At 43.7% G+C, this 113,248-nt stretch overlaps 6 protein-coding genes and 2 long non-coding RNA genes across 8 annotated transcripts; 6 read left to right on the plus strand and 2 right to left on the minus strand.

Moving 5' to 3' along the window:
* The first annotated feature begins 14,507 nt into the window (after nucleotides 1-14,507).
* LOC128468694 (uncharacterized) lies at nucleotides 14,508-16,030 on the plus strand. Its single transcript, XM_053450456.1, has 3 exons — nucleotides 14,508-14,933; nucleotides 15,102-15,155; nucleotides 15,899-16,030. Exons 1-2 carry the CDS (start codon nucleotides 14,549-14,551, stop codon nucleotides 15,152-15,154), a joined length of 438 nt encoding a protein of 145 aa, XP_053306431.1. The 5' UTR covers nucleotides 14,508-14,548; the 3' UTR covers nucleotide 15,155; nucleotides 15,899-16,030.
* Nucleotides 16,031-24,301: 8,271 nt separating this feature from the next.
* Nucleotides 24,302-25,364, plus strand: LOC128468696 (keratin-associated protein 5-4-like). Its single transcript, XM_053450457.1, has 3 exons — nucleotides 24,302-24,485; nucleotides 24,654-24,707; nucleotides 25,164-25,364. Exons 1-3 carry the CDS (start codon nucleotides 24,362-24,364, stop codon nucleotides 25,217-25,219), a joined length of 234 nt encoding a protein of 77 aa, XP_053306432.1. The 5' UTR covers nucleotides 24,302-24,361; the 3' UTR covers nucleotides 25,220-25,364.
* Nucleotides 25,365-27,382: 2,018 nt separating this feature from the next.
* LOC128468559 (uncharacterized) lies at nucleotides 27,383-28,602 on the plus strand. Its single transcript, XM_053450312.1, has 3 exons — nucleotides 27,383-27,549; nucleotides 28,080-28,127; nucleotides 28,326-28,602. Exons 1-3 carry the CDS (start codon nucleotides 27,453-27,455, stop codon nucleotides 28,484-28,486), a joined length of 306 nt encoding a protein of 101 aa, XP_053306287.1. The 5' UTR covers nucleotides 27,383-27,452; the 3' UTR covers nucleotides 28,487-28,602.
* A 15,794-nt stretch (nucleotides 28,603-44,396) lies between these two features.
* Nucleotides 44,397-45,836, minus strand: LOC128469310 (leucine-rich repeat-containing protein 1-like). Its single transcript, XM_053451129.1, has one exon. The coding sequence runs from the start codon at nucleotides 45,834-45,836 to the stop codon at nucleotides 44,397-44,399; it is 1,440 nt and encodes a 479-aa protein (XP_053307104.1).
* A 7,566-nt stretch (nucleotides 45,837-53,402) lies between these two features.
* LOC128468386 (uncharacterized) lies at nucleotides 53,403-57,397 on the plus strand. Its single transcript, XR_008345826.1, has 3 exons — nucleotides 53,403-53,589; nucleotides 55,469-55,543; nucleotides 57,155-57,397. It is a non-coding gene; the product is annotated as an uncharacterized LOC128468386 (long non-coding RNA).
* A 6,571-nt stretch (nucleotides 57,398-63,968) lies between these two features.
* On the plus strand, nucleotides 63,969-65,589 carry LOC128469311 (leucine-rich repeat-containing protein 1-like). Its single transcript, XM_053451130.1, has 2 exons — nucleotides 63,969-64,032; nucleotides 64,280-65,589. Exons 1-2 carry the CDS (start codon nucleotides 63,969-63,971, stop codon nucleotides 65,587-65,589), a joined length of 1,374 nt encoding a protein of 457 aa, XP_053307105.1.
* A 2,910-nt stretch (nucleotides 65,590-68,499) lies between these two features.
* On the plus strand, nucleotides 68,500-72,868 carry LOC128468551 (uncharacterized). Its single transcript, XR_008345862.1, has 3 exons — nucleotides 68,500-68,657; nucleotides 72,380-72,442; nucleotides 72,695-72,868. It is a non-coding gene; the product is annotated as an uncharacterized LOC128468551 (long non-coding RNA).
* Nucleotides 72,869-76,523: 3,655 nt separating this feature from the next.
* Nucleotides 76,524-85,290, minus strand: LOC128468523 (glutamate dehydrogenase, mitochondrial). Its single transcript, XM_053450276.1, has 14 exons — nucleotides 84,785-85,290; nucleotides 82,223-82,303; nucleotides 81,579-81,634; nucleotides 80,477-80,540; nucleotides 80,191-80,285; nucleotides 79,632-79,811; nucleotides 79,255-79,392; nucleotides 78,951-79,088; nucleotides 78,792-78,872; nucleotides 78,406-78,529; nucleotides 78,236-78,327; nucleotides 77,668-77,730; nucleotides 76,822-77,566; nucleotides 76,524-76,787 (listed from the first exon to the last, which is right to left on the minus strand). Exons 1-13 carry the CDS (start codon nucleotides 85,173-85,175, stop codon nucleotides 77,447-77,449), a joined length of 1,623 nt encoding a protein of 540 aa, XP_053306251.1. The 5' UTR covers nucleotides 85,176-85,290; the 3' UTR covers nucleotides 76,524-76,787; nucleotides 76,822-77,446.
* Between the last annotated feature and the right edge of the window lie 27,958 nt (nucleotides 85,291-113,248).

The following is a 113,248-nucleotide window of genomic DNA, read 5'->3' on the forward strand; positions in this document are numbered from 1 at the left end:
ATCCCGGTGTCTACAAAGGCATGGTGGTTCTCAAGGAATACTTTACCTTAAAAATGTAAATAAAAACTAAGCTCAATGACTCACGTAAATCTTTGACATTGACTCTTTCGTAAGCCAGTAAATCAAGATTTTTGATGTTTAAGTGATGAGATGCTTACTTAGAAACACCCAGGTTTTAATACATGATGAAGGGCCTCATTCGTATGCTAAAAATATATATACACCTATTTATTATCTGATGAACTAAAACAAAATCACATATGAGGTGTCTCATGGTCAATGTCCTCAAAGTTCTAGATTTCTAGTGGAACATCTGATGCCTCCATCCACTAATGGAGGAGCTGCCAAATGTTCAGGGGGAAACAATATATACAGCCATGATCTGTCAGGATTTCATATAGAATTCTAGAAATTAGAGTTGGTTCCAGGTCAGCGTCTTTGATCTCCGGGCAGGTTTTCGATCATGTCCACTCCCCACCTGGTTTCCATCCACTCCAACACATTCCAATCCCCACTTCCTGGCTGCATTAAGTCATGTTATTTGGGTCCTTCTCCAAGAGAAGCTTAGATGTGGTGTACGTGGTTGTTTCTGCCCACTTTCTCCCGTTTCAATGCCTCCTTGGCAGTTACAGGAAAAAAAAAGATTGAAAAGCCAGTTTTTTATACTTCTAGAACCAGATGGTTCCAGATGGTTCCATGGTTCCAGATGGTTCCATGGGGAAAATTGGGCACATAGAGAAATGGCTTATAGAATCAGATAACGAATACGTTGTTGTTCCAAATGCACACATTTATATGACACCAGAACTTCTTTTGGACACTTTTGGAATGTGGCGATGTGGAAATCTTCAAGCATTTATACCTTACAGAGAAGGAGAGATCCAAAATGGAGTAGACCAGAGTAAATCCACACTATATATGTATTGAAAATTAAGATTAATATCAACATTCTTGGTACCGATATAAGGGCTTGAGAAAAAAAAAAGGCAGAAAGATTTAACAAAAGACAGTCATCTGGCTACATACACAAAAGATCAAACAGAAAGGAAATCGGGGGTTAAAACTCAAAATTATTTATTTCTAATGAACCAAGATGTTTACACAACTACACATTTTATTTAAGGCTTCATTACATCCAAAGCTTACTTTGAAAACCAATCATTCACTGTTTATGAGCTTCATCAGACCATGATAAAATGCATGCAAGTGTCATGGGCTGGTGATTAATAAATGACTTCTTTGAAGGTAATAGTTCAGAAAAGTTCCTACCTGTTAATGGTCTTGTTAAAAATATATTGCGCACTCAATGTATAAACTGTCAGACGGAAATAAGCCAATGAAATAATCCCCTCTCAGATTACATCTCTGCTGTATAAAAGGAGACCCATCAACTAGAGCAAACATACAGAACTTTCAGATTTCAGATACAGATCCCTTTCAGAAGAGAGTTCATCAATCCAAAAGGCATCATGTCTGGAGTTAAAGGAGGACATGGCCATCAGAGCCAGCAAAGCCAACAAGGACAGCAGGGTCACCATGGAGGACATGGACAGGATGGTCACAATGGCGGCCACGGCCAACAGAGCCAGCAAAGCCAACAGGGACAGCAGGGCCACCATGGAGGACATGGTCAGGATGGTCACAATGGCGGTCACGGCCAACAGAGCCAGCAAAGCCAACAGGGACAGCAGGGCCACCATGGAGGACATGGTCAGGATGGTCACCATGGAGGTGATGGCCAGCAGAGCCAGCAAAGCCAACAGGGACAGCAAGGCCACCATGGAGGACGTGGTCAGGATGGTCACAATGGCGGTCACGGCCAACAGAGCCAGCAAAGCCAACAGGGACAGCAGGGCCACCATGGTGGTCATGGTCTTCAGAGCCTGACTCAGTGTAATGATCCCTGCCAACAGCAACAAGGTGGACACCATGGATGTAAGTACTGGGCTCAACTACCAAGTTACCGAATGCACCAAAGCTTAAGCAGTACAAAATGGTGGTCTTGGGAACAGCTCTACATAGGAGTCAGTAGCTAGTTAGGGCTTAGCCGAAAACCCTCAATGTTTCAAAACTAGTGATGTTAAAAAGGCTTTCCTGTTTGAAAATATTTTTCATAATTTATATTCTGTACTAAGAAAACATTGGGATGGTTTAACTGTAGAAGGTTTGTAAGGTTTTAGCTTTTGCTCAAATCACTGTGGGTGGCCTTCATGTCCGGGCCCTTCTTAGATGGGACAGGATCAGGAGAGTAAAGAGTGAGTAAAAGGTACCGTGCATCTCTGCAATCCCGAAAAGTCACAAGGAAACATTATGTCTTGACTTTATGTCTCAGGTCAACTAAACAACTATAAAATTACATCATACATTTAATATATTCTCCATATTCACTCAATATATATCATCTTTTATTCCAGCATTGAGCTCTGGACAGCAGTGCCAGGATCAAGGAGCCCACGGTCAGAAATAAGGTAATACGGGTTATATATATCATTGGTGGCCATTTATTTTAAACAGTGGGACAGAGTTGGAGACCCAAATTCACTATGTGGGGTGAAGGACCAACCTCAGTGTATATTTCAGTTAGTAGGGTAGTATTGAAGAAGCCTCATTGATTTGAAATGACATATTTTGTTTGGGGTCGCCCCTTAATGCTGCGCTGTCTTCCTTTCTGATGAGCACTAGGATATGACATCATATTATTATGACATTATTATTATGACATCGGATATGACATCATATTATGGTACTCAGCTTCTTATGGACTTGCGGCTCGGATACAGCATGTCATGGAGACAGGGCCGGCTAGGCACGGACCTCGATAGTGTTATCGGGCAGTTAAAAAGGAGGCCTTGACCCAATTGACCCATTTAGTATACAATATTATTTACTCTTGCACAAGACAAGAGTATTGGTGACTGTCTATTCTAGTCTCGTCATTCCCTATGACGTTATGTATTATAAGAAGCGCTCCGCAAATTATAGAAGCTATATAAATAAAATATAATAATTAAAAATAATAATAATAATAATAAAAATAATAATAAGAAGAAAATAATAATAAGTGGAATTTAAGAATGCAGATTTTAAGTACAGACGGGAGGCAAAATATATATATATTTTTTTTAGTGACCTTACAATTCGTTGTAGTTGTGTATTATTACCTGTGCCTTCTACCATAAACATTTCCCTTTTTTTTCCAGGTGTTTCCCGGTACCTGCAAGGTGTTTGCCAGTAAGAAGACATCCAATCAAGGCTTAAGAACACTTTCCAACATTGGATAATATTAGTGAAATATTCATTTTAAATGTTATGAAAAAAATAAATTATCGTGGCAAATTAAAATCGTGTCATCTGTATATTTTACAAACACCAAACTCTACAGTAAAAAAAAAAAGACTAAATTATTCCGAGGTGTAATCTCGATCTCTGAAGAATATTGATTTGCACACTGGTCAGTATTACTAATTTGCAGTTGAGCTTCCTATATATATGTTGATATATACATGTTGCATGACCACTTGTCAGTGGTTCTGTGGGGTCATAATTGTTAGTCGATGTCTGGACCCATAGAGACAAGAACACAACTAAGGTAGACCAAAGGAAAAGGTCTGTCTGAGGACACACGGGGCGCTTCTCCCCAGCAGCACGAGTCTGCCCCTTTTGAGATGGGGCTTTTGATTTGACCCTAGGTTTAGCCCGAGACAGGAACAACAAATGAATGGGCATTATCAGTGTTCACCCAGGAGTGGAGGAAACAATCATTCATAATATTAGGATCCACAAATTCCTCTTGATCCTTAACAGCAGGGCAGAGTGGAAGAATGATTATGAGTGTCCAAACTCAAGCTTGTAGACAGTTTTGTGGAAGAAGCAGTACATTAAAAGTGAGTGACAATACAATAGATGTTTGAGGTCTGTAAAGATACTTATGGTCATTCTTGACCCCTCCAGAAGGTGATGCCTTCTAGGGCAAGATCACAACCAATAATTCTCTATTACAGAATAATTCCTCACAAAGAAGAAGAAAGGAGACGGAGGGGCGCTGGGTTCAGTGAAATCTTCACAGTTTATTTCGAGCCATCGTGCCTCTTTTTCAATGTGCTAGTGCTCCCCTCACTGAAAACATGATGGCCCATTTAAATAAAGATCTTAATAATCCCAGGTTGTCTTGACCTCATCAGAAGAGACCCCATATCAATAAAGAAAAGCACATTGCTATATGTGTAGAACGTCTCAATGGAATCTGCAAATATAACGAAGTAATGGATAACACAACCCTCACTGTCTCATTCACATAGTAGTATTTCATTCACAGAAGCACATTTCATTCATAAAAAAAGGGATGGAAGGTCCATCAATAGTAGCGTGGAGGCGTCATCTAGTGGCCAACAACAGCAAAACATTACTACGCATCTAGAGAAACCAGTGCCATTCTAGCGTCTCGAAGCCCGTATAGAGTAACTGTATCAAGCAGGTACAGCCACCTTTTTTTTTCCCTATACCTCGTCGACTCAGGGGATGACGGGCTTGATATCTTAATTAAGATCCGACATGGCCGCCTCAGACATTTCTTGGAGAAACCTTTTGTCTAAATGTATCTGCCATGCCGTCCTTTCTGATGCTAACATGGCTGAGAGGATGAAAACCTTGAGCATGCAGAAGACTATTGACATAAATGGGTTTCACATACAGATCAGTGCCAAGTACATTGCCATCCCTATATACTTCCATGTCCAAAAAAACCGACCCAATTCTTTCAGTACTTGTGGATTTTATTTCCGGATGGCGCTGGTTAAAATAATCAGCAAACCTCAACAAATCATCCAATGAGCCATCCCGTCGATAAATCTGAGCCACATCATCAAGGAGTCAACTCCATCTCTAGATTCTCTCACAAGTCTTTCAACAGACTTATAATTATTTAGAATAGACATGTTGATGACCATTGTTCGAGCTCCACCTAAGGACCTTCTGCGGATATTATGTACATATAGGTCTCTTTAATTAGCATTTTGAATCTTTACGTAAAGTTTATTTTTACACAAATGTTGTAAAACTCGCTTTAACCTGTACTGTACATCATGTTTTATGAGGGACTTAGAGAAGATTAAGATATAGTCCAGGTGTATCATGATAAATTAAGGTAACACGTCATAAAACATCTCATTGACAAATCTGGTGTTGGCGGAGTCTTCCGTTTCTCTCTTTTCCTAATCCAGTTGAAATCATGGCACCCTCTCAGATTTTATTGGGTAAAGATCAAGGCTCCCCTACGCCTGCCATATAGCACATTCATGAAGAGGAGAGGTTACTTCTTGTTTACTGGTCTATAGTCTACACTATAGTCTTATCTATAGTCTACAAAGAAAAATCCTCCTCCTGAGGAACTTCAAGGATGAATCAGACAGGGATGAATGGTCCCAAAAAGTTGACCTATGGGAACCATCACCTTCCCTATGAGGAAGTATAGATTTTATTTATTTTTTGGAAATATGCCTAGGTAGAGCCAGTATTTTCTTGGCACCGAACCATTAGAATCAATGACTAGATTCTACAAGAGAAATCCACCCATGGGTGCACACTTTTCCCAGGCAAAGACCCAGCAGCTGGCGAGTTGTCCAGGTTTATGAGTATGGTTGTATGGCTTCATTGGCATGGGGGAAACTAATAAAGCTGTGGCCAACACCCTTACCCACATCAATGTCTTCTGTCGTCAACTTAATGTGGATAAATGGGTTGAAGGTATGGAGGCTCCAGGCCTAAGCTGTTGAGGATCATCAAAGAGAAATGCCTACCTGCTTACATGAAGAGTCATAGTCTATTTAAAATAAAAACATTCACTACACAAAGATGTTTACACGTTTTAAAATACACTACTTTAGGTTTAATTACACACAAAGCTTCCTTCATGCGCTACATCAGAACATTACAGAATGTATAAAAGTGTCAACATTTGGTGATTAACAAATGACCTCTTTGAAGGTGATAATCATCCAAAAAAATACCTTCATATTAGTGGGCTTGTTAAAATTGTATAGCTGATACACTCACAAGAACAAAAATGTGACTCAGAGTGAAACGAGCCAATGAGATATTCTCCCAATCCCACAAATTGCATCTCCGCTGTATAAAAGGAGACCCATCAACTAGAACAGACATCCAGAGCATCTTCCAATCTCTTTCAGACAGATTTCACCAATTCAAGAAGCACCATGTCTGGAGTTAAAGGAGGTCATGGCCAACAGAGCAAGCAATGCCAACAAGAACAGCAAGGCCACCATGGAGGACATGGTCAAGATGGTAACCATGGCGGTCAAACCCAGCAGACTCAGCAATGCCAACAAGGACAGCAAGGTCACCATGGAGGACACGGTCAGGATGGTCACCATGGAGGTCACGGCCAGCAGAGCCAGCAATGCCAACAAGGACAGCAGGGACAGCAGCAAGGTGGACACCATGGATGTAAGTATTGGGCTCAACAACCAGGTTACCTAATGCCGTTCAAAATGGCGGGCTTAGGGCAGCTCTACATGAGACTCGGCAACTACTTTTTGAGTTTAAAACTATTAACAGTTTGAAAAGGTGTTTGAAAAAGCTATATATAGCAGTATATAGTGTAACATTACAAATTCCATGTCTTTAGTCCCTTAATGATGAGAAAAGTGAAAAGACTATTCAATATATATCCTAAACAGTTTAAACATTGCTTAAACATGGCAGAATCAATGTTGTTGGTTCATCTTTGGGAAGAATTGCCTACATTACCGATTATTTGGTAGTATATCGCATGTTTTTCCATACTTACTCAATATATAAACTTTTATTGCAGCATCCAGCTCTGGACAGCAGTGCCAGGATCAGGGAGCCCACGGTCAGAAATAAGGTGAAGTAGGCTACACGACATTTTTGGCGGGCAGTTATTTGCAACAGAGGGACAGTAATCAAGGTTCATGTGCCTCTTAAGGACTCATGGGACGGACACAGCATGCCATGGGTGCTGTTTTGGCGAGGCGCGGACTTCTATGGTGTTATTGTGATCGCCCCAATCAGCCCATTAAGTACAATATTTTCCTGCAGGGGGTGCTGGCACCTTCTCATAAGTCACATACTTACTGGCACACATATTTACACAAACTTACACACTTACGCTAACACACACACATACACACTTATGCTAAGTGCCTCTCACACACTTACACATACACACTCATTCGCACTTACACATACACATTCATGCTAAAAACGAAACATACATTAATGCTAACACACAAGCACTTAGACATACATATGCATGCTAACACACACACATATACATTTATTTTAATACACACTTACACATTCATGCCCACACAAACTTACACATTCATGCTCACACACACACACTTACACATTCATGCTCACACACACACACTTACACATTCATGCTCACACACACACACTTACACATTCATGCCCACACACACACTTACACATTCATGCTCACACACACACTTACACATTCATGCTCACATACACTTATACATACACTCTCACATACACACAAACTTGGACAGGCCTGGAGGGGCAATTGTCCCCCTTTGTACTGGGGAGACTGAGTACCCAATAAGACAATCTGCCCCTGGGTATGTGACAGAGGGCTACCATAGGGCTGCCCCAAAACCTAGGCCAACATATGCCATTGCTGATTTGCTTACGCACTCTGCATTTATTATTTATTCTTGTTCAAGAAGTTCACTAGGACTGACCCTTCAAAATGGATAATTAAATCTGTTACAGGAAACTAGTTGTTACAAACCAACAATACCACGTTGTGGGCAAATTTAGAAATGTGGATTTTAGCTCATGAAGGGAGAGAAAAGTATATATTCCTATTTGACCTTTTTGCTGTAGTTGTGTATTATCCTCTGTGTCTTCTACCATAAGCATTTCATTTTTTCCCTTTCTTTTTTTTTTCAGGTGTTTACCAGTAAGAAGACATCTAATACACATTAAAGAACAGTTTCCGGCATTAGATTAGTATGCAAATATTCATTTTAAACGCTATGAAATAAATAAATTATTATGGCAATTTCAAATGTTGTGATTCTTGCACGTCATCATGAACGTCAATATTATTATATTATTATATATAGATGGGAACTAATAGAAAAGGTTATTAATATATATATGCATATACATTTTCCAATAGTATTGTAGGCCTGAAAGGTAATAAATAGCTGGTCAAGAAGAATATGGGACAGAACAATAAAGAATACAATTAAGATGAAAAACAAAATAGCATCAATAAAGGGGGAACAATGATTCAATGAAAGTGAAGGTGAATTCAAACATTTAAAAAAATTCAGTCTACTACTAGAATCACATCCAATAAAATGGCGGTTCTACAATGGAGTCCATGGAGTATGGGCCACAGATCCTTGATATCTGGGCCTAGATGTTTTACTCTTACATCAAACTTCACAGACAAGAATAAGCTTCTGGACATCTTTAGATAGGTTAGACCACCAGAAGGTGCTCGTGAAAGTGTTTTTATGGCCAGCCATCGCCCATCCATGTCCCCATTGAGAGATTGCCCTATGGAAGCACAGAGGTAAATACAACTTACCAGAATATGGACCGATAGGTTTCTTTTTTTTCCCAAGAAGTAAGCCTATATGAAATAATAGTAAGAAAATAATGGGAATGAATTATCTAGGAGATAAGTGAAGTGAGGTCATCACAATTCCACCATGGTTTCGTTTTCTTATGTATATTTAGAAAATCCCCTAAAACATGGCGGTCTGCCATTTCTTTGCTGTTCAAAGGGTGTTTAATTCTCAAGTATGAGACTGTCTCTTTGCGAGGCAAATCAAAAAGGATTTTGTATTTGGGAAAAATACATGAAGAATTATTCAGCTTCTTAAATGTTCTTCTAAAAAAAGATATCATGAATTGAGATTATAGTAGCCTCTCGGATCTAATTGGGTAAAGACCAGGGCTCCATTTAACCTCATCATTCATAAATGGGAGAGGATACGTATAGTTTGTTGCTGAATAGTTGGGTTCCCTATAGCCTATACAGGGATATAAGGGATCGTCTTTCTTAACCACAAGGGGAAATATTTCTCCCCCTAAACAACTGGAAGGATGACCTCGGTCTAAATTTTCTTTGATGTATTACGCCTGACCTTTCTTCTTCGGACCAGATAAGGGGTACACTATTCCACAGGGATGAATGGTCCCCCAAAGTTGATCTAGGGGACAATCACCTTCCTTTGAGGAAGTAGAGGTTCTATTTTTAGCACCAAATTAGAATTAATGACTTTCCTACAAGAGGAAACTTCTCACTTTACCAGGTTTAATATGGTTATGGTTATGGCACGGCCACCAAGGGAGATCTAAAATCATATCAGATCTGGGAAAATGTTTTATATATGATTTATTCCTCGTGAAGGATCTCTAAAGTCACCCCCCCCCAAAAAAAATGTCTAGAGTCACCAAAGCAGAACCAAGTGGATCACCATTGATGGTGAGAAAGGAGTGGAAATTCTGAGGTCAAACACTCCTACTGTGTCACTATCAATGAAGGGATGGGTAGCCATTGTGTGCCCGCCCCAACAAAGTGATCTTAGGATCATCCCCTGCCTTATACCCCAGTCTTGTCCGTGCCTCCTGCCCTTATACCACTAGTCCTCATCCTACCTATTACAAAGTGGCAAAATTCATTAAAAGTTTGTATGGATCCAGATACAGAAGTCCACTAGACTAGTAAGTTCATAGGAGAGAGAAGAACAAACACATAGAGAGACTCCTCTGTTATCCTCTAAATATGAGTTTCACAGATTCTCTGTCTTTCCTATACAGTTCCTGGCATGATGACCTCTTTTGCCCATGGCCAGACTAGGGGTAATGGGGCAACCCATGTGTATGACAGGTTGCATGTGGCTGGACATATTCAGCCAACGGGTGACTGCTGCAGCAGATCACTTGAGTCTGGTCAGCGGAGGTAACCTCTAACTTGATCGACTGCTTATATTCCTAACTAAAAGACCCAGTAGACTAAGTCTTTGAACAATACTATTATAGGGTAAGGTAGGCAGGTAGCTCGGGTAAATTGAGGGTGTGTTAAGGACAAACAAGAGGAGCTGAAGAAGGTCACGAGGAGGTAAAGCTGCAGAACATCCACCCATCTCATAATTTTTAGTATTAAAGCTCATGTTTAATTACAGACAAAGCTTACATTGAAAATCAGTCATTCGGAGTTTATGAGCTACACCAGAACATTATATAATGTATAAAAGTGTCATCATTTCGTGATTAATGAATGACCTCTTTGAAGGTGATAATCACAAGAAATGTATTTCGTATTAGCGAGCTTGTTAATTGTATTGCTCATGCACTCCCAAGAACAAAAATGTGACTCTGTCAGTGTGAAATTAACCAATAGGAAAACGTCCCAATGTCATAAATTACATCTCCGATGTATAAAAGGAGACCCATCAACTATAGAAGACATACAGAACATCTCTTTCAGACAAACCTCACCAATCCAAAGAGCAACATGTCTGGAGTCAAAGGAGGTCATGGCCATCAGAGCCAGCAATGCCAACAAGGACACCAGGGCCACCATGGAGGACATGGACAGGATGGTCACCATGGAGGTCACGGCCAGCAGAGTCAGCAGTGCCAACAAGGACAGCAGGGTCACCATGGAGGACACGGTCAGGGTGGTCACCATGGCGGTCACGGACAGCAAAGCCTGACTCAGTGTCATGATCCCTGCCAACAACAGCAAGGTGGACACCATGGCTGTAAGTATTTGGCTCAACAAACAAGTTACGTAATGCAGCAAAGCTGATGCAGTTCAAAATGGTGGTCTTAAGAAGAGTTCTACATGGGATTGGTAACTAGTTAGGGCTTAGCAATGAACTTCAATTGTTTACAACTCTTAACAGGGCTCTCCTGCTTTAAACAATACAACGAAAACATATTTATTATTTAGTCTCTTAATCATCCAAACAGATTCTATGTCCATTCAAGACTATTCATCTAGATTATTTAATTTATATCCTCAAGAGTACTTATCAGTGTTTTAATTGTCTCAGAATCCATATTTTTACTTCATCTTTGGGAACACGTGCCCATATTAGTTATTATGGCCCAAAATCTACATGTCTAGACCCTAGTTAGATAGGACCAGCTATGGTCTTGGCACATCAGAAAGTTCTCAGCCAGGAACCACCAAAATCATATTTTTTTTTATTATTTGGTAGTATTTCACATGTTTTCCATACTCACTCGATATATAATCTTTCCTTAAAGCATGGAGCTCTGGACAGCAGTGCCAGGACCAAGGAGCCCACGGTCAGAAATAAGGTAATACGGGTTACACTATATTATCGAGGGCCATTTATTTGAAGCACTGGGACGGTAATCGAGGTTCATGAGAAATCAGACGCTCTAACGATTAACTAGTACAATAACCATTAGTATTAACTTAGAAATGTGGTTTTAGCTCCTGAAGGGAGAGAAGAATATATATATTGTTCTCCTGAGACCTTAGAATTTGCTGTAGTTGTGGATTATCTTCTGTGTCTTCTACAATCATCATTTCATTTTTTTCTCTTTCTTTTTTTTTCCAGGTGTTTGCCAGGAAGAAGATTCATTAAGATTTAAGAAGAGTTTCCGGCATTCGATTTGCAGCCAAATATTAATCGTAAATGCTATGGAATAAATAAATAAATAAATACATTATTATGGCAAACTGAAATCTTGTGATTCTTCTATAAACACCAAATTCTAGAGTTAAAAGATGTAAATTGTGCTGAGGAGTAATCTTGATCTCTGAAGAACATTGGCTTGAATATTGGTCAATATTGATTGTAGGAGAGCGTTCTTTTTATGATAATGAAAACTTCATAAAGAGTCCCCTGCCTCCTCAAAACAGGAAGCGTCCCACCGGCTTTAAATTGAACCTTAATAAGGTGGGTCGGGTACACCCCAACTTAATCAGCCACAATTCTGGCGCAACAACCCCATATTTAACAGAGATCTAACTGAAAGAACCTCCTCAGAGCCAGGTTGCCATTGGTTGCCATTGGTTGCCATGGTAGCATTCCAGGCGTGGCAACCTGCTCCTCATCAGTCTTCCCAAAGACTTCCAATCGGCATAAATCAACCCCCATACTAAGGAAAGAAATGGAAGAGATGCCCACAGACATCGGTGGGCAGTCCCACCAGGGTCGCGGGAATGGGGAAGTGGGCAGAGAGTGGGGCTGCTCCCATGACCCGGAGTTTCCCATTAATGACCCAGAAAAGCGGAGATCATGTAACGACAAAAGTGACACCGTGCCAAGTATTCATTTTAAAAGCTCTGAAATAAATAAATTATTATGGCAAATTAAAATGTTGTGATTCTTGCACGTCGTCATGAAGATCTTACAAACTATAGAAAAAAAAATCTGAGTAGTAGCCTTTATTTCTGGAAAATATTAACTTGAACACTGGCCAATATTATCATATTATTATATATAGAAGGGATATAACGGAAATGGTTATTAAAAAATATATACGGAAATCTAATTGCAATAATGGGCAAATCAGTATATTTTCTGTTATTATTGTTTACTGATTTATACACATTTCTGTATGATACAGAATAAAGATGAGAATTCTGACACAATTTATAAAATGCCGTACAATTATATTCAAATGATCTAAATGAGGTTTGAAAAGGTTAAAGATTTTTTGGTGGATAACCAAACTCTGCCTGTGGTCAAAAGCAGAGCCCAAACGCCAAAATGTAGACAATTTCATGGAGGAGACAGAGTTTATAAGTTTCCCAATGTTATTGTAGGCCTGAAAGGGATGAATATTAGACTTGTGCATTCGCAATTCGGGAGAAGATGAAAACATGGCGCTGGCAAAACGTAGACGAAGACACACAACAAAAAGAATCTTCGTCTTCGTTTACTAATTTCCCTGGTCCCTTCCCCATCTAGCCTACCTTATCTACTCAGCATCGCAGGGGTTAACGGGAGCAGAAATCCGTAGGTTCGCCATCAGGCGTTAAAGTACCGTGCAAGCGAATCTATTGCTGCAGGCGACCAATAGACTCGCTTGCACGGTCCTTTAATTCCTGACAGCGGAACTTGGCCTGGGCCAGCTCCAAGAGTTAAAGGTCCATACGAGTGACTCTATTGGTCGTTCGTACAGACCTTTAACTCTTGGAGCGGGGACACCAGTGGTCTCCCCCGGCCAAGTTGCAGCACCAGGATTTTAAAAGTCTGAACGAGCGACTCTATTGGTCGCCAGCAAGGGGCTCGTCTGCCATCAACCAATGAAGTGCAGGTACACTTCATTGGTTGATGGCAGAGGAGGCCCCTGCCGGCGACCGATAGAGTTGCTCGTACGGACCTTTAAAATCCTGGCACCAAAGCTGCTGCGTAGTGTGTACCACGTTAACCCCGTATTAACCCCTTCTACAAAAACGAAGAAATAAAACGAACACAAAGAATGTACACAAATATTCGCCCAAACCGAACACAGGAATGGGCTAATATTCATGGAATATGGTCTTTTTCCCCACGAAGAGTTGGCCGGCGCCAAGTCTAATGAATAAATAGCTGTTCAAAAAGAATATGTGACAGAACAAAAAAATAATAAAATTAAGTTTATAAAAATAGCATCAATAAAGGGGGACAATGAATGGATAAAAGTGAAGGTGAATTCAAGAGTTCAGTCTACTACTAGAATCACATCCAAGAATTATGGGGGTTCTACAACGAAGTCCATGGAGTATGGGCCACAGATTTGGACCGAGATGTTTTATTCTTACATCAAACTTCACAGGCTAGAATAAGCTTCTGGACATCTTTAGATAGGTTAGACCACCAGAAGGTGCACGTGAAAGCGCCTTTATGGCCAGCCATCATCCATCCATGTCCCCATTGAGAGATTGCCCTATGGAAGCACAGAGGTTAATTCAATTTACCTACAATCTAGGATTTTTTTAGAATATGGACCCTATATGAAACAAAAAGAGCTAATGAGTAAGAAAACAACGAGAATAAATTATCTAGGAGATGACATCATTCAAGTTTATGAGGTCATCACAATTTCACAAAATGCGGAAACACCTGCTTACATAAACAATCAGATTCTGCTTAAAATAAAAATAGTCACCGTAACGAGAGGTTTACGCAAATTAAAATAGACTAGTTCATGCTTAATTACAGACAAAGCTTATGTTGGAAATCAGTCATTCGGAGTTTATGAGCTACACCAGAACATCATATAATGAATAAAAGTGTCATCATTTCCTGATTAATAAATGACCTCTTTGAAGGTGATAATCACAAAAAATGTATTTCGTATTAGCGAGCTTGTTAATTGTATTGCTCATGCACTCCCAAGAACAAAAATGTGACTCCGTCAGTGTGAAATTAACCAATGGGATAACGTCCCAATGTCATAAAATACATCTCCAATGTATAAAAGGAGGCCCATCAACTATAGAAGACATACGGAACATCTCTTTCAGACAAACCTCACCAATCCAAAGAGCAACATGTCTGGAGTCAAAGGAGGTCATGGCCATCAGAGCCAGCAATGCCAACAAGGACACCAGGGCCACCATGGAGGACATGGACAGGATGGTCACCATGGAGGTCACGGCCAGCAGAGTCAGCAATCCCAACAAGGACACCAGGGCCACCATGGAGGACACGGTCAGGGTGGTCACCATGGCGGTCACGGACAGCAGAGTCAGCAGTGCGAACAAGGACACCAGGGCCACCATGGAGGACACGGTCAGGATGGTCATCATGGAGGTCACGGCCAGCAGAGTCAGCAGTGCCAACAAGGTCAGCAGGGTCACCATGGTGGTCATGGTCTTCAGAGCCTGACTCAGTGTCATGATCCCTGCCAACAACAGCAAGGTGGACACCATGGCTGTAAGTATTTGGCTCAACAAACAAGTTACCTAATGCAGCAAAGCTGATGCAGTTCAAAATGGTGGTCTTAGGAAAGGTTCTACATGAGACTTGGCAACTAGTTTTGAATTATTCGGTAGTATATCACATGTTTTCCATACTCACTCGATATATAATCTTTTATTAAAGCATGGAGCTCTGGACAGCAGTGCCAGGACCAAGGAGCCCACGGTCAGAAATAAGGTAATACGGGTTACACTATATTATCGATGGCCATTTATTTGAAACACTGGGACGGTCATCAAGGTTCATGGGAAATCAGACGCTCTAACAATTAACTAGCACAGTAACCATTAGTATTAACTTAACCATTAGTATGATGTTACATCGAAGAAATGTCATTGATTTGCAGTGGTATAATGTGTTTTGGGGGGCTGCCTTAGGCCGGACCCAGAGTGATGAACCATATGATGTAGGATATGACATCATAGCCTGGAATCCCTGCCGCGGCAGCATGGAGGCTGTTTTGGTTAGGCATAGACCTCCATAGGGTTATTGGGCCAGTTGCAAGGGAGATCAGAGATCTGCCCCATCTGCAAGTGGGCAAAAGATGCACTGGGGAGAATGGAGGACAATCTGCCCCTAGGTTTGAGGGCTACCACAGGACTGCCCCCTCTAGGCCAAAATATGCTATTGCTGTCTTGATTATGGGGTCTACAGGAACCAGACTATTTTTTGCATGCACAGGGTGCTCACCAGGGCTGACCCTTCATAATGGATAATTAAATCTGTTAGATGAAAACGATTGCTAGAAACCAACAATACCATTTTGTGGGCAAATTTAGAAATGTGGATTTTAGCTCCTGAAGGGAGAGAAGAATATATATATTGTTCTTCTGTGACCATAGAATTTGCTGTAGTTGTGGATTATCTTCTGTTTCTTCTAAAATCATCATTTCAGTTTTTTCTCTTTCTTTTTTTTCCAGGTGTTTGCCAGGAAGAAGATTCATTAAGATTTAAGAAGAGTTTGCGGCGTTCGATTTGCAGCCAAATATTAATCGTAAATGCTATGGAATAAATAAATAAATAAATAAATACATTATTACGGCAAATTGAAATCTTGTGATTCTTCTATAAACACCAAATTCTAGTTAAGAAATGTAAATTGTGCTGAGGAGTAATCTTGATCTCTGAAGAACATTGGCTTGAATATTGGTCAATATTGATTGTAGTAGAGCGTTCTTTTTATGATAATGAAAACTTCATAAAGAGTCCCCTGCCTCCTCAAGGAAGCGTCCCACCAGGTACCACCGGCTTTAAATCGAACCTCAACAAGGTGGGTCGGGTACACCCCAACTTAATCAGCCACAATTCTGGCTCAACAACCCCCTATTTAACAGAGATGTAACTGAAAGAACCTCCTCAGAGCCAAGTTGCCCCATTCCAGGCACGGTAACCTGCTCCTCATCAGTCTTCCCAAAGACTTCCAATCGGCATAAATCAAACCCCATACTAAGGGAGGGAGGGCAGCGAGGTTTTCTGCTTTGTGCTGCAGACCAAAATGAAGCCTCCCCAATCATTCCTGGGAGCCTTATGGCTCCAGCTGCCCAGAGCCTCCTTTGCACGATGTCAGTAGGTGGTCCTGCAGATATCGGTGGGCAGCGTCACGGGAATCTGGAAGTGGGCAGGGAGTGGGGCGAGCCACACAAAACTATATTGCCTCCCCAAAAGCCCTGTATCAACTGTCGGGGCAAATCAGTCCCCATCGTTCCCCTCATATTGTTTTCAACTATGGCGAGGTCATGTACCTCTTCTGTCTGTAGCTCCAGGGACTAATTGAGGTTGACTCAAACAAATGTTGTGGACTTAAAAGTGTTGACATGTTGCTTGTGAAGTCGCGAGCCCTGGGGCATTTTTCGCACCATGCCCTGTGGTCCCGAGCTCAACCTCCAACCAGTAGACAGTCACATGAAGAGGTAGCGTGTAAAAGCCTTACAACTTCCCAATAGACACCTGCCAGGTAAGACTTAATGTCTGGAGAAACAAAATATGGACCGGTACAACGAGGAATAAAAAATGTTCATGTAGGCCATGTAATCAAATATCGCTTCTCACCATGGAGGTCACGTTAGAGTTGTTAAAAGCTCTGTAGGTCAAATGAATCTTGGACGTGGAGCAGCTGGTTTTATAGCCAAGTCTAGCTAGCTGAGTTAACCTCTAACTTGACTGACCACACTCAACGTATTAATGAACTGATTCAATAAGCTAAGGTGTGAAACAAGACTGCTCATTGAGACACCAACTGACCTGACGTAAGTCTAGTAACCTAGCTTCAGTTGTCTCCTTATGCCCAGTCCAAGAGATCTAATTTTGATTCATTAGGGGAGACACAAAAATCAAAGTGCCGCCTTTAATGAATGATCAGTAAAACGCAAAAGGAACTGATTGAGTATTTAGTATGGAATTCAATTCCTTGGATAACATTGTGGGTGACGACTTAGGTCTAGCTTGTCTTCAAGAACACAAGAGGAGAAGACAAGCTAGACCTAAGTCGTCCCCCACAATAGCAGCTTTTACCCAGAGGTTGAACCCCTGGGTCCTCTGTGCCCATGGAACTTGGAAGTTAGGACATCTAGTGAAGAGATCAAGGTCTCTAAATCACAACAGGCTCTTTCCCCCATAGGAGTGCTCTGCGGGTGCTGGGACTTGCAGTTAAAGCAAGGTGGTGTACGTCCTCTGAGTCTACAAAATGCCACGGTCTGCCACACAGAGCCACAATGTAGACCATATGAAGATGACCTGAGCATAGAACCACAATATATATATATACATTATACGAAATAACCAGTAATCTGTATCAGGTAAAGGCGATTTAAACACCTGACCATCAAACCTAGATGAGCTTGTTGGACATTCCGTTCCATCATTCCATCCCATGTGTGTCTGTAGGATTGGCCCATTCAGCCAACATAACATTTGTGAGGTCGGGCACTGATGTTGGATGGGAAAGCTTGGCTCGCAATTGAGGTCGAGGTCGTGGCTCTGTGTAGGACGCTTGAGTTCCTCCACATCCAACCATGTCTTTATGGACCTTGCACAGGGGCACAGCCATGATGGAATAGGAAAGGACCTTCCCCAAACTTCAGAATGTCGCAAGGAGGAAACATGGGATCTGCAATGGAGGTCTGTGCTGCAGCTCCCTGGGCAGGTCAGAGGAGATCAGAGGATCTTCTCGACAGGTCCATGACCCTCACTCTCCACAAAAGACAGTAGTAGTGCCAATAAGCAAAAATCAGGAACACTATTATATGTTGTGTGTATGAATGGCAAGGTATTAGTAAACTTGAAGCATTTTATTATAATTGGTAGGGGAGACACTTCAGTTAAATATTTGTAAAAGCACATTATCCAAACAATGGAACCTGAAGATCATCGTAAATCTTTCATAAGTTAAAAGGCATTTGTTGTATTGGAAACGCCCCATTATTGAGATGGGAGGCATTTCTGTTCCTGCAGATTTATAGACCTATAAATGTATATTGTTCATGTCGCGGCTCACTAGAACACACGTATGTCACCAAGTGTGCCGCACTTTTTAAGCAAAGTAAATACTGATATTGGGGTATTTGGCCTCGGCTCTTCTTTCCTCTTTCCCTTGATCCTGGTCTCCCTTGTCTTCAGTACCAACTCTCCTTGTCTACAGGATCCTTCCCAACCGCTTTTCAACTTTAGTCTTGAAAAAAGACCATTTCCTCTAAAACAAGCTTCTAGAACATCTTGTAATGTTCCTGATTCTCCAATATGGATTCTGCTCTCATCACTCTACTGGGAGCACTGAAGTCACCAACAAATCCAAGGCTTCTTCGCTCCCCACCTCCTTCTACTGTAAGCTTGGTTGACCAGGTTCCTTCTCACGTTTTGTTTCTGTCCAAGTTGTTTTGTGATGTGCGACATATGACATCGTGTTGGCCCACTGTACAGAGTTGCAGAATATCATGGTTCCATATAAATCAAGAGATAATAATGGAGGACAAAATACCCCAATATCAGTATTTACTAGGCTAGGAGGCAGTGCCAATTGGGAGAGCGATTGAGATAAATCCAATAATGCCTACAAGACTCAATAGAAAAAAAGTGAAGAGGAAGAGACTGCAGAGATCTCATGTCAGGCTGTAAGGTTAATGGAAGGGGTGGCCATGGGTGGGCATTGTAGGGAATTAAACGTGCCTAAGAGGTGGTTTGGTTGGTCTAAGTAATGCGAGCAAAGCCCAAATATATAGCACAGAAAGTCCCACTGACATCAAGACTTCTCCCGGCTCCGTTCGAAGGTTTGCAGGCATTACTGGATTTATCTCAATCGCTCTCCCAATTGGCACTGCCTCCTAGCCTGTCATCCGGACTCATCAAAAACAACCCTCTAACCCTTGGCTACATTTGCTTAAAACATTCCTTCACCCATGAAGCCCTTCAGCCATCTTGACGAGGAACCTACGGATTTCTGCTCCTGTTAACCCCTGCAATGCTGTGGAGATAACGGGAGCGGAAATCCGTAGGTCCACAGTCAGGGGTTAACTTGGCCGGCAGAGACCACTGATCTCCCTGCTATAACAGTTAAAGGTCTGTACAAGCGGCTTTAGTGGTCGTTCGTATGGACTTTTAACTGTTGTAGCAGGGAGACCAGTGGTCTCTGCCGGCCAAGTTGCTAGGAAAGAATTTTAACCCCTTAATGACATAGCATGTACGGGCTCAAAATGCATTGTTTTCAGTGGGTTTAGGGACCGCCCATTGTCCTTAAGGGGTTAAGTCTTTACGAGCAACCCTATTGGTCGCCAGCAGGGGCTCGTCTGCCATGAACCAATGAAGTACCGGTGTACTTCATTGGTTGATGGCAGAGGAGGCCCCTGCAGGCGACCAATAGAGTTGCTCATACAGACATTTAAACTCCTGGTGCCAAAGCTGCTGCGTAGTCCATACCGTGTTAACCCCGTATTGACCCCTTCTAAAAAAACGGAAAAAACAAAGAAAAAAATTAACATGAAGAACGCACGCAAATATTCGCCCGAAGAGAAGATAGAAACGGGCGAATATTCGCAGAATACGAAGATTTTTTCCACCACGAAGACGAACACGAGCCGGCGCCCAAATCTAGATTTGTAATTATATAAGGGATGTTTTCGGCTAGTTTGGGAACGTTACTGCGAGACATTTTGCTTGTTAATGCCAATTTATCATTTTTAAAACCTGTAATCTGCTTACTTCCTAGATTTTATTCTTCATAGTATTATCCGGATAAGTTACGTTCCCAGCCTTTTTATGATCTTATAAAATCGGGAAGCTCGTATCATAGCCATCGGAAGAATGTGCCCCAGTTCCAAGCCTGTCCAAACCAACTGCACTTCACATCCCGGTGAGTGTACACTCAGAGAAATCTCAGAGCGATTCTAAAGGAACCGACATCGGTCATGTCTGGACTCAAAGGAGGACACGGCCACCACGGCCACTGCAAGGATCCCTGCAAAGACCCATGCCAAAAGCCACATGTCTGCCACGATCCCGGCCAAAAACAAGACTATCGCAGAGATCGTAAGTATTATCTTGACCCTTGCTTCGTTTTATTCACTTATTTATTTCAGCGGGAGCAACAATTAACCCTTAAAACGTTCAAAAATACGTTAAATCGTAAAGTCATGTATCGCGTGATATCTGAATATCCATAGATGACTTAAGGTTTAGGTTCAGCTGGGAACATCTCCAGCATTCCGGAGCAAGATGAGGACTCAAAATGGAAACACATAAGAAATGAAAGTTTAAGTTATCTTTTATTATTTTTTATTGCTTTGTATAGCGCCATCATTTTCCATAGCGCTGTACAATGGGTAGACAGGTCATAACAAGTGGTGTATCACATGACAATTTGACTTACAGAGACAACAGGTCAGGAGGACCCTGCTCAACCGAGCTTCCAATCTTGAGGGACCAATAGATTATTGACTAAAGTTCTTCTAGGTGACTAAACCACAGGGAGATGGGATGGTGTATTTAGGCTGGAGGTTGACACTACCCGTTCTTATCTCTGCACCTTTGTTGAGTGTCGCCATATGATGTCGTATCCAAGAGCTTCACCCCTTAAGGATGGATGCCAAGGGTATTCCATGGCATAAATAAACAAGTTATTATGGATATTGACTGACTAAGTAAGCAGGACATCACCATGGCCATTGGCTGGAGATCTTAGCATCTGGTCATCTCTACATTATCAACGGTGGATGCCGGTTGGTCAACCTTGAGTTGGACGCCAGTCACGTATCACGACCTATGGATGCTGTACCTCTAAAGCACAATCGGCTGGAAACCAAGGAGATCTTTAATTTATAAATATGAATCAATTGATTTATTAACACAATGAAATTCAAATAAAATATATGGGTAATCTAGCTAAATTACGGAATATTAAAATTATTTATTTCTGCTTCATTCCACCTCCAGCCTGCAAGTACGGACAACGTAACCAAGGACACGGCCACGGCTCGTGTGATCGTCAAAGAGGTAAATCTATGAATTTACTAACGAGTAACCATGACCAGACATGATCACCCTTTTCATTGTGTTTATGATGTTTAAATGGTCATTAAAGGCACTGTTCCACCAACTCTGCTAAATGTAACACCTTTAACCCCGTAATGACAAAGCTCAAAATGCATCGTTTTCAATGGGTTTTGGGACCGCCCATTGTCTTTAAGGGGTTAAAACTAAACGTAGCAGTATTCCCAGTACTACTGAATGCCCAAACCCTTCCCAGAAAGAATTATTTGCTCATTTCAAAGAATGAAAGGTGGAAGAATGTTGCCTTGTTTATAATTTCAGAAAAGTAGATGGAACAGCACCTTTAAGGAGTTTGTTGTTATGATTTCCCTATTTTTTCTTTTTTATTTTTTTATTTATTTTATTTTTTTATATCCCAGACTAGCGTGACCTTTTCCATTTATTTTACTCACAGACCATTGCAGCCCCTGCTATTCCGGCCGCTGCCAGGGGAGGCAGTGTTGCTGCAACAAGTAAAAGAAGGCTACTGAATCAGGAGCATTGGCCACCGAATATAATTCTTCACTGTCTTCCTCTTCTTCCATAATATTTATTCTTTAGATGTGACCAATATGAAAATGGGACTCACTGCTATATATTAAATACCGTATTTGCTCGATTATAAGACGACCCTGATTATAAGACGACCCCCCAAAATCTGAATATTAACTTAGGAAAAAAAGAAAAAGCCTGAATATAAGACGACCCTAAAGGAAAAAAGTTTTACCAGTAAATGTTAATTCATGTAAACTATTTTTTTTAATAAAAGCTATGATTGAGAAAAATATTTTTTTTGTTTTTATTTCCTTGTATTTTCCAACCTGCCCCCAGTTACGCACATCTGCCCCCAGGCTTGCCACACCAATATGGCACTGTGGCCCATGATATGCCTTTTAACCCTCTATATGCCACTGTGCCCCATGGTATGCCTTTTGACCCCCTATGTGCCACTCTGCCTCCAGAAATGCCTTATACCCCTATATCCCATTCTGGCATTTAGGGGGTTAAAATGCATATTATGGGGCAGAGTGGCATATAGGGAGGTATAAGGCATTCCAGGAGGCAGAGTGGCATTAAGGGAGTTAAAAGGCATTATATAGAGCACTCTGCCTCCAGAAATGCCTTATACCCCTATATGCCACTCTGGCATTTAGGGGGTTAAAAGGCATATTATGGGGCAGAGTGGCATATAGGGAGGTATAAGGGATTTCAGGAGGCAGAGTGCTCTATTAAATGCCCCCTTAACGCCACTCTGCCTCCTGAAATGCCTTATACCTCCCTATATGCCACTCTGCCCCATAATATGCCTTTTAACCCCCTAAGTGCCAGAGTGGCATATAGGGGTGTAAGGCATTCCAGAAATGCCCTACACACACACACACACACACACACACACACACACACACACACACACTCTTACTTACCGGTGCTTCCAATTTCCTGCTGTATTGCCGGGGCAGCGGGTTGACGTCTCATTCCGCGGCAGCCGGAAGGAGGTGGAGTTGGCAGCGGGGGTTTGTATGCGTCCGTCGCAAATACCTTCCCCGGCTGTCAGAGATCAGGAACTCTGGAACTCTGATCTCTGACAGTCGGGGAAGGTATTTGCGACGGACGCATACAAACCCCCGCTGCCAACTTCACCTCCGGAAGCACCGGTAAGTGTGTGTGTGGGGGGGGGGGGCGACGACAGGAGGATCCAGGTCCCCTGCAGCGGTGCGGGGGATCTGGATCTTAGTCTCCTAATCAGACCTCTATTTGAGGTCTGATTAGAAGACGACCCCGATTATAAGACGAGGGGTATTTTTCAGAGCATTTGCTCTGAAAAAAACCTCGTCTTATAATCGAGCAAATACGGTAATTTCCTTCAGCCTATTGGTTGGTTCTTTTCTGCCGTCACCATCCATGTATCCATTGTACGGCGCTGCGGGATAAGATGGTGCTATATTAAACACGAAATAATAATCTATGAAAAACCTACAAGGAACACAGCTCAATATCAGGGATTCAATACCCGATGGGCGGCTGGCCAACAGTGCCCCATACTCACCTGATCTTACGCGGGCTTAGGCCCTCTCAGGCGGCCAACAGCCTTAAAATACTGGTCATCACCTTGGACATTTCCTACATTGTATGAAATAGACCTCATTTTTAGAAGTCCCCATCTTTGGGATCCAGCCAGTAAACGTAGACAGAAAACGCTGTCTCACAATGGACTTCATGTGACCCAAAAATGCTGATGACATGGAACGTCCTTAAAAGTTGAGATAGGGTTAATTTTTGTAGCTCCTTCCTGACGTGAGTAAATAACACGTGGGTGGGATATACTACATAGCATCAAAGAGTTTACAGTAACTCTTCATCTAAGTCTGCTTTGATCTACTATTTACTTTGCTTTTGACTTCAAAGCTTGATCGACCCTCATATCTACCCAAATTTAAAGGTTCCTCAGGTAGACCTCTCTAAAACGAGAAACGTGCCCGTAGTTCCGAACACAGCCTTGAAGCCTCCTTCATAAAGGAATATTATCCTCATTTTAAGCAGTTATCATCAAAAGAAGTGCTGAGCGTTGAGCGTCTTCAATCAAAAGCCTTTGTGAATGTCGGACAATGTAATCATCGCACTTTAAGACATGATGGGCACGTTGACATGCTGCTAAGAGGGTAACACCTAACTTTAGAATTGTCCATACTACAGAGAAAAGGCTTATATTCAGATATAACTCATCAATATAAAATTACTCTAAGTATGGCCAACCGGTGTAGGAATGTCTTCCGGTTGTGGCTCTGGTATATAAGGCCAGGTTCTCCACACCAGTCTTCCACGTCTTCTGGAATCATTGGAAGAACCTTCAAAGCCCCATAGCAGTCATGTCAGGAGTCAAAGGAGGACACAGCCAGCAAAGGTCTCAATGCCAGGACCCCTGCAAGGACCCTTGTCAGAAGCAGGCAGCGTGCCAAGAACCTTGCCAAAAGCAGAGCGCCTGCCAAGACCGTAAGTAACCTACAAGACATGGTATCAACTCTCCAATATTCGGAAAGGACATTATTTATCAATTCTGGATCAAAATCCTAATATATTTATGCTAAATACCGAGTTTCAGTAATATCAGAAACAGAAGAAGCATACTTGTATACTCATGGTTGTGTCTGTTTATTACAGCATGCAAGGCGTCGCAGCAGTGTGATGGTCAAAGCACTCATGGTCACCAAAAAGGTATGTGACCACCAACATTCTTTATAAAAACCTATTAATTTGTATGAGGACATTGACCGCCCAGATGTTCCAGTACATACAATGTCTCTACGCATGCCCTGAAGACATTGTGCTCTTCACCCATACTCTATCAACGTTATCCCGAGTTCCACCCTTGAGTGGAAGAAATTCACATCAACAGCTATATAGGACTAGATGGTCAGAATGGTTCTTATTTGCTAAATATACCTTCAAGAAATTATAGGGAGAATAGTTTCAGGGACACAGAGGAACCACGTTCCACCAACGGAACCCAAGACCAAAACCACCAGTCACCAAGGGCAACAAGAACCTCGGAGATGCCTTGGTCATCTCATCTGCAATCTCTAGCATCCCAACCCATGTTGCTGGAAGGGATAGAAGTCCTTTTATTTTCTACTGACTCATGTTTGTCATGTTTTTTTTTTCTTTTGGTAGACCCTTGCAAGCCGTGCCCACCCGACCCCTGCCAAACCCAAGGGAAACACCACTGACAGCCGGAGAGACAGGTCTTCCCACAGCACATCCCCATAACTGCTTTCCTGGACTTTAATTCCATCGCCTGCCTTCAGTCTGAGTTTCCTTTTGCTTATTTTATGATGGATGCGCTGCTGTGGAAATAAATATTTAATGCACGGACATTTGTTACCGTCTTTTGAATAATGACGAGTCGATGTTTTCATGGTGACTTGGTATTTATACCTGGGAAGCACTGATTCTGTGGAGTAACTAAGAGGAAACTCCTGGTCGCTGTCCAGGTGCCCCGAGCCACCCTGTCATCACTAGTCGGACACTTTAGACAACCAATCCAATACCCCGATCAAAATGTCTGTAGGCCACCGTACTCATAGGACTGCACTTATACAGCAAGCTGTAAAGCAAACAATTCATTTAAGAAGCGTTTTTCAGTCACATGACAATTGAGAGTTCATGGGAAAAACATGACGAATAAAGGAATAGTGTACATGATTATAAAATGATTTCTAGGAATTGGACATTTTATAGTACTAGGACCGATGCGTCGAATGCGGCAGAGAAGGAGGAACAGTACAGGCGCCATTAAAAAAATAGCAAAGCATAGAGTGACATCTAGTGGCCGATGCATAGAACAACAAGTAGAGGTGTGTTACCTGTCACCAGTTGGTAATGTTTTACAAACCATTCACGCATAGTTATTATTTATTCATTTATATAGTTATTATTTCATTCATTTATATAGTTATTATTCATTCATTTATATAGTTATTATTTAATTCATTTATATAGTTATTATTTCATTCATTTATATAGTTATTATTTCATTCATTTATATAGTTATTATTTCATTCATTTATATAGTTATTATTTCATTCATTTATATAGTTATTACATGTTATAGCATAAAATTAAATTAAAGCGACATTCTGGGGTACAAGCTGCTGGATTCAGCCCACAAACTGGCAAGAGCTGTCAATACCAGAAAGCCAAGTCTAAATTGGGGCAGTTCGAAAAGTGCCCCTATGTGCCACTCTGCCTCCAGAAATGCCATTTAACCCCCTGTATGCCACTATGTCCCATGATATGCCCCTGGCATTTAGGGGTATAAGGCATTTCTGGAGGCAGAGTGATATATAGGGGGTTAAAAGGTATTTCTGGAGGCAAAGTGGTATATAGGGGGTTAAAGGGTATTTCTGGAGACAGAGTGGCATAAAGGGAGTTAAAAGGCATATCATGGGGCACAGTGGCATAGAGGGGGTTAAAAGGCATATCATGGGGCAGAGTGGCATACAGGGGGTTAAAAGGCAGTTCTGGGAGGCAGAGTGGCATATAGGAGGGTATAAGGCATTTCTGGGGGCAGAGTGGCAAATAAAAAGAAATAAAAACCAAAAATATATATTTTTCTCAACCACAGCTTTTATTAAATTTGAAAAAATAGTTTAATTAATAAAAAAATAAAATATCGTGAAGAATAATGCGATCTCTGTTTTGTTCGGGTATGTATACGGGGTGCGTGTGGGTATAAGAGCGCGACCGCGACATAAACTATACGGGGCCGCGCGCGCGCTCTCCAAATGTTTCCAGGGCTGCTTTTCAGTCCCAGTCCGGCCCTGACTCAGAGTGCCAAATTGGGTGATTAAGACTGAGCCATTCTATAATTTCCCACAGGCGGTATGATAAGGAGTCGGGGGGGGGGTTGTCTAGTAGATTGGGGCTCAGATAACAGAACTAGAACTTTTTTAGTGCAAAAATGTATTTTTTATGTGATATTAGGAATAAAAGATTGTTAGGATTTTCCTTTTGAATGACGAAGAAAATGCAGACACCGCCTCGCCGTGATTTAGTAAAACAGGTTTGCTTTACATTGTTACGTATAGCAGACCCAACCTCGTTATTGATTAGGGACATTGTGACTTAGTCCGCCCCGGATGACATCATGCATGTTAAGCTCATGTCACAATGAACAATGTATGGGGGGGGGGACAAAGCTCTAGTGAATCATGCAGTTTCCATGAACGGGGGTTCAGGGTGGAACCTCCTATCAATAAGAGACAATTTACCCGCCTGCCTAAAATATCTACATTCCTGCGGAAAATGTCACGTTTGTCACGTCCAACCCCACCGATGACACGACCGTTGGCCCTCGCCCCGTGGGGGCCATGGCGCGTATAAAAGAGGCTCGTTCTCGGAGAGCCGACAAACGTCTGAGGCTTCTCTTCTGTCTGAGAGCAGGTAGGACCAAACCCAACCATGTCTGGAGTCAAAGGAGGAAGCGGCCAACAGAAGGACCAGAAGAAGGAGGTTCCTCACCCGGGTCCTGCTCAGAAGAAGGAGGAAAAACCAGAACGTATGTCATTTTCTACATTAACTTATCCATATGGGCCTGGGATACTGAGCTTTTTTGCAAATACATACATTTTCTGCAGAATTCACCCCCATAAGCAATTGCCCTCCCCCCCTCCAGCTATTTGCCCTACTTAACCACCCGTCAGCTCCGGCGCTGGCTCAGTGAGCGTTAGGGGTCTAACAAGACCCCCTCTTACACCCGAAGCTCCCACAGCACTTTCATTTGGCTGCTTCAAGCCGGAAGAACCGTGGAGGGAGCACTCTGCTGCAGCGCTGGAGTTGCAGCTTCTACTAGCGGAAAGTAGTTTATTTTTGTTCGAGCAGATGAACTGGAGAGTTCCTTTTAAGTAACAATCTTTCTTAAATGTTTCAAAATGTGCTACAATTGGTTAATTTGATACACAATCAATGTTTTTGTTTATTGTTTTTATTGTACTGTGATTTTTTTTATGTAGATTTTGTATTTTATAAGTTTGTAAAGTATCGGGGCTCCCAACAAGTGTGCTTACGGTCGGACCTTTTATTTTACAGCCGCCAAGGTTGTGAAGGAGGATAAGAAGCCGCCATGTGCTAAACCAGGTATAATATATTTAAAATATGCTTACGTATGCTTTTGGGACCTCAGCGGTCTCTTCTTCGGATCTTTACATTCATTTGAAGAAGTGACTTCTGAGGTTCCCAAAGCGTTCGTGCCTCTAAATCTCTTTCTATGCTGGTCCAAAAAAAAGGTATCCATCTTTTCTTCTGCTAAATCCAACTTTATTCTTTCATTGATAGAACCAGCCGCACCGGCTCCATCCCAACCAGCCGCGCAAGCTCAGTCCCAACCAGCCGCACCGGCTCCGTCCCAACCAGCCGCACCGGCTCCGTCCCAACCAGCCGCACCGGCTCCATCGCAACCGGCCCTCCCCAAAGGCAAGCAAGGATGCAAGAAATAAGGACCTTAAATCCAGAGTAGTCTTCGCATGGACTCGAAATGCAGTCGTGTATTATTTTGGCTGCTTGCATTCTAAATCAAAAAACAGCTGATCACCAATAAAATGTATTGATTATGCATCATTTGCCGGTTGTCTGTCTATGAACGTGCGTGTAACGCAATACATTTAATTTAATATGGGTAATAATGCAAAAAAAATGAAATAAATAAAAATGAATAAATAAATCATTGTGGACTATGTGTCATTACAGCGAATGTACACTAGATGGCGATACGCTAAAAAAAATTTGTGTAGCAATAAATTGGGAAGTTTTGTTACACTTGAAGGGGGTTATAAAAAGAAAGGAATAGTGTTTTTTTGTGCTGTGTTATTTTTCATGTATAGAACTTGGGAATGAATGAAATGTCAGGTAAATATACAGGTTTACTTTATGAAAAAATAATAAAAAAATGAAAGATCTGAGCCTTCAGAGCCTCACAAGCTGACCATGTGCGAGCTAGAGGTCTGTGCCCCATAGCAGGACTGCCTCAGAAGAACCGTGACACTTGGGAGATTTGCTATGCATTCAGACGTGTTATGATTGTAGTATACTATATATATAGAATCAGCCTACCACCCACTAGGAAGTCATCCACTGCGTCCACTATACTTTTTTTATTATAAATTATTTATTATATTATTATTATAAATTATTATTTAATCATGTAAATGCGGTCATGATCTAAAACTAAAAGGTAATTTATAGAAGTTTTATTTTTACCAAGAGAGCGGTGGATACACGGAACAGCCTCTGAGAAGAAATGGTAGAGTGAAGGAATTTAAATAAGGAATAAGTAAGGATTAATAGTTTACGTTTGTTCATTTTTCCTGCTGGAAACACTCAGTTGTTGGTCCTGTTGTAGGTTCAGTAGCCATGCGTGTTTAAATTCCCTTTACTGTATTAACCACTACCACTTCTGCTGGGAGGCTCTTCCACGCCACCCCTTGCAGTAACGTAAAACAATTACTAGCAGTAAATTTATTTAAGAGGGGGGTAAGATGGAAGAAAATGGGAAATTAGATGTTTTTATCAACCATAAGTAACCTACCGACATAACTCCGGACTGTTATCCGTCGCTGGACTTTTAACACACATATATATATATACATACTGTGTGTATATATACCGTATATCTATATATATATATATACATACTGTGTGTGTATATACCGTATATATATATATATATATATATATACATACTGTGTGTGTATATACCGTATATCTATATATATATATATACACATACTGTGTGTGTATATACCGTATATATATATATATATACATACTGTGTGTGTATATACCGTATATATATATATATATATATACATACTGTGTGTGTATATACCGTATATATATATATATATATATATATATATATATATATATATATATATACATACTGTGTGTGTATATACCGTATATATATATATATATACACATACTGTGTGTGTATATACCGTATATATATATATATATACATACTGTGTGTGTATATACCGTATATATATATATAAATATATATACATACTGTGTGTGTATATACCGTATATATATATATATATATATGTATACATACTGTGTGTGTATATACCGTATATATATATATACATACTGTGTGTGTATATACCGTATATATATATATATAAATATATATACATACTGTGTGTGTATATACCGTATATATATATATATGTATACATACTGTGTGTGTATATACCGTATATATATATATACATACTGTGTGTGTATATACCGTATATATATATATACATACTGTGTGTGTATATACCGTATATATATATATATATATACATACTGTGTGTGTATATACCGTATATATATATATATATATATATATATACATACTGTGTGTGTATATACCGTATATATATATATATACATACTGTGTGTGTATATACCGTATATATATATATATATATATATATATGTATACATACTGTGTGTGTATATACCGTATATATATATATACATACTGTGTGTGTATATACCGTATATATATATACATACTGTGTGTGTATATACCGTATATATATATATATATATATATACATACTGTGTGTGTATATACCGTATATATATATGTATACATACTGTGTGTGTATATACCGTATATATATATATATATATATATATATACATACTGTGTGTGTATATACCGTATATATATATATATATATATATATATATATACATACTGTGTGTGTATATACCGTATATATATATATATATATGTATACATACTGTGTGTGTATGTACCGTATATATATATATACATACTGTGTGTGTATATACCGTATATATATATATATATATACATACTGTGTGTGTATATACCGTATATATATATATATATATATATATATATATATATACTGTGTGTGTATATACCGTATATCTATATATATATATATATACATACTGTGTGTGTATATACCGTATATATATATATATATACATACTGTGTGTGTATATACCGTATATATATATATATATATATATATATATATATACATACTGTGTGTGTATATACCGTATATATATATATATATATATATATACTGTGTGTGTATATACCGTATATATATATATATATATATATATATATATATATATACATACTGTGTGTGTATATACCGTATATATATATATATATATATATATACATACTGTGTGTGTATATACCGTATATATATATATATATGTATACATACTGTGTGTGTATATACCGTATATATATATATATACATACTGTGTGTGTATATACCGTATATATATATATATATATATACATACTGTGTGTGTATATACCGTATATATATATATACATACTGTGTGTGTATATACCGTATATATATATATATATATATACATACTGTGTGTGTATATACCGTATATATATATATACATACTGTGTGTGTATATACCGTATATATATATATATATATACATACTGTGTGTGTATATACCGTATATATATATATACATACTGTGTGTGTATATACCGTATATATATATATATACATACTGTGTGTGTATATACCGTATATATATATATATATATATATACATACTGTGTGTGTATATACCGTATATATATATATATATATATATGTATACATACTGTGTGTGTATATACCGTATATATATATATACATACTGTGTGTGTATATACCGTATATATATATATATATATATATATATATATATACATACTGTGTGTGTATATACCGTATATACCGTATTGGCTCGGATATAGGCCGCCCCCGTATATAGGCCGCACCCTAAAAGTTTGGTGCTTTTTTAAAGAAAAAGTTTTTTTTCTTTAAAAAAGCACCAAAAAAAACATGCTGCCACTCTGTCCCCCCCCCCGAGATACGCTGCCACTGTCCTCCCTCCCCGAGATATGCTGCCACTGTCCTCCCTCCCCGCGATACGCTGCCGCTGTCCTCCCTCCCCGAGATACACTGCCGCTGTCCTCCCTCCCCGAGATACGCTGCCGCTGTCCTCCCTCCCCGAGATACGCTGCCGCTGTCCTCCCTCCCCGAGATACGCTGCCGCTGTCCTCCCTCCCCGCGATACGCTGCCGCTGTCCTCCCTCCCTCCCCGCGATACGCTGCCGCTGTCCTCCCTCCCCGAGATACGCTGCCGCTGTCCTCCTCTGCCCCCCCCCCTCCTCGACTTACCGGAGCAGACTCCCGGGTGTCTTGCGGGGCCGGCGAGGTACATCTACGCAATACGCGTATGCAACTTCCGGTACCGGTACCGGAAGTTGCATGCGCGTATTGCGTAGATGTCTCCCGCCGGCCCCGCAAGACACCCGGGAGTCTGCTCCGGTAAGTCGGGGGTGGGCAGAGGTAAAACGCTTAGATAACCTCCCGTGCCGGCACCCCCCCCCCCCCCGTGGGAAGTGCTGGCAGGGGAGGCTGTCTGAGCGTATCGGGGAGAAGTATGCAGGTCCCCTGCACCGCTGCGGGGGATCTGTATCCTAACCCCGCTGCCTGCCCGGCGCCCGGGACTACATGTCCCGGGCGTCGGGCGCTAGACCCCGAATATAGGCCGCACCCCCACTTTAAAAACTTAAAGTGGGGGAAAAAAGTGCGGCCTATATTCGAGCCAATACGGTATATATATATATGTATACATACTGTGTGTGTATGTACCGTATATATATATATACATACTGTGTGTGTATATACCGTATATATATATATATATACATACTGTGTGTGTATATACCGTATATATATACATACTGTGTGTGTATATACCGTATATATATATATATATATATATATATATACATACTGTGTGTGTATATACCGTATATATATATATATATATATATATACATACTGTGTGTGTATATACCGTATATATATATATATATATATACATACTGTGTGTGTATATACCGTATATATATATATATATACATACTGTGTGTATATATACATACTGTGTATATATATATATATATATATATATATATATGTGTGTAAATACAGCCAAGTCAGCACTACACATGGATTATCCGCTTGTAAAGCTAGGATTTCTAAGCTGTTCCGGGTGTGTCTGCGAAGATGAACAAAATGCCCAAACTTGCTTGTTTTACTAGATTTTGTTATTTTATGAAGTCATGAAGTGCATTTTCTCGCCAGGCTGGTTAGCGGCAACCAATAAAAAAAAAAATCCCGGAGCAGCTGAGCCTTTACGCCAGTCAGCCGAAGAGCCCTAAACATTCTCTGCCCGTATACAGTGCACTTAACTTATAGACAGACAGACAGGCAGATAGATAGACAGACAGATACAGAGGGTTGACTGGGAGGAGCTTCACTTGCACCTCCCCCAACACATTAATAAGGTTTTGGTAGCCGTATAAACTGCTCTGTGTGCCGCTATGTAGGAGCTGCGAGTGGGTCGTGAGCCTTCATGATGCTTTGGCCAATTCATAGACCCAAAACCTCTCGTTTCTGTCGGGTTTATAGATTTGTTGCCAACTTTATTAGTGTGAGACGCGCAGACAGTTTGCTCTGTATATGCAGCGCGCTCACACGGCTTGGTAGGCCTCATTTTACACATCTGTATTATTTGAGCCTGGGGCTAGCTTAGCGCACGACAAGTTTCTTTTCCCAGATAGACAGACAGATGGACAGACAATAAACAGATAGATGGATAGATAGATGGATAGATAGACAGATAGACAGATAGATAGATAGATAGATAGATAGATAGAGATAAATAGACAGACTGGTAAATACTATAGCTGGATAGATAGATAATATTAATTAATTAAATAAATACACCAGTTAAAAAAGACATTACGATGTCCTTGACAGCCTCACCAAAAATTTGTATTGACCATAATATGCATTCTTAAAAAAAAAATAGCCCCCAAGCTACAGCCGCCCCCCTCCGTGGTCCGAAGCAGTCGATCAGTAACCGGAAATGCTCTTCCCGCATGCCCCCGGTGGCAAGTAGATCACATATTTACGATAAAACGCACACAGCGTCCAGTCAGGTCCAACATAAATTCACCACAAGGGGGTCGCATTGAATAGGGGTCAGAATAGGAACACAGCAAGGATCCACAAATGGTGTAAACGCCGAAGAACATCCTTGGGCTAAATGCACCAAGGTCTTTTTACGGAGAACAGCTGGGGGCCGAGGAAGAGGGAATCGCATATGGAGGGACGCCAGGCAAATTTACTAAAGTGCATATGATGGCTGGAGTGTCCCTTTAATATTACAGAGGTGCAAAGAATGGGTTCCGTGAGTGCTTCAGACAATGGGGTGCATCGGAGAGAGAAAGAGTTGGCAGAAGAGTTAATATTCATTAAGAGGGGCCAACATTGGCAAGTTTCCCTGGGATGAAGGTCTGAACTGACCCTGTATAATGTCTAACTCAATGGGTGAGTAGGCTTTGAAAGAATCTCATTGCTTCAGCCATGCATTATACAGGGCCAACCAAGTTAGTCTTGAAGCAGAAGCTTACTGGAGTTGGACCTTCATCATGTATGGTGGAATCAAGGAGCTCTACTGCAAAGCACTCCCTTTAGTGAATACATGCTTCCTAGCAGTAATGACCATAACGTGGCCACCAAAAATCGAGTCCAGCGGGCTACACGATCCAACAGCTGTCCCTTCACCGCAGAAGACAGAACCTGGGGCTGAAGGTCTGCAAAGTCCCTCCAAACAGGAACGAAATGGTATTAAGTAGCCAAAATTAGCCAGTGTACAGGGAGACCCGGAGGCCTGACGCGTCTCGCACCGGACTGGCGCTTACTCATAAGCTTCTCTTTTCAACCTAAATTACTATGTCATTACGTTACTACATTAAGGGTGGTTAACACATTTTTTCGAACGATTATAACTCGTCGAAAACGCATTTGTTCTCCCGCACAATGCGTTCTTAATTAAAAAAAGTTTTGTTTTTTTTAATGTCTGTAATAAACTTGTGTTTTGTAACAATGATGGTTTTATAATGACTGCTAACGAGGCGATCAGACACGATTCTGTGATGTAAGGATGACTAACGTCTTACCGTTTTGTCGATCGTTTAAAGGTAACACCTAATCGCAAAGTAATTTGTTTAACAGCCCGACAATTAATGAGAACAGAGTTCCAAATTAAGACCGGTTGTTAGTTGATTCACCTACCCTAGGGCAACGAAGACTCAAACAGTGATGTCTCCTCTGATGTAATCGTCTCCGTTCTCACTGGTGGTAGATCAATGACCTTTAAATGTCCTGTTGCCAACCAATTTCCATCTCTAAAAACAGTCTGGAATCCTAGAAGTGCCTTTGTTGTTCCATGAAATGGAATATTTATTGTGCCTTTTTGAGATATTCTTATTGAACGTTTTGTTGAGTTTGATCAACCAGATCTAGACAGGCTTCCTAATGGAGCCATTTTTATGACTTTGATGAGATTTGTCTCCTGATCTTCTGTCCTTCAACTCATCAGGCTGAAAGACCATCCAGCACCTGCTAGATCTCCATGGTGCCTCCTTTGGGCTTCTCCTATTAGTACAGAGTCTACCCCTCCTTTACTATCCTTGAGATTCTGATATTTGGGGCAGGGTGACCATACAATATTATGAAGGGCCATCCCTGGTGAACGTCTCCTGCAAGAAGGGCTGATGGACCTAATGGAGGCCAGTAGATCAAAAAACTCTCACTCCTTACCATTTCTGGAGGGTACAGGGAGCCAACGGAATGGCTGGTACAGGGCAGCAGATGAAGAGCGGTGGGAAAGCATCCTGGCAGTAGTGTTCAGGACGGATTGGAGTTGTGAAAGGCAGAAGACGGGCACGCTCAATTAAACACAAATAATGTGACATCAGGATATTACTCTGACTTACTGAAGGTCTTCGTCAGGGCAAGAAGGTCAAGTAGAGGGTCTCACTTGGGTTTGCCTGATGGAGTTATCCACCCCTGAGGCTAACTATCCACCCCTGAGGCTAACTATTCTGGATAATATGACTTAGAACAAACCAGTGAATAGACTGGAGGCTTGAACCTGGTGAGATGCTATTACCGACTGGAGGGAGGCTTGAAACGTCATGCATGGTGGTGATGAAGACGCAGTATGTCTTGACTTAGGTGGATCATAACAAAAAAAGGTGCCAAGACATCAAAAATTAGACACAGTGATGGGCTCCAGGTCATAAATAATGGAATGGAGTGAAACCGCCACACGCAATACTCCTGGACCCATCACGCAATGTAGATATTACAATGTATGTGACGTTTACGTCAATGAAAATGAAGGGGTTTCCCTGGGGCAGAATATGCCACTTTCCGCCATTTTTTTTTTGCACGATTTTTGACAAACGACCATAACTGTAGGACCGGACATAAGATAATGGTCCATGCGTCATCGGTAGTTTTCCCTTGAAAAAAAAGGGTCTTGACCCTTATCCGTGACCTCTTATCCTAACATTCTCTCCTCGTTTGAAGAATCACAGTTGGAACGCTCAAGAATATTCATTGTCAAGTGGATGTTAATTGGACCTAATACAGGTAATGCCAACAACTCCTCAAATCCTAGAGCTGCCACGTGTTTTTTGTTTATGAGTCACTTGAGACAAGAGTAGGATTTAGGTATACAGGTGTGGAATGATACGCTACACAGGGAACACCCTTTCTTTATAGGAAAACATGAAATATGTATCCTCATAAAATTCAAAATAGAAGGTTTGGGATGATCCAAACTGGTTTTTCAGGAGATTTTCTCTTCACGACCAGGAAACTAAATTTTGTATAAAAGCCGAAGCTTTAAAGACATTTTTTAAACAGCTTGGAGACTATTCCTTGATTTATCGGCGAACCAGATCACATTTTTTTGGTTCTTCTACAAAATGTCTGGAGTCAAAGGTGGACACGGCCATCAAAGCCAACAGCACTGCCAGGACCCGTGCAAGGACCCATGTCAAAAGCAGGATCCATGCAAAGACCGTGAGTGACGTTTTATTTTGTATTTCACATAATTACGATCCAAATACTTTTCTGGTCCCTGGTCTTCTGTATCTCAAAGACGGGGGGAAAAAAACTATTAAAAATAAACACCTTGAAGATGTGGATCCACCCATAAAATAACATTTTTCCATGTTCTTCATAAATCGTTCTTCATAAATCGTTTTGTAGCTTAATGTATAATATATAATAAATATAATATAATATTATATAATAATAAAAAATATAAACAATATATATATATATTTAAATTATATTATATATATATATTAAATTATATTATATATATATATATATATATATTAAAATATATTATATTATATATTATATGTAATAATTATAGGTTATTAGAAATATGATCTTCCCACGGGACTGTCACTGGGATATCAAAAACTTTAATTTCAAAACAATTAACAAAATTAATTAATTTAGCAATTTACTATTCCAATGTCTTTTCACCTTACAAAACATTCTAAATTAAGCAATGGAATTTTTTTTCTGACAGCTGGTAGATATTTGGTATATAAAAAAAATCTTGGCTTTAAATATTGTGATTTAAAAATTTAAAAAATAAAAAGACATGTCCAGGTTCATGGCCGCCATCTGGCCAATTATCACATCAAGAAGCCGTCCTGTTATATTATATCTGAACGATGTATAGATGACGAGATCTTCTTTTTTACTTTCAGCTTGCAAACCCGTTCAGCAGTGCCAGGACCAGAACCCCAAATGCCATAAGCCCGGTAAGATAATCCTGAAGCAATTACCCATTATCGCGAATGCCAGTCCTGGTAGCTTAATTATTAATGGTGATAAAATTCAATTGACTAATAGAATGATCTGGAATACAAAAAAAAATACCTAGCTCATCACTGTTATTGATTTATGTGCAGCCATCATATTCTGCAGCGCTGTACAAGAGGTAAATAATTTATAGGAGCTGGTATAGCCTCTTTTCTCCCTGCTTAGATCTTCATTTCTGGTCCAATGTTCAACTCATGCATGTTTCTCCTAAAAGTTGGTCAAGAACTAATTTATTTGAGCTTCATTAATTTTTTTTCCCATAAAATGACCATCGTCTATGACTAGGTCCTCTACAAGACTTCTAGCAACAGTAACTACCCCAGTCTAGCTGGGTAGGTAGCTGGAGGCTTCGTGGTGGACCTTGACATGGACAATGTTGCTTGCCTTGCTCTTAGTCTGATATATCAAATGCTTTCTGGAGAGAATGCCTGAAAATCTGGACTGTCCTTCAGAAAACAGGGTGGTTGGGAGATATCACACACTAACGTTCTTCTTGCCCTGTTTCTGCAGATCCATGCAACCCATGCCCTCCTGATCCCTGCCAGACCCAGCATCAATATGGATGCAAGAAGTGAGACCCCGCGCGCGTCTCGTTGGTACGGCTCGTCACAAGATCAGCGCTGACCTATAGCCGTTTCTTGCTATAAAGATATAATCATACTTTGTTTCTTTATCATTAACTAAACTTTGGTAATTTGTGTAATCGTCACAATTCCAACTTCTGAAAGCATTCATTAAATAAATGAATTAAAAAAAATAAAAAATCTGGATTCTTCTTTCTTCAAACTGTATTAACTCTACCACTTATCTGCCATCATCAGCGAAGTAAATCTTCTTTACATTTCATCGTATAGCAGATGAAACAGAATGACTCTTTCCCACATATGGTAGAGCAGAACTAGAAACCACAGGGCCCTGGTGCAAAAATTGCCCTGGGGCCCCCCAATTTTAACAAGCAACTTGCCACCTATGTCCCAAACAGCTTGAGTGCCTTTGACCTCAAACAGCTTATCAGTGCCATCCTAACCCCAAACGGCCTGTCTGTGTCATCGTTGCCCCCTGCTTGTCAGTACCCCAAATTGCTTACCTGTGCTATCTTTGCTCCAAACAGCTGGTTGGTGCCATTATTGCCTTCAGACACTTTGTATGTGCCATCATTACCCTCAAACAACTTGTCTCTGCCTTATTTGCCCCTTCCAACATACACTGTGGCAAACATTCTGGACTGGATCGGTCCAGTTTGGAAGGGCTCATTTTAAACAATTTTGAACCGGTACAAGGAGGCACGGGCCCCGTCGCACTTGTATTTTTAAAGAAATAATCCTTAAATAAAATTAGCTTTGCTTGTCATTTTTTTGACGGGAACACTTTATAGTCACATGACACAAAAGATGTTAGTAGTTCACCCCCTCAGCACTCCAGGATGTGCAACACTTTACATGTAAACATACCCCTCTACATTTAAGGTGTCTAAATCTGGCACAGACCTCCACCGACTTTACAGCTGCCTGGGCCAGTCAGGGAACGATTAGAGCAGGTCTATAAATTAGGACTGTCCTTGCGAAACCAGGACACTTGGGAGGCATGCGTCAACATTCAGGGCTGGCATTTGGAGGGGTCTTTATGCCAATGACTCACCGGTCCATATCGGCAATGCCGAGTCCAGAAAAGGAGGACAGAGGTAGAGCTCAGCGTGATAACTTGGGGCAGTAAAATGTTAAAATATTAACTGAGGCTTCATTGCAGAGCTCTGATGCCCTCTGTTGCTTTCCCATCTTGTTATTCTTGTTGATTCAATGAGTGGACTCTAGCATCAAGTCATAACAAGTCACATAACAATTACAATTACCTTACAAAAGATAAGAGGGTCAAAATAGAAGGTAATCTCTTTGTATTCAAGTATTTTTTTTTCTGTGTTTAATGTGAAACCACTTTTATTTATTAAACCCATATAAAGTATGTACTTCTTATTTACAATGCAACAGGTTTCTGTTAGATATCATACTAACATATTATTCAGAGTAATAGAGTATGGAGATAACTGTTGCTTTCCCATCTTGTTATTCTTGTTGATTCAATGAGTGGACTCTATCGCCCTCTGCTGGTGCTTTTCAGTCACTGCACCCAAATATACCTTTAATTTGTTTATTTTTCCCTTTGCTGTTTTATTATAATTATTATTATTATATATTGCTGTATATAACACCATCATATTCCACTACAGCTAAACAAGTCATAACAAGTCACATAACAATTACAATTACCTTACAAAAGATAAGAGGGTCAAAATAGCTCACAATCCAGAAGGTAATCTCTTTGTATTCAAGTATTTTTTCTGTGTTTAATAATAAATCCCTTTTAGGGGGGCATGGTACAGGCTGGCTGTAAGTGATGTGCAGACCCCATACTGCTGGCAGCATCAATACACAAGGAGGGCAGCTGGCCAGGTTTCAGCATGTACTGTCTGACTTGGCATGATAGGCGTGAGATTGCTAAAAGCAATCAGAGTCCCATCATGCCTAGGTTCCAGCATTTACTGGTTGCCTGGGTATGATATGAGTGTGATTGCTGTTAGCAATCACTCTCCTATCATGCCAAGTCATATTGTTGATTTCTTTGTCCAATTGTGGTGTGTCACTTACTTTTAATAAAAGTGTGGTTAACACACCAAAATGGGACAAAAAAATACAATAACAATATTAATTTATATACGATTGTTGACAGCAATCACACTCCTGTCATGCCCAGCCAACCAGTACATGCTGGAATCTGGGTCATTTTCGGTTTCGGCTTTGGCTAAGTGAACCCTGAATTTTCGGTTTTGGTCTAGAATTTTCATTTCGGTGCGTCCCTAGAATAAATAGAACTATTTAATTATTACTTATCCAGAATCCTGAATTTGTAGTCACTTCAGAGGACAAAACTTTCTAGGCCCAGAAATCAGTGAGAGGAAAAGTAAAGGTTTTGTGTCATTTACTTTATTTTAATCTGCATATCTTATTAAAGGCCATATTTTCTCAGTGAAAAATGAGTGCGGCCCTCGCATGCATACAATTCTGATGAAGTGGCCCACTGCAGAAAAAAACTTGGACACCCTTGTCCTATGTACTTCAATTGTCAAGTATCTGTACTTCCCACTGAGAAGAGCCAGTGTGTATCAGGTAATCATTAAAGGTGCTGCTCCTTCTACTCAACACCTCGGTAACTACCGTATTTGCTCGATTATAAGACAAGGTTTTTTCCAGAGAGAATGCTCTGAAAAATACCCCTCGTCTTATAATCGGGGTCGTCTTATAATCAGACCTCAACTAGGTCTTACTATGAGACTAAGATCCAGATTGGTGCCAATTTTTTGTAAATTCGGGGTGGGGTTTAGGGGGTAGTTATTTAAGGGGTTGGGACATTTTTGTAGTCACCTTACCCTGAGTTGTTTATCTGTTGTGGTCCCTTGTGTTTGGTGGCTTGCTCTTTCTTCTTGTTTTTTTTTCTGTGCCCACTTTCTTTCCTCTTTCTTCTTTTGCAGGTTCCATGGACCAGGATGTGGAGCAGTTGGAGGAGGTCAGCACGGCGGCCCTGCAGAGAGGAGCAACATGACTTCATGGGCAACATGGTCTGCTACTCGACCAGGCCGGAGGAATAAAGAGGCCTGTGAAGAAGACCCAAATCATTTTAGAGAGTGTAGCCCACAAGAAGAGTATTGGACACCCAGTGTACTCTGTCACTATCTTCACTGACTTTACTGAAGCATTTAACTAAGTCACATATGTTCTCTAGTCTTTCTTTTGTGTTATCTTTGATCTAAACCCAGATGAATCAATTTGTGTGGTTACTATGTCTTCATTGTACGTGGTGGCTTCATTGCAGAGCTCTGATGCCCTCTGTTGCGTTCCTATGTTGTTATTCTTGTTGATTCCATGAGTGGACTCTAGCATCAAGTCATAACAAGTCACATAACAATTACAATTACCTTACAAAAGATAAGAGGGTCAAAATAGAAGGTAATCTCTTTGTATTCAAGTATTTTTTTTTCTGTGTTTAATGTGAAACCACTTTTATTTATGAAACCCATATAAAGTATGTACTTCTTATTTACAATGCAACAGGTTTCTGTTAGATATCATACTAACATATTATTCAGAGTATGGAGATAACTGGAGAGCAATAATCACCAACATATAATATACAATTGTCTATAGTATATATTTCTATATATAAATAATAAAGAAAATGTGATCAGAAGGAGGCCTTTGCACTTTAAATCCAGTGGTCCCCGGTCACATAGGTGCGGCCGATGGCTGGCTATGCATGGCCACAGGCTATGTTCTTATACTCACGTAGTGTGCGACCGGGCATATCCAGGCCCTGGCTGCAGAACCTGCCATTGGAGCAGCTGACCGGTTGAGTATCGGGTTCCGGTGGCCAGCAGCCCACCGGCTATTTGTCTGGTGTGTCAGACAAATATGGTGCCAAAAGCAGCAGAAAAATCCAGCAGAACTAGCAAAGGGTAGCGACCAGGGCCGGCCCAAGGCAAAATACCGCCTGGGGCGAATTTTAAAATGCCGCCCCCCCCTTATCTACCCTTCCTCTCCCTCCATTCCTGCTGCTCCCCCCCCATTATCTACCCTTCCTCTCCCCCCCTCTCATCTACCCTTCCTCTCCCTCCGTCCCTGCGGCACCCCCCATTATCTACCCTCCCCCCCCTTGTACTTACCTTTCAGCAGTCCTGCGGCGAGTCTCCCTGTTCGGTCTCCGTGCCGGCTTGTAATGCTGAGCGCCGGAAATTAGGTAATCTTCTGGCACTCAGCATTACAAGCCGGCACCGAGATCGAACAGGGAGACTCGCCGCAGAGGAGAGAGAGAGGGGCGCCGAGCGGGTACTGACAGCTTGGTAAACCACTCGGTGCCCCTTTCTCTCTCTTTCGCTTTAAAAAAAAAAAAAAGGGCTTGGGGTGGCAAAGTGCCGCCCCTTCAAAAGTGCCGCCTGGAGCGGTTGCCCCACTCGGCTCCATTGCCGGGCCGGCCCTGGTAGCGACCCTTGGATTTGGCATTGAGAAAATCATTGGTCTCTTGGTCGAGAAGCTAATTACAAGTCAAGGCGTTCAACTCCATCATCGTGGTTTTAATGGAGTCTTGATACAAAGGGGTTCAAGGGAAAGTTTAATGTCACTGACAGCCCCAATATAGTTAAAATAAATACCGTATTTGCTCTATTATAAGATGACCCCCCACATTTGCATATTAATTTAGGAAAAAAAGAAAAATGATTTTTTTTGTTTTTATTTCCTTTTATTTGCCAACCTGCCCCCAGTTATGCCCATCTGCTCCCCTGATATGCCTTATACCCCTAATATATCACTCTTCCCCCAGAAATGCCTTATTCCCCCCTATATGCCACTCTGCCCCCAGATATGGAGGAGGATTTAGGTCCCCTGCAGCGCTGCAGGGGACCTGGATCTTAGTCTTGTACTCAGACCTCTATTTGAGGTCTGATTAGAAGACGACCTGGAATATAAATCAAGGGTTATTTTTCTGAAAAAACTAGCAAATACGGTATTAAAGTACTCTGTGAGTAACCCTAACCCTCTGTGGGGTATTTAATATGTATAAAATATAAAAAATAAAGCACTTACCCAACACAGTATCTTCTTTTGACATCTGAAATGTCTTGTCACTGATTGAAGGCTTAAACCGCCAATCAGTGACAGGAAAGTGCTCCCACTGAGCTCAGTGGGAGGTTTTTACACATGCGCACTGGGGTCTAAGTAGAGTCTCGCACTCAGCTTTCCCCGAGCCAGATGACTTGAGGTGACAACATCATGTGGAGGGCATTTAGCTGAAGGGGTGGCAAATGCATTTGGGGGGAATTCTGTAGAATCCCTCAGTTTATTTAGAAAATGGGCAAAACAGAAATTTAGAGGGACCACATGCCCACCACATGCATTAAAGTGCAAATGATACCTACAGTGCCCCTTTCATGATAGTTAAGTATGGATACATTGTTGCCAGCTATATGAATGGAAACATTTAGGTTCTATCTTCCTAATAAAATCCCTTTTCTGCCACCATCGTATACGGGTAAGATCATAAAAGATCTTTAGCGCCCTGCGTTTGAAATGTTTCAAAAGGGCTTTGTAGAAGGGGTGTAAACATAAACAGGTACAAGAGAAAAGTAGGCGGTGCATATTCTCTGTGGGTGGGGCTACCATTAAGCCCCTCCCTTTAAAACCCAAGGCACTTCTAAACTGAGGTGCGCTATGTAAATTATTTACATGATAAACATCTCCATTCAAGTAGACCGAAGGATCATGAAATAGTCAAATATCTAAAACGAAGATCTAATTCACCAAATAAAAGGAAAGCATTTTAGAACGTGCTGCTTATGATGACATATCAGAGACAAACACAACTTAAACCTAATGTATTTATTTATAGATAACAGGTACAGGTATGGGGGAGGGGCTGCTACCTCCACGGTAACGGGTAAATGTTCATGTCTCCATTTCTCCACTTCTTCATAATCAGAAGATCAGATGTCATTTCTCTCTCCCATCTCCTTCTCATTCCATCCTTAATCCGATGCATAATCAGCCAGGCTCTGAATGGCGGCACTTCTTTTCATACGGCCATCGCTGATGCTGGAGCTTCTCACTGCGTTCTCCTGGTTGCTCCAACCATCATCTGATGTTTCACTGTCCAGGTTCTCCAAGGTGTCATCGTTGGTTGAATTGCCTTGGCTGACAGACGCAGGTGGACTTTGGGGAAGTTGGCTGCATGTTAAAATCCCTTCGTCAGTTTCGGGGTCAACCACGGTCCAAAGAGGATGGAGAGCCTTTGATTGGTTTTCTGAAAGCCATAAAGCCTTCAGCTTCAGGGAGGTCAATGACAATGGCAGATGGGGAAGCTCATTTCCAGAAAAATCTAACACACAAATATCAGCGGCTTGAGCAATTTCCGATGGAATCTTCTTCAATTGGTTTTTGCGCGCAGAGATCACTCGAAGACTACGGCAGTCACCGATCTCCTTTGGCAATGATACTAAGTTGTTCCCGTTGATGTTCAAGTTCCAGAGCTTTTTTAACTTGCCAATGCTGCTTGGCAATTCTGAAAGTTGGTTATCCGTCACAATCAGCTCAGTCAGGCTTTCACATTCTCCTATGCTGTCTGGTATGGCCATTAATTGGTTACTATCAGCTTTTAGTATGGACAAGTTCTTCAGGTTTCCAAGGCCATCTGGTAGAATCTCAATGGAATTCTGAGACAGAACCAAATCCGTCAATGATGTTAATTCACCGAGACCTTCTGGGATTCTGTTCAGCATGTTTCTTGAGACATCCAAAAACCCCAACCGTTTCAAGCTGACAATCTGGCCGGGTAGCTCTGCCAGTTGGTTTCCATCTAACCAAAGGTTCTTCAGGCTCTGTAATGATCCGATGGATTCCGGCAAGTCACTGATCTTGTTGTCTCCTAAGTCGAGTTCTTCCAGCTTTTGTAATTGGGTAAAGGACGTTGGCAAATCGATCAAACAATTTCCTCTCACCTCCAGCGAAATCAGGTTAGAAAGGTTCCCGATGTTCACAGGTAGCTCCTCCAGTAATGCATGGTTAATAGATAGGCATTTGAGGCTGTAGAGCTCCGAAAATCTCCACGGCAACAATTTTAGTGGATTTTGACTAAAGTTGGCTACTTGGAGACAGTTGCAGTATGCGATGGTCGGAGGAATCGCACTGATACAGTTTTGGGAAGCATCCAGTTCCTCTAACTTTTTGAGGTTTTGTATCTCTACAGGGAGAAACCGAATCTGATTGTCTCGAAGCACCAATGTCTTTAATTTCACAAGGTCAAACAATTGATTGGGCAGCTCCCTTAGCCGGTTGCTATTCAGCAGCAGCTCTTGCAGAGTCCGCCGGTACCTGTAGATCTTCTCCGGTATCTTGTGTAGGGAGCAGTGCCCCTTATCAATGGATTCCACAACGTGGCCACAAACCCACTGGGAAATCCAGCGAAACATCTCAACGGCTCATAACCCGCAGCGGCCACCAGTAAAGACCACAGCGAGTCACTAACTCCTATCTCCTCCAGGACACTCAGCGCAATGTCTCCTGTCCTCCCGTCACACAATAGCTTCATCTGAATGTGTCACAATGGGCCTAGAACACCAGCCCTGCACACACAGACATTTTACCTCACGGGCGGCTGTTTCGAGGGCCCCTTTCCCCATCGCATGTCTTTTAATGTCAGGGTGTGAATAAAGGAAAACAAACTACAGGGAAATTTACATGAATTCATTTAACCCCCCGCCGTCCCTTCTCAGGTGGTTTGTTCCAGGGTCATTCTCTGTCAGGGCCGTTGGCAGCTAGTGCTTCCTGTGTCATGGCGCGTGTCTGGCTCATGGACGTTACAGAGAGAAGCTGCCCGCTTTATGTGGGTTCAAATGCTGATAAGCGATGGTGATATACTCTGTGCCTGCAGTATACTCATTACTAATGTGTTGTGCTGTCGCTGCTGATAATGTATATCCTGGTATATAGGCCCCCAGAGTGAAAATACTGTATATATAGGTGTATATGCACACACATGGTGTAGAAGAGGGTGGTTTATGTGATCACATGGGCCTGTATATTGCAAATACATGTAAGGGGTCTCCAGAATCCCCCCATATCTATTTGCCACTCACACCCCCTCCCCAAGCTAAATACCCCGCAGGAAAAGTATTTGGCTGAACGGATCTCCCTGCCCGTAAATTACTTCTCCTCCGGCCGTAAATTAAAAATGCAATTCAGGGCCGGATTTATATTGCAGACACAAAAGATATTTGGCGGTTAAAATGTTTCAAATCACTGTGGTGCATATCCTATGTGGGTGGGGCTACAATTAAGCTCCTCCCTTTAAAGCCCAAGGCACGTCTATACTGGGGTGCGCTATATAAATCATTTATATGATAATCATACTTGCCTAATAAGAAACACTTATTGTGACAGGATGGGGGTGATGGGAGTGAATCTGCCGAAATGCCTCTTTTCCACAGCATAATATGGACAGGGATGGTTCATTGGTCACCATTAGGTAGGGGCAGTCCCCATTGGTTGGCGTAATCTCTTCATGGTCGTTTTCTCGGAATAATCTCCATTCATTGGTTGTCACGCATGAATACTCGTCATCCATTGGTTAGTTTATTAAATGCCCAACAAAAATGCCCCCTCAAGGGTTTTTTGTTTTGATTTCAACCTCCCCATCCGAGTGAGAAAGTCATAAGGGAGCTAAATAAAATTAACAAATCACTTATAATTCAACAGATCCCATTGATGTCACCATGACATCATCATGGTAAATCTACCTGAGGTTTATAAATAGCCCAATGGCATCTCCAGTCCAAAAAAAACTTAAAACGGTTAAAAATGTAAAAAAAACTAAAAAAGTGGAAATATTTGTCATTGCATTACATTTATTTCTATATCGCCAGCAGATACCGTAGCGCTGTCCCATTATGGTATATAATAACCTGTCTGATGCTCCATATAACCCAGTCCCTTTACCCCTTCGTTCCTTACTGCCTAACCCCCCTCAGATTTTGCCCCATTAGTTAATGCCCCCTCTTATTTAATTCCCCCCGTGTCCTCAAAGCTTGCATTCTCATTAATGGTATCTTTTTCATACCCCCCCCCAACATTTCAGTTGTCCAAATCAGGACCCCTGTGTTGGAGGTGTAGCAAGAGGTGGGGAAGAGTGGGCTGGCCTTTGAAATGGGTGGAGCTGGCCCAGAAATGGGCAGGGACTTGGCCATACCTGGGGGCGCTGCACCTTTCCAGGTCCCTGCGGGGAAACTCCGTGTTGTAGGCCCCAAAAATGGAGTGTCTCCCCCAATGTCAGTGGGCCCTCCTGACGGCATTCTGCAAGGGGGGCTACAGGTAGTCAGCACCAGAGAGTTCACAGGTGACCCACCTTAGCCACCTCGCGAGGGTCTGTGTTGCTCCCTGGACCCCAGAGGATCTCGTCAACCTTCTCATTCCCCCCAACACCCCCAAAAGTGGAACAATGGGGGGGCAACTACCAGGGACAGTGCCCGAAAAATGTGGTTTGTCTCACCCCAGCTGAGACAAAAGTACTTTGACTCCTAACCATTCTATTGGCTAACACTCTACTCTGCCTCCCAGCAGAGATGGTAGGGGTTAATACAGCGAGGGAGTTTAAGCATACAATTAGTCTGGTGTCTGGCGAAGCTGCAGCACAAACATTTTCTATCCTTTCCAGAAGCCAAAAATCTTTTTTTTACCCTGAGAAATAAATGACTAATAGGTTAGTCATGGGCAGAAATATCACACTTTAGGGAAAATGTCATTTTTACCGAGCGAGTCATTCTTCTGTGGTTGCCGGTGCAGGTGGATCGCAAGCTTAGCCGGCGCAGTCCACAGTATATTATATAATGCAAGGGTTAAATTCCACAATTACGCTAAAGAAACAAAAAAAATGAAAAAAAAATATAAATTTCCGTAAGTATTACATTATTTTTGCAACCCTAGTCTGGGAGGCTACAATTACCTAATCATCGTTGTGGCTGAGGGTGATGGGAGTAGTTTGGATTCCGACTGATCGGCTGGGTTCTCTCTGGGTCGTGCACATGCTGTCATGTCACATGACAATTTAGTGTTCCCGGCAAAAATAAATACATTCCGAACGAGGCGTAGCGTAAATAAAATTCTAATGCTGCCTTTCGTCGGAAACGTGTTGAAGTGGAACCGCATCTTTAAAGGGTCTCTGGCAGACCGGCACAATAACAGCATAATCACTTTTTTCCATTAAAATAACATGAAATGGATCAGAAATCCAGCGTGGACGGGGTTAATGTTGTAAATGACTATTGTAGCTGGAAACTTTTCATTTTTAATGGAATCTCCGAGAGGGGAGTGGTGTGTTACCACGCCCACTTTTTCCTGTTTCCGATCTACTAAAGGCTTTCTGATGCTAGCCCCACCCCTGTACACAGTTAGCCCCACCCATACACACAGATAGTCCTGCATGAAGCCACTCCCTCGAAAGCATGTTGGTACCAATAACATGTACACCTGTGTTCAAGGGTGTGGCGAGGGGCAGGGTGAATGGCAAAAGTGGACAGTCTGGAGCCAGAAGTGGGTGGGGCCAGTTCGGGGCACTCAACTGCAACCATGGAGAGCTGTAATGCTGGGGAAAGGCCTTATACCTTCCAACAGTCCCGGGTTTCAGGCACTCTCTTGCTCTCCTACTCAGCCCCGAACTCTCTTACAGCTCCCTGAGCCAGAGAGGAACGAGGATCTCCCCAGCTGGCCCGTTATGCCTACCAACCACAAAAGTGGGCCAGCTACATGGGACATGGTCCAAAAATCGGTCCAAAATTGTAAAAACTGAAGGTTAGAAGGTATGGGGTAGCCTATCTCCCAGGTTTGCAAACTCAGTAGAATAACTCAGTCTTAATGCACAAAAGGACTTCCTTAGCATTAAGCGTTAGCTCAGTGTGATACATGGTGAGCAGGGAAAGTCACATGACTGTCAACAATAGCGACCTCCAGGACAAAATGGGTTAAAACCAGGTTTTTATGCCAATCCCGACCCACATCACTGTATTCCATACGCTCCATGGGGGGGGGGCACGATCCAGTTGCATGGGGTTGTAGGCATGGCCACCCACCTACCTCACCCAAAGTGCCACCTTGCAGCAGTAGAGCATCGCAAGGTGGTCACACGGCAGCTGCAAACCTCCTTTTACTGTACAGCTCCCTGGGTCCCTCAGCGGATCTCCCCTGATCCCCACTGCCTGCCAAATCAGGAATGGCGCATAAAAATCAGGACACTTGGAAGGTATGGTGCTAAAGCACCATATTTTATGCCCAGTCAGATTCTTTTTTTTTTCGTTTAATGCTGCCGTTCCACCTACGCTGAAAAAAAAGGCATTCTAAAAAAATGTTATGCAAATAAACTTTCGGAGGAAGGGATAAAAGATGTGCTAATGCCGGTGGGCTTCATGTATTAAACACTAGAGCGCGTGATTGACACCTTCTGTGTGTTTGCCCCGCATATTACATATTGTAAGACGGGGTTTCTGCGTCGGTGTCTCCTGTGGGTTAGGAATGGCTGTCTGGCGTTACAGTTTGTTTTGGAGAAAACATCAAATGGAGCGGAAGGATGATTCAGCGGGGGGGAATGCGGCAGCTCGTTTTCTTTGTGTCGCTACAAAGGGTTGGACCAAAACCTTAGTGCCAGGGGCTACAAACCGAAACAGGGTGGGGTGGACTAGCAAAGCCAATGAACCCCCTCCTAACCACCATCACCCCTGTAACTAACACACACACATGCTTACACACAGATACACATACTAACACCACGCCTTCACTCGTGCTAACATACACGCTCTTCAATGTATAGATCAAGACCAAGGACAGAAGAACATCGCATAAGCAGCCATCAACCGCGCTTGTGTCACCAGGGAGCCGCTGGCCTTAAAGTGCCGTGGCTGCCTCTTCATCGCTAGTCCGCCCCTGGTCCCAGAGGGGCTAATAATCTAAAATAGAAACAGAGCAGAGAAGATGATGTTAGTCTCCTTGGGTTCCTTTTGTCTCCTTGGTTTCTTCTCCGCCCCTGAGGTTCTGCTTTACCCGGAGCTCCTCTGCTCTCTTTCAACCCTGGAGCTCCAACTGCTCCAGGAGGACCTAAGAACAGAAGATCATCAATTAGGAAATCTCGGGGGGGGAAACAGTATAACATATATAAAATATAAAATATAGCTACATTTTTTGGTCCACCAGGTGAGTTTCTATCCAGTAAGTTGGCTTCATCACAATAGACGTATCTACTGAATTATTGATTCAATATCCGGCCAGGGTTTGGACTACCTACAAAAACCTGGGTTCCCAAATTTGTACATTTTTCAGGGACTGCTTAATTGTCATGTGACACAAAAAAATCAGGGCGCCGATAGGTTGTGGCCATAGAAAGTAATAAAGAATCCTTGTTGCTTTTTTTGTGATTCAGCCTTAAGAAGCACAGAGTTCCTGTTAACTTTACCGAGAGGGTGGATAAGTGGAACAGCCTCCCAGCAGAAGTGGTAGAGGCTAATACAGTGAGGGAATTTAAACATGCAGGGGTTAGGCATATGCCTGTGGTTACATATGTGTGCCACCGTGTATGTTGGAAGAGGGTGCAAAGGGCAAAGATGGCACAGATAAGCTGTTTGGGAGCACTGACAAGGTGGGGGCAAAGATGGCACCAACAGGCTGTTTGAGGCAAAGGTGGCTGTGGGATGTGTTGCTTTGTGAAGTTGGGGGCCCGAATGGTTCTTATCTGACATCAAAGTCTATGTTTCTATGGCATCACTCTCTCATTTCTCTCTCCAATACCCCCAATGCCTGCTGAGTCCCACGCGAAGTACCCCGGCACGTAAAGGGTAAATATCAGCCTTACCTGCTGAAATATGCATGAAAAGGCATTTGGCTCCAGGCTGGATTTCCAGGTAGCTGGGCTGGGTAGGGCACCTGTCACAAAATATTATTATTATTACCCATCATCCATATCAGATGAACAGAAATATAAGAACCTACTGAAAAGGGACAGTTTAATGTCACGGGGCAGCCTCACCAAAAAGTGGATATTAAAGGGGTTTTTTAAAAAATGCATTCTATAAAAAAGCTTAAAAAAATTATAACAAATGACTTAACTAAAAGAGAAGCTGCAGCTCCAGGGCTTAAAACAGCCAATCAGTGTTGCACTGAAATCAGTGGTAGGGGGGGTGGGGGGTCTCTGTATAGCCACGTGCCGGAGGTCCACTGTAATTGTGTACAGCCACTGGAATGGTGGACATAAACAGAAGCTATGGCAACAGCCAATCAGTGGCTGCTTTGGTGGCACATGACAATGAAGTGTTCCCGGTGGAAAAATATGAGTGAGCAGGACTGGGAATGATGTCATATTTCGTTACAAAAGTCTTCTGTCCCACCGGTTGGAACAGCACCCTTTAGTTGTTACGCAACATTCACTCAGGCCGGTTTCAGGTTCCGTTGTGTCGGAGGTATTTTTTTGGGTGTGTGAAGGTGTGAACATACTTACTTTTTTTCATTTTTCACATGGTTACCTTTCCATCAGGGCAAAGGGAGCGCCTGCCAGACCCTTTTCCATTTTACAGGGTCAGTTGTCCCCCCTTTCCTCTTTTGGTGCCCCTCTTTTGTGGGATACTCTACTTCTACAGCCCTAAAAAGCGCACAGCAATAAATCAAAATTGAATTCCCTAAAAAAATGAGTTCCTTCAACGCCATGGTTACGTTTATGACGCGATCGCGACATTGAAGGCGATAACACCGCACAATCGCTCTTATGGAAAGTTTGGGGAGCGGGGGGGGGTCGAGGCTGTCACCCTGTCCCTGAAGCTTCCTCTGGCAGGGTTGAGTCTGCATGATCTCTCCTGTAAGAGCGATCGAAAGCTTGCTGTTGCTGATCTTTTAGCACGGTGGGGGTATCTTTAGCCCATGATGTACCAGTTACATCACTGGTCCTCAAGGGACATTTTATCATGACGTACCTGGTACGTCATTGGTCACGGAGGAGTTATAAATCGCTCCTCTGCCTTTTGGCGAAGATTAAGTGTATTCCATGTGTGGGTGAGAAACACTTGGTCCTCTGGCAGCTTGAAGCCCAGGGTGCTTCAGAGCCCTCACGGTAGTCCACCCTGGATACAACTTCACTGTTTCAGCTTGGTGAGGAGTACCTGGGAACTCTCCAGGTTTTGCCTGGAGACTCCGAGGGAAGCACCACTTCTCCGGGTCACCACGGAGAAACTCTGGGTCTGCGGAAGCAGCCTTGTGGCCTATTCCCACTCCGCCATTCCCTATTCCCTGTGGTGCATACCATGGAGCCACTCCATGAACTAAAGCAGATCAGTGGAGAAAGAGAAGCTTTTCCCGCACGAAGAAAGAAGAACAAGAAGAGGCAAGAGAAGAACGTGAGCTGCAGAAAAGGAGACAGGGAAGCGGTCGGCAGAGAAGGTGGGGAGACATAGAGAGAGAGATCTTCAACTGGGACCCCCAGGGGCCAGCCTGAACCTTTGTGTGTTTTAGGGACTGGGGCCTCATGGCCATTTCCCAGTGAACGGAGCCTGGAGCCCCTTTCTGGACTGTGGGGCCTAGTGGCCCCACTGCGAGCGGGGGTAAAAAGTGCATGCGGCAGGAGGGCCCTGTCTTTCCAAGACCCCCAACATTTCTAATGGTGGGCCCGTCCAAGACCACAAATTCTGGGACATTTCTAGAACACCTGCATGAACTCAGGTGCAAAAGAAGGGTTATTTTCGGCTATAAATCTAGAGCCAAAACAAGACCGAGCGAACTGTGCTCTAAAACCGCCCGGCACTGTGCAATTTTATGCCAAAGGCAACTCTGTATTCGACACGGCTGGAAAATTCCAGTTATGCGGCGCCCTGCCCAGCCTTCGGGGAGGGATAAGCACAATGCTGTTCAAAAATTAATTCCGCTATCTGTTGATATCCTAATTATGACATCTGTGCAGATCCCGTCGCCTGTTAAACCGATGACCAATGACAACACAAGGAGGGGCATTTACCCCCGGCATATAAACGCGCCGCTGCTGTCGGCTCTGCAAATTCTCTGTTCCTGGTCGGGTGACATTTTTTTTTTACAATTCGTGGTTTTTTAAAGCGGATTTAAGGAAGAAAACAGAAAAAAAACCAAAAAAAGCTGCGACGATGTCTTTTTTAAAGAAAGGACTTGATGTAAACACAGATGATTTAGGTAAGAGATGATGGGATTGGTTAATATTCATTGGATTTAGTGACTTTCGATGATTTTTGACTAATTTGTAATTTTCACGGGAACACTTAATTGTCAGGTGGCGCCCAGGCAGGCTCTGATAGGGTGTTGCCGTAGACGCCTCGTAAACGTTTTTTTTGTGCTCTTTTTGTAAGGAAAGCTGATATAGCTGTGTCCAGCGGGGTCTTCAGTAGGGGTTGATGACGTACCTGGGATCTGACCCTGAGCCTCTTGAAATATTAACCCTTCAATAGCACATGGTACATTCCCTTTGTACAGCGCTACGGAAGAAGATGGCGCTATATATAAAACAATAAATAATAATTCAAATGTAGCGGCTCAAGAAATGCGATACCCAAATGGCTCTAACAGCGGCCCTCATGGAAACCTTGACTTATCATTAGTGAAGGATACACTTAATTGAGACACCTGCGTTCAAGCAGGGATATCAACTATAACGTACTGGGGCAAAAGCACCTGTTGGGAGTCTTAGATATGATCACAACGGGGGAGAATAGGATGGAGTCAGATCCAGACTGTGTGACCCTGAGAATCTGCCTCGTCACCCCCAGATTGGGGAAAAAACCCTGAGAGTTGAGGTATGGCATTGGTGGATAGGCGGAACAGCCTCCCAGTAGAAATGGTAGAAGTTAACACAGTGAGGGAATTCGACGGCTCCTGAATCTAAGACAAGACCAAGAACTGATTAAGGTCTGAGTCTTTACAGCAGGAAAAACAGGGGCCGATGGGGGCCGCATGGGGCCGATCTGCTCTCTGTGCTCTCTGGTAACACGGTAAAGAAAGGCACCATTTCTTGCACCATGATGCTGTTTCTAATGCTGTCTGAGTTGGTTACGTTGACGTTTGGCATGGATAGCTGATCCAGAAGCAGGAGAGCTGGAACCGGTTTGAACCAGTACCGGACTGGCATGGTAAAATCAGCCGTGGCATTTTTGGGGTTAAGTTAAGGGGTTGTAGAAGAGGCAGCTCGAAAAGGCGCAGACCCCGCATGTAACTTATTTGGCACGGATCTTTCCTTTCGGCACCGAGCCGGCACTTTAAGACCAGCAGCTGCTAAATTATATAAAAGTTTGGGGTCGCTGAGCTGTTTTCGTTGAAAACGAGGACATTTCTGGCTGTAACATAATTGTGGGACTTTAGAATATCATAATGTGGGACTTTAAAACATAAAAACACTCTCATTCACGCTCTCACACTCTCATTCACGCTCTCACACTCTCATTCATGCTCTCACACTCTCATTCACGCTCTCACACTCTCATTCACGCTCTCACACTTACTCTCCCTTACACTTTCATTCGCTCTCTTCTTCTTTCGTCTTCTCTGACCAAGCCTTGTAGAGGGGTAAGGAGACAGGGACACGGAAGGGGGTAGACAAAGGATATTTCTGGAAGACTTGAAACCTCTGTGTGCCCCCCCCCTGATGAATGGCACCCAGGGGCGGTACGCTACTGTTGAGCAGCACCATTGAGCAGCAACCCTGCATATAATCAAATATTCATGCATACATGTTAAGTGTATTGTTTTGCATACATTGTATTGGTAGACATTGTTCTATCTTTAATTGACTTGACACCATTTTATTGGTCCAAAAGCTTTCTGGACCTCAGAGGTCTCTTCTACAGATGGGATCTTCATCTGTAGAAGAGACTGCTGAGCTCTCAGAAGCTTATGTAACGTTACTACGTTATAGTTTCTGCGGAACTATATGGCCCAATAGAGCGATCTGCCCCCACCCTGGTTAGGCGGCTCAGGGGCTTCTGCCCCCCCAGAATACTTCATTGCGTGTTGTTAGAAAGCAGGAGAACGCTGAACTTATACTCCTCTGTTATCGTTCCAGTTAAGCAAGGAAAAGATGCCGTGCAGGATGCCACCAATCAGTGCATCGAAGAAGGACAGAAAGTCGCCCAGGAAGGTAAGTTCTATGCCCACACATATGAAGGATACTGCCTAGCGACTACCTTCCAATGATATTAAAACGGGAGTGTAATAATTGTTATAGAATATTATCTAGTGATAATAGAATTCATGTCTTTAAAGGTGCTGTCCCACTTACTAAACAATGATTGCACCCTCTAGGACGTTAAGTATACAAATCGTTCCATGTTATTCTTTCCTCTGGAAATGTAAATCTCATTAAAGAAGCAGAAATCTTTTAAGAAGCTTTTGATTGTATGGCAACGGCCTATCAGTGCCTGCTTTGGTGTCGCGTGACATTTAAGCGGTCCCGGCAACAATCACGGAGGAGCCAAAATTTAACATGATGAAATCATTATTTTTTGGGGAAGGGTTTGGGGATTCAACAATACTGGGAATAGTGTTTCTAATGAATGAATGAATAATTAATAACGAATAAGAGTTAAATTCAGCAGAGTAGGTGGAAGAGCACCTTTAATTTAGAAAAAAAGAGAGAAAATAACACATTTTGTTTGGTATTACAACGTTCCATAATGCCCCATGGCTAAAGGCTGCTAGCTTTATTTCGACCAACGTGACTACCACACACGTCCAGCAGAGGGAGCTGTTCTCTCAACGACACATTCACACACTGTTACATTGTATCTGTCTGCTGAGAGAGGGGAGGGTGCCTGCTCCCTGGAACCCCCCCTGTGAAAGTTCACACACTGTTACATTGTATCTTCCTGCTGAGAGAGGGGAGGGTGCTTGCTTCCTGTAGCCCCCCCCCGTGAAAGTTCACACACTGTTACATTGTCTCTGTCTGCTGAGTGAGGGTGCCTGCTCCTTGGAACCCCCCCCCCGTGAAAGTTCGTACACTGTTACATTGTATCTGTTAGTGAGGAGCCATCTATGTCCGCAGAAGCCGTCGGTGGGGAGACCAGCCAGAAAAGTGGCGGATTCTGCCCTAGGTCAACTAGACCTAAGGTGGCAGGTCCAGGGGCCAGTCATCAAACTGGGCGATCAGGCTGCCTGTAGCCCAACTCCTCCATGGCTCTAACCGGCTCATTAATACTATGGAGGACTGCGCCAACTCAGCACAGTTGGTTACTTTGAAAAGCCCCACAAGTCCTTAAAGGGGCAGAACACCTGGATATGATGTCATATCCTGGAACTCAGAAGACGCATGGTGGCATGGAGTGGCAGCTTTAACGTTCCCCTGGGTCACTGAGGCAGAACACAGCATTCTCCACTTCAAAAAGAGCACTCTATAGAGAGCCGGTCCTGGGTGTCCAACCGGCAACCATCAAATATCGACCACTTGGCCGTCCTTGGGCATCAACGTAGTTATAAATCCACTACACATTTATAATTACTATTTGACATTGTGTGGAACATTAGTGGGTCTGGCATTCTCTTAAGGCCCGTCTGATTCCTCATATGTGGGAGTAAATGGCCAGATATAGGAAACCTCGATCTTCTAATGTCTTCTGGAGGGTTCGGGAGAGTCCTGATAGCAGCCTTGCGAGGTTTGCACATATCGTCCACAACTGACCCCAAGAAATGTTAAGAAATCATTAGAACTCTACATGTATATAATCCTAAACCAACTTGTTCTTGTCCATTTCAGCGGTTGATAAGGGATGCCAAGCTGCGAAGGAAGCGGGAGAGAAGGCAGTAGGACAAGTCAAAGGTGGCTTCAAGAAGAAGTGAAGACATATACTCTGCAGATTACATTGTTTGGGATTTTTACCTCTATAATGTATTTAAAAAAAGCCAATTTATCTCCTCACCTGGGGTAAAAAAATAAAATAAGACCCCTCCCCCCATTATCTAAAGGTGGCTTATATTAAACAATTATTCAAACAACAAATATCTCCTTGGCTTTGTTTTTCATTGGGTTTTTATTGGACTAAAAGAAATTCTCATGCAAATATCCTAATAGGTCCACCAACACAATGATCTCAGCATGAGTTTGTTACGAATAATGAGGGGTCATGCCCAGCAAGTTCCTCCAGCTGGCCCTTCAACTGTATATTTTAATAATTATCTCCAGGAGTGACCTGGAGTCTTCGAGTTAGGCGTTGCTTCCCCAGGATAGAAAATAATACAGACCTCCTTGTCTGTTGTTCTAATGTGACTTACCTGTACGTCACCAAAACTTGTGGCAAGAAGCCAATTAGGACGTACAGGTAAGTCCTGACTTTGTTGCTGCGGCGGGGACATCTCTACGGAGCCCTGCTTGCTGATCACATTGGGATCAGCACAAACAGATCAGGGGGAGGAGAGGAAGAAAAAATAATTTCCACTCTTTCCAAAAAAATTGAAAAAATTAACGGAAAAAAATGAAATGTCGATTGATATGACTGCAATCAGAAGATGTTGCCGAACATAAATTGGGTCATTGTTCAGCTGTGACATCTGTAGTGTATAAGGAAATTTAGGCAAGATTGCCAAAATATGATTTTTATTTTAGTATATTATCACTATTTTTTTTTTATCTATTATCACTAATAATTTTATGTTTTATTTATTTCTATTATTATGTTTTTGTAAAAAATTGCGCGGGTTCATCAAATATGGAAAAGAGGAATCATGCTTTAACAACATTTTGGTCCTTTTGTTATGACCCCCCTGGGGACTGAAGGGGTTAATACTCAGTTTATATAAATTAACAAAAATTAATAAATGACCAAATAAAGCATTTGCCTGACACAGAGGTTGCATCCCTGCTGCAGCAGCCCTCCTCCTCCTCCTCCTCCACGGTTCAGCTGTTCTTGCCACTGATTGAAATCAATGGGCGCACTTTTCGACACATGCACACGCGGGTCTGGATAGACCCCCCTCCTACAGCTAAAACAGTAGCTTTTTTTTTACAGTTTTCGGTTACTTAGCTGTTTTCATGAGAAACGAGGAAATTTCTGGCTGTAACATAATTGCAAAAGGGTTTCTAACCATCAATTAGCCTTTTACACTTCAACTTGGATCAGCGAACACAACGTGCCATTGGAACACAGGAGTGATGGGAGTGATAAAGGGCCACTGGAACACAGGAGTGATGGGAGTGATAAAGGGCCATTGGAACACAGGAGTGATGGGAGTGATAAAGGGCCATTGGAACACAGGAGTGATGGGAGTGATAAAGGGCCATTGGAACCCAGGAGTGATGGGAGTGATAAAGGGCCATTGGAACACAGGAGTGATGGGAGTGATAAAGGGCCATTGGAACACAGGAGTGATGGGAGTGATAAAGGGCCATTGGAACACAGGAGTGATGGGAGTGATAAAGGGCCATTGGGACACAGGAGTGATGGGAGTGATAAAGGGCCATTGGGACACAGGAGTGATGGGAGTGATAAAGGGCCATTGGGACACAGGAGTGATGGGAATGATAAAGGGCCTCTGTACGCCTATGGAGATATTTAATTAAAAATCAGCTGTTTTTGGTTACAATAGTGTGTGTGCGTGTATGTGTGTGCGTGTATCTGTGTATGTGTGTGTGTGCGTGTGTGTGCATGTGTGTGCGTGTATGCGTGTGTGCGTGAATACAGATATCTATGGATATGCAATTTACCGTATGGCATATAATTATGACACAGATGGTGACTCCGGGTGCAGATAGATTGCGCTGTATGGGTGATTGTTAATGACAGGTTTCACGATCCGAAAACAGGCAGCCGCCGCTCTCACCTGCACCAACAGGCCCGGCGTTTATACAACATGCAGATTGTGTAACAGAAAAATTACAGGTGCCAAGTAATAAGAAAATTATTATATAGACTAGAATAGCTGCCCTGACTCAGCTCATGATTATCGGGTGGCTTTGGCCCCGTGGAATTACCCATTGCATTGGAGAATCCCATGAGCGCTCTGGTATTATAGCAGTAAAGGTGCTGCTCCACCTGAACATTGTTAGCGCTCTTAAATGCCCAGACTTTTCCCGAATTAAAAATCCTCTTAATCGCGCAAAATGTTGCTGTATTCATAATTTGTGCCGGGAACGCTTAATTGTCATGTGACGCTGACGGAGGTACCTATAATGATACCGTATTTGCTTGAATAGAAGACAAGGTTTTTTCCAGAGCAAATACTCCGAAAAATATCCCTCGTCTTATATTCGAGGTCGTTTTATAATCCGAACTCAAATAGAGGTCTGACTATAAGACTAAGATCCAGATCCCCCGCAGCGCTGCAGGGGACCCGGATCCTCCTCTCTGGCAGCCGGTCAATGTCTGTGCGATGCACGCAGAGATCCTCCACTGCTGCCTGGCACTTCTTCTGGGGCTTCTATGACGAAGCGCCGGCGTCACATGACCTTCCGATACTCAGTCACAGAAGCCCCAGCGGAAGTGCCGGGCAGAAGCTGAGGTTGTATAAGGTGGGGTATAAGGCATATTTGGGGGAGAGTGGCACTTAGGAGATATAAGGCATATCTGGGGGGCAGAGTAGCAAGCCGTGGGGCAGCTGTGCATAACTGGGGGCAGGCTGGCAAATAAAAGGAATATACAGTGCTGGGGGTTATATTACTGTATACAGCGCTGGGGGGTTATTATACAGCACTGGGGGTTATATTACTGTATACAGCGCTGGGGGTTATATTACTGTATACAGCGCTGGGGGTTATATTACTGTATACAGCACTGGGGGGTATATTACTGTATACAGCACTGGGGGTTATATTACTGTATACAGCGCTGGGGGGATTATATTACTGTATACAGTGCTGGGGGGTTATATTACTGTATACAGCGCTGGGGGTTATATTACTGTATACAGCGCTGGGGGTTATATTACTGTATACAGCGCTGGGGGTTATATTACTGTATACAGCGCTGGGGGTTATATTACTGTATACAGCGCTGGGGGTTATATTACTGTATACAGCGCTGAGGGTTATATTACTGTATACAGCGCTGGGGGTTATATTATTGTATACAGTGCTGGGGGTTATATTACTGTATACAGCGCTGGGGGTTATATTACTGTATACAGCACTGGGGGGTATATTACTGTATACAGCACTGGGGGTTATATTACTGTATACAGCGCTGGGGGTTATATTACTGTATACAGCGCTGGGGGTTATATTACTGTATACAGCGCTGGGGGGTATATTACTGTATACAGCGCTGGGGGTTATATTACTGTATACAGCGCTGGGGGTTATATTACTGTATACAGCACTGGGGGGTTATATTACTGTATACAGCGCTGGGGGTTATATTACTGTATACAGCGCTGGGGGTTATATTACTGTATACAGCACTGGGGGGTTATATTACTGTATACAGCGCTGGGGGTTATATTACTGTATACAGCGCTGGGGGTTATTACTGTATACAGCGCTGGGGGTTATATTACTGTATACAGCGCTGGGGGTTATATTACTGTATACAGCGCTGGGGGGTATATTACTGTATACAGCGCTGGGGTTATATTACTGTATACAGCGCTGGGGTTATATTACTGTATACAGCACTGGGGGGTTATATTACTGTATACAGCGCTGGGGGTTATATTACTGTATACAGCGCTGGGGGGTTATATTACTGTATACAGCGCTGGGGGTTATATTACTGTATACAGCGCTGGGGATTATATTACTGTATACAGCGCTGGGGGGTTATATTACTGTATACAGCACCGGGGGGGGTTATATTACTGTATACAGCGCTGGGGGGTTATTACTGTATACAGCGCTGGAGGTTATATTACTGTATACAGCGCTGGGGGTTATATTACTGTATACAGCGCTGGGGGGTTATATTACTGTATACAGCGCTGGGGGTTATATTACTGTATACAGCGCTGGGGGTTATATTACTGTATACAGCGCTGGGGGTTATATTACTGTATACAGCGCTGGGGGTTATATTACTGTATACAGCGCTGGGGGGTTATATTACTGTATACAGCGCTGGGGGGTTATATTACTGTATACAGTGCTGGGGGGTTATATTACTGTATACAGCGCTGGGGGTTATATTACTGTATACAGCGCTGGGGGTTATATTATTGTATACAGTGCTGGGGGTTATATTACTGTATACAGTGCTGGGGGTTATATTACTGTATACAGCGCTGGGGGTTATATTACTGTATACAGCGCTGAGGGTTATATTACTGTATACAGCGCTGGGGGTTATATTACTGTATACAGCGCTGGGGGTTATATTACTGTATACAGCGCTGGGGGTTATATTACTGTATACAGCACTGGGGGGTATATTACTGTATACAGCGCTGGGGTTATATTACTGTATACAGCGCTGGGGTTATATTACTGTATACAGCGCTGGGGGTTATATTACTGTATACAGCGCTGGGGGTTATATTACTGTATACAGCGCTGGGGGTTATATTACTGTATACAGCGCTGGGGGTTATATTACTGTATACAGCGCTGGGGTTATATTACTGTATACAGCGCTGGGGTTATATTACTGTATACAGCACTGGGGGGTTATATTACTGTATACAGCGCTGGGGGTTATATTACTGTATACAGCGCTGGGGGGTTATATTACTGTATACAGCGCTGGGGGTTATATTACTGTATACAGCGCTGGGGGTTATATTACTGTATACAGCGCTGGGGGTTATATTACTGTATACAGCGCTGGGGGTTATATTACTGTATACAGCGCTGGGGGGTTATATTACTGTATACAGCGCTGGGGGGTTATATTACTGTATACAGCGCTGGGGGGGTTATTACTGTATACAGTGCTGGGGGGTTATATTACTGTATACAGCGCTGAGAGTTATATTACTGTATACAGCGCTGGGGGGTTATATTACTGTATACAGCGTTGGGGGTTATTACTGTATACAGCGCTGGGGGTTATATTACTGTATACAGCGCTGGGGGGTTATATTACTGTATACAGTGCTGGGGGGTTATATTACTGTATGCAGCGCTGGGGGTTATATTACTGTATACAGCGCTGGGGGGTTATATTACTGTATACAGCGCTGGGGTTATATTACTGTATACAGTGCTGGGGGTTATATTACTGTATACAGCGCTGGGGGGTTATATTACTATATACAGCGCTGGGGGTTATATTACTGTATACAGCGCTGGGGGTTATATTACTGTATACAGCGCTGGGGGTTATATTACTGTATACAGCGCTGGGGGTTATATTACTGTATACAGCGCTGGGGTTATATTACTGTATACAGCGCTGGGGGGTTATATTACTGTATACAGCACTGGGGGTTATATTACTGTATACAGCGCTGGGGGGTTATATTACTGTATACAGCACTGGGGGTTATATTACTGTATACAGCGCTGGGGGTTATATTACTGTATACAGCGCTGGGGGGTTATATTACTGTATACAGCGCTGGGGGTTATATTACTGTATACAGCGCTGGGGGGTTATATTACTGTTTACAGCGCTGGGGGTTATATTACTGTATACAGCACTGGGGGATATATTACCGTATACAGTGCTGGGGTTTTTGCACAAGAGTCATACTACTTGGGGGGTTGGTGTTTTGATCCTTTTAAAAAGTTATTTAATCCAATCCCATAAAGTATAAAAGAGACGCGGCCCTTTTTACAGCACACGAGCTCCGCAGCCGGGAGGCAGGCGAAGAACAAAATAATGATCGTTAGACAGCCCTTCCCTTACTCCACCCTGACATCAGCATTTCGCAATATGCTATTAGAGACAGACGGCGCATGCGTATATTTTCCAGAGATTGTAGCAGAGTTCCGACAGAAAGACAGTCACTGGAACCAAATGAGAAATTCTCCTTACACATATCGAGCATTCTTATTCTGTGCAGCTTTCTGCCTCCTGCTCTTGCTAATCAGGGCCGATCTGGTCCAAAGCATTTTAAAGGAACACTCTGGCCCTAGTGTCCCGTAAACTGCATACTGGGAGCCCGTTTTGTCTTTTGATTGGCCGCTGGTACTCATTGATGGCTGGCTAAATTTCATGTGCAGGAAGCATACTTAAGTATGCTTCCTGTTTTCAGTAGTGATAGCAGGGGGGAGGAGTTAAATGACATAATCCCATTTCTGACTCCAGTATTTAAAAAAAACATGAAATAAACGGATCGGCGTATTATAAAAATGCATAAAATAAATACGTTAAAAACTCTCTTTAATAATAACTGAGAGGCATCGTTCTTTGATGGAAGTCTCTTCTGCTGGTTTGCGTTTCCAGTTTATTTAATTACAAATAAATGAGTTGTCCTCAACGAGGTGATCAGAGCCTTTGGTCCGGTTCGTTACTGGATATCTGCTGTTTCTCTTGCAGTCCTGATGCAAATCATCCAACATTTCTTGCCTCTGATTGGCTGCTTGACACTGTCAATCAGTGGCAGGAAAGTACCCCCCGTAGAACTCAATGGGAAGGTATTACACATAGGTTTGGGGGGCTTCCGCAGAACCCTCCGATGCATTTGCAAAACACCCCTCAGCCATGGCATTCGGTGAATATTATTATGGCGAGACCGCCCCAATAATTCCTAATTCGCCATTCTTTGGTGAGCGCTGGCGTATTCTGATTGGGTGCCATCGGCGCTGATTCTGTGACCGACCGGCATAAGCCGATCGGCCAGATTCCCGATACAGTTATCTCCTGCTACCAATACAGCATACAGGGTTCCTTCCTCCATCCTCCAGGAGACCTGGCACTCGAAGGGTTAAACGTACCCCATTCCTTAAGTTATCCAGATTTTAGTTTTCTCTCTGGTACGACGGATGGGAATCTGGTTCTCGGATCCCAAATAGCTGGCAAAACACGGATTTTCACGCCCAATCAATTGTTTGAACTTGTGAAATTAAAGACATTGGTGCTTCGAGACAATCAGATTCGGTTTCTCCCTGTAGAGATACAAAACCTCAAAAAGTTAGAGGAACTGGATGCTTCCCAAAACTGTATCAGTGCGATTCCTCCAACCATCGCATCCTGCAACTGTCTCCAAGTAGCCAACTTTAGTCAAAATCCACTAAAATTGTTGCCGTGGAGATTTTCCGAACTCTACAGCCTCAAATGCCTTTCTATTAACCATGCATTACTGGAAGAGCTACCTGTGAACATCGGGAACCTTTCTAACCTGATTTCGCTGGAGGTGAGAGGAAATTGTTTGATCGATTTGCCAACGTCCTTTACCCAATTACAAAAGCTGGAGGAACTCGACTTAGGAGACAACAAGATCAGTGACTTGCCGGAATCCATCGGATCATTACAGAGCCTGAAGAACCTTTGGTTAGATGGAAACCAACTTGAAGACCTACCCGGCCAGATTGTCAGCTTGAAACGGTTGGGATTTTTGGATGTCTCAAGAAACATGCTGAACAGAATCCCAGAAGGTCTCGGTGAATTAACATCATTGACGGATTTGGTTCTGTCTCAGAATTCCATTGAGATTCTACCAGATGGCCTTGGAAACCTGAAGAACTTGTCCATTCTAAAAGCTGATAGTAACCAATTAATGGCCATACCAGACAGCATAGGAGAATGTGACAGCCTGACTGAGCTGATTGTGACGGATAACCAACTTTCAGAATTGCCAAGCAGCATTGGCAAGTTAAAAAAGCTCTGGAACTTGAACATCAACGGAAACCACTTAGTATCATTGCCAAAGGAGATCGGTGACTGCCGTAGTCTTCGGGTGATCTCTGCGCGCAAAAACCAATTGAAGAAGATTCCATCGGAAATGGCTCAAGCCGCTGATATTTGTGTGTTAGATTTTTCTGGAAATGAGCTTCCCCATCTGCCATTGTCATTGACCTCCCTGAAGCTGAAGGCTTTATGGCTTTCAGAAAACCAATCAAAGGCTCTCCATCCTCTTTGGACCGTGGTTGACCCTGAAACTGACGAAAGGATTTTAACATGCGCCCAACTTCCGCAAAGTCCACCTGCGTCTGTCAGCCAAGGCAATTCAACCAACGATGACACCTTGGAGAACCTGGACAGTGAAACATCAGATGAAGGTTGGAGCAACCAGGAGAACGCAGTGAGAAGCTCCAGCATCAGCGATGGCCGTATGAAAAGAAGTGCCGCCATTCAGAGCCTGGCTGATTATGACTCGGATTAAGGATGGAATGAGAAGGAGATGGGAGAGAGAAAGGACATCTGATCTTCTGATTATGAAGAAGAGGAGGAATGGAGACATGAACATTTACCCGTTACCGTGGAGGAAGCAGCCCCTCCCCCATACCTGTTATCTATAAATAAATACATTAGGTTTAAGTGACGCATGTATATGTATTTGCTTTTTCCTTTACTTAAGGAGATCGATCTTTGTTACTGGGCTATTTTAACACCGAGCGACTTTTCTGCACAGATGTCGTGATTGGCCGCTGATATTTATAAGGTTTCCGAATGGCGATGCCCCGTGGAGTATGGGACGCGTGTTACAATATTGGGAAGGGCGCCGATTGCCCTCATTTTCTAAAAACGAATCCTCCCAGGTGGGGCCGCAGCGCTCCCTGCCTCTAGCTACACACGTACACACACCCCAAAACCGTTGCCCTGATTGGGACACCTGATTTGTTGGGGGGTATTCAACCATCCTCCTACAAGCCACAAAATCAGCCACGTGCATATTAGCTGCCATCAATTTATGCAAAATTATATTTATACATATATATTGAGGTGGTAGATAAGTGGAACAGCCTCTCGGCAGAAGTGGTGGATCTCCGGATCTAAGACAAGACCAAGGCAGACTCAATGAGCTTAATGGTGTTTCTTTACACACCCACTAGTCTTTACCAACACAAACCTTGCCTTGACGCCACTCATCGGTATGGACCCCCTGCCCGTAGCCGGAAGCTCGTACAGAGTGTCAGGAATGACTGAAACTCTGCTCCGGTAAGCCCACCCTTATTCCCCAAGGAACATTATAGCAACAATGTTGCTACCCACACCTGTGACCGGACCATGAACTACTGACCCCGGTCAAAGGGCCAGCAGTCATTTTCCCCCTTCCTAACCGTCCAGGGGGGCCCCTGACTGGTGGTGAGTATGCCAGGTGAAGAGGACGCAGAATCCCCTCCGGGGGCAACAAGACACTGCGTGAGAGTGGATATGGTGTCGTGCAGATGTATGCAGGCGTCGGGTGGTTTTCAGGATGTGTTAATATATAAATTATATAAATATTACACGTGTCATGTGCTCCCTGACTGGGACAGCCAGAAATGACAGGGCACAGAGCCCGCCGACACAGCAAATACTAAATATAGGAGCATTAGTCATCGGCAGGATTGTGTGTGTTTATCATTCATGTATATATGTGCTGCAAACAGGGTCAGACACTCTCACACACTAACATATACATAAACACAAACACACACACATACCCAGATACACACATACACATCCAGTCACACACACACACACATAGGCTAACATACCGAGACACACTAACATCCAGACACACACATACACATGGGCTAACATACCCAGATACACATACTCACACACCCAGACTCACACACCAACATACCCAGACACACAGAGTAACACATCAGGCACACACACGCATACCCAGACACACACAGTAACATACCCAGACACACACACTAACACACCCGGACACACACAGTAACATACCCACACACAGTAACATACCCAGACACACACAGTAACATACCCACACACAGTAACATACCCAGACACACACACTAACATACCCACACACACACAGTAACATACCCAGACACACACAGTAACATACCCACACACAGTAACATACCCAGACACACACAGTAATACACCAGACACACACACTAACATACCCAGACACACACACTCACACACCCAGACACACATAGAGTAACACACCAGACACACATACTTCCACACCCAGACACACACACTAACATACCCAGACACACACACACAGTAGCATACCCAGACACCCACACTCACACATCCAGACACACACTCACACACTCAAACACACACAGTAAAATACCCAGACACACACACTCACACGCCCAGGCACACACAGTAACATACCCAGACACATACACACACAAGCAGACACACACCAATCTACCTAGACATATACACATAAGCAGACACACAAAAACATACCCAGACAGACACACACGCGGTCACACACAACTCACTTACTATGGAGAAGCCTCAGCCTGTCCTTAATGCAGCTCACACGCTGGGACCCATGTAAGGGCCGGCTTTGGCTGAAGAACATCTTGTGTTTAGTAATAGAAAAGAATTCTCCGGACTGGCCATCAGACTGGTCCAACGCCTGATGGCGCCATCAACGTACCGGTCGCTGCAAACGCATAAAAAGGGCCTACAAAACTACTCCTAATACCCCAAATAGTCTCGCTCTTGGGGTGATAACACACAGGCAGTGAGTATTGTGATCATGTTATTATCGTGAGATGATTATTGTTTATATAGCGCCATCAGACAACGTCAGCTACGCTGAGAAGGTGACTTAGTCCTTCAAAGAGACTCCAGCCATGATATACACAGTAATGCAAACGACAAAGGAGTGACACCTTTAAATTAACTCTTAAATTGACTGTCACCAAGTATCTGCTCTTCTCCCCTCATCCTCCGGCTCCTTGACTTGCAGGAGATGCTTTCGGCCGGACACATGTTCCCTTCTTGTCAGCGTGGATGCGCTGTATACTCACAGCGATCAGAGGAGCGATCAGAGGAGCCGCGAAAACGGAAGGGGGCAAAATGCTGGAGCTTCAGCTTCTCCCAAAGTGTTGGGTTTTTTTTAATTTCTTACAGGTAAGGCCCGCATATTAAAGCACTTTGATGTGCCTTCTTCATAGGTGGGGCATTGGAGCGTCTCTTTAAACGTTCGTTTGAACGAAGTGGAAAAATACTGTACAATCCCCACAATATGCCCTCAGGGTAGCAAACAACAAGAAATAAATAAAAAAAAAGATCACAATGTTACTTTCCACTAAGTAGTAATTAGTAACATCAGCCAAGTGTTGCTCATGCTGCTTTTGGGAGGAGTCGGTGCTTTTTTTATAAAAGCCGTGTTCTCTTGGTTTGGCAAGAACAGAACACGCCGAGTAACCCCAGCCCGTGATCTCCGACACATACAGTCTCCGCCGGCTTCAATCATGTCTGGATTCTTAGATCAAGCCCAGCAGAAGGCACAGGATTCAGGTAAAACCCACCAACAAGACTGTATGTGATAGGACTGCCTTCTAATTTCCGCTGGTTTCCAAAGGGTTAAATGTAAGATTCTTTGCTCCTTAACCCATAGTAACATAGAATAGGAAAGCAGATAAGAACCGTTGGGCTCATCTACTCTTCCTGCTGTTCCTGATGTAAAGACTCCTTACTCAGTCCTTACTGGATTAGCCTCTGCCACTTCTGCTGGGAGGCTGTTCCACTTATCCACCACCCTCTTAGTAAAGTAAAACATTAGATTATGACCTCTTCTTCAAACATATCTCCTCTTTTGGAATTAAATTCTCTCGTGTGCTTTGTTTAATCCCTTTATCAATCTAAATGTCTCTCTCTCTCATCTTTTTTAACATATATGACCCACAGAGCTTGCAATCTAACGTAGAGTAACACCGTAGAGGTAAACATTGCTTCATGTGCATGTTATTGAAGAATAGCCAAAAATAATAAATACACTTAATGATTTAAAAGTTAGTGCTTTTCCATGTATTCTTCATCAAATGAAAATTAAATTAAAATAATTAAATTACGCTCAATAAGTATTGTTTGTATTTACATTTTCGTTCATTTTTTTTCTTCGGCTTCGTATTTTTTCTTCTAGCCTTATTTATTTTTCTTTTTACAATTTTTTTTTTAATTTTATTTGATTTTATTCACATTTTATAAGGCTTTTTTATTTTATGTTTAAATATTAAATAATAAATAAATATAGTCTATACTATAAAACTGGAATATCATAGGTTTAGGTATACTATGAGGTTTTATTTTACTGAAAGGTGGTAGGTAAGTGGAGCAGCCTCCCATCAGAACTGGTAGAGGATTTTTAGCAGTCAGATTTAGTTAAAGGGACAGGCCAGCCATTACATATATATATGCAGGAGATATATATACCACCACCCATGTGCATGCATGGAAAGCACCCCTATTTATTTCAATAGAATTGCTTTCTTGGCACTGATTGGCTGATTCAACCACAGAGGGGAATGGGGATCTGCAGCTTCTTCCAAAGGTAAATAATATATATTATGATTTTTTTTAAATTAATGCATATGAAAGTACCGTACTTACAAATTACTTTCATATACATTTATTAGTATATAATAATATAATAATATATAATAATATATATATATATATATATATATATATATATAATCACTATTAGTATCACTTTTAAAAACTAGAACAAAGTTCCGCAGCAGTATAGATATTCATATAAGAAAAAAACAAAACAAATGGCTCATTAATTAAATTAAGTTAATTAAAAGAACTGCTCAGGAGTACGGAAGCTGCAGTTTAACATTGATAAATATAAAGGAACGCACATGGGATGTAAAAATCCAAAGGCAGTGCTGCAGGTTCTGTGTTAGGGGCAAAAAAAGGGCAGGGGTTTTATGTATAGACTGGAGGAAAGGAGGAAAGGAGAGAGAGGGGGGATGTGGTCAGCGGCTTAGATGTATCATACTGTAAGGATTTTTTACGTTAGTGAAAGTGTGGTCGGTACGTGAAGCAGCTTTCCTGCAGAGGTGGTAGAGGCCATTAAAGTATATGCTTCTACCTACCAGACCTTATTAGACTGACTTACGTAGAAAAAATTAGAATGGCTCAGTCTTAATCACTCAGCAGGACCCTCTGACTGACTAAAGTCTATGAAGGATGTAATTAAACAGGACTTCATTAGCATCGCCATAAAGCATCAGCTCAGTGTGGTGCAGGGAAAGTCACACGAAACATCACATGACTGACAGCAATGGCGGCCTCCAGGCCTGCAGATAAAGGGAGTTTATTGGGAGAAAATGAGATGAAACCAGGTTTCTCCTTCAGAGTAAAACGTAGATATTTGTTACTCCACTCACCTGCTCGAGAGACTTGGTAGGCCGAAGTTGACAGCCACCACTAGACATAATGTGGTCATGACCCGGCCACCATCCTTTCTAAGGCGGCAATTGAAATATCGCTGTAAATAGTATTGTGATCGTACCCACCTTAGTTTACTAGGTGATATCTCTCCTTTGTTTAGTTTGGCAGAAAATATAATAAAATTCTGGATTACTCATCAGAAACCAGTTCCAAGTGTCTATTGTGTTGGCCAGAGTTCCACCCGCGGGGACAATGCGCCATTCATCCCGATCACGTATGATCCATTTGATGAATACATTACAAAAGGCGCAGTATATAAAGAACCGGTCGGATTTTATCATAGCTTTTTGTACATCGAATGCCTTGAGGCAATAGAAGGTAGACAGGACGGAGACAATAAGCTTCCATTCAGCTCCGTCCAGTTATGGTGCACGGCGTACAAGGTGAGTCATTCCACAAAAGGGGTCAAGTTGAACACAAGGGTGTGTATCCACCGATCCGGGAGTATCGCATGCGCAATACAAGTACGAATATTGGCAGCCATTTGGGGTACCTGCAAGCGCACAGCAGATTCTCGGGTTCCCTGATGTTGGACTCTCCTGAGACTTGGACTGGTGTCCTTCAAGCAGAAAGTCCATGCAATATCCATAGACGAAAGCAGATCTTTTTAGTTACGGCCCCTGAACCAGACCTTCTCAGGTACACAGGGCAAACAGATCTATGATATACACACCAGTGATATACTCACCTTCGGCTCTGGCCTAGACATAACCCAAGGCAGTGGCGCAGGAGGTCTTTACGTCTGGGGGTTGGGACATGGCATTAAATCCTGGCACTCCACTTGGAAGGAAACTGGTGGAGTGTGCCGACTCAGCACAGCCCTCCATGCTGCTTGGGGAGATCAGTGATTACCCTTCGAACCAGCCCATTAAATACTGGCTGCCAGCCCCCCCTTGGACATCTAAGGTCTAGGCTTAGACGACCCAGGCCAGAATACGTCACATTCAACCCTATTCTCTGATTGTATGATGTTAAAAAGCCCACTTACAAGAAACTTGTTCTGGTTGAGCCAACTTCTAGGCTGGGCTTTGCCAGTTGACTACCCGCTTATTAAGATTAGGAGAACCAAGTGTCCATCTTAAACATAGATGTACATTCTATACAGTAAGGGTTGTAAAGCTTCAGAATGCACTGTGAAGCTGGTCACTGCAAGGATGGTGGAGCGGATCCACCTGTACATTTTTTGTTTGGAACCTCACAATGTGGGAAAACGCACAGTGCTGCTCAATGTCTTGGTATAAAGCTTCCATGCGTTATTGAACTGGGCAATGTCTTTATGGAGGTCACCACAACCCTTATTTACACACCAGCCTAGGTTAATCTCTCGATGTGATTATTAAATGGGGGCTAATTAGGTTGGAATTCTTTAACATCCAACAAATTGCAAAAAAAATCCCAAGGAACCATGACCAGCTCCTGGCGATGGTCTTCTCGATTATTGAGTAAAATTGATATGGCCATAATAGCCAAGAGAAGTCGAAGCTGTTGGGTCAACATAAAGTTATGTATTATTTTAGAACCTCAAGGGTCTGCTTCCATCTGAAGAAGAGACCTCTGAAGTCCAGAAAGCTTGTATAAATTTACATATTTTTCTATGTTGGCCTCAAGTTCAACTAAAGAGCATAAAGCCTCAGATTGCCTTGGGGTGGACAACTCTGGTCCTCATGGGTCAGATACCTCAGCTTCCATTAAGGCTTCTTAATGGAAAATTAAACTACTGGACCTTTGTTTTTTTTTAAAGAAAATATTGAAATGTTTGTGTTCTTTGTATTTTTTAGTAAAGCAAGGTGAACAGGTGGTCCAAGACTGTGTGGACAAAGGGAAGCAAATAGGACAGCAAGGTATGTGGTATCTAGAAACCTTAAAAACCTCTTTTATTGCTATATATATATATAGTTTAGGACAAGCGTTTAAAGGAACAGTGCAGCCCCACAATTGTATTTTATTGAAGACCATTTTGCATGGACCCCAACGCATTTTACTGTAATGAGCAGTCATTGGATGGTCATAGGAGTTAGAATCTGAGACATCTATGAGCCTCGTCTAGTCCATCCACAAGAATGATGACATTCGGTGTTTTTGTTGTGTAACAGTTATCGACCAAGGCTGCCAAGCCGCTCAGAAGACATGCGATGATGTCACCGGGCAAGTGACATCGCAGGTCAAAGATACGCTCCCCGGAGGATGGACGAAATGAGCTGCGGTCTACTTTCAATCATCATGATGGAGATTTTCTCTTTACAATAAACAGAATAAACTATTGGTAACCACGTGTTCTGCATTCATGAAAATTAAACTAAAAGGCCACAATACATTAGCCCCCAGACATTGGAGGACCTGCCCAGATAGCCCCCATAACCTTTCCATGTGGGAGCTTCAATGATGGTCTGTACAGCTATCACAACTAGCCCAACTAGCCCATAATCCTCACTGCCCGCGAAAGTGGGACAATGAGGCATCTATGGTCAGGGACGGACTGGCGTTCGAAGGCTGGTGGCCGGCTGATGACGTCAGTGCACCCAGCAGTCGGCCACCAGCCTTGGAACGCCAGTCCGTCCCTGAACAGTGCCCAAAAATTGTTACTATCCTGAAAATTGACCCCATTTCTATAATTTGCCCTTTCAGAACGCAAAGCGGATGGAATTTAATATTGACAAGTGCAAGGCTACGCATTTGGGGGGAAATAAATTTGCAAATTAAACATTAAATAGGTCCGTGTTGAAAAAAAAAAAGATGGAATGAGAAGGACCTGAAAATAATTGTAGACAGACAATCACCTTAATCACATCTCCGTTTATTCAAAAAGATTTCATGTATAGAGTATAAGACACATTGTACTATGGGCCTTCCAAGGTGGCCACTTCAATCCATTCTTGTAAGCTAGATTCTTGGAAGACATGACCAGATTTTGATCGAACTTGCACCCTTTTGTGTAATGAGAAATGTCTTTCATTTCCCTTAGCTTCAAATTCTTTCCCAGATCCCTTTCCCACAGGCCCATGTAATAAGGTTTGGTGGTCGAGAGTGTGGTCAGGAGAATGGCAGATGGTTTTGAGAAGAGTTGGGTGGCCTCAGTGTCTTCAGTACATAAACTTCCAAAGTGGGGAGCGCTCTACTCAACCTGCCGGGAACAAAGCACCTGATCTGGGTGAACCAATGAGAGGAAAAAAAGGCTGTAGCCTAAGGGCTAGTATTTTCAGGCCTGTATTCATTAGAAAGATAGGGCGATAACTACCACAATGACCGTAATGTGGGCCAAATTAAATTGTTGATCCAGCATAGGTCCCGAGGAAAGGCCATTAAACAGGTTGACCAGTTGGGGGCCGAAAACTGAAAATAATTTGTGATTGTATACTGTGAACCCATCTGGTCCTGAACATAGACTTCACTGCTGCTTCGATTTCTTCTAAACTTATGGGTGAGTCAAGAGACATTTGGTCATCTTCTGATAACCTTGGACAGAACATAAATGGTGTTCAAGGTCAGGAAGCTGCTACGTAAGCCAGTAAGATATCGGTGTGTAGAGTATACAGAGGGGTATTGAGGTAATTTTGCTTCAGTGTAAGTCATTGATAAGCCACTACACTGAATATGGGCACCTGAAAAAGGACATTATGGAGCTTGAAGTGCAGATGCCGGCTACAAAGTTCATAAGAGGAATAGAACCCCTTAGTAATGAGGAGAGACCAGAGTAGGTGGGCTTCCTATAATTATATAATTAAATAAATATGTACAGGGACAATAGGAACAACTCCCTGTTCAATAAAGGAACTGTACGAAGACCAAGAGATCGTCCATTCAGATTTGAAGAAATTAATTTTCACCTAAAGCGAGGGAAAGGGTTCTTCACGGTAGGAACAGTAGAGATGTGGAAGGTTGAGCTATAACAGAGCGTCCTCTATGGGCTAACCATTCCAAATAAGCCACTCAAAGCTATGATATCCGCCAGCAGACATGACATATACACTCACCTCATACATTTGCCAACTCGGACGAATGTCCCAAGGTGCTCCACTGTTCCAAGATCTATTTCATTTATGTTTAGATTCAACAGGGCCGGCAGTAGTCACATGCGGGTTCTTCTAGTGGAGTTGAACCCAATTCTCTATTTAATTTAGTTAGTTGGTTGATTTGGCTGTAAAAAAAACATCCCTGATGTTGTGGCCGCATCCAAGTGTGACCCAGCAGCCGGTCAGAGATCACGTTTCAGAATGTGGGACCCGGCCAATGTTTAGTAGAAGACTTTCTACCAATACGGTCTACTACAGCCTCATTCGTTCTGTTAGGTGTCGTCAATCTGTCATCTTCTGACAATGGCCGTTGAGTTTCTTTAACCAGCGTTTAGGGTGCGATTTGTCAATAATTAAAATTTTTCCCTCTTTTGAAGACAATTGGAAATTTGTTCAATATGGGGAGGTTGCCTTCTTCTGGATCAACAGTAGAGATCGAATGAGGGTCAGCCTGGCAATGATGAGGCGTCCTGGCCCTTTAAGGCCACCGACCACGTGATTATGAGAGTGTCATGCTCACACAGCGTGCGGCCAGGTATACCCAGTCCGTAGTGCCAAACTGTGGCCTGCAATCTGCATTTGCCCAGCGTGCCAGATGGCCGGCCTCGGTCTGGTGGAACCTGATGGACTTGTGCCTTTACTATGTCCCCAATGAAACTGACCGGCCACAATACCGAAAGGATCAGTTACAGAATCATGTAAATATATCCAAATCCTAGAAAGCAAATCCCAAATGATTACAACAGCAGCTGGATCGAGGCTCAGATCTGACCACAACTGGTATGGATGGAGGAGCCGAGCAAATTCCTCTTCTGCATGGACTCGGTCAACGAACTCCTGAGAATAATCAGCTGACGTCAAATGGATGGATGATGGAGTAGAAAGCTTAGAATGATAGAAGGGTTTTCTAACTTTAGAAGTTAAAATCTCACGTGGTCAACTAGGGCGGTGACATCAAGACTAAGTTTCAGATTGCGAGGTGTGTCACAGATGTCAAAACAACGTGGTGAACACAATCAGAAATAATGATTTAAAAAAAACAAAAACCCCCAACAGACCTGGCAAAAGGCCGCCTGGTAGGAGCTTGTTAGCCAGAGACAGGTAGGTCACATCAGATTGATCCTCCAAGTCTATCGTCGTACATGACTATTCGCAGGGACAGATTAGTGTCCCGTACAACCCCACAACAAATACCTATTAACCCCTTAAGGACAATGGGTGGTCCCTAAACCCATTGGAAACCATGCATTTTGAGCTCGTACACGTATGGGCTGTCATTAAGGGGTTAAAATACTGACTTTAATGTGCATTCTTCCAAAATAGAAGGGGGAAGAACTACCCGCAGTAGAAGCTGCAGCCCTCCATCTCCGTGGTCTGACTCTCCATGGCAGGTGGCAGGTTTATATATATATGAAGATTTGCGGTGGGGGGTTTCTATTTTATTTGGCAGGGGTGTGCGGGTCTTGTTACGGTACAATGCGTGATCCATACATAACAGCAGGGATCAGACATTAAGAAGCTTAATGTACTAAGCGTTTTAAACCTAGCGAGCAGCAGCGCCCTCTGCCCCGCAATCAGATCCTTCAATAAGTGAAGGAAGATACATGTGGTCAAGCAGGACTTCCAATGCTGGTCCTCAGAAGCCACCTTGGGTGTGAGCCTATAGGGCACAGGGAACACATTATCATACTACTATTTTAGTAGGGTTAAGCAAGCAATGAGGTTCTTCTGTGTAACTTCATGCAGAATGTGTGTTTGTGTAAGTGTGTCTGGATGCATGTGTGTATGGATGGTGTGTATGTACGAGTGAGAGTCCAGTGACTCAACAATTATATAACTAGATAAAACAACGTTGGTAACAAAGCCTTATAGGCTAAGGAAGTAGACAAACATCTTGGGACTACAGTCGGTATAACATTGTAAAAACTTGTGTTTTTATTATGTGGAAGGCCTTAGAGAGCTAAAAAAATATTTCCAGAAACATCTGTTGGTTATTCTAGTAGGACATCATTTAAGCCGGTTGTTCCAGAAGCTCGTGAACGGATCATGATGAGAACACGAACAGAACATTACATAATGACAAAAGCCGCCATGTTCCAAACATTAAAACCCCCATGAATGTCCTCTTCCTGCTAAAGAGAAACATTAGCTTCCCTGCAACCTGATGTCACAGATTCTAGTCTTTACGCATCAGAAGACGGCAGCCGCACATTTAAGGGCGACGGCTGAAGACACGAATGCCTGATGGGGGCAGTAGATGAACGTCTACTGCCGTGTTCTTAAAACCCAGCTGCGTATGTACAAGTGCTATGTTTGTTCTAATATTAGTAGGTCTAGATCTTAACATGATGATGTCATAAAATGCTATTTTAGCAGCATACGTCCGAAGGGGCCAGGGGAGGTTAACGCGCAACCGGGCCATTTAAACGCCTCACTAAGGCCTGCGCGCTCAAGTGCATTTAACGGCTTTCGGGATGGGGGCAGAAAGGGCTTACGAACAATCAGAATGCCCCAGTGATTTTTTTTTTTTTTAACCAATTACAGATCGTAGTCCTTACAACATGTAAATCGGGGCAGGAGCACCAGATTTCTACCGCGCAGCCTCAAGTAGGGGGGAAACCAATATTTTGGGGGCACAGGGGGGTCTCTATACACCACATTGTGTACATTTAAAGGGGTTAAAAAATATATATGGACGGAAGCATTCGTGTCCTCTACAAGGCATGTGAGGAGGAGGAGGGGGAGGGGGAAAGTCGAGTCTGGTGGTTACATGTAAACATGGATATATCTGAGACGGGATGACAGAAGCAGAAGACGCGGAGAAGCCTCTGCCGTTTATGTGAAGGTCAGGCCAGCCTCGTTGTACACCTTGAACACTTTCTCTATGGCGTTGACGTAGGCGGCAGTCCTGAGGTCCAAGCCCAGGTTGTACTTCATGGCCGTGCGCATGATTTGCTGAAATAAAAGGGGGAAAGACGTTAGCTTCCATCTGAATCCTTTTACAAGACCCCCAACATCCCCCCCGCCCCCCCTTATAAAGCTGAATGACGTCTTACTCTTGCAGAGCGCTCCATGGTGTAGGCGAGACCGGAATGAACGATGTCCTTCTCGGAAGCTCCCTAAAAACAAAAATATTGTTAAATAAAAAAAAGGGAAGTGATTGACGCCCAGCTTCCCTTTACGTCAACTTCATGTTGCGAAATAAGGTCCTAAATCTTAGTTTTCTGAACCAAAACGAGCTTTCTTAGCTCTGTATCTGAATACGGCCTCATGGCTGCCGTTTGGCAACTAGAAAGCGCCGCACCCATAAGTTTTAAACAATTTTGTACAGATCACGAGCAATTGCGCAATCTTGCGGTTGCCCCCCATAGCAGCCAGCAGGTGGCACTATAAGGAACGCACGCGCACGCACGCTTTCCTTCAAGTCCAAAGGCTGCACTTATCTGAAGTGATAACCGCAACACAAAGGAGGTTTATTTGATAAAGCTGGGTTTACATTACGAGCAGCCAACCCCAGCCAGTATGTAGGGTGGCCCTGTATAAAGCATACTAAAACTGATTTATACATCATGCAGGGCCAGCTAAATATCCGAGCGTTGATTCTGGGGAAGCCTCTCTACTTACAGATATTCTGGCCTGGAACTCAGCTGTTGGCACCACGGGGATAGAGCCGCCATGTTTGCCGAACTTCCGCTCTAGACTTTCTTGAACAGACACTGAAAGAGAAAAAGGAACGTCAGCATCGAGTCCAGCCCGGGGCAGAGAGCGAGGGGCCGACGCAGGGGGACACGTACTGAGTAGATGGTAGTTTGAGTCGCGCTCGTATTTGAAGGTCAAGCGGCCGTAACTGACATGATTGAGGTTTTTCAGCCACTCAAAGTAGGACACGGTGACACCACCTGCGTTCAAGTACAGATCCTGGAAAATAAGACATAGAATGGCTCAGTCTCAATCACTACCTGACTAATGAAAGTCTATGGAGGGACTGACTTCATTAGCATGGCCATAAAGAATGAGCTCAGTGTGGTGTGCGGGCAGGGAAAGCCACCCAAAATATCACATGACTGGATACTAGTGGCCTCCAGGTCTGTAGATAAGAAGGAGCTGTTATTTGGACAAAAAGCCAGGTTTTTGGTCGACACCAGGGAGTTACTCAAGGAAATATAAGTTCATGACTTACTGGAATGACCATGATGTTCCTTTCAAGGAAGATCTTGTCAGCTTCGGGTGTTGTAGGACCGTTAGCACCTTCTGCAATGATCTGAAACGAGGAACGAGAGGTTAAATAAATATAAGCTTCCCGCGGCAGATCATCCATACCGCAAAGCCACCGACTCACCTTGGCTTTTATCCTATGGGCATTTGACTTGGTCAGCTGTTTCTCGCTGGCTGCCGGGATAAGGATGTCACAATCTGCTTCCAGGATGTTTCCGTCGTAGGGCTGGGCCTTCGGGAAGCCAACTATCGTTCCGTGTTGCTATTGGGAACCAAGGGGAATATCTGGTTAGAAGCAAACATCTTTAGACGCATCCTTCATGCCAACAGCAGAACCTAGGCAATAAGTCCTGAAGTCAACGGTCACGAACAAGTCGTTGCATCCAATCTCCGCATGAGGTTTGGTACCCGTTACGTCCACAGCTTACCAGCTTGTAATCTTCCAGCTCTTTAGGGTCGATGCCGTTGGGATTCCAGATGGTGCCATCAATTTCACCGATGCCAATGCACTTGGCACCAAAACGGTGGAGATAGCGCATGGAGTGAAGACCCACGTTGCCAAAACCCTGTGAAGAGACATTTCAGGTTGTGAGCGGGACCGTTCCAAGCCTGGGAGCGGCCTACCATCCCATCAATGACCAGGAGTGGTCCTCAGACAGGACGCAGTATAGCATCGCATGTAGATTATGAAGCAGAACCATGGTCAACTCTACTGTGAAGCACCAGAATTACCCCAATACAAAGCCCGCTGCTCTATAACCAGACATATCAAAGCTGGTCTCAGAACCCATGAGAAGCCCATTACCTGAATGACAAAGGTCTTGTCTCCGAAGCCAGGAGTCATCCCAAGCTGGCTCATGTAGGAAGCCTCATTGATGAAGTTCTCGATGCCGTGGAAGACCCCCCGACCGGTGGCAGAGACACGTCCGTGAATGCCTCCTTGGCTGATCGGCTTACCGGTCACGCAGGCGTGAGCATTAATATCCTGCGATGGAGAAACAGAACGTGCTCTCTTAAGCAATCTGAGATTTTGAGACCTTATAGCTCATTTCCAGAAGGCTGGTGGGCAAACAAGGTCGTGGGCATCGGGCCAGAAGACTCCTGTGACGTCTCCTGAAGAATAAACCCGATAGCCCCACTGCGTCAGACAGCTGGATGTAAACCAATACTTCACTGGCGATGGCAGCCTGGATAACTTGCTCAACAGGGTTGTACTCGGGCAAGTCCAAACATTGTGTGATGTAAAGATCAAGCCTCGTTACAGGAAGGGCGGCATTCCATGCTTATCGGGGCAACCAAACGTAAATCTAACCAACATTCATAAATCGAGACCCATTGGCCCACGATGCATCGGTAAGTCTTACCGTGTGCCCAATGGTGTTGGCGTAAGTGTCGGCTATCCAGGACATCTCCCTCTCTCCGGTGCTCATGTCAGGGGCAGGGACATCAATACCAGGTCCTGAAACACAAACACGCCAGAGGCATGTGAGCCCAAACGGCCACAAAGGCTTAGGTTCAAGAGATCGCCCGTTTTACTTATGAGATAAACCATTGCAACACTGCGGTCACCCCGCGCGCTAACAGGGCGGCCATAAAGGTCTACGGTTTGCCGACGCATGGAAGAAAATCCACCTTTTGAGCGCCACTTACCAATAAAGCCTTTCTTTGCCAGCTCTATCGTGAACCTCCTGGTGATCTTTTCCAGCTCTGCATCCTAGGAGAGAAATATACCATGGATTAGATCGCGTTAAGGAAGCCGGAGAGCGCAGTTCATGCATGGTCCCTTTAAAGACTCCGTCCTTACAAATGAATGGGGACGGGGGGGGGGCTGGGGTTGGGCAGAATTGCCTTCACTTGAATGAGTGACCAGTCAGAGCACACACACGTGGCAAACAATGGCGGCATTAGCTCATCGCTCTTGTGGTTGGTATTACGGTGATCGCAGTTGACCCAGGCATGAGCTGCCTAGGCCCTTGGCACACAAGCCCGCTGGCCAGGATCACACGCAGGATCAATGAGGGCCACCTTAAGGCCCTGGGGAAGGTTCCACAAAGAACGTTCTCAATGTGATTGCTCAGTTTATGAAGGCTTTAAGGCCCCTAAGGCCAGATAAAAAGAAAGGAGGACCAAGCCATTGTCTGCTTCATCTATACGTGGAATACGTGGTCCATTCTTTTCCTGATTTAGGTCACCTGCCCTTTCGGTTGGGGCGAGGTTGGAGGGCATTTTCCGTTGGGAGACTAAATTAGTTGTCGCTCATCCTCATTCCCTCTCCGAATTTCTCTTCTCCGCCGCCGTTTTGTCTCCTTGCCGTGCAGCGCTGCTTCTTCTCTTGCATCTCGTTCTGTCTTCTTGCTTTGTCTCCTTGGACACTGCCTCCCGGAGAATTTATACAAAAGGGTGGGGCTTCCCGGACACACCCAGTCCTAGGTTCTGCCAATTGGGGGGAAGAGGGCGCGTCTGGAGGCTCCATAGAGGCCATGTCCACTGTGCAGGGGACGAAGAAAGAAGACCGAAGAACAAGACGATGCAAGGAGACACAAAAGCGGTCGGCGGCAAAGTAGGGAGACATCGAGAGAGCGAATGAACCAATGAGACTCCTGCCTCCGGTTAAGTTGGGGGGCTCTTATGAGCCAATGAAGGAGACATCTGATGGTAATATCCAAACCAAAGAAATGACCGGAGGGGGGGGGGCAGCTTTTAAGAGGTTCCACAGATTCCGGCAATAAACTGGTTAAAATCAATCACTTACCGAGTAGTTCCTAGGATTAATTTTGACTCCAGCTTTGGCTCCACCAAAAGGCACATCTGCAAAACACAACGTTTCGAGCGATGAGGTCATTTCTCTCGTACTAACCGCAGCAGCTTATAAACAGCAGGGGCTGGGGGGGGGGGGGGTTCAAGCAAAACCCCCACCACCGGTTCTCGTAATAGAGAGGACGAGGTCATCGATGCCCCTGGGGTGCAGTCGGACAGATTTAGAAAGTGCGTGCCCGTTTAGGCTACTTGTGGGTCGAAAGGTAAGTGTCACAAGAGATGGGTAGCCAGATGCCCGATTTGCCTTAGGGGGTCTTTAGCCGGGGGCCGCAGGTTATCATGGGGTGCCAGCCTGGGTCTGCCCTTCATTACTGGCTACTAGTATCAGTATATAACGGGCCATTGTAACCATTTCTAGTAGACACACGGACAGAGTCCTTATCCTATTCCCTGAGCCACACAGTAGAATGGCTCAGTCTTAATCACCCAGTCGGACTCTGACTAATGAAAGTCTATGGAGGAAGGGACTTCATTAGCATCGCCGTAAAGCATCAGCTCAGTGTGGCGTTTGATATTTTGGGTGACTTTCCCGGCTCACACGACTGACAATGGCGGAACTGCTGGAAGGCAGCTACTTACCTACTACCGCACATTTGTAGGTCATCAAGGAAGCCAAGGCCTTCACCTCATCAACACTGACGTCTGTGCTGTACCGGATACCTGGAGGGGGCAAGAGACATAGATGAGGTTTTCTAGGACCGTCTAGTCTGTAAAGACGCAGATCTCAACCCATCGTTGGTCTCGCCTAAGATTCAGGAGCCACATGCCATTGCCTCGCTGTATTAGCCTCTACCACCTATGCTGGGAAGCCGCTCCGCCTATGCTGCGTTTGACATTCTGCACAGCACTGAGACCCACAAGAGGCCCTCGGCACGAGAAGCCCTTCAGTTTTGAGGATTCCTGCGTGACTCACGAATTGTTGGTTTTTCCACTGGACTCGGCCCAAACGCTTTCTGAATGAACCCTTTTCTTGCCACTCCCTGCTTTCAAAAAGGAAACGAGCCCTGGTGGCTGTCATTTTGTTAAAAGCAGAAGAAATCCCATGATATTCCCCCATTTTGGGTAAATTAAGCATGCGTGCGCAAATAAGCACCATCCTACAAAGACTGCCAGAGAGGTAGATAAGAGGAACAGCCTCCCAGCGGAGGTGGCAGGGGCCAATACAGTGAGGGGAAATTAAAGGGTTGGCTCAAGCCCTATCGTGAAGGCGCTTGGAGAAGACCATGGCGAGTCTCCCCGTCACCAATGGCGTTCCATCTTGAGTTCTAGGTCACATGGGAACCCGCCTATAAAAGGCATGTGATGGGGGCCAGCCAATAGAAGCCTCAGCCAAGGTCGCCGGGACTATGAGGGTTATTGGGGTCCACAAAGGTGGCATTTCTCAATGTCTAGAGAAGGTCACCAGCGGCAGAAGGACCTCCTTATTACCCCAACCCGCTGGAACCAGTAACGTTACAGACGTGGACCACCATGGTGGGGGGCTTCTCGTGGAAGCAGGACAGGTTCCTTAATTCAATGGGGATCTGGGCTTCGCAGATAGAAAGCCAGGGGCCACAACAAAGTCTTAGATCCTGAAATCCTCTCACTGTATTAGCCTCTACCATCTCTGCTGGGAGGCTGTTCCGCTGATCTACCACACCTACAGCAAGGAGGAACTTGAAATAGCGAAGTCTACGGCTTATCACAGGGTTCCACTTAAGGTGGTCGCGCGGCATTACGCCAGAAGGCAAGCCTGGAAGACCCCCAGAGAAGACTGCGTCCTTAGGGGCCGTACTACTCACATTATATACAGAAAGGGCGTGTAACGATGTAACACTCTGGGCAAACTGAGCATGCGCAGAGCCACGCTGCGACCCCTTACAGCCGACACGCAGCTTTACGATCCCGACAGCTGCGCATGCCATTATATCACCCCCTTCGGTGAACCAAACCCCTGTAAGGACTCCACACAGGTCAAAGGAGTCTGAGTAGCCCGCCGGGCCACGAGCAGCCAGAGTTGGTACAATGACAGACCGGCTACGGCTCGGGGTGGCCAAATCCACAATCACAATGGGGCAAGCGAGCGGGGGAGGGGGGGATACAGAACGCTGTCAGTGCAGAGGATCGATACCAATTCATTAGGTTGTACAGCGCCATGGAATATGACAGCGCTACGGACTAATGCAGACAATATGAAGATATAGCAAGCACACCGCTGGACCAGAAGTCAGTTATTTACAGTATTGTGAAATATGGGCACTACTCAGTCTAAAAACTATAGTAAAAGGTAGTAGATACATGGATCGGCATCCCAGCAGAGGCAATTTAAACATGCACAGGAATCGGTGTTTGGCTCCTGCATGTAAGTCGAGGCCGGGGTATTACTCCCGCACGGGAACGCATCCAACGTTTATTAAACAGCGGAAAAGAAGAGAAAAATACCAGCAGCTGGCGCAATAAACACAGATACGACGCTGACCGGATACACAGAAACATATAGAGCAGCCACACAAACACACACAGTACGAGCACGCCGCTAATATATATATATTATACACACTCAGGGGGTAGGGATATAAATATATATATATACACACACACACACACACACAACATATATAATATGATTATATACAATAATCGTACTAGGTATATAAACAAAAATGCAAATATACAATATATACCATATATAATGCATATACTATTTAATAATAAAATACTAGCATATATAATGGTACACACTAGCAGTTGTCATACAATATACACACTTTCCTGTATATTGTCATATCTGAACAGCTAGTGTATCTGTGTGCATAACACACACACACACACAATATACACATAATATACACATAATATAACCCCTACATAACACACACACTATACATATATAATATAACACCTACATAACACACACTATACATATATAATATAACCCCTACATAACACACACACTATACATATATAATATAACCCCTACATAACACACACACACTATACATATATAATATAACCCCTACATAACACACACACTATACATATATAATATATAATACATAGGACACACTCTCCAACACACACACTCTAACACACTTGTCAGTCTTCCACACAGCACCACCAATCACAGCGGGAGGGTAGAATCCGGATCCCCGGTGCCGGTACCTCCTTTGCAGGGTGTCCGGTGCTGGCTGTGCTGCGCCCGGTATCCCTCCACCACCTCCCACTCCCCGTTATCCCGCTTGATGGGGAAGCTGACGCTCAGGATGTGGTTGCAGGGCTTGATAATGCGCAGGATGCCCTTGACCCGGACCCGCTTCTGCTCGTCGGTCTCCCGGGTCTTCAGATCCTCCGCCAGCTTGTCCTCCACGATGCCGGCGCCCCGGTCGAAGAAGCCCTCCACCATCTTGAAGAAGTTGGGGTCGTCATCCTGGTCCACGGCCTGGCTGTAGCGGCGGAGAGGAAGAGCGGAGGCGGCCGGGAGCGCAGTCTCAGCGGCGCAGGAGGCCAGGGCTCCCCCTCCTCGGGTCACCAGCTCCCCCAGGTAGCGATACATGCCGGCGGTAGACGGACAGACAGCTGACAGGTGAAGTGAATACCGTAGCCGCTGCTGCTCCGGACGCACTCAGGGAGGAGACCGCCCGGCCGACGCCTTTATAAGGTAAGAGCCGAGCGCGAGGCGGAGAGGCGGGGTTCGCGTCGACACCGGAAACGGGGAAGGGTGAGGAGCTCGTACTCCAGCCTATGAGCCCGGAGAAAATAAAAACTGGGCGGGGCTTAGGGGCGCGCGCGGAGGCCCTAAGACTCGCTCTGCGCGTTCGTGTCTCCGTACGCGCATGCGCAGTCTCTCTCTTCGCTGTTTCTGGAGTTGTGTGCAAATTAGCGCTTCATGTTGTGCAATGTAACATGCGCTGTTAATGTGCTACACGCATGGAACATGCTGGCTGTTGGGAAGATCTGAACCTTTTATGAGGTCAAAGTCAACATAAGCTTTTTAGAGACCTCAGAGGTCTCTTCTTGATGTGAAGAAGGCACCTCTGAGGCGTCTAAAGCCCCAAATAGAAACTATTGAGAATTTCTAACACTCATGGGGAGATATCCATTTCACCCAGTAAGAGTCTTTTGGAAATTTGGGTTTTCCTTTTGAGAATAAAGAAGTAGTATAGGCGTTGCACAGCGTTACGGAATCTGCTGACGCTATACAAAGAAATGCACGATGCCGTCGGCATAGCAACCGCGTTTCCTGCGTGCCGGACGGCCGGTTCCGGGCCTGGGGAGGAAGAACGAACATCTTTAAACTTGCAGCCTATGTGATGTCATACGGCGGCCACCTGTACAGTGATGTCAGAACCCGGTATCCTCGTCCCTTCCGGAAGCCTGGGGACCCCAGAGGCTCCTGAACTATTAACCCTCTGATAGCCCATGGTGGAGATTCTATGTAGCGACCTGCCAAATGTGTTACCCAAATGGCTTATACCGGTCGTCATGGAAACCTCGAGTTGTCATTATTTAAAGATACACTTAATTGAGTCACCTGCATTCAAGCAGGGATATCATGTATCTTAAGTATCTACCGCATTTGCTCGATTAGAAGATGACCCCCCCCAAATTTGAATATTAATCTAGGGAAAAAAGCCTGAATATAAGACGGCCCTATAAGAAAAATGTTTTTCTAGTAAATATTAATTCACATGTAAAATATTTTTTTCATATTTAATAAAAACTATGATTGCGAAAAAAAATGCATGTATTATTTTTATTTCCTTTTATTTTCCAGGCTGCCCCCAGTTATGCACATCTGCCCCACGGCTTGCCACTCTGCCCCCCAGATATGCCTTATACCCCCCCTATATGCCAATCAGCCCCCAGATATGCCTTATACCCCCCTATCTGCCCCCCAGATATGCCTTATACCCCCCATATGCCAATCTGCCCCCCAGATATGCCTTATACCCCCCTATATGCCACTCTGCCCCCCAGATATGCCTTATACCCCCCCTATATGCCACTCTGCCCCCCAGATATGCCTTATATGCCCCCCCGGCTTACCGATGCATCCCTAGACGTGTCCCCCGTGCTCCAGACAGTGTCAAGTGGGGGCAGTCGGTGGATCCAACCTCCGCTGCTACCCGGGACTTCTGCCAGGCCTTCTATGATGGAGCACTGGCGTCACATGACCCTCCGGTGCTCCACCATAGGAGCCCCAGCAGAAGTGTCGTAAGAGCATGCATTAAAAAAGTCCAGAGACCTAAAAATTGTGTTTTTTGCCTTGATTTGGTTACTTTAGTTTACTTTGTCTCCGCAAAGGCTGTATTCTATTGATATGTAAATGCCCCACACGGGGCATCAGAGGCCAACGTCACTCATGATAATATTATATATTATATTATATATAATATTATATTAACTGATTAATCCAGTACCTTACCAAAAACATTTTTTTTTTTTTTTTTACAAAAATTTGAATTTTTTAGAAAATACTTTCAATCAGAGTCATGAATATAAATTAATAGTTGGAATTCTATAATTGTTGAAATCATATTAAATCTAATAAAAAAAAAACTTTATTTCTTAGTGACGTCGATAGAATAAAAAATTGGCATTTTACAATTTTTTGTAGTCAGATTAAATTCAAATCAAAATTCTATACTTTTCCAAAAGGAATAATTAAACAAATTAATAAAATAAAATATTTTAGATGACGTTAATAAAATTTATAATTGGCATTCTACAATTTTTTTAATCATATTTCATGTAATTATAGAATTCTGGTACCTCTTCAAAAAATAATAATTTTAAAAAATATTCATATTTTTTTTTTTAAACTTTAATTTTGAGTGTCGTGGATAGAATCTATAATTGGCATTTTCTACAGTTTTTCTAATCATATTTAATGATTTAATGATAATTTAATTATAGAATTCTGGTACCTCTTCAAAAAATAATAATTTTAAAAAATATTCATAATTTTTTTTTAAAAAAAACTTTAATTTTGAGTGTCGTGGATAGAATCTATAATTGGCATTTTCTACAGTTTTTCTAATCATATTTAATGATTTGATGATAATTTAATTATAGAATTCTGGTACCTCTTCAAAAAATAATAATTTTAAAAAATATTCATAATTTTTTTTAAAAAAAACTTTAATTTTGAGTGACGTGGATAGAATCTATAATTGGCATTCTACAGTTTTTGTAATCGTATTTAATGATTTAAGGATAATTTAATTATAGAATTCTGGTACCTCTTCAAAAAATAATAATTTAAAAAAATATTCATAATTAAAAAAAAAAAACTTTAATTTTGCGTGACGTGGATAGAATTTATAATTGGCATTCTACGATTTTCGTAATCAGATTTCATGTAATTATAAAATTCTGGTACCTCTTCAAAAAAAAAGAATAATTTACAAAAATATTCATAATAAAAAAAAAAAAAAAAAAATTTGAGTGACGTGGATAGAATTAACAATGGACACTCAACAATTTGTTAAATGTAACTCAAAATCTCCCCCCCAAAAAAACTTAATAAAAAATAAAATAATCATTTTTAAATTTTCATATAAGGAATTAATAGAATTAATTACTGTTTTATTTTCGCGGAGATTTTATATGGAGGGCAGCAATGTTTGAGGGGCGCAGAGCGTAGTCACCAAAGCCCAGCGTGCTGCGTTTCTGGAGACAATTAGCTAAATCTGGAAACCAGGTTTTATGGAGATTTTTTTTTGGGGGGGGTTAGGAATTTCCACTATTAAGATATTTTGAAGAGTTCCAGACATTCTATTAGGGAATGAAAAGCAGCAAAGTTTCCATTTTAGGAGCTTAAATGGACACCTTATTTCGCAATAAAATAGAAGAAAATGGGTAAAATGAGGTACTTTTGCTTAATAAAGCAGTACTCTGGCTACTAACGTTGAGGACCCTAACCCTCACGCTAAGAAGCCCCTAAGGCTCCAATGAGGATCCCATAGCCCATTCCATAGCGTTGTGTAGAGCTTGAGTTGAGAAGAGGTAGGTCTTCTGGTGTGGTGGATGTTGGGGGAGGGGGTCCTGGCCCCAAGTATGCCCCTCTCTGCCTCTAGCCATGCCCCAACACAGGCGTCTCAGTTTGAACACCTCAAATGTTGGGGGGTATTTATGGATATGGTCTTCTCTAATGACTGGGCCATTCCATTGGTGGTAATGGGAGGCTCGGAGTGGCCATCAGGCACACTGGCTATGTTCTAGGTAGGTGTTTGCCCAGTGGTGCCGCCCATGAACTTTGCACCGGAATAACTTTTTTAGAACCCCCATCGTGCAAATTTGTTACAGATGATACTTTTATTGACCAGCGGAAGTCCACGTCGCCAGGTGGCCACATGATAGCTGCAATGGAGGTCTTTGCTCCAACTGCTCCATTGATTTGACAGCTCCTCAGGCCAGTCAGGGTAGATCAGAGGATGTCCCCAATCGCCCCATGATTCCCACTGCCTTCAAGGGGGGGGCAGTAGGGCAGTTACCTGGAACAGTGGCCAAAAACTGTTGGGCGGTATGCATGGATAAGAGCCAGGACCATGTCGATGAGTTTGACCTGCTAAGACATGGTCACCGGCGCACAGATTCTTGAAATTGCTTTCAAGAAATTAAGTTTTACGGATAAACAAAAGTACGTGGAAAAAAATCTATTTTTAAACCAAAGCATAAAAACAAAAAAAAAAGTTTTATGCCAGAAGGCAACCTGATTTGAGACGCGGGAGTAGCTACGTGGTGGCCGCTCCTTGTTCTTTGTTGACGTGTCGCGGGAGGTGAAAATCTTGTCTTGCTGGTAGTTTTGTTCTGTGAGAAAGGCCAACTATTTGCATTGCGTTGGGTGGTAGATGAGTGGAACAGCCTCCCAGCAGGTAAAGATGTTGATGGCTGCGTCGTGCTGTGGCCACGAGGCAGCAATTGATATCAGAGCCGAATGGGAGGTCAGGGGAGATCTGAGGACCTCCTCAGCAGTCCATGATCCTCACTGCACACAAATGGAGGGCAATGGGGCAGCTTGTTGGGACAGCTGGGCAGCTCCTGAAAATAAGGACTCAGGTCACTTGGAGGCATGCAGAATGTATCAGCTGGACCTGGGATAGAATGCGCGTGTGTGTGCTTTTGCACAGATAGAATTCGGTATTAAAAGGAATGGGGGATACAGAATGTATCAGCTGGACCTGGGATAGAATGCGCGTGTGTATGCACGGATACCACTCGGTATTAAAGGGAATAGGGAATACAGAATGTATCAGCTGGACCTGGAATAGAATGCGCGTGTGTGTGTGCTTTTGCACAGATATCACTCTGTATTAAAGGGAAGATGGAATACAGAATGCATCAGCTGGATCTTGGATAGAATGCGCGTGTGTGCACGGATATCACTCGGTATTAAAGGGAAGATGGAATACAGACTGTATCAGCTGGACCTTGGATAGAATGCGCGTGTGTGTGTTTTTACACAGATAGAATTCGGTATTAAAGGGAATAGGGGATACAGAATGTATCAGCTGGACCTGGGATAGAATGCGCGTGTGTGTGCACGGATATCACTCGGTATTAAAGGGAATACACAATGTATCAGCTGGACCTGGGATAGAATGCGCGTGTGTTTTTGCACGGATATCACTCGGTATTAAAAGGAATAGGGGATACAGAATACATCAGCTGGACCTGGAATAGAATGCGCGTGTGTGTGTGCTTTTGCACAGATATCACTAGGTATTAAAGGGAATAGGGAATACAGAATGTATCAGCTGGACCTGGGATAGAATGCGCGTGTGTGTGCACGGATATCACTCTGTATTAAAGGGAATACAGAATGCATCAGCTGGACCTGGGATAGAATGCGCGTGTGTATGTGTTTTTGCACAGATAGAATTCGGTATTAAAAGGAATAGTGGATACAGAATGTATCAGCTGGACCTGGAATAGAATGCGCGTGTGTTTGCACGGACCTCACTTGGTATAAAAGGGAATAGACAATGTATCAGCTGGACCTGGGATAGAATGCGCGTGTGTGTGCACGGATATCACTCTGTATTAAAGGGAATACAGAATGCATCAGCTGGACCTGGGATAGAATGCGCGTGTGTATGTGTTTTTGCACAGATAGAATTCGGTATTAAAAGGAATAGTGGATACAGAATGTATCAGCTGGACCTGGGATAGAATGCGCGTGTGTTTTTGCACAAATAGAATTCGGTATTAAAAGGAATAGTGGATACGGAATGTATCAGCTGGACCTGGAATAGAATGCGCGTGTGTGTGTTTGCACGGATCTCACTTGGTATAAAAGGGAATACAGAATGTATCAGCTGGACCTTGGATAGAATGCGCGTGCGTGTGTGCGTGTTTGCACGGATATCACTCGGTATTAAAGGGAAGAGGTGATACAGAATGTTTTTCTTTGGTATTGAGACATAATTTTACGAGTGTCCGTGGCCCCAGAAAACATGCGCTCGAACAAACTGCATCCCAATAACATCTCTGGACCTTGTAACACCGTTCAGTAAAGCGAGGTCAAAGAGTAGGGACATAAACAGATAGCGGCGGCGGCGGCGGCGGGATCCGTGCACATACTGCATATACATTATTATTATATATATATAATATATATACACCAGTACTGCACACAACACCGCTGGGCGACCTCGCTCCACACGCACCTGGATATACCCATCTGCACGCTAAGTGAGCATAAACACGCGTGGCCTCTCATATCCAGCACGCTCAGGTCATTCGGTGGCCGTGGGCCTTAGAGCGCTAGGCCACCTCGCCATCCCCAGTCTGGCCCTGGCCTGGATTATGTATTTCGTAATTGGGCAGAGGCAGTCTAACACTAGAGCGTCAGAGGGTTAGATGTAATGTAAGGAAGCTTTACTTTACTCTGAGGGTGGTAGATAAGTGGAGCAGCCTCCCAGCAGAAGTGGTAGCGGGTAATACAGTGAGGGTATTAAACATGCATGGGATAGACATACGGCTCCTGAATCTAAGACGAGACCAACGACTGATTAAGGTCTTCACGGCAGGAGAAACGGGGATCCAGGTCAGTAAATCTATAAAATGTTCCAAAACGTAGTATTTTTTACTGGAATTTCATCACATGTAGCCGTGAAATCTGCGCGTAGGAACATGTAAAGCTGCCGTGTCACAGTATGTATGTGCGTGCGCAGGGCGGGCGGGGGAGGGGGTTCAGACTGTAAAGAATGTTTTGTGTTTTTTTAACCCTTAGGTAACTCCGTTTTATATCCGTGCAATCACTTACCCCTAAGTACTCATTCAGAGAACTCATTTCTCTCTTAGAGTGTAAGCTCATGAGCCGAGCCCTCAGAAGCCCATCATTCTCGTCCGGAGCTGTGTAAGATCGCAAGACTAGATTGCAAGCTCACGCGCATGATCCTTCACTCCTGGCGCATTTGTATTGTACAGCGCCGCGGAATATGTCAGTGCTTCATGAAAAAAAGAAGAAGAACCTCGGTTGGAGCGCACTCCCCATCCCCCACTCATCACCACCACTGCCTACCTTTTAACAGATGGCTTAAATTACAGGGGGGATCAGCTGGGAGGGAGTGTCGGGGGTGTGACACCCATGTGACTTGTAACCTACCAATAGGATCACAGAGGTGCGTCTGGCAGCTGCTGCTAAGTGCATCTGCAGTAGCGGAGGAGAATAGTGACGCAGAATTGGAGGCGTGTTGGTGTAAGGGTTAATTGTTACAGAAAGGGTTAATAGAAAGGCATGTTGTTTTTTCAGCTAGTTTTCCCGAAAAACCAGAAACTATGTCTTAAAATGATATGAGGAAATAACAAACCCCTACACCTTCTGTATCTGGGGCAAGGACACCTAAATGAATGTTAGTGAGTGCACTTTGGTGTATTAACCCCTTAATGACATGTACGGGCTCAAAATGCATGGTTTTCAATGGGTTTTATGGACCGCCCCTTGTCCTTAAGGGGTTAATAAGAACGCTTTGCCAAACAGCTTCCCCCTGCAAGACTTACGGCGGGGCCCCGAAGCTACTCCTACACCCCCCCCTCAACATAGTAACATACACTGACATACTTATACACACACATTAACAGTAAATGACTTTCATGCGCACACACACACATTACACACACTCCCTTGCCTACCTATGTCGGCTTAGGAGAGGTAGTCCACTGTCTGATGTCATCACACGCTGCCTGCGTCTGACCACCAGTAAATGACCTCATAGCCCAGCGTGCTGGGACCGAGGTAGCACGGCCCACTGGCCAGATCAGTATGACTGGTAGCCAGGTACCTTTGCATAAGGAAAGGAGTCATTTTCAAATGTCAATAGTCACCTTTAAATGTCTCAGATCTATCGACATGTCACGGCTTTCTATTCCAGAATGTTCCTATCACCGGAAGCTTTAATGCATAAGATGGATGAATGGTCCCTTTAAATGAATGGAGTCCCCCTGGGAAGTCCATGGAGGCCCCGGCAGCTCCCCGACAGTTCCAGGCCCTTCATGTAGGCACCATTCCCGCTGCTCTCCCTTTTCACCCCCAACCTATTCAGAAGCCCCTGGCTGCTCCTTGTCTCTCTCCTTCCCAAATTTCTTGATCACATGGAATGAACCCTCGTCCCTCACCTTCAAAGACCCGTTGGATGGAGATAACGAGGCGTAACGGTTGCCATTGTCTTGTTGTCCTTCAAAAACAATGTTTTCCCTCCAAAAAAGGGTTTGTGTTACCTGCATCCTGAGTGGTGTGTTGTGTCCGGACTGGTGGTACGACCAGGAGACATTTTTTGGAGACCTTACTCCATGATCTGGAAGGGCTGCACCACCAGGAAGGTGGCCGTGGTGGCCAGGTGGACCCTTCTTCCCGTTACAATGCAATTTGGTGTCCTAAGAGTATGCTTTGCCAGGGGCCTGTGGTTTTTCCTTTAGAATTTATTAATTTAAGAATTTGTTAACATTCCGCATTGACTTTCACCCTCCCCACCCCCCATGCCAGCTTGGGGAGATCAGGGGATCGCCCCCAACTGCTCTACGCTCTCTACTGCAGGAAAAGGCGAAAATCAGGACTATCCACTAAAACCAGGACTGTTAAAAGCAAAGCTCTTCATTTCGTATTATTTTAATATGAATTCATAAAATTATTATTACTATTATTATTATTATTATTATTATTATTGCATTAATAAAAAAACCTTTTTTTAAGCAAAAAATGTTTTATTTTTCTGTTGCCGATTATCTTCTATTATGATAATGCTTACTCTATAATCTTGCCACGTGAGTGCACGTTGGTAGTACTTCGCATGAGTATGCCCTTTAGACAGATCAGACCTGGGAACCTCAGGGTGTTGGAAGCCCTGGCTCCTCGGGGGAGTGTCTCAGAGGAGGGGCAAGCCCCAAACACCACCTTAAAATTGTATAGGGTTGGAGAATAGGGCTGGGAGTGACCCTGAGCCCTGGAGCCTTATCGCCTCAGCCCTTGAATTTTGTGATCAGCATCGTAAAGGCCGCGTTATCTCTAAAGTCAGGTATGATAAGGCCACCTCGGCGTGGTGTTGGACCAGGGAAAGTTACCCACAAATATCACATATCTACGTTACTGTATACAGCGTGGGGGGTTATATTACTGTATACAGCGCTGGAAAAGCGTTCCCGTTGAAATCAATAGGGGTCCTTCCTGTGGCTCGTTAGACCTTCACGGCTCTCTCGTTAGATCCGATGAGCTGTAGGACAGGGATAAAGGTAACTGCTTTGGGGGGGGGTTCTTCATACCACATGGACATTTAAGGGGACCCCTCAGCTGTCATATTTAAAGTGCACGTGATGGAGCGTCCCTTAGCCAGAGACTTTCGGAGCATTTTGAAGATCGTCGACATCTGGAGACCTTCATCGGATTTGCCAAATGTGGAATCCACCTTCTTTTGTGAAGATCCAACAGATGCGGGTTTTGCGAGTTGTTTTGCAATATCCACAAGACCATGCGCTGGGGGGGGTCCATTACAGAATGCTCGAGACGGGAGGAAGACCCTGATCTGCCACCATCTCTGACACCAAAGAAAGACGGATCTTGGGACACTAAGGGTCGGAGCCAGTCTGTGGTTAATATTTGAATTATTACAATTAAAGAACAGGGGCATTTAGGGCCAGATCTACTTAACTGTAGAATAGGTAATGCCGGCACTGGCTGCCTTTCACCTCGTGGTTAATAGTACGTGCGCGCCTGCAGACCTCTCCTTGGGCAGGATTCAATGTTGGAGATAAATCTAATCTGTCTAGTAACTGAATAATATCCTCCTAAAGATTGCAATAGGAAAAAAAACGAGTAAAGAATCGAGATTTATTTATCTCAGGTAAAGGATCACTCTATACTCTGTCTAGGACCTACCTTGTTTCCATTTGCATATTGAAGTCCATTTCGCAAGCACTCCAATGCTTTTTACGGCATGCAAATCGATGCAATCGTTCTTGAGTTATTGGAGTTCGAAAATCAGACTTCTGGCTCGGTTTTTCTCCTCCTCTGCTACCTCTACTGAAAGCAGGAAGCATACCTAAGTCCACTTCCTGTGTATGTACAGGAAGTCCATTGGAGTTGAGCTCCCAGTAAAATCAATTAGGCAGCCTAGTGAGTAGGCCCCGAGTGCAGCGCTACATCCCCGGAGGTAACTTGCTGCGGCTGCCATCAACAGGAACTACAGCCGGTAGAATGCCAGCTACAGAGCCCGTACAGGAAGTGTTCTTAGCTACGCTTCCTGCTTTCTGTAGAGGCAGCCAGGGGAGGAGCTAAACGAGATAAAAATCGTATTTTCTAACTCCAAAAACTGTGGTAAAGTATATATTTAAGGTCCCTTTAATGGATCTGGGCCTATAAGTCCTATTTTTCTCATTGAATCTATAGAAGGATCACCATGGAGTTCATTTTGAAAGATTCTTCTAGAATTCTATCCAGCGCCCCTTGTCAATGTAACAATGGGACACGGGGGGAGGGGCAATTTAAATTCTGTGCTGCACCTATCACGAGCTGCAGCCAAGTCCCAAGAGGGGCCTTGTTTAACGTCTTAAAAGGACATCCACAGCATCTACCCAAATTTAGTGCGCAATTTGAAGGCCTACCGAGCACAGACGAGGCGTAACCCGTGCAACGGCCCAAAAGAAATTCCTGGCAACAAAAAAAAAGGAGAAAAGAACATAAAAGAAAGTAAGGTTTTGGACCCCGTTTCTCACAGCTAACGATTTCACATGTTCTACGTGTCGTGGCCCGGACTTCCAGCGCTTTGTTTCCTCGTGGTGAATGGGCCGTTTGTTTGGCCACCAAAAGTCCTCCTTGAGAACTGGGTCACGATCCGTTTATCATGTTAATAGCGTTTTTTTTTTTTTGGCTATGCTATAAAAATGGGTATTTTAATAGGCGATGACAGTTGGGTATCAATAAAAAAAAAAAAAAAAACCGCTGACACAGCTCGTCCTGTTTTGAGGGACCTTTCACCTTTGACCAGGGTCTAGATAAGAAGAAAAGAAAGGAAAAAAAACAACAAAAACGACAGTAGAATCATAGAAATTATTAACAAAGGAAACGACAACCTGAAGCAACCAGAAGTTTCCAGGTCAGACGGACGGCACAATCGAACGCAGCGAAAATTAACCCTTCACCAGCCACCCAGGGCGCCCTGGAACTACGGTCCTATACAAGGGCAATAAGTGGGACAGCACCTTTAACGGCGACGCTACAGATTGGTTGTTAAAGGGGCAGTTTAATGTCATAGGGAACGATGCCAAAGGATAATACATCACCTTCAGGGGGATGTTCATGTGCATTCTGAGGTAGAAGCTGCAGCTAGCTGCCCCCTCCTCTGTATGACAATTCTCCCCACCGATTGGCTGCTGGAATTTTGACCCACTGTTCTGTTTTTTTTTTTTTTCTTAGGACCTGAAAGGGTGTTTTTAACTGCTTCATAGGAGGTCACTGACCGGTATGAACCAGAAACCCTTTTCTTTTATGGCTGCTGAAGCCTAAGAAGCTGTATCTGGCTGCTGGATGTTCCGAATTAAGAGGCGCATCCAGAGAAAGTATGGTATGGATGACCCCAAAATAAATACGGGGGGCTGGAATTCCCACTGGTGATCTTGGGATCCGTGGGGGAAAATAATGTATATTTAAGGGACAGTTTAATGTATTGGGGAGCGACTCAATAGAACAATGCATAGTAAAAAGTAAAAAAAAAAAAATCACTAACCTTAGGTAGAAGCTGCAGCTCCTGTGCTGCGGCTCCCTGCTTCCGTCACAGTCCAATGATTTGCGACACTGATTGGCTCTTTGAAGCAGCCAATCGGTGTCGGAGAAGCACTCCCACCTTGATAGACTTCCCCCGCAATGCTCGTCGAGAAGCTACAGCTCAAGGGCCTGATTGGCTGCTTAAAGCTCCTCCCCCGGTATTTGCAAGGAGGGGCTCATTGGACCCTTCTGTGAGGATATAATGTTGGTGCAGACAGGAAGGGCCACCATCAGTTCAAACCTCAAGACAGGGCCCCCTGCTCCATCCTACCTGATGCCCGTCACATCACTGCACGCCATGGTCCCCAGTTGGCCACTAGGCGTCAATCGACAGAAAGGGACCACCAGGGCCCTAATCCCTAGAAAGGGTCCACGTGGGCCCCAGAGCCCAAACATGGGTAGTGGGCCACAAGGGCCCAATCCTGAGTAGTGGACCATAGGGGCCAGTGAGGTGGCCCTTTTCTGGAGATCAGGGTACTGATAAAGGCCCTGCAGGCTGGAGGAGACCTCCTGAAAGCTAGGTAGACGTGGGGGGGGGCAGGGAAAGAAGTAGTGGTGAAGGTGCGCCGGCCGGCAGCGGTAACGCCCGTCTAAATGTTATCTCTGTGGCTGTGCCGTGCGGCTGATAAAGCAGATGGGGCAACAATGAAAGCGCGTTTACCTGGGCGCGATACCATCCCGTGGAACAGCCCCGGGGGCCACTCACGCCGATAAACCTTGACTTCGCTAAGTAAACTTGATAGCGGAACCTGTAAGCGTCCGGGTCACCGAGAAACCAACGCTCGTCTCATTTGGCTTCCGTTTGCCGACTGATCTGAAGCCGTAGCCCCGAGAAATGTCAGAGAAAGAGATCCTCATCTAAAACCAGAATGTAAGGAAGATTGACTTTACTTAGAGTGGTAGATATGTGGAACAGCCTCCCAGCAGAGGTGGTAGAGGGTAATACAGTGAGGGGATTAAACATGCATGGGATAGACATACGGCTCCTGAATCTAAGACGAGACCAACGACTGATTAGGGTTTGAGTCTTTACAGCAGGAGAAACGGGCGACTAGACGGGGGGGCAATTATTTGACCACCCAATGCCTCTTATGGAGGAACTTCTTAGAAACGCTTGACTTGAATAGCAATGCCCCAGCCAATCGGGCACGAGAATAGGCCGGGGGGGGCGGGTGTCACATAGCACATGGCTCTAAATATAGTTGCCAATTATTTGAACCATTGTGCCCGGAGGAGTCACTTCCCGTACATGCGCAAGCCAAGTGCTACCCCCGCTAATGTAGCCATACCCTAAGAAAGCTCATTGCGGCAGAGAAGATCCCATTTGACCCATTTAGTCCGCCCGTTGTTGCCCCCCTCGCTGTATTAACCTCTACCACTTCTGCTGGGCGGCTGTTCCACTTACCTACTACCCTCTCGTAATATATTTCTCATTATTTATTTCTATAGCGCCATCCTACCCTACGATACTCGCTCGTTATTAATACAGCAGAAGAGTTCTTTTTTCAAAGTCTTGCTAGATTGTAAGCTCTTGGGCCGAGCTCAGTAGAAAAACATCGAGGATCTCAAGCCTGTCTTTCATCAGCCAACCCTTGACCCCCCCCCCTTCCTCGGTGCGAAATACTACCGGTAATAAACAGCCGTGGGCTCTCTCTCCCGTCCCCATCCGTGATTGGTTGTTTCCCAAACATCAGAAGGAGCGGACCTTTGCCCGGGCTGCCATTGGCCGGCAGCTGCCGACACCCACTGAGCAAAAGTTAAAAGAAACGTAACGGGGAGGAAAAAAAAACATCCAGAAAGTTGGTTACAGTTCTGCTGACTTTGGAAAAATCTGACACCCGGCCGAGGTTTACGATGAATCACGAATCACTCATTCTTGAAGGCCGGGGGTGGGGTTGGGGGCACAAAATTAGACTGTTTGGCCCAGAAAGGGACTCTTGTGACATCTGCAGCGAAAATATAAATTCCTTCCGAAAATTCTTTTTTTTTTTTTTTTTTTTTAACCAATTTGGCGGCAGATCGGCCCCATTCGGCCCGTCTGTTCTGACGTTTTTTCCTTAATCATCCTTCGGTCTCGTCATAGATGCAGGATCCCTAGGCCTATCCCTTGCTTTGCTTAAATTCCCTCTATGTATTAGCCTCTACCGCTTCTGCTGGGAGGCTGTTCCACTTATCTACCACTCTTTCAGTACAGTAAAACGTCCTTAGATTACATCTAAAATCTAAAACATATAACGTAATATTAACATTGCGTAATATAAATTGCAATGCAGCCGCTGCTTCAATTTTAAAGGGGCCAGTGGCTTTTTTAGGGTTAAAAACGTGCGGGCCGCCTTTAAATGAACCCCGGATTTGTATTTCTATGGAAGTAGTTATATAGTTCTGACTGCCAGCAAACGCCGGGCCCGGAGCTCGATGACAGGAGTTTATCTGCGTTATATAACATTGAATAACAACGATGTCAGCAGAGGGCAGAGATCAACTACCTCTAAAAAAAACAGCATGCAGGGCGCCGGGTTATAGTGCCTTGTTGTTTTATCTTCAGTGTTGCCCTATGCCTAGTCCGGGGCAGCAGCGCCACCAGCGGCCCCACTCTGTGCCGACACCGTAATTTTTCTGGGTCACGCCCCTCTCCCCGCCCACTTACACATTGTTTTTCGGGGGGGTCTTCCGACCGCCCACCAGCATCAGCGGACCACCCACCAGCATAAACGGACCGCCCACCAGAGTCAATGGACCGCCCACCAGAGTCATCAGGTGAAGTTTTGTCTCTCTGGATCGCCGTGGGACCCGCCCACTGCCACCAGCCAACTGCCCACTGAGTTCAGTAGACCCGCCCACCCGCTACCCGAAGAGCCTGGATGTTCCCAGGTATGGCCGCCGCCCTTACTGCTAAGCGCCAGGATGTGATGTCGTATCCAGGCCCTCTGCCTTTGAAGGGTGGGCCGTGCCGGCAGGAAATAACATAGTCCTCCATAGTGTTAATAGGTCGGGAGGAAGTCTGATTGCCCAATGGGACGATTGGTTCCCTGTTATGCGGCTCTGCGCCCCCCCTGGACCTACCAGGGGTCAGAGCTCACCTAGAGACCCCATCCCCCGAAAGGATATCAGCATTCTGGAGAGAGCTGCAGCAAAGAAGTGCAGGAGAGAAGTTTATTTCAAGGGAGAAGAAATAAGAATAAGAGCCAGAATCTAACACTAGAGGGTTAAAGGAATGGAAGGAAGTTTTATTTTACTGAGAGGGTAGTAGATGAGTGGAACAGCCTCCCAGCGGAAGTGGTAGAGGATAATGCCCGATGTCCTCACGCTTGACTTTGTTTGCTCACCCAATGCGTGTTCTATACAGAAGCTTTAACCTTCGCGGGGCGTGAAAGAGGGCGTGGAATGCAGGAAATGCACGCCGGAGACGCAGGGAGCGTTAAAGAGTCCTCTCTACCCCCCCCCCTTCTTTACGTGACGTTCTATAATTAGGGATATAAAATGCCTCACGCGGGGCCACCACTGTCCTCTGCAGCTTATACAAGGCCACGGAAACAAAATAACCCCAGCACTGTATACAGTAATAACCCCCCAGTGCTGTATACAGTAATATAACCCCCCAGCGCTGTATACAGTAATATAACCCCCAGCGCTGTATACAGTAATATAACCCCCCAGCGCTGTATACAGTAATATAACCCCCAGCGCTGTATACAGTAATATAACCCCCAGCGCTGTATACAGTAATATAACCCCCCAGCGCTGTATACAGTAATATAACCCCCCAGCGCTGTATACAGTAATATAACCCCCCAGCGCTGTATACAGTAATATAACCCCCCAGCGCTGTATACAGTAATATAACCCCCAGCACTGTATACAGTAATATAACCCCCAGCGCTGTATACAGTAATATAACCCCCCAGCGCTGTATACAGTAATATAACCCCCAGCGCTGTATACAGTAATATAACCCCCAGCACTGTATACAGTAATATAACCCCCAGCGCTGTATACAGTAATATAACCCCCCAGCGCTGTATACAGTAATATAACCCCAGCGCTGTATACAGTAATATAACCCCCAGTGCTGTATACAGTAATATAACCCCCAGCGCTGTATACAGTAATATAACCCCCAGCGCTGTATACAGTAATATAACCCCCAGCGCTGTATACAGTAATATAACCCCCAGCGCTGTATACAGTAATATAACCCCCCAGCGCTGTATACAGTAATATAACCCCCAGCGCTGTATACAGTAATATAACCCCCCAGCGCTGTATACAGTAATATAACCCCCCAGCGCTGTATACAGTAATATAACCCCCAGCGCTGTATACAGTAATATAACCCCCCCAGCGCTGTATACAGTAATATAACCCCCAGTGCTGTATACAGTAATATAACCCCCAGCGCTGTATACAGTAATATAACCCCCCAGCGCTGTATACAGTAATATAACCCCCCCAGCGCTGTATACAGTAATATAACCCCCAGCGCTGTATACAGTAATATAACCCCCAGTGCTGTATACAGTAATCTAACCCCCCAGCGCTGTATACAGTAATATAACCCCCCAGCGCTGTATATAGTAATATAACCCCAGCGCTGTACACAGTAATAACCCCCAGCGCTGTATACAGTAATATAACCCCCCCAGCGCTGTACACAGTAATAACCCCCAGCGATGTATACAGTAATATACCCCCCAGCGCGGTATACAGTAATATACCCCCCAGCGCTGTATACAGTAATATAACCCCCCAGTGCTGTATACAGTAATATAACCCCCCAGTGCTGTATACAGTAATATAACCCCCAGCGCTGTATACAGTAATATAACCCCCCAGTGCTGTATAATAACCCCCCAGCGTTGTTCCAATAAACCTCCTTTATCTGCAGACCCGGAGCCGCCGTTGCTGGCAGTCATGTGATATTTTGGGTGGCTTTCCCGGCATCAACACCACACTGAGCTGATGCTTTATGGCGATCCTAATGAAGTCCCTTCCTCCATAGACTTTCATTAGTCAGAGTGCCTGGATGGATGATTAAGACTGAGCCATTCTATAGTCTCCCAGAGGCAGAATGATAAGGAGTCAGATGGTTTGGGCTATCATAACAGAGCAAGAACTCTTGCAGCTGCCTCAAAACATTATCCAACTGATGTTGTTGACCAGCATGAGTGCTGCCCCCTACAGTATGTGGGATGGATAACTGAGTATCTGACTCCCTTCTGTGAAGTTGTATGTCCCCCATGTGCCGGTCAGTGACGAGGGAAATGTCCAATATGGCGATCCTGACCATTAATGCCTAGATACATTGGGGAGGTGGCGATTCCATCTGAAGAAGTGACCTTTGTGATCCCAAAAGTTTAATTGACGTAACATCTTTTTTCTATGTTGTCCCCCCTACGTTGTCGCAGGAGACTCCGAGTCTCATCAAGTTTCTGTTCTCTAAAACCAGCACCACATCTTCCCTTTCTGAATATAAGAGGACCAGTCCATGTCTAGCGGGAGGTTGCTGGTTCCCAAAACAGGTCGCTTGAAGGGGACCTCTTCCAGTATGTGGCTTCTTCAGGAGGCTTAAGTAGGTTTCTTGTTCCTCGAAGCAGAAGATCAGGAAGCTTTACATCAAGTCCCAGCCAGACTTTGGACGCCTAGAGCCGGCTCTACCCTTTCCGTACCCGAAGTGCCTCCATAGTTCATTTCCACCGGTATGGGGGGTTCCTCTTTGGGAATCAGCTCACGCTTTCTGTTCCTCTCTGTCTTGGTTCCTTGAAGTAGGTTGTCTTCATACATGGTGAGACTGAAGAAAACAAACCTACTCTCCAGGACAGCCGCAAGACCTCTTTTCTGCTGTATTTTATTGATCATAGAGCATGGCGGGGCTCTCGTTTCCAGACGTTCCTACAAATCAGCAAATTTAAAAACGTATTAAAGTAGAAGGTCCCTGCCCGGTCTGTATGGGACAAAAGACACTTTCATCGACATCTAAGTGGGACAGCACCTTTAAGAAGCATATTTAGGCTGTAGATCCATACAGGAACTCTTCACCCAATGAACCCTACTGAGATCTGGGTCTACCATAGTCTTCTCTACCACGTTCACAGCTGCGGGCTACCCAAGCAGTGCCATTCATCAAACGTGGCCCTAGGTCTGGTGTAATGGACACTAAGCTTTTGCCCCCGTATTAAAGGCAGAATATTGAATTAGAAGCACAGCGCTGCGGGCAACAACATCGTCAACGGATTGTCTTGAGTCATTATTTCTGAGGAGATAGAGGAAAGCAGGCGATGTAAGAAGAAGCCGAAGCAGGGCGCTTAGTCGTATGGCCAGAGGCGTTGGTGGCAGATCGTTCACGGATCTCCGGCCTAGATGCCAGCTTTACAAGACGGTTCCAGCCAGAAGCCGGCTTTCTTTTATGTCTGTTGAAATAGTGAAGCAATTTATTTATCGCGAGTTAATATTTCTGATGATAAAACCAATAGTTTAGCTTAACCTGTTACCTGGTTTCTATCCAGTTTTGCAACAGACTCGATGCCGATGTCTCTGTTTGATGCATACTTCAACCAGCAGCTAAATCCAAGTAGGAGAAAGGTAGCGGAGTTCTTGAGTTTGGGAAATGGAGGATGGATGGCATGTGGGACATTCTACCCCCCAACAGGGGGTGACCTCCGAGCCTCCGCCACCTTCCGTGCACGCACACACATACACTCTAACACACACGTTTACCTGGAATCTAACTGCAACCAGCCGCACTGCCACTGTGGGCTTCAGAATCAGGACTGTTCTGTGAAAACCAGGCGAGAGAGAAAACCCTAGAACAGTTTTCTATGATCTTTAATTATCTAGGGAGCCTGTAAAATGGGACTGTCCTGCAAACATCAAGGCGGTTCGGAGGTACCGTATGGTTATAGTGTCAGGGATAGGCTTTCCTTGCCAGTAAGATGTTTGGCTGTTGACTACCATCAAGCCCAGAATTAACATAACCTGAGTTGTAGACCACTGCACATGGATAACCAATGACCATGCGACCCTCACTCATGTTGGTTGCCTTCTCTGCTCTGCTGTCTGCCGCCTAGTGGCACCTGGGTGCAGTGCACTCAGCTACCCGCTGATGGACCTATTCAAGAGACATTGATCTGTCAGATAACAGAGAGAGGACCTAAATGTTGGGTCCCTTATGCTGCTTGTGTCCCCCACCCTGGTATTTATTAGGCCAGAGGACACGAAAACATGACTGGTGATGACAGGATGGGCCTATTGCTTTAATGACATACGGAACTGTGCAAACTTGAAAGTTCCGTCATGGTGTAACTACCCTGTGGGTTGTTGCTGTCCTCGGTCTTGCCGTTATGTATGACTCTTGACACCTAACTATATGCCTGCAAATTCCCTGACCTTGTGGAAACGTACCTAAAAGAACTCTACTATTTTGAAAGTGAAGAGCGGTCACGTCAATTATTGATATGATTTAGATTTTTCATCTCTTTACATTTTTTCCAATGATAAACGATTTTTATGCTCACATATCGAGCGGCCGGGGCAAACGCAACCACTGGCCGCACACACTGCAGCACCTGCTCTGCCTCTGGAGCACTAGATCAGGTTGTTCTTAAAGCTTAAAGGGTTTCTGTCCCTGAGAATGCCCTGATTAATAATTATCTCGACGGATCTTTCGCTCCTTCGCAATCGTCTTTTATCTGCATTCACAGACAAGCGTTTGAACTCCCTGCCCACTGTAACCGGTGCAATATTTAACATGAATGTTTGTGGAAACCGACTCGAACATCCTGGAACCAGCTGACTTTTATACGTTTGGATGTGAAAAAAGCAATGAATCTTTGTCCGCTTAATGTTTTATTTTTGTTTTAACCGGTTCCCGCAAAACGTCTGTTTTCATGTAATTATGGACTACGTTGCACAACGCAATTAATTATAAATGAACAACACCCTTAGCCTTACTAATCTCAAGTTACTTAACCCCCAGTGCTGTATACATTAATAACCCCCAGTGCTGTATACAGTAATATAACCCCCAGCGCTGTATACAGTAATATAACCCCCAGCGCTGTATACAGTAATATAACCCCCAGTGCTGTATACGGTAATATAACCCCCAGCGCTGTATACAGTAATATAACCCCCACGCTGTATACAGTAATATAACCCCAGCACTGTATACAGTAATATAACCCCCAGCGCTGTATACAGTAATATAACCCCAGCGCTGTATACAGTAATATAACCCCCCAGCACTGTATACAGTAATATAACCCCCCAGCGCTGTATACAGTAATATAACCCCCAGCGCTGTATACAGTAATATAACCCCCAGCGCTGTATACAGTAATATAACCCCCCAGCGCTGTATAAGGTAATATAACCCCCCAGCGCTGTATACAGTAATATAACCCCCAGCGCTGTATACAGTAATATAACCCCAGCGCTGTATACAGTAATATAACCCCCAGCGCTGTATACAGTAATATAACCCCAGCACTGTATACAGTAATATAACCCCCCAGCACTGTATACAGTAATATAACCCCAGCGCTGTATACAGTAATATAACCCCCAGCGCTGTATACAGTAATATAACCCCCAGCGCTGTATACAGTAATATAACCCCCCAGCGCTGTATAAGGTAATATAACCCCCCAGCGCTGTATACAGTAATATAACCCCCAGCGCTGTATACAGTAATATAACCCCCAGCACTGTATACAGTAATATAACCCCCAGCGCTGTATACAGTAATATAACCCCACAGCGCTGTATACAGTAATATAACCCCCAGCGCTGTATACAGTAATATAACCTCCAGCGCTGTATACAGTAATATAATCCCCCAGCGCTGTATACAGTAATATAATCCCCAGCGCTGTATACAGTAATATAACCCCCAGCGCTGTATACAGTAATATAACCCCCAGCGCTGTATACAGTAATATAACCCCCAGTGCTGTATACAGTAATATAACCCCCCCAGCGCTATATACAGTAATATGACCCCTATATAACAACCTATTCCACAGAACACCCTCATTTAACCTTACAAAGTCCTTTGTGCACCTTTTACTTTTTCCAACCAGCGTTCTCTTCTTTGAACACCCCATACCTCCCAAAAATCATGGCGTTTGTGGGACATCCCCAATTTCCAGGCCCCATCACACTGTCCCGAGTAGCTGCCCCATAGTCCTGCTCTTGATAGCAGTGAGGACCTTTCAAGGAGATCTTCTGATTTCCATTGAACATCAGCAGAGGACAACGTTCCACTTGTAGAAGACTCTAGCTGGGGGTCAATGAAATAAATGGAGGATTTCAGAGGAAAGGTTAAATTTGGGTTAAATTTGAGTATTTCCTTAACATTAAGGTTTTGTCTAAGTGGAACTGCACCTTTAACAGTTTAACCCGGTTCTCAAAGGGTTACAGTTACAGGTTCCAGCTTGAGCGCTCGCAATAGCTCGGAACGAACGACTAAAGCAAGAACTGACGACGCATCCACCTCTTTTAATGGGACACAAACCATGCGCAACCGAAGACTTGCTTCATCCAGACTCTTCGTTAATGGTAGTCGATGAGATAAGCTGTTTTGTGGCATTATAGATTTATTTTATTAATAGGGATATCACGAAAAATCTTCATATTTTATTCATTATAATAAAAACATCACAATGGGAAAGAGGAACATGCTGCCACATCCACTTGGAGTCTATTCCAGGTATCTACTACTCCTTTCTTGAAAGAAACATTCTAGCCATCATTACACAGGATTGATGGGAGTGATAAAGGGCCATTGGAACACAGGAGTGATGGGAGTGATAAAGGGCCTCTGTACGACTATGAAGAGATTCCATTAAAAATCAGCCATTTCCAGCTACAATAGTCATTTACAGCATTAACCCCGTCTGCGCTGGATATACAGTAGTGTATATGTGAGTGTGTGTATGTGAGTGTGTGTATGTGAGTGTGTATGTGTGAGTGTGTGTATGTGAGTGTGTATGTGTGAGTGTGTATGTGTGAGTGTGTATATGTGAGTGTGTATGTGTGAGTGTGTATATGTGAGTGTGTATGTGTGAGTGTGTGTATGTGAGTGTGTATACGAGTTATGCTTCGCTGCCGGTGCTGGATTCCTGGGGTTCTTCTTCATATGGTTGCCTGGGTGCTGTGAAAGCCTCCGCCATCACCTAGACTACCGTCTGTTCGATTGCAGAATGTAATGATGCATTATGGGGCTCACAAAAACCATTGGCCCCCGTCTAGTCGGCCGTTTCTCCTGCTGTAAAGACTCAAACCTTAATCAGTCGTTGGTCTCGTCTTTGATTCAGGAGCCGTATGTCTATCCCATGCGTGTTTAATACCCTCACTGTATTACCCTCTACCACTTCTGCTGGGAGGCTGTTCCATTTATTTACCATCTTCTCTGTAAGGTGAAACCCCTAGCGCTGTATACAGTAATGTTGGTCGGCATTGTCTTAACAAATACAATGTACAACGCCCCCCTTCAAAAACCTCTCTGTAAAACGTTGGCTTCTTGCGTCTCAGTCGTGTGACGATCTCTGATAATAACGAGGCTCTCACTGTTAATGCGATGAGAAGATCCATTAGATGAAGACCGCGAGGTCACAACGTCTGGCTGCGTCATCACATCCAGTAAAGTGTTTTGCCGAGTCGTACGATCTCATTTCAGGAGATAACGGCAGTAATGCTTTCACTACAGAGACCCCCCCATGCAATGATTGTGGTTCCTCAACGCTGGTGCTGAGGTGGGGTTCCTTCACCTGCGCAGGCTGGGTCTCTCAGAATAAACATGGTTGATTAGTCTATGGGTTGATTAAAAAGCCACCTCTCCTAATTGGTGAGGAAACACGAAGCCTCCATTGCTCCTAAAGACTGGAGAACATTGGTCCTGGTGGAGGAACATGACCTGCTGCTGCTTCCATGTTCCACCACCGAGGTCTTCTGCCCAAGCAATCCAGTAGACAATCTGAACACCAAAGAGCCTCCCAGCAGAAGTGGTAGAGGGTAATACAGTGAGGGGGTTTAAACATGCATGGGGTAGGTATACGGCTCCTGAATCTAAGACAACGACTGATTAGGGTCTTTAGAGCAGGAGAAACGGCGACTAGACGGGGGCCAACTGGGTTTTGCCCGCCAGATTCTATGTTTTTTATGTTATTATGGACTTGCCATGTTGTGTCTAACCATAAAAAGAGACCAACGTGTCTTCTTCCTCTGAAGGCCTCGTTTGACCGTACTCTCTGTGTTTGGATCACAGATGGAACCCGTGATCAGGTGGGAAAAGTCATCATTCCAGCGCTGACGCAATATTTACCGTTCATAAAAGTAAAAAAAAGTCCTTGATCCGGGGATTTCACAACGTCCCAAACATCATCAAACAACGTGGAGTTCGGGGGATTGCGTACACTTGGTCCCGTCAGGTGACACGGATTTAGAAATAGCAGAAGACCATGGATGTCCACGGGAAGGTCGAGGCATGTGACGGGGGGACCAGGTGCCAACTGGCGCACCGTCCATCAGAACGATGATAAGATCCTGTGACAAAAGTACACAGAAGGGGACAAAAGCACAAACTGACTTGAACTCTATCGTTTATTTATATAGCGCCATCATATTCCGGAGCGGTGTACAACGGGCATTCAGTAGCAAGTACTGCATCATGTAAGAATTTGGAATTAGAAGCAGCGCAGACCACCATTGATGTCAGGCTGGTCAAGGGGTGATCAGAAGATCGCCATCGTCAACAAAAGCGGGACAATAGGACATCTCCAGGAGACAGCAGGATAGGGCCTGAATATCGTGACTGTCCAGCGAAAAATGCTACACTTGGGAGGTATAGACTCGACTATACTTGAATAATGTACAGGGTGTAGGGCACCCTCCGGCAGAAGACACTTGATTGGTCAGTTATGGTCCCCACAATGTCACAACAGAAAACGTTAGGTTCCACAAAAATAAATAGTGCAGGACTTATGGATTTCATGGAGCAAGGGATAAAATGTCAATTTTAACCCCTTAAGGACAATGGGCGCTCCCAAAACCCATTGAAAACCATGCATTTTCAGGCCGTACATGTACGGCCTCTGTCATTAAGGGGTTAAAATAAAACCATCCAATGTTATCACATGCAAATCAAAACTAGAATTATTCAAGGAATTATTCAAGCAATTTTTCACATTTTTTTTTTAAAAGCCCATGCATATTGAGCAAAAAAAAAATAAAAAATAAAATACCAATATTTGCAAAATCTTGATAAGCCAACATAAACATGTTCTAGCTCTGTCATCCTATCCAAACCTACTAGACAAACCCCCCGACTCCTTATCATACTGCCTGTGGGAAACAAAAGAATGGCTTGGTGTTAATCACCCCGACGGACTCTCTGACTAATGAAAGTCTATGGAGGAAGGGACTTCATTAGCATTGCCATAAAGCATCAGCTCAGTGTGGTGTTTGAGCAGGGAACGTCACCCAAAATATCACAATGGCGACCTCCAGGTCTGCAGATAAAGGGGGTCTTTTTGGACAAAAATGACATATTTCCCTCAATGAATTATTATATTTATATCAATCCTTTTGATTTGTGTCGCCAGAGAACTCGCTGACTCTTTACCTTTGCTAATGAGTATTTACAGCAATTTCCCGGATAATTGGATATAAATTATAGGGTGCGTGATTTATCTTTATTTCTGCTTAATTACCGCTGGCAATAAACAGGTTGACGGGTTGACGGGTTGACGGGTTGCAGGTTGCCGTTGCAGCATGCCCCACTCCCTGCACTCTTCCCCTCCGACAGCGGTGTCTTCCTGAGTGTGCGGACCACCCGATGACCTCAGTGGGACCGCCATATCCGTGAACTTTCTGGCTCTGGGTACCCTTGTGGGATGCGGGTAGGAGGTTCCCCCAGTTCCCCCCACCCGAGACCCTTAAAGAGTGATTGGAAAGCTCATGGTAATTGCGATGCCAGTACATCCCAGATATTTCCATTTCCAATATTGTCCAGCAGGTGGCGCTGTTACTAAATAAAATCGAAATAAAAGCCAATCTGCGGAATATGATGGCGCTAAATATACATATAATATAATAACGTATATAATTTAGCGCCATCACATTACACACACACATATATATACATATATATATATATATAGTATATTTGTCTACATTGTCTCACTAAAGAGAAAGTTAACTCTTCATCCACCAGCGTGAATCTTTTGTACGTTGACTCAAACATCTCCGTGTTAAATTTAAATGGCCCCCTTGAACAGTAAAATAAGTGAATTTCCTTTAACTGGATTTTCATCGATGGGTTTAATGCAGGAAGATCTTGTCAAACTAACCTAATTCCGACTCGGTAACTAAAAATAATAGGCTGGGGGGAGGGAATCGGGTATATCTTGATTTTGGCAAAGGCATTTGACACTTTGCCTAGGGGAAAGATTCAATTAACTAAATCACGGTGTTTGGTTGTTAGAAAAGCTGAATGCCTAGGCAAAATGGATGCGTAATAGGCGAATGATGTAGTGAAGGGTTAATATTCAGAGGAAAGTCCGTTACTAGAGGGGTAACCCAGGGATCAGTACTATAATATTATGATGTCATAACAAGGTAGACATTCTCGGCGGAATAAGCTATATAAGTACTTTAGTAAATATGAATGGTGGAGATTGTGGCAGCTACACTTGAGTCTGAGCGCTGCGATATGATGTCATTTTCCAGCACTCTGACGTAGGCAGTGTGAAGGGACCACAGAGCAGAGCTGCCCCCCTCCTGAGCCACGAGAGTTAGGGGTGTGCATGTATGTGTAAGTATGTTAGTATGTGTAAGTATGTTAGTATGTGTAAGTATGTTAGTTTGTGTAAGTATGTTAGTATGTGTAAGTATGTTAGTTTGTGTATGTATGTTAGTTTGTGTAAGTATGTTAGTATGTGTAAGTATGTTAGTTTGTGTATGTATGTTAGTTTGTGTAAGTATGTTAGTATGTGTAAGTATGTTAGTTTGTGTATGTATGTTAGTTTGTGTAAGTATGTTAGTATGTGTAAGTATGTTAGTATGTGTAAGTATGTTAGTATGTGCATGTATATTAGTATGTATGTAAATCACTGGACACCAGTCCGAGATAAATGTGCTGAAACATAATAGGTATAGGCGTGAGGGGCAGCATTTCGTTCTTGGTGAGAGTGAGTGTGAGTGTGAGTGAGAGAATGTTAGGAGAAGAGGCCATAATCTAAAAACGATGTCTGTACTGTTTACAGAAACCATCATCCCATCACAGTAACAGAAATGACATGCAGGGCGTTTGTCGCCATCTATGGGCCAGCAGGTGCTATTACAGCATCATTCTTCCATACCCAGATGATTTCACATACTTATAACCCAAATGGTATTATTATTATTATTCATTATTTATATAGCGCCAACAATTTAAAAAGTGCTTTGTGCCATGTATGTATTCAACTAGAACTGACAGACTTAACAGAACATAACGGTAACATTCACATTCCAGCTACCGGGAGCAGGTATACCGGTGGGCACTGGGCAGGTCTACTGGTGGGCAGGTCTACCGGTGGGCAGGTCTAACGGTGGGCACTGGGCAGGTCTACCAACATCCGTTAGGTGAGCAGGGCCATGTTCGCCAATTTACAGGGAAATCACCACGATGGGCAGATATAATCCAGAGCAGGATTAGTTTGGGGGTTTGTGAAAAAAGTGAACCCCCAACAAGCGAAGTAAAGATCCCGAAGCAGCTTTCAAAGAAATGAATAAATTATGACGGTTGGAGAGTACTGACTGTCAATCGTAATTAAAGATGTAGATATTTAAAGAAGATATCAATTTAAATCCGACTACAGAGCAATCAAGTAATGGGTTAAAACCAAATACATTAATGTTAAAGTATGCAGGGCCACCATCAGGAATTTGGGGGCCCAGTATGTATGTTCCAGCGTTGGAGCCCCCTATGTTCTCTGAGACCACTTTTCTTCCCTAGTCCCCAATTTCCATTTTCTGGTCTCCTTCGGGTTCCTGCCTCCGGAGAGCATGTACGACCGCGTGCCTCCCCAACACGTGCACAATTACACGCACCTTACGTGGAGCCTGTCTTCATCGCTCCCGGATTGCTGACGTGAGGTCGTGGAACGTCAAGTTACGTGATCCCACCGAGCTCGGTTTTCCGCTAGCCGACCAGTCCTGTTCTGAAAATTGCCCCCCAGGCCAAGCCTGCCTCTGACCCTTTGTCATTAAACTCCAGAAGCTGGTCACACGTCAACTGCTCTGAGGGACATGGAATCTCGGGTCAATGCAGACATGATGGATGAGATGGTGACCCTCTGGTTCCACTAAAGAAGTTCTTGCACTACAAATCGTTACAAGACATATATATATATATGGTCGAGGTATACATATAGGGTCAGAGGTAATGTAAGGAAGTTTTACTTTACTGAGAGGTTGATAGATACGTGGAACAGCCTCCCAGCAGATGTGACAGAGGCTAAACATGTACACACGGCATGGGCACACATGTTACTACTTCCATGTTCTATCCAGGTCTTTCTGGCTCCTGCTGGGCTCCCTCATTGCTCCCCCTGCTGGCTGATTGCAACTATTGCAATCTGTAATGCAGGTCAATGGAGCCCTACATACCGGTATATATATATATATATATATATATATATATTATAAATAAATAAAATTATATATTTTTTTATTAAAGAATGTGGCCCTTACCGCTTCCACTATAAGTAAAAATAAAAATAAAAAAATTATATATATAAAATTAAAAAATCACTTTCCCCAAACCTTTTAAGTCAATAGTGAATAATATGAATTATGGGGTGATATGTAAAGCATAAATGTGGCCATCTGGAACATAAAAATATGACTGTAATCAGGAGATGCTGCTGAACATAAATTGGGTCATTGTTCAGCTGTGGCACTTACAGCATAGAAGAAAATGTAATTATTTTGTTTTATTATTATTTTAAAAGAAGGTCCTACTTCTCCTGAACAAAATGAAGTATAATTTGCGCGGGTTCATCAATTATAGAAAAAAACAGAATTATAGTTTAACAAACAAAGGGTAAAAATGAAAAAACAAATATATTTTGGTTTGGTTGGGACTGAAGGAGTCAGCCAGGGACATCCCCAAATCATGTCTCATTTTCCGTGGCTGTATCACTTACCAAGGAGCGCAGTCCGTGGGACTGTGCCCCCTTTTAACCCCCGAGACTCTCTGGCGATTTGAAGCCCCCTCTGGACACCATTAATGAGCCACCTGCATGGCTTATCTATCCCTTTGGGTTTCGTCAGAACCTTCAGATATGCACAAAAAAAGCATAAAAAAAGGCAAGCACGGTCTGACT

The sequence above is a fragment of the Spea bombifrons genome, chromosome 11, assembly GCF_027358695.1.
Source record: "Spea bombifrons isolate aSpeBom1 chromosome 11, aSpeBom1.2.pri, whole genome shotgun sequence".
Classification (NCBI taxonomy): domain Eukaryota; kingdom Metazoa; phylum Chordata; class Amphibia; order Anura; family Pelobatidae; genus Spea; species Spea bombifrons.

Coding starts and splice junctions, on each gene's coding strand:
- LOC128469311 (XM_053451130.1), top strand. CDS start 63,969: ATGGCATTCGGTGAATATTATTATGGCGAGACCGCCCCAATAATTCCT. Junction 64,033..64,279: donor TCCTAATTCGCCATTCTTTG/GTGAGCGCTGGC, acceptor GATCCCAAATAG/CTGGCAAAACACGGATTTTC.
- LOC128468696 (XM_053450457.1), top strand. CDS start 24,362: ATGTCAGGAGTCAAAGGAGGACACAGCCAGCAAAGGTCTCAATGCCAG. Junction 24,486..24,653: donor GCAGAGCGCCTGCCAAGACC/GTAAGTAACCTA, acceptor TGTTTATTACAG/CATGCAAGGCGTCGCAGCAG. Junction 24,708..25,163: donor CACTCATGGTCACCAAAAAG/GTATGTGACCAC, acceptor TTCTTTTGGTAG/ACCCTTGCAAGCCGTGCCCA.
- LOC128468523 (XM_053450276.1), bottom strand. CDS start 85,175: ATGTATCGCTACCTGGGGGAGCTGGTGACCCGAGGAGGGGGAGCCCTG. Junction 79,393..79,631: donor ACAAGACCTTTGTCATTCAG/GTAATGGGCTTC, acceptor GTCTCTTCACAG/GGTTTTGGCAACGTGGGTCT. Junction 77,731..78,235: donor AGTTCCAGGCCAGAATATCT/GTAAGTAGAGAG, acceptor TTTTGTTTTTAG/GGAGCTTCCGAGAAGGACAT.
- LOC128468694 (XM_053450456.1), top strand. CDS start 14,549: ATGTCTGGAGTCAAAGGAGGTCATGGCCATCAGAGCCAGCAATGCCAA. Junction 14,934..15,101: donor GCAAGGTGGACACCATGGCT/GTAAGTATTTGG, acceptor CTTTTATTAAAG/CATGGAGCTCTGGACAGCAG.
- LOC128468559 (XM_053450312.1), top strand. CDS start 27,453: ATGTCTGGAGTCAAAGGAGGAAGCGGCCAACAGAAGGACCAGAAGAAG. Junction 27,550..28,079: donor GAAGGAGGAAAAACCAGAAC/GTATGTCATTTT, acceptor TTTATTTTACAG/CCGCCAAGGTTGTGAAGGAG. Junction 28,128..28,325: donor GCCGCCATGTGCTAAACCAG/GTATAATATATT, acceptor TTTCATTGATAG/AACCAGCCGCACCGGCTCCA.
- LOC128469310 (XM_053451129.1), bottom strand. CDS start 45,836: ATGTTTCGCTGGATTTCCCAGTGGGTTTGTGGCCACGTTGTGGAATCC.